Here is a 144,179-nt window from a genome sequence, read left to right on the forward strand (position 1 = left end):
CAGTCAGAACTGACCACGGAACAACAGACTGGTTCAAGATTGGGAAAGGCGTACGGCAAGGCTGCATCCTCTCACCCAACCTTTTTAACTTGTATGCAGAACACATCATGCGATGTGCGGGGCTTGATGAATGCAAGGCTGGGGTGAAAATTGCTGGAAGAAACATTAGCAACCTCAGATATGCAGATGACACCACTCTGATGGCCGAAAGCGAGGAGGAGTTGAGGAGCCTTTTAATCAAGGTGAAAGAAGAAAGCGCAAAAGCCGGGTTGCAGCTAAACGTCAAAAAAACCAAGATTATGGCAACAAGAATGATTGACAACTGGAAAATAGAGGGAGAAACCGTGGAGGCCGTGACAGACTTTGTATTTCTAGGTGCAAAGATTACTGCAGATGCAGACTGTGGCCAGGAAATCAGAAGACGCTTACTTCTTGGGAGGAGAGCAATGTCCAGTCTCGATAAAATAGTAAAGAGTAGAGACATCAGACTGGCAACAAAGATCCGCCTAGTCCAAGCCATGGTATTCCCTGTAGTAACCTACGGATGTGAGAGCTGGACCTTAGGGAAGGCTGAGCGAAGGAAGATCGATGCTTTTGAGCTGTGGTGTTGGAGGAAAGTTCTGAGAGTGCCTTGGACTGCGAGAAGATCCAACCAGTCCATCCTCCAGGAAATAAAGCCTGACTGCTCACTGGAGGGAAAGATACTAGAGACAAAGTTGAAGTACTTTGGCCACATCATGAGGAGACAGGAAAGCCTAGAGAAGACAATTATGCTGGGGAAAGTGGAAGGCAAAAGGAAGAGGGGCCGACCAAGGGCAAGATGGATGGATGGCATCCTTGAAGTGACTGGACTGACCTTGAGGGAGCTGGGGGTGGTAACGGCCGACAGGGAGCTCTGGCGTGGGCTGGTCCATGAGGTCACGAAGAGTCGGAGACGACTGAACGAATGAACAACAACAAAGTGGAAAAGGAGGGTCAACAAAAACAATATGGTATCAACAATAACATAATAATAATAATAATAATAATAATAATAATAATAATAATAATAATAATAATAGAACTTCCTTTGTATCCCGCCCTATCTCCCCATGGGGACGCAGGCCGTCTTCCAACAATAGTAACAGGCAAACATTCAATGCCTATATAAACAGTGCAGAGCTAGATATAGATCTATAATTATATATAGTAATTTCACAGATGCATTTCCTCCTGAAGCGTTTGTAAATCCCCTCTTTCTATATGTGCATTTCCCTCCCACAATATTTGCAAACCCTATTTATCTATATTAATATATATCTAGACATGTCTATAAATATTTGTATTTGTGTGTGCATTTCCCCCTGTAATATTTGCAAGCCCTATATATCTATATTCAAATCTATCTAAACATGTCTATATATATTTCTGTGTGCATTCCCCCCATAATATTTGCAAGCCCTATATATCTATATTCATATATATCTAGACATGTCTATATTTGTGTGTGCATTTCCCCTGTAATATTTGCAAGCCCCATATATCTATATTCATATCTATCTAGACATGTCTATATATATTTGTGTGTGCATTTCCCCCCTGTAATATTTACAAGTCCCATATATCTATATTCATATCTATCTAGACATTATATATATTTGTGTGTGCATTTCCCCCTGTAATATTTGCAATCCCTATATATCTATATTCATATCTATCTAGACATTATATATATTTGTGTGTGCATTCCGCCCGTAATATTTGCAAGCCCTATATATCTCTATTCATATCTATCTAGATGTCTATATGTATTTGTGTGTGCATTTCCCCCTGTAATATTTACAAGCCCTATATATCTATATTCAAATCTATCTAAACATGTCTATATATATATATATATTTCTGTGTGTATTCCCCCCGTAATATTTGCAAGCCCCATATACCTATATTCAACTCTATCTAAACATGTCTATATATATTTCTGTGTGCATTCCCCCCATAATATTTGCAAGCCTTATATATCTATATTCATACATATCTAGACATCTCTCTATATAAAGATAATTATATCTATATAGGATTTGCAAAGACTTGCAAACATGCGAGGGGAAAATTCATCTATACAATTATTTATATCTGCACGTGCACACACACACACACACACACAGAGATACAGATACTTCTATATATTTATCAATATCTATATAGGATTTGCAGAGACTTGCAAACATGTGAGGAGAAAAATTACGTATAAATATAATTATAAATACAGATACTCTGGTTTTCATGTGTTTACAGTATTTGTTTACCTTTAATATGAAAGCATTGAATAAACTTGACTTTCATTTAGATACACACACACACACACACACACACACACACACAAAGGCCAGAAAATTGGATGGGTTTGAAAGAGAGCTATACAAACAAGGAGGACATGAAATAAAGCTCCTTTTTCCCCTTTCCTCCCTTTTGAATGGAAAAGAAAACACACTGTTAAGGGAGAGAAGAGGAGAGAGAAATATATCACATATTGCAAGCAATAGCTTCCAGGCTGAAAAACTCAGCTTATCTTCAAGCATATATGGTAATAATAATAATAATAATAATAATAATACATTTTAAACTCTGAAAGCCATGTACGTGTTTTAAAACATCGTAACACAGCAAAATTGGGAATCCTCTTGATTGCTACCAAATTAAAGTGAACCCAAAGTGCCTAGTAACATTCAAATGGAAAGACTACAAAGAGATCAATAATTCATTACAAGCACAATGTCAAGGAACCACGTAGCAATATATATATATATCAAGAGTTTTTCAGAGAGATTCAAAATAAGCTAGAATACAGATGAGGAACCGCTGGCCTTCCAGATGTTATTAAACTCCAACTCTCATCATTCTTGACTGCTACAGACCGTTCTCTGTTTATCACTCCCGTGTCAGGGTTTAAAGCAGAGTTGCAACACAAAATCCCAGATGACCAAAGGAGAAAAAGGAAAGGTCAGGATCAAAAAGGAAAGCCAAATAAAATCCATCGCAAAATCCGCAATAATCTCTTTGATGAGCAGGTTATGCAAAGGCATTGGGGGGGGGGGGGGGGCACACAGGAAGTTCTTCAAAGCGGGAAGCTTTATTTCCTATGATGTGGTTAACTGAGATGGGACATCAAAAGACAAAAGTTTTGACCTCCTATATAATCGATCTATTGTTGTTCTTCAACGCAAATATGTGCTGACTAATTGCGACATGAGCTGGTTATGTAGCTAAGGACTTTATTGCACCATGGCAGTTGCACTATCACCGCTAGTGGTAACTAAGGACTTTATTGCACAGTAGTGGTTGCACAGGCACCGCTAGTGGTAGCTAAGGACTTTATTGAACAACAGCGGTTTCACAATCACCGCTAGCGGTAGCTAAGGACTTTATTGCACCACGGTAGGGACTTAATGCACAATTAGTCACACAATCACTGCTAGCAGTAACTAAGGAATTTATTGCACAGAGGTGGTTGCAAAGGCACCGCTAGCGTTAGCTAAGGACTTTATTGCACCACGATGGTTGTACAATCACTGCTAGTGGCAGGTAAGGACTTTATTGTACAACAGCGGTTTCACAATCACCACTAGCAGTAGCTTAGGACTTGCACTATGGAAATTGCACAATCACCATCAGCGGTACATAAGGACTTACTGCACAGAGGCAGTCACACAATCACCGCTAGGGGTAACGAAGGACTTTATTGCACAGTGGTGGTTGCACAGGCACCACTAGCGTTAGCTAAGGACTTTATTGTACAACAGTTGTGCAACCACTGCTAGTGGTAGGTAAGGACTTTATTGTACAACAGCGGTTTCACAATCACCGCGAGCAGTAGCGTAGGACTTTATTGCACTATGGAAATTGCACAATCACCGTCAGCGGTACCTAAGGACTTACTGCCCAATGGCAGTCGCACAATCGCCACTAGTGGTAACTAAGGACTTTATTGCACTGTGGTGGTTGTACAGGCATCGCCAGCGGCAGCTAAGGATTTTATTGTACAATGATGGTTGTACAATCACAGCTAGCGGTAGGTAAGGACTTTATCGCACAATAGCAGTTTCACAATCACCGCTAGTGGTAGCTAAGGACTTTATTGCACAACAGTGATTTCACAATCACCGCTAGCAGTAGCTAAGGACTTTATTGGGGAATGACAGTTGAACAATCACCGCTTGCGATAGCACAATCACCACTAGCAGTAGCTAAGGACTTTATTGCACAACAGCGGTTTCACAATCACTGCTAGCGGCAGCTAAGGTGATTGTGAAACAATGGCGATTGCACAATCACTGCTGGTGACAATTTCCAGGATGAGTACTACACCTCTTTCATACGTCTCTGCAGTCGCACAACTGTGCTGTTTCACCAATCCATGGTCTTGCACATGTATTTTCACAATTATGTTCCTGCTTGACTATGCAGTTCGGTCCTCACATACTTCGGAAACTCCACTTATGGACTTTATATTAATATTATTTTTTTTAAAAAAATCAAAACATTTTGAAAAATTACCAACTCAGGAATATCAAAAGATGGAAAGTGTGGAACAAGGATAATCCTGTCCCTGTCATGATGCCAGTGTGATAGTGGAATAACCTCATTGCAATGGTATGTGCAATTGACCTACAACTATTGATTGGTTTTCCTACCAATTATGTATGTATGTATTTATTGAGTACATTTCTATACCGCCCCTCTCAGCCTTCCGGCAACTCGAGGCAGTTTCCAAGGCAAGAATTCAATGCCACCAAGGACACAATTACAATATACAATATAAAAACATCAGCAACAATAAAATCAAACATTATAATAAAACATACTTCAATCGATAATCATTACAACAATAATGGGGTATGTGTTGTTGAAGGCTTTCATGGCTGGAATCACTGGGTTGCTGTGAGTTTTCTGGACTGTATGGCTATGTTCCAGAAGACAATACTTCCGGAACATGGCTGTGCAGCCGAGAAAACTCACAGCAACCTGATGAGGTATATCATTGGGAGGAGCTATTGATAGATTTTCCTATCAATAATGGGGTTTATCATTGGGAGAAGCTATTGGTGGCAGTTAAAGTGGTGTCAAACTACATTAATTCTATGGTATAGATGCACCCCTAGTCTTAACACCCCGAGCACTGCCTTTTGTTCATATTCAAAACGTATGTTTTTAGGAAGGAATCAAACGCCTTTCGCACGTACGTAAATGACATTAACACATCTTCAATTAAGCGATTCCTCCCTTTGGGCACAAACAAAGACTGCGCCAATGATGGCGGACAATCGCGTCGCGAGGCATCTCAAATAGGGTTTTTGATTAGTCACCAGATGGACTGGAAGCCTGGATAAATTGACGGCCCCTCCCCGGCACCATTTGGGTGGGCGTCCGTCCGTCCATACGTGCCGGCTTCTCCAAATCAAGCCGCCAAACCAGAACAGATGCGCGCACGCTGAGCCGTCGGAGGCTTAATGAAGTGAGACGGAGGTCACCAACCACTTTTCCAAGAAGGGTTACGGGGAAAACCTTGGCGATGGCTAATTACAAGGGACAGCACAGCTGCCATTAGGAGAAGGCAGCGACCAGGGAAATTGCCCTTTGCTGCGCATGAATGCTCCGCCTGCTGCAGGTGGTTGAAATAACATAGCAGTTGGCTTCCAAGGCCCGGCATTTGCACCTGAGAGAGTCTGGAGATAGGTGGGATGTGGTAGCTAGAGATGTTCAAGAGACGTTGACAACGGGCAGATTGGCGGTACCATGGGAATCATGAGAAAGGGGCATGGCCATTCCCAGGACCCAAGCTTCCCCACCCATTATAAAAAATCCGAATTACCGTATATACTCAAGTATAAGCCGACCTGAATATAAGCCAAGGCACCAAATTTTACCACCAAATCTGGGAAAACGTATTGACTCGAGTATAAGCCAAGGGTGGGAAATGCAGCAGCTACGGGTAAATTTAAAAATAAAAATAGATACCAATAACATGACTTTAATTGAGGCATTCGTAGGTTAAATGTTATTAAATATTTTCCGTATTTCAAAGAAAAACAGGAAAAGTAGAGTCAACAAAGACAATATGGTATCAACAATAACGTAATAATAATAATAATAGTAATAATAAGGAAGAGTTCGACTTGTGATTTTGTGATACGAAATCCAGCATATAGATCTCATTTGCTGTGACATACTGTGTTTTTGTGTCAGTAAAATAATAATAATAATAATAATAATAATAATAATAGATCTCAGCTGGCATTTGGAAACAATAAACATCGACAAAATCAGGATTTGTCAACTGCAAAAAGCCACCTGACTTGGATCTGCGCGCATCATTCGAAAATATATCACACAGTCCTAGACACTTGGGAAGTGTTCGACTTGTGATTTTGTGATACGAAATCCAGCATATACATCTCGTTCGTTGTGACATACTGTGTTTTTGTTTCAGTAAAATAATAATAACAGTAATAATAATAATGCGTGCAGATCCACCTTACTTGGATCTGCGTGCATCATTCGAAAATATATCACAGTCCTAGACACTTGGGAAGTGTTCGACTTGTGATTTTGTGATACGAAATCCAGCATATAGATCTCATTTGCTGTGATATACTGTGTTTTTGTTTCAGTATAATAATAATAATAATAATAATAATAATAATAATAATAATAATAATAATGCGTGCAGATCCACCTTACTTGGATCTGCACGCATCATTCGAAAATATATCACACAGTCCTAGACGCTTGGGAAGTGTTTGACTTTTGATTTTGTGTTACGAAATCCAGCATATAGATCTCATTTGCTGTGACATACTGTGGTTTGGGTCAGTAAATAATAATAATAATAATAATAATAATAATAATAATAATAGAACTTCCTTTGTATCCCACCTTATCTCCCCATGGGGACACAGACCGGCTTCCAACATAGTAACAGGCAAACATTCAATGCCTATATAAACAATGCAGAGCTAGATATAGATCTATAATTATATATACTAATTTCACAAAGGTATTTCCCCCTGAAACGTTTGCAAATCCTCTCTTTATATATGTGCATTTCCCTCCTGCAATATTTGCAAGTCCTATATATCTGTTTATATCCATCTAGACATCTGTGTGTGTGTGTGTATTTCCCCTGCGATATTTGCAAGCCCTCTATATCTATATTCATATCTATCTAGACATGTCTATATATATTTGTGTGTAATATTTGCAAGCCCTATATATCTGTATTCATATATATCTATCTAGACATCTCTATATATAGATAATTATATCTATGTAGGATTTGCAATGACTTGTAAACATATCAGGGCAAAATTCATATATAAAATTATTTTTATATATACACATATACATACACACACAGATAGGTTATATACACAGATATATATTATCGATATGTATACCTATATAGTTTTTGCAGATACTTGCAAACATGTGAGGGGAAAATTTACATATTAAAAGATTTATACATATAGATACAGATATACAGATACATGGAAATCTCTAGATATCTATATGTATATAGGATTTGCAAAGACCTGCAAAAATATTCATTCATATATAGCTAGGTACAGATATATAGGTACATAGGAGTTGCGAAGGCTTGCAGGAGGAAAGGCCTATATATCTGTAGGAGAGATTAACAAATATTTCAAGGTAAAATGCTTTTATAAGATTAACTAGCCATCCCCTGCCACGCTTTGCTGTGGCCCAGTCTGTGTGTATGTGTTTTGTGTGTATATATGCGTATATGTGTGTGTATATATTTGTGTATATCTGTATATATGTGGTTTTGCACATGCATTGTAATGTTTTGGGTTTTTTTTTGCTTTTTAAATCCCTTACGCTATGTTTTTCAATATTTTTATCAGTGACGGTCACTCGTTGGCCTGATAGGTGTATTGTGTCCAAATTTGGTGTCAATTCATCCAGTAGTTTTTGAGTTGTGTTAATCCCACAAACGAACATTACATTTTTATTTATATAGATGGATCTTCCTGACTCGCAAAGGCTTCTCTCCCCCTCCTTTCCCTTTTCAAAACATTCCAGCCTAGGAGAAGCAGAGCAGAAGTAGAAAAGAAAACACACTATTTAGGGAGGGAAGAAGAGAGAGAAATGTATCATATATTGCAAGCTGGACCTTAGGGAAGGCTGAGCGAAGGAAGATCGATGCTTTTGAGCTGTGGTGTTGGAGGAAAGTGCTGAGAGTGCCTTGGACTGCGAGAAGATCCAACCAGTCCATCCTCCAGGAAATAAAGCCCGGCTGCTCACTGGAGGGAAAGATACTAGAGACAAAGTTGAAGTACTTTGGCCACATCATGAGGAGACAGGAAAGCCTAGAGAAGACAATTATGCTGGGGAAAGTGGAAGGCAAAAGGAAGAGGGGCCGACCAAGGGCAAGATGGATGGATGGCATCCTTGAAGTGACTGGACTGACCTTGAGGGAGCTGGGGGTGGTAACAGCCGACAGGGAGCTCTGGCGTAGGCTGGTCCATGAGGTCACGAAGAGTCGGAGACGACTGAACGAATGAACAACAACAAATTGCAAGCAATGGCCTCCAGGCAACAAGGTCTGAAAAACTTGGCTTATCTTCGAATATATACGATATGATGGGTGATAGCCTACTTCCCTCTGTGTTGGATTCACGGCGGCGGGAGCAATATTCCAGACCATGGAGAATGAACACCCTTGTTCCAGATGTCTCTCTGGCCATGTTGTTTGCAACGAAAACAACAGCACAGCCATGATGGCTGAACGACAGTGGACAAAGCCCAGTGCTTTAGATTCCTGCACACAATTTGGCTCAACAGATCCAAGGCAGGACCTTCATCCCCTTGTCCTGAAAGGAAAGACGAACCAACGCAACCAAGATTGGCAGACAGCAACACTCGGAATGAAAAAAGGACCCACAATGGTTGAAGGGTGGGATGAAATTTTGTTCTTTATTGAAACACTTTCCAAGAAGGATAATTCGATGACTTCTTGCCCTGACTTCCAGACCAAAGGAAGTCCTCTTCCACCTTGCATTTGGTCACTTTAACCCAGCGGTGTCAAACTTGTGGCCTTTCAGATGTTTGGAAATCCAACTCCCAGAAGCCTTCGCCAGCTTGCCCAATGGCTAGGAATTCTGGAAACTGAAGGCCAAAAGGCCTGATGGGCCACAAGTTTGACACCACTGCCTTTGGCCAAGCGCAAGTGACATTCCTAACCCTCTTGTTCCCTTGCCAAAACAATTGTGCGCAAGTTTTGAATTTTGCCATCCAGCCAGTCCCCGCTGTTATGGCAGCCAGTCCAGACACATCTAATTCGGCACCTATATGACTTTAAAAACCTCCCATAACTGGTGAGGTGTCACTGGTGCCGCCAGGGATGGACTGGTTTCGGAAGCTGGAGAGTGACATGCTCTCCATCTCCTTACTTGCCAGCCCCGTTCAAATAAGCAGCGATAATCACCCGCACACACACAGATAGGCATATATTTGGAGTACAGTGGGCAATACAGGAATTATTATTGCAAAAGTCGACCAAAAAAAGCAGCAATACAAAAGGTGCTTTTAGGAAGAGAGGGTCGGGGATCCAGAGACAAAACGCCTTGGCAAGGAAGAGAAAAAATGATCATAGAGACACATTCACCGGTCAGCACTAGCGAGGATCTACAAACACGGCAGATCCCAGTAGGAACACTTATTTTTGAGGGATGCTGAAACAGAAGGGTGCCTTCCCCGTAAAACAACATTCGAGCCCCTCAAGGGGAAAACGCGAGCAAGGCCAAGACCCTCCACCACCATCTTCTTCTTCTTCCAGTGCGAAAGTACAGTAGAGTCTCATTTATCCGACCTTTGCTTATCCAACCTTCCGTCTTATCCGATGCCCCCTTTTTCCTCCAACAATTCTCCTTCAATTAAAGGAGTGCTCCCCAACTCTCTCTACATTTCCAATAAGTGAAAAGGGTAAGACAAGGAGGAGGAGGAGGAGCGAGGAAAGGGGGGAAAGAGGCAAGACTGGAAGTGGAAGCATCCTTCCTCCTTCCCTCTGTGATTTCCACACTCCTCTTCCACATCCGGACACTTCCTGCCGGACCGCTCTAGCCCCGAGGTATTGCCTTGCCTTAACACTTTGAGTCCCTGTTGTTAGTCGCGTCGGATGGGTAACAGGACTGCGTATTATCTGACATTTTAGTTTATCTGAAATTCTGCCGGCCTACCATATATTCTGGCGTATAAGACTAATTTTTAACCAAAGAAAATCTCAAAAGTTAGGGGTCGTCTTATATGTGAGAATCATCTTATACTTGGGAGTAGTCTTATACGCTGGAGTAGCCTTATGCCTGGAAGTCATCTTATATGCGGGAGTAGTCTTATACGCCAGGAGTCATCTTATAGAGTGGGTGCTGAAACTTCCAATCCAGATTGGAGAATCTGTGGTTCCTGCATATTGTGGGTGGAACTCAAAAATGGCAATGGCTGTGTCCCTGCGACTGTATGAAAGCATTAAGGGCGACGCTGTACAAGTACGGTAGAAGAAAATCAATTCTTCTACGCTCCGGGTCCCACAATCCCGAACCGCCCCTCTCTGTCCCGGGGGATTTGTTTTGTGTGATTTCACACACACGCAGCCCCTCTGGAAGAGGTGTTGAGGGGTGCCTCACCAGGAAGGTGTAAGTAACTGAAGGGTGGAGCAAGTTGCAGGCATCCGGGGCGCCAGGACTATGGAAAAAAGAGATAGAGTGACTCTAGGTCCAGAAAAACCCAATCTTTTACCTGTCTGGCCCATCCTTGTATCCTATTACTGTACCTCCTCCTCTGTCTCTCAGATCTCGCTCCTGAAGACTGCAGTGAAGCAGTGCTGGTGCGCATGTGCGAGATCTGAGAGGCAGAGAAGGAGGTACAGTAATAGGAAAATTACCATATTGAAATCAAATCTGATGCTTTTTAAAAAATTATTTGGTGTGTGTTGGAAGAGGGATAGTTTTATAAAACGATTATATCCCAAACTCTATATTGTAACTGGAAAAGGTGGCATATAAGACGCCCAGTTGTCTTATATGCCGGAATATACGGTACTTATGTCGGATAAGCAAGACTCTACTCTACTTGGAAGATGTCTGCCGTCAGCGAAAGAAGAAAGCGAGGGGAGAGAAAGAAAGAAGCTTTGCTTGTAGGTTCATGATTCTTGCTTTTTAATACATTCACAGATCAACCTCGGAAACAGAAAAAGACATTGATTCGACCTGAACTGCCTGAGCGCCCGTGACAGCCATATCGTTGCTTCTCCTCCCTTGCCCTGAATCCTACGCCATGCAACGCTCCGGGTCCCACAATCCCGAACCGCCCCTCTCTGTCCCGGGGGCTTGGTTTTGTGCGATTTCACACACGTGCGGCCCCTCTGGGAGGGGCGTCGAGGCACTGGGGATATTCCCCGGCAAAAAGAGAAGGGAGACGGACAAGGTGCTTTGAGAAGAAGGTGGCCCATCTATACGGCCACTTCCTCACTTCCACAGCAATAAGATTCAGGGGCATCTTTGGACAATGGAAGTTATGGTGGGTTATGAACACCCATTGGCATGCTATGCCCATGTTTGCACTATTTGGACTCTTCTTCCCGGACATACCCAATATCCCCTTTCCGACAGGCAGGACTCCCATGCTATGCCCATGCTTGCACTATTCTGACCCTTCTCTCCGGAGATACCCAATATCCCCTTGCCTATAGTGCAATGGTGTGCCAGCATGACACGGTGCTGCCCGCAGCTGGTAAAGCCACCATAATGGCTTCAAAAGAGCCCCATTGCTCCTCTCCACTGTCTCAGCTGCTATTGTTTACAGTCTGCCAGCAACAAATGGGATCTGAAGAACTAACTTTCTGTAGCCTTTCTTGCTCCTGCCCTGGGCTATGCCACATTGAATAAAAATTTGGATTGCCAAAATAATAAACAGGGAAACAAAAAGCAACTGGGACCCGCACGGAATCCAATGGCTCTCTCCTAGAGGCGAAGCAAAAAATAATAATTCCCCTCCAGCGTTTCCTCAAAGCCCAGCCTCTCACATAGACGTTTAGATAAAAAATATGGCAGAATCTACAATTAATCTATAATATTTATAGTGTCGTAATGAACCAGGGCAGGGGAGGGAGAGAGAGGATGCCAAAACTGGAGCAACAGGACGGGGGGCAGAGCCTCCTTTCCCCACAAGTGTCCTCTGAAACCAACATAAAAATGACCTGAGAAATGTTATTATAGCTCCACTTGGGATTAAATCTCTTATATACACAGCAGAAATGGCTTGGTGGTTACATAAACACATATATGTGGGTCTCTCCTGCCCCTCTTCCTCATTCTCAAAGCATGGCCGCCTCTCAAGGGAAGGGAAAGGCTTTGGGCACCGCCTCCAGCAGCCAGGACAGTTAGGGCCAATTTCTCAAAATTTCGTTCTTTTGCATTGTGTATTCATTGTACCAGTGCAAATCAAAATAAACAAAAAATAAAATAAAATAAGATAAACCACATTGCCAAAGAGAAGCTGCCCGAACGAGGCCAGGTTCCATTGCAAAAGGGCTGGCTTACTACAACTTGCTAGACTAGGGAGCTGGGGAGGCCAAAGGGCTCCCTTCGGCCTCCTTCTCTTCCGGGGGATTGTCTTCCGCCTCCGGCCGCTCTCCTTCGCTCTTGAAGGCCTCCTGGAGCTGCTGCTGCTGCTGCACCTCGGCTTTCAGGTTCTCCAAGTCTTTCTGGCTGCGAGGAGAGAAGCACCAAGAAAAGGGGGTCACGTTGAGAGAGACAACGGGGGAGGAAAGCCCCAAGAGGGCAGCCAGTGGGGTGGATGCTTCGGGAGAGAGAAGGCCAAGGAAAACACAGGAATCAGGTGTTCAGCAATCCAATATTATAATGTAATGCCAATATACTACTACTACTACTACTACTACTAAATTATAATTATATATTTATATTACATGTAATAATCTATCTATATAAAAATGCTCTGTCCGTAATGAGTACCTTAAAAACAAAAAAACTATGAGGCCAAATGACCCCAAATTATCAGGTTCTGTTCCTCTATTAGTTGGGTTTCTCACATTCCTAGTATTTCCCTAACCAATGCAGCATTTCTATTTATTAGCAACATTTATATGCCGCCCTTCTCACTCCAAAGGGGACTCAGAGCAGCTTACAAGTTCTATGTAAATACAATATATTATATTATTAGTATAGCACAGTATTAGTACCTAACACTCCCATAATGTACTATCCCACTATACTGTAATATTACATGTAATATAAAATATATAATTATTATATTGTATTTTATTAGCATATTGTATTACATTATAATATTATTACCAATATTTTATGTGAATACAATATATTATTATATTATAATAATTATAATATTATTATCAATATTATATGTGTATACAATATATTATATTATTAGCACAGCATATTAATATTATATATTGCTAAATTGCACTATACTGTAATATTGTTAGTAATATTACATGTAATATAAAATATAGAATTATTACATTGTATTTATTAGTATTATATTGTATTACATTATAATATTATTACCAATATTTTATGTGAATACAATATATTACATTATAATAATTATAATATTATTATCAATATTATATGTGTATACAATATATTATATTATTAGCACAGCATAATATTAATATTATATATTGCTAAATTTCACTATACCACTATACTGTAATATTGTTAGTAATATTATGTAATATAAATCCCACGATACTGTAATATTATTAGTAATATTACATGTAATATAAAATATATAATTATTATATTGTATTTTATTAGTATTATATTGTATTACATTATAATATTGTTACCAAATTTTATGTGAATACAATATATTCTATTATTATATTATAATAATTATAATATTATTATCAATATTATATGTGTATACTATATATTATAATATTAGCACAGCATAATATAGTGTTATATATTACTAAATTGCACTATACCACTATACTGTAATATTATTAGTAAAATATACAAATCTTATATTGTATTATTATTAATAGTATAACTGCGTTTTTTTCCTAATCAAATATTTTTTAGCTGTCTGCTGTTTTAAAAATGCAAGTTGCTTACCTGTAACTGCGTTTCCACGAGTGATAGTCTGTGAAATTCGCACATAATGGGTTTTATTCTGCGCATGCGCAGCTGTTCGGAACCTTCTAGAATTTTCAAATAGAAACTTTTGATTGGCGGACGCCCCGCCCAAACTCCCCATACTATAAATGCCCAAGGCGGGAACCTCGGCTCAGTTCCGCAGCCGCTATCAGCAGCTATAGAACAAGCATGACTACTGCGGGGAGGTCGGGCGGGGATGTGCGAATTTCACAGACTATCACTCGTGGAAACGCAGTTACAGGTAAGCAACTTGCATTTCCCCTTCGTGTAGTCTGTGAAAAACGCACATAATGGGTGAAATAACAAGCTACCAACCTTTGGAGGCGGGAGTCATGCGACACTGGAAAACAACACCGCTCTGCCAAAAGCTGTATCCTTCCTCGCCATCGCATCTAGCCTGTAGTGGGCAGCGAATGTTGACGAATTGGACCACGTCGCTGCCTTGCAGATGTCATCAATTGGAATACCCCTCAGGAAAGCTTGTGAGGTTGACACCGCCCTTGTGGAGTGGGCGTGGATCTGCTGAGGGGGCTCTTTCTTTGCCAACAGGTAAGCAAGTCTGATGGTCGAGACGATCCACGAAGCGAGGCGTTGGGAGGAGACAGGCAACCCTAGAGAGTCCTGGCGGTATTTCAGAAAAAGTTTGACTGACTTTCTGTGAGGTGCAGTTCTGTTAGTGTAAAATGCTAGAGCTCGTCTGACATCTAGCGAATGCAGTGAAAACTCCAAAGGGGAAGAAGGGTTTTGGAAGAAGGCTGGTAGGGAAATGTCTTGTGAGAGGTGAAATTTAGACACAACCTTTGGCAAGAAGTCTATGTCTGGTCGGAGGACCACCTTCTCTTTGTGGAATCGCAGGTAAGGCGCATCGACTCTCAGCGCACAGATTTCACTCACTCTCCTGGCCGATGTAATGGCCACGAGAAAGGCCGTCTTCCATGAGAGATGCGAGAGGTCGCATGTGGCCAGTGGCTCAAAGGGTGGCTTGGAGAGTTGCGACAACACCAGTTCTAGACTCCACGCTGGGGAAGGGGGTACGACAGGTGGGTGCAAGTTGGAGTACCCCTTAAGGAAGAGCCGTATCATGGGGTCATGGAAGCACGATGGGCGACCCGTTTGTCTCCAGTACCATGATAGTGATGCCAGGTAGCATTTAATGGAGGATAAAGAGAGTCCTTTGTTGGACAAGTGGACCAGAAAGTCCAGTATGACTCTCGTCGGGGCTTCCCAGGGGTCAACATTTAGGGGCTTGAGGTATTCCCTGAAACGTGCCCATTTGTACGCATAGGCCTTCTTGGTAGTGGTCTTCTGGGCTGCTGCGATTATGCCCTGGACTGCCTCCGAGAGAGGGGCTTGGCTCGGATCCTCCACGCTGTGAGGCGTAGCGAGGCTAGGTCTGGGTGATACACCCGGCCCTCCTGGATCGAGAGGAGGTCCGGTCTGTCTCGCAGATGGAGGTATTCGCCCCTCGAAGCTGTGAGGAGGGGGGCGAACCAGTGCTGGCGCGGCCACCAAGGGGCGACCAGTATCACCTCCGCGTTGTCCTCGATCAATTTGGACAGCACCCTGGGAATCAGTGGGATTGGGGGAAAGGCGTATAGCAGGCCCGGTGACCAGGTGAATGTGAATGCGTCCCCCATGCATCCCTGGGTCGATCCGGGGCGACGTCTGGCACAAAACGTGTCGCACTGTGCGTTTACTGGCGACGCAAACAGATCCAGGGTTGGTTGGCCCCAATGGTGGGACAGGAACCGGAACTCGTCCCGATGAAGTTGCCACTCGTGATTTGATGTCTGAGTTCGACTGAGGGAATCGGCGAGAGTGTTGTCCTCTCCCGGGAGGTGCACTGCCGTGAGATGTATTCTTCGTGGGATGCACCATTCCCATATTGCTGTGGATAAGTTGAGGAGGTCGGAGGAGCGCGTCCCGCCTTGCTTGTTTATGTAACATTTTACAGTTGTATTGTCCGTGAGGAGCTGTACAGCGCGCCCGGTGATATGGGGCTCGAAAGCACGTAGGGCCTTCTGGACGGCTAGGAGCTCGAGATAATTTATATGGTAGGATGCTTCCTCGTGAGACCATCTGTCGTGCACTGTCAGATTCCGGAGGTGAGCCCCCCATCCTTGGTTGGATGCATCTGTTGTGAGACAGTGGGATGGGCGCGGTTGTCTGAAGGCCATGCCTGCAAGGACGTGCTCCTCCCATGTCCACCATCCCAAGGACTGCAGGACCTGATGCGGTGGGTACAGGCGGATGTTCTGGCTGTCGCGTTGGGGCTTGAATGCTCTGACGAACCAATGCTGCAGCGGGCGCATCCGCAGCCTCGCAAACTTGATGACCGACGTTGTCGAGGCCATGTGCCCGAGCAGAGATTGGAAGGCCCACGCGGTGGCTCCCCCTTGTGTGCAGATGTCTTCTATCGCTAACTTGATGGCCTGGAAACGGTCTTGTGGTAGGAAGGCCTTTTCTGAGATGGAGTCTATGGTAGCACCGATGAATTGAATGCATCTTGAAGGATTCAGGTTGGATTTCTCGAAATTGACGATGAGGCCAAGGCTCTGTAAGAGAGACAGAGTGTAGGTGAGGTCCGATTGAAGCTGAGATCTCGATTCTGAAGTTATCATCCAATCGTCCAGGTATGGGAAGATTGTTATTCCCCTTTGTCTCAGGTGCGCGGCTACCACCGCTACGCACTTCGTAAAGACCCGAGGCGCAGATGTAAGTCCGAATGGTAGGACATTATAAGAAAACAGCTGGTCGTCTACTGCGAAACTTAGGAACCTTCTATGGTCCTTCCTAATCGAAAAATGAAAATACGCATCGCGGAGGTCAAGAGTCACGAACCATGACCCTCTCTGCAACAACGGGAGGATGTTCGCTAGGGTGATCATGCGAAATTTACGAGGCTTTATGAAGAAGTTGACATCTCTTAAGTCCAGGATGGGGCGGAGGCCTCCGCCTCTCTTTGATATCAAAAAATACCTGGAGAAAAAACAGTCTTTAGCCTCTGTTGGGTGGATCCTGGAGATGGCCCCTTTCTCCAGGAGGGTTGAGATCTCTTCAAGGAGCTGAGGGGAGGATGGTGTTACCTTGATGGCTCCCACCGGGGGCCACGATTCGAATTCTATAGCATAACCTCGCTCCACTATGGAGAGGACCCAAGAGTCCGTGGTTATCCTCCTCCACGCGTGCAGAAAAGGGGCCAGGCGGTCCCTGAAGGTCCCCCGCTGGAGGGATGGGAGGCTGTCATCACAACAAACAGAACTAGTAAACGGTGAACTTGGCTGAACGGTGCCAACTGTAGAACTTGAAACTTGAGAAACTGTTGAGAAAGATGGAGATCTACTTCCAGCCCAAGGGCTAGAAGCGGCGCCTCTGGCGCTCGGGTTGTTTACCTCCGCCGCGTTGTTGGCCCCTATACGGGAGAGATGGTTTCCTGGCGGCCGGTGCGGGGGCCGCAGGGCGTTGTCGTCCTCTATAGGCTGGAGGGCTGTAACGTCTTCGATGTTGATGAAAGCGGCTTGGCCAGTATTGTCTGTGGTGCTGCGACAGATAGGGAGAGAAACCATACTTATGAGCTGTCTGTCTCATCTTCTGGGTATGCTCTAGTTGGGAGTCCGTCTCTGGGTTAAAGAGGCCGGACTCGTCCATTGGGAGGTCCTCTATCACTGTCTTTGCTGACTGCGATAAGCCCGAGCCCCTCAGCCAGGCGTGGCGGCGCAAGGCCACCGCTGTCGCCAGAAGCTTGCCCGCGGCATCGGCTGTGTGTTTGGCCAGGTCTTTTTGAAAGGAAGCCAGAAGCATAGCTTCCTGATGGAAGGCTTTCGCCAGCATCTGCTCGCTTGGTGGGAGCATGTTGAAGTATCCTGCTATCTTGCCCCAGAGGTGTTCTTGGTAGCCTGCCATGTAAGCCCCGTAATGGGCCATCCTGGAGGCGAGGCAGGCCGAAGCGTAGATCTTCTTCCCCAACATTTCCAGCTTCTTCCCTTCTTTGTCCGAGGGGGTGGATTGGGATCTTTGGGATGGGCGAGGCTGGCTAACATCCACTACGATGGAATTGGGCTTAGGCTGTTTGGCAAGCCACGGCGCAGCTGAAAGATCCACTTTGTAGAGATTTTCTGCGCGCTTGGGTGTAGCGGGCACTGCCGACGGGGCAACGCCCTCCGCTTTGCTGAGCTGCAGGAGGAACGGAAGGGAAGGCAGAACAGTCGTTGGAGGGTCGTGTTGTTTGGAGGAGGGAAACATCGGGTCCTCTACGACCTTTGTAGACTGGGGTACCAACAATTGGAGGGCCTTTGAAAGCCTTATCAGCAAGGCAGAAAAACCTCCGAGCTCCTCCGCGGAGAGTGCTTCTGAGTCAGGTTGTGGCTCCGGGGGGGAGTGGGGGCGGTCTTCAGAATCCGAGGAGCCCGAGAGAAAAACAGCATCGGCCCTTGGAGTAGCAGCTCTCGGTGCCGAGGGCTTAGGTGCCGGAACCGAGGGGCCCGCAGCAGGTGGCGCTGGAGCTGCGCTGGGCTGGCTGGGTTGCTGTACGTCTGCTCGTGACGGTGCCGCCCCCGTCTGAGTGAGGCTTGTGCTAGGGGGCGTGGCCGCTACAGGAGGGAGGGAGTGGTCTGCGTGCTCTGCGTATTGGCAGCAAGAAACATGGCGGCAACAGCCTCTTTCCATATGAGGAAGGGCATACTTATAATGAGCGCGCTCCCTGAGGCATCTAGGGTGGTGGCACTCCGGGGAATAGTCCCCTTCATAGTAAGATCCGGTCGGGCTGCGGGAACGTGAGCTCCATGAGCTAATAGATGGAGATCTGCGTCGGTGCCGATGCACGTGGCGCGGCCGGCGCTCCAAGGAGCGTCCTCTTCCCCCATCTCCCCTATGCACTATTGGTGGAGAGGGGGGGTCTCGGCCCTGCTGAGGCAGCCCAGGAGGGGTTGAAGACTGCCCTGCTTCTTGTACGACCACAGGTAAGTCGGCAGTTGGGGGCCCCGTGGCTAATATTGGGGCTCCTTGGGGCGCGCTGCTCAATGGGGGTTCTTCAGCAGGGGAGAGCGTTGGAGGGCTGGGCGCCATTTCCTCCGACCTCGCTGCCTGGTCCGCCATTTTTGGCGTTTCTCCCCGCGCCCCTGCGGGGGCATCGGCGCCTCGCTGGGCTGCGCCTCTCGTTGCATGGGGACTCGGGGGCGAATTGCCACCGAGTTGCCCCTTCTTCTTCCCCTTTTTGAGCCCATCCTTGTGCTTATGGGAGGTTTTCCCTAGTTTCGGCGGTTTGGGCTTTTTCGCGGGCCCCGGCCGAGAGTCGTCCCCCGTTTCCTGCTCCTGCAGGGATAGCTGGGAGGGAGCTAGCCCCGAATCCCGGTCTTCCTGGGGCTCCGAAAGCGCCTCTGATGCCGGGCGCTTCTCCGCTCGGGTGGCGGCAGGGGCTAAGGCCCTTTCATACAACAGGGCTTTGAGCCTGGATTCTCGGTCCTTCCGGGCCCTGGGAGTAAAAGCCAGGCACACCTGACAGGATTGGGGCCGGTGGGATTCCCCTAGGCAAAGCAAACACATGGCGTGCCCGTCTGAATCGGGCACCTTGCCGCCGCAAGAGCTGCATTTTTTAAAGAATGAGGTGCTCATTGCGAGATGAGGACTGGCCTGAGAGTAGTCAAAGAACGTTCCGTGGTCGATGGGCAGGAGAAATTCACAAATCCGAAGGCTTTCCGAGTTCAAAAGAGTCCAAAAGAGAGCAAAAGAATAGTCCGCTAGTAACTCGCTAGAGAGGTTCCAAACGCTGCTGATCGCGGAAAAGGAACTGAGCCGAGGTTCCCGCCTTGGGCATTTATAGTATGGGGAGTTTGGGCGGGGCGTCCGCCAATCAAAAGTTTCTATTTGAAAATTCTAGAAGGTTCCGAACAGCTGCGCATGCGCAGAATAAAACCCATTATGTGCGTTTTTCACAGACTACACGAAGGGGAAATATGTTACCCAGAGTGAACCATACCATTTTGGGTCTGTTTACCTGATTGGAATGAAGAGAATCCCGTTGATAATATTCAACTGCTCCAAGACACTGGCCATACTGGGAGCTGTGAACTGGAGGTGGAGAAAAGAAGTGGGGAGAGGCGAAAGTCAAAATTTACTTTCCCACTAATATAATAATAATAATAATAATAATAATAATAATAATAATAGCCCCTGGTGGCGCAGTGGGTGAAACCCCTGTGCCGGCAGGACTGAAGACCGACAGGTCACAGGTTCGAATCCGGGGAGAGGAGGATGAGCTCCCTCTATCAGCTCCAGCTCCTCATGTGGGGACATGAGAGAAGCCTCCCACAAGGATGATAAAAACATCAAATCATCCGGGTGTCCCCTTGGCAACGTCCTTGCAGACGGCCAATTCTCTCACACCAGAAGTGACTTGCAGATTCTCAAGTCTCTCCTGACATGACAATAATAATAATAATAATAATAATAATAGAATTTATTTTTATTCCGCCCTTTTACCCTTAGGGACTCAGGGCGGATTACTGCATTTACACACATAAGCAAACATTAAATGCCTTTACAATCATATACAATGAGACACACAAACATAAGCAAAGGCAGAGGCTTCTCCTTTCATTTCCGGCTTCTGGGGGCGGTACTCATTTCTGGCTCTAGGTGCTTTTCTCCATTTTCAAGCCAAGGAGCCTTCACCATAACCTCCTGGTTGTGTGCCCAGCAAAATTGCTTGGAGTGTCTCTTTGCCTTTTCCCACTGAAGTGGTATCTATTTATCTACTCACATGGCATGTTTTCGAACTGCTCGGTTGGCAGGAACTGGAGCTAACAGACAGGAGCTCACTAAATCTTGTGAATCGAAATGCCAACCTTTAGGTCAGCAGTTTAGGTCAGCAGCTGAAGAATTAAGATGCCAATGAGATCCTATGTTTCACCTACTAAGGGTGAAATAGATGGCTTCCAAACCCCGCTTTCATTGAAGGTGGCTGTGTGCCTTTGAGCCATTCCTAAAGTTTTGGGTCTCCAGGTCCCCAAAAATGGCCTCCTAATCAAGTTCTTGAACATAGCAAGACCAAGTGTCGGTGTTAAGGCTCAACTCACTTTCAGCGGCATAATGTTGGCGTTGGATCCGTTCTTGTAGATCTCGTTCATTGTGCGTTGGAGGGCCACGGCCTGCTGAGTCAGGTACTTCAAGTACTCAGAGCTTTCTTTGGTCTTCTCGTGATGCTCACCAAGCTAGTCACAAAATACAGATCATCAGTCACGGGGAAAGGAGAATAGATTGGGCCAGAAAGGTCTGTTGGGGCCCATCCTCATCTTTCATGGACTGCCCAAAATGCCTATCTTTGGGAAAGGAAAAGCACTGATTTGAGCCACTGGAGGCTCTCTTGCTAATATCTCCAGATAGTACCACAAAAGTTACAATTACATTTAAACAGGCTAATGTTATATTTCCACCTCACCTTCCCTAATAATAATAATAATTATAATGAGTTACAGAATGAACACGCCAAACTCCTCGGATTCAGATAGAGTTATGCAGCATAATACTCCTGACCGCACAATCGTGTTAAAAAACAAAGTATGGATCATCGATATTGCAACCCCAGGTGACAGCAGGATTGCAGAGAAACAACAGGAAAAGCTGACACGATATGAGGATTTAAGAATCGAACTGCAAAAACTCTGGTACAAGCCAGTAAAGGTGGTCCCAGAGGTGATTGGCACACTGGGTGCAGTGCCTAAAGACCTTGGCCTGCACTTAAACACAATTGGCGCTGACAAAACAACTGGGAAAGCTGACACGATATGAGGATTTAAGGATCGAACTGCAAAGACTGTGGCACAAGCCAGTAAAGGTGATCCCAGTGGTGATCGACACACTGGATGCAGTGCCTAAAGACCTTGGCTTGCACTTAAACACAATTGGCGCTGACAAAATTACCATCTGCCAGGTGCAGAAGGCCACCTTACTGGGATGTGCACGCATCATTCGCCGATACATCACACAGTCCTAGACACCTGGGAAGTGTCCAACGTGTGATCCAATTCAACAGCCAGCAGTGTCTGCTGTGGACTCATCTTGTTGTGTTTCAAATAATAATAATAATAATAATAATAATAATAATAATAATAATAATAATAAAACTGGAAAAGCTGACACGATACAAGGATTTAAAGATCGAACTGCAAAGACTCTGGCACAAGCCAGTCAAGGTGGTCCCAATGGTGATCGGTACACTGGGTGCTGTGCCTAAAGACCTGGGCCTGCACTTAAACACAATTGGTGCTGACAAAATGACCGTCTGCCAGCTGCAGAAGGCCACCTTACTGGGATCTGCACGCATCATTTGCTGATACATCACACAGTCCTAGACACTTGGAAAGTGTCCAACGTGTGATCCAATTCAACAGCCAGCAGAGTGTCTGCTGTGGACTCAACTTGTTGTGTTTCTAATAATAATAATAATAATAATAATAATAATAATAATAATAATAATCACCATCATCTTTATTTATACCCCGCCACTATCTCCCCAAAGGGGACTCAGGGCGGCTAACATGAGGCCAAGTTCAAAAATACAATACAAAATACAGGCAACAAAATTTCATCAGAATAAACTACGTAAAATACACAAAGAAGCAAATAAAATACACAACGAAGATTGACATATATAAAATCAAACACAATGGGCAGGCCAAATGGACGATAAAATGATAAAACCCTGGATGAGGTAGGAATAGAAAGAGTGTAATTTAGAGGAGCCCAAAAAGGATAAACAGTGGGGTTTGACTTTCAGTTTTCTCCTTGTGTTTTGACAATTTTCCTATCACTGGTTCATATTTGATTACATTAAAAAAACAACAACAAAGCATAAATGAAACGAATTGAGGAGATGGATGCTTGAACCGAGGGAAGGCCAAACATACCTGATTCTTATAGATGGTGTAGCCTTCCTTTTCGTGCTGCAGAGCAGATCGGAATTCAGCTTTCCTCTCGTACACTCGGGCGACCAAGTGGTGGCTGCAGGAAAGATGGAGAAGGGAGAGAATAAAACTCTTCTGTTGTTCTGGCCAGAGTGAAGAGAGAGAGGGACAGAAGACAGTTCCATCTTGTCTCCTGTGCTTTACTAATAATATAATATAATATAATATAATATAATATATTGTATATAGATATAGTATTTATAATATTATAATGTAATACAATATAATACCTATAATAATAATACAATATTATAATTATATATTTTATAGAACACGTAATATTACTAATAATATTACAATATAATGGTATAGTATAATATAGTAATATATAATACTAATATTGTGCTATGCTAATAATATAATATATTGTATGTATATATATCTTGTAAGCTGCTCTGAGTCTCCTTTGGGGTGAGAAGGGTGGCATATAAATGTTGTAAATAAATAAATAAATATTGGTGGAAGGATGTATATCAGAGTAGACACTTATGGGTTGTCTACTTTGGCCTCTGAACTCTCAATAGAAGTAGAGCGCTCACCTCAGTGCAACTTTCAGGGACTTGCTGCCATGGTACTTAGAGGTGATCGTGAGCGCGTTCTCCAGAAACCGCAGGGAGAGGTCATACTCCATCACTCCATGGAGGACCAATCCGATGTTGTTCTAGAGAGAAGAAATCAGATATGGTTAGACAAGGTAGGGGCATGCTCAAGGGTAGGTCTGCCCACATCCAAGTTACCAAAGGCTGGGAAACCCAGCATGGAAGTTGCTCCATGATGGATAGGTCACGGAGCAGCTGAAAGGCCCTCCCTCTATCCCAGCTGCTATTGCCCTGGCCTCTGAAGGTCCATCATACATAGGCTTAAGAGCAGAAGGAAGGCACCCTATCCAGCCACTGCCACTGCCCTGGCCTTGGAGGAAGAGAAGAACTGCCATTGAACTGGCCTCAGAAGAAGTAGCACGACTGTCACTGCCCTCAGAAGAGGTAGGTACAGTTCCATCATGCCTAGGCTCAATAGCAGAAGAAAGGTCCTCTCTCCAGCCCAAATGCCACTGTCCTGGCCTCAAAAGGGGTAGGCACAGCTCTATAATGACTAGGTCCAAGAGCAGAGGAAAGGTCCTCCCTCCATCCTGACTGCCATTGACCTGGCCTCAGAAGAAAAGGCAGACATAGAATCTAGGCTTAAGAGCAGAAGAATGCACCCTTTCCAGCCACTGCCACTGCCCTGGCCTTGGAGGAAGAGAAGAAGAGCTGCCATTGCCCTGGCCTCAGAAGAGGCAGGCACAGCTCCATCATGCCTAGGCCCAAGAGCAGAGGAAAGGCCCTCCATCCATCCCAACTGCCATTGCCCTGGCCTCAGAAGAGATAGGCAGAGCTCCATCATGCCTAGTCCCAAGAGCAGAGGAAAGGCCCTCCATCCATCCCAACTGCCTTGGCCTCGGCCTCAGAAGAGTAAGGCACAGCTCCATAAATGCCTAGGCCCAACTGCCACTGTCCTGGCCTTCAAGGAAGAGAGCAGGCCATGCAGCTCCGTCATACCTAGGGCTATAGAATCCTAGAGTTGGAAGAGACCTCATGGACGATCCAGTCCAACCCCATTCTGCCAAGAAGCAGGAAAATTGCATTCAAAGCACCCCTGACAGATGGCCATCCAGCCTCTGTTTAAAAGCTTCCAAAAAAGGAGCCTCCACCACACTCCGGGGAAGAGAGTTCCACTGCTGAACGGCTCTCCCAGTCAGGAAGTTCTTCCTCATGTTCAGATGGAATCTCCTTTCTTATTGTTTGAAGTATAGCTTCTAAGTCCAATAGCAGCAGTAACAATTATAAGGTGTTTACAAGGGAGTTTTTTTAAAAGTGAGACTAGCTGTCCCCTGCCACACGTTGCTGTGGCCCAGTCTGTGTATATGTGTTTTGTGTGTGTATGTATTTGTGTATATATATGTTTGTATATATTTGTGTGTTTATATGTGTAGTTGCATATTGTGTATATGTGTGTGCTTCTCTATATGCATGTTGTTGTTGTTGTTCATTCGTTCAGTCGTCTCCGACTCTTCGTGACCTCATGGACCAGCCCACGCCAGAGCTCCCTGTCGGCCGTCACCACCCCCAGCTCCTTCAAGGTCAGTCCAGTCACTTCAAGGATGCCATCCATCTTGTCCTTGGTCGGCCCCTCTTCCTTTTGCCTTCCACTTTCCCCAGCATAATTGTCTTCTATATATGTCTATATAATTGTCTTCTATATAATTGTCTTCTCTATATGCATATTTGTGTGTATATATGTGTGTATGTATGTGTGCAAGTGTGTATATATGTATATTTGTGTGTGCATGTGTATATGTATGTATATATGAGTGTGTATATGTGTATATTTGTGTGTGTTTGTGCATATATATACGTGTGTGTGTGTGTATGAATGTGTACATGTGTATGAGTGTATTTGTATATGTATATATGGTGTATTTTTTGGGTTTTTAAGTCTGTTCCGCTGGGATTGTGTGCGTGTGTGTTGGGGTGATGGACACTTGTTGGACTGTTAGGTGTCTTGTGTCTAAATTTCGTGTCAATTTGTCCAGTGGTTTTTGAGTTATGTTAATCCCACAAATGAACATTACATTTTTATTTATATAAATACCAAAAATACCATTGTAAACAGTGCCAACAAGGAAGAAAAAAATAAGCCTGAAGAAACCACAACGGATGCCCCAAGGTATCTACTTACATCTAGGAGAGCCATTTCTGGGTGATCTTCGCCAAACACCAACAGCATGAGGTAGCGTGCGCGGTACAGTAAGTTGAGGGCTGTGCTCAGCTGGCTATTTGCAAAGCAGTACAAAGCAAGGTGCATCTGTAAAGGAAAAAGAGGCACCGTCTCAAGGCAAGCCTATCCTAAAGGCAACAGGTCCTACCTGATCTTGGAAGCTAAGAAGACCCAAGCCCTGGGTAGCAATACAAGGTGGTGTAGGCTGTTTTTCAGAGGAAGGGACTGGTAAAACCACCTCTTTCCTTCCCTAAGAGGACTTTATGAATTCCATGGGTCGTATGGATTGGCTGAAGCTAGGTGAAGTGGCCCTCTGTGGTGTCAATTATAATAAAAATTGTGCATGTGTGTATGTGGCAGGGATGTCCCGTGATACAGACAGCATCTGGCCTCCACAAACAACTTTAGCCTACAGTACTGGGGAGCCACCAAAGCACTCCCTCCATTGACACTACAGTGAGCACCTCATCCCAGTGTTCCTTTCTCTCTCCATTGGTGTGGAATTTGCATGACCCCACCCACTGCCTCTCCATTAACCCTTTCCTATTCTTTTCTATGGTACACAGCAAACAGAGGGATTGATCAGCAACTGAACAGACTAGAGAGGTCTGGGGAGAATTCACCATGATTTATAGGAGTTTTATGTACCGGGATGTATAGTTCACCTGCAATCTAAGAGCATTCTGAACCCCACCAATGAGGGACCTGGAACTAACTTGTTACACAGACCCAACATGGCCAAATTTGCGCATTGGCGAAGTTTGGGGGTAACGGACCTTGACATCTAGGAGTTATAGTTCACCCGTATTCAGAGAACACTGAACCCATGTGATGATGGATCTGGACTAAACTTGGCACATCAATTCAACATGACCAACTCGGAATACTGGTAGACTTTGGGGGTGATTGAGCTTTAATAATAATAATAATAATAATAATAATACTTTATTTATACCCCACCACAATCCCCCTGATGGGGACTCAGAGCGGCTTACATGAGGGCAAGCCCAAACAACAAATTACAACAGAGTAAAGCGAAAATGCAGACTGAAAACGCAAATAATCAACAACATCATAATTACATATGATGTAACTCTGGGAATTACAGTTCACCTGTATTCTGTGAGCACTCTGAACCCCACCAATGAAGGTTCTGGACCAAACTTGGCACACAGACCCAACACTGCCAACTTTGCATACTGTTGGACTTTGGGGCGATTGATCTTGGCATCAGAGAGTTATAGTTCGCCCATATTCAGGAAACACTGAACCCAGCAAGTGATGGATCTGGACCAAACTTGGCATACAGACTCAACATGGATAACTGTGAATGCTGGAAGGCTTTGCAGGTGATTGACCTTGGCATCAGAGACTTATAGCTCACCCGTATGCAGAGAATACTGAATCTAGCAGATGAGGGATCTCGACCACACTTGGCACACAGACCCAAGATGGCCAACTGTGCATACCGGCGGGGCTGGGGGTGATTGACATTGGCATTAAGGAGTTATAGTTCACCTGTATTCAGAAAACACCAAACCCAGAAGGTGACGTCTCTGGACCAAATTTGGCATACAGACCCAAGATGGCAAACTGTGAATACTGGTGGAGTTTGGGGAGGATTGACCCAAGATTTTTGGGAATTATAGTTCACCCACATCCTTATGCATTTTCTCATGGGAGCCTGGAAAACTCACAGAAACCCAAGGTCTAGTGTGTTTGAGGGTGAGAGCAGAGTTCATGGGAAGGGGGAAAAGTAGACTCTTTTGAATCCAACTCCCTGAAAGTTACTTACATATTCTTGGATGGTGTTGGGGTGCTCAATGCCAAGGACTCTCTCACTCATTAGCACCGCTTTCTGTTGATTACTTAAGGCCTAAAAAAGGACAACAGAAGAAAAAGGCCCAAAGGTCTCATGTCAGGAAACCAAGGTGGAAGATTTTCCAAGCAGATTATCTAAGAAATATAGGACGTTTTGCTCCCTCTGATAGCTTCTCATTTCAATCCATGGGGAAGGGTGTCTAAGAAAACAATAACAACAACACTCTTGTGCCCTAATAGATGCCTGAAGTCCACTTTGGCTACCTTATCTCCTAGCTGAGGAATCTAATTCCACCTTCATTGCCCATCTATGTATCTGATTCATGCCCAGTTGGTGGGCTTCCCGGGGGCACATCACTGACCACTAGCTCTATACCTCTGAATAGTCCCCCATGATGTAATTCAGGCGGGCCAAAAGCCGCAGGCAGGCACAGATTTCCACGTGCATCGCACCATACACATTGTTGAACAGGTTTAAGGCCTCGCCAATTAGCTCGCATCCTTCCTTCAGGAAACCTGAGATACACAAAAGGAAAAAAACAACAACACATTTCCATCAGTTTGTGTATAACGCTGGAACTATTCAATAAGAATGACAGAGTTGGAACATTATTTATTTATTGATTTACAGTATTTATATTCTGCCCTTCTCACTCCACAGGGGACTCAGGGCGGATTACAATGCACATATACATGGCAGACATTCAATGCCATAGACACATAACATATACAGACAGACATTCAGAGGCTATTTAACCTTCCAGCTTTTTCATGAGGGTATTCTGGCCACCAGGGGAGCTGTTGCTTCACCATCCATTTGTGACACTGATGAAGTACTTCCTCATTCTTTGCATGCTTGCTGGAGATTTTTATGGCATCGTAAATTAGCCTCCCCACATTAGCCTCCCCAAGCCCAACAACAGATCAATAAAACAAGAAAGCAATAAACAATACAATACAATACAATTAATATAAATCACATATAAACAATAAGCAATAAGTACAGTTCAGACTTCAGTAAGATATATGCTTAAAGACTCCTTTGGACTATTGATTCTAAGGAAAATGCCCTGTGTTACCCACACAGAGAAACTACTACAAATTCCTATAGTAACTGGATTCATAAGCAGAGTGCCTGTGTGCTGTGTACATGAAGTTTTGTGAGTAAACCAACTCTGTTACTTTTAAAGGAGACTGTTTATTTTGTCTCCTAAGAGCATGATTTAAAGAAAAATATATTTTTAGGGAGAGTAGATGTCTTTTGGGCAACTAAGGGAACACTTTTGAAACTCTGCTGAATATGTGTTTTTGTGCATTGGCATGTCTTTGTCCCTGGCAGTTCAAAGACATACCTAGGTACATCAGTTTAATAGCTGAGAGACCTAATTGCCTCGCATGAATGCTGGTTTCAACAGGTTGTGAACGTCTAACAAGGTCGTGCCATAGGTTTTTAATCCTTGTGTGTTATTGTTTATACGTGATCTATATTAATTGTATTGTTTTTGTTTATTGCTTTTCTACCTGTAGAATAATAATAATAATAATAATAGTAATAATAATAATCTTTATTTATACCCTGCCACCATCTCCCCAAAGGGGACTCGGAGCGGCTTACATGAGGCCAAGCCCAGCAATATATTATAGCGACATAAAATATAAACAACAAAATAAATAAACCAATAAAGTAAAATGAACGGTACAAAATAACATAATGGAAAATAAAACACAGTGGCCGGGCCAAATAGTCATGGTGGTTCAGTGGACATTATCTCTAGGTTGCCCATCTTTGCAGCCAGAATGAAATCTGGAAGAGGCCACTTCACCCCCGAGGCCACTGTCAATTTCCTACCTTGCTGTACTTTTGCCTGCCCGCTCTGGAAGAAGTGGAACGCGTCCGAAGCTTTGGGGTTGACGTGTTTCACAACTGGGAAAATGTTGAGGATGTCTTCCTCTGTGAACGTTGGCTTGTGTCGGTTATCAAAGTTATACTCTTTCAGCAGGATCTGAAACACACAGATGCATGCATGCTACAGCCAGAGCATCAAAACAGCCCTGGTTCATTCTTCTCCAATGTCGGATGCTGCTAAAACTTTCTAGCTAGGACATGGGTGTGAAACTCAATTTCTTCAAGTTTCATGGTCACCGTCAAAGAGTCGTTGAATCCATGGATGGAGAATCCATGGCTACAGAAGGCCAACTATAATTCTTTTTACATAGTAGGGCATAAAGTCATTGCCAATGGGTTCCTAGCTTGGAAAGAAAACTGTCCGGAGAGGTTTAAGAATGATTGTCCGCACCTGGATTCCAGTTTTGAGGGAGATCTCGCGGAGGAGGGTAATCTTCTGCAAGCTGTAAACCTCCACTGCTTGGTCAACACTCTCGCTGGAGAAAGGGAAAAAAAAGGATAGATTTATGGAAGCTGCAATGTATGAAAAGGGCTGAGACTCATTGCCTGGTGACCCTTTCAGGGGACAGGGGCAAAAATGTCAGAAATATTAAAAATTAACTAGGTATTTTAATTAGAAAAATGTGAATCAAGCATTGAAAGGGTTAAATGAATGCAATAACTCAGTAAAAGCTGCAGTTCTATATAAGCAGGTGTGCCTGTGGCTCAGTAGCTATCAGTCTGAGGTAAACCTCAGTGGGAGAAAGTCCCAGTCTATGAGAAGGCCTCACAGTGTGATGTAGGCCTTAGTCTGTGAGAGAAGGCCCCACAGAGTGAGGTAGACCTTAGTCTGTGTGAGAAGCCTCTGTGTGAGGTAGGTCTTAGTCTGTGAGAGAAGCCTCTGTGTGATGTAGGCCCCACAGTGTGAGGTAGGCCTTAGTCTGTGAGAGAAGCCTCTGTGTGAGGTAGGCCCCACAGTGTGAGGTAGGCCTTAGTCTGTGAGAGAAGCCTCTGTGTGAGGTAGGCCCCACAGTGTGAAGTAGGCCTTACGCCTGTGAGAGAAGCCTCTGTGTGAGGTAGGCCCCACAGTGTGAAGTAGGCCTTACGCCTGTGAGAGAAGCCTCTGTGTGAGGTAGGCCCCACAGTGTGAGGTAGGCCTTAGTCTGTGAGAGAAGCCTCTGTGTGAGGTAGGCCCCACAGTGTGAGGTAGGCTTTACGCCTGTGAGAGAAGACTCTGTGTGAGGTAGGCCCCACAGTGTTAGGTAGGCCTTAGTCAGTGACAGAATTTATTTATTTATTTATTAAAAACTTTTGTATCCCGATAATCTCTACCTCCATAGAGGGACTCAGACCAGCTTACAGCAAGTATTCAATGCTCATACACAAACCTTTAAAACATCATATATAAACAATAAGTTAAAAATATATATCAGATAAAAAGCATAATAAAATATTCACCAGGATAAAAACAACATCCAACTCAGTCCTCACATTGCGGCCAATATCTTAGTCAATTACCGGTCTCAGCCATCAGCCTTGTTCCACAACCAAGACTTCACTTGCTTCCTAAAGGTCAGGAGGGAGGGGGCAGATGTAATTTCATTCGGGAGAGAGTTCCATAACTGGGGAGCCACCACAGAAAAGGTCCTATCTCTCATCCCCACCAAACGCAACTACGAAGGTGGTGGGACCAAGAGCAGGGCCTCTCTGGAAGATCTTAAGGCCTTTGATGATTCGTAGAGGAGAATAAACTGGGCTGGAACCGTAAAGGGTTTTGTAGGAAGCCTATGTATGAGGTAGGCCTCACAGTGTGAGGTAGGCCTCAGTCTATGAGAAGCCCGAGTTTGAGAAGGCCTGGTGTGAGAAGCTTTGGTGAAAGAAGCCCCAGGTTGTCAAGCCTTGTATGTGAAGCTCCAGTGTATAAAGGCTGCTGTGTGTTAAAAGCTCCTGTGTGAAGCTCCACTATAAGTTTGTTGTGAGAGGAGTCTCTGTGAGAGTGAAGCTGTTCGTCTGCATGAGGAAGAAGTCCAGCATGGAAGCAACGAAGGATATATAAAGAACTTGATTTGTGTTACAGAAACCTTATTCTCGTAAATAGTGCAACCATATTATTTTACTATAAAGAAAAGCCTCCTAAGGAAGAGATATCATTAGTCTGTATGTTTTTGTTCTTGTTACCACTTTGGGCTACTGGTGCTGGGTCACCAGTAGCCCAAATAAGTTACTCTGTTGTACATTTATGGGGACCTGCTAATAAGTTACTCTACTGTACGTTTATGGGGAGTGTCTTTTGTTAATAAGCCTACTCAACCAACAAGGGTTATGGGCCCAGTATAGCCCAGTCTAGACTTAAGAACAGTCTAGACCTTAAGAACAGACAAGCATCCTGGACTCTGAGGATGACCTGGGAAGGAATCCCACTGGAGCATTGCAGCACACCCAAATACCTGGGAGTGACTCTGGAACGTGCTCTGACCTACAAGAAGCACTGCCTGAATATCAAGCAAAAAGTGGGCGCTAGAAACAATATCATACGAAAGCTGACTGGCACAACCTGGGGATCACCACCAGACACAGTGAAGACATCTGCCCTTGCGCTATGCTACTCTGCTGCTGAGTACGCATGCCCAGTGTGGAAAACATCTTACCACACTAAAACAGTAGGTGTGGCTCTTAATGAGACATGCCGCATTATCACGGGGTGTCTGCGCCCTACGCCACTGGAGAAATTACACTGTTTAGCCAGTATTGCACCACCTGACATCCGCTGGGAAGTAGCAGCCAATAGTGAAAGGACCAAGGCAGAGACATCTCCAGTTCATCCCTTGTTTGGGTATCAGTCAGCTCGTCAACGACTTAAATCAAGAAATAGTTTTCTAAGATCTACAGACACTCGCTGGAACACCTCAGCAAGCGAGAGTCCAAAAGTGGCAGGCTCAAACCCAGAACCTCAATCAATGGCTGATACGAAATGAGAGACTCCCCCCGGGCACACAGAAGGCGACTTGGAAGGCGCTGAACAGACTGCGCTCTGGCACCATGAGATGCAGAGCCAACCTTAAGAAATTGGGCCACAAAGTGGAATCCACGACATGCGAGTGTGGAGAAGAGCAAACTACAGACCATCTGCTGTGATGCAACCTGAGCACAATGGAGGACCTTCTTATAGTAACACCAGAGGCACTCCAAGTGGACAGCTACTGGTCAAAGTACATCTAATCAACTACCAAGCTTGCAAACTTTGTGTTTTGTTTGTTTGTTTGTTTAAAAATGCAATACAACTGTTTGGCTTGCTCCTGACATGATAAATAAATCCAGTCTAGACCAGTACTGACCATTCTAATGTCCTGGGCTGCAAATCCCTATGATGAAATCCACTCACAAGCAAGCATGCAAAACAGATTCCTTTATTATGCAGGATGGAGAGAAAGTTACTTCTCCTTTGAAGATTCATTGAACTCTCAAAAGAACACTCATGATGCTGACCGAACCCGACAGCCATGGAGGTCCGGAGTCACTTACCACTGCAGCTCGAAGTCGAAGTAACTCTTTGCTTCTGAGCAGATGTTCTTCCAGAGTTCTTGTGGGCTCATGCTGGCCCAGGCGGTGTTGTCTGAGGCACTCAGGTTCCGGTTCTTCCTCCTCTTGTTCTTCTTCTTGGAGACCAGCTCGTCCGCGGGAAGGTGGGCAACCGGGTTGGGAAAGGAGCTGAGGAGGCAGTTGAGGAAGTGGCTGATGGCGGCGGACAACCCAGAGAGCTCAACACCCTGCAAAGGGGAGCAGGAGGAAAATAAGTCTCGATGACAGGCACATGTGTGGAGCTCAAATGGTAGAAATATCTCTCCTCCAAATCCATACTTCCTGCAATGCTTCGATAACTTGTATTACTTTGACTTGCCCATTAGCATATCTATCTGGTGTGTCAAAGGGCTCCCTGCTTTCTTTCCTTTTTTTCCCTCTCTTCCTTCATACCTTTTCACCTTTTCTTTCTTTTCCTTCCTCCTTCTTTCCTTTCTTTCCCTCCTTTTCCTCCTATTTTCTTTCCCTTCCCTTTCTCCTTTGAGCTCACAATGTCTCTCTTTGCGGCTCTTTCCTTCTTGTGTTTGATGTCTATTATGCTGTTTTGCACTGTTTATTTTATTTTATTTTGTTACTTAATGTATTTTGTTGTGATTTGATTTTTCTGTTATTTTGTATTTAACTTTGTTGTATTTTTGGGGGGCCTTGGCCTCATGTTAGCTGCCCTGAGTCTCCTTTGAGGAGAGGGTGGCGGGGTATAAATAAAGATTATTATTATTATTATTATTATTATTATTATTGACACAAAAGCACAGTATGTCACAGTGAACGAGATCTATATGCTGGATTTTGTACAAATGAACTATCACAGAAGCGGCAGAAATATACAATGACGGAAAAGCACACAATAATAATAATAATAATACTTATACTATTCTAGTGACATCACAAAGGGCCACTGGATTGTTACTTAGCAACAGTCTTTGTGGACTGACATACAGACACATAGACAGACATACTTTGACATATATATACACACACACCTCTCTCCAAATTGATATAAAAAGGAAGAAGAAGGGAAAGAAGGAAAGACATAAAGGAAGAAAAAAAAGGGAAGGAATAGAAAGGAAGGAGGAAAGGTATGAGGAGAGGGAAGGAAAGGAAAGGAAGAAAAAAAGGAAAGAGAAATGCAGAGAAGAAAGAAGAGAAGGGAATGTGTATGAGGAAAAGCAAGGGAAGAAGGAAAGAAAGTAAAGAGAGAGAAAGTGTATGAAAAAAATGGAGGAAGGAAGGAAAGAGCCACAAAGAAAATGCATACCCAAGCTATGCCAGGTGTCAAAAATAGTAAAAATTAACTGGTCATTTTTGATTACAAAAGTGTGAGTCAAGCACTGAAAGAGTTAGTAGTCTGAAGCCTGTTAGGGTCAGTGGGCCAAAGCTAGTGTCTTCCTGAGGAGTGTGAGGTAAACCTCTGTGTGAGAAAGCTCCAGTGTAAAGCCTGCTGTGTGTAAACCTGCTGTGTATTTGTTTCTATGTGTTATGGAAACCTTGTTCTTGTAAATAGTGCAACTATATTATTTTACTACAAAGAAAAGCCTCCTATGGAAGAGATGACATTGGTCTGTGTGTTTTTGTTCCTCACTTTGGGCTACTCATGCTGGATCACGCTGCTGCTAATAAGTTATTCTGCTATACGTTTATGAGGAGGGTCTTTTGTTAATAAGCCCACTTGCCCAACATCAGATATATACAGTATTCCAAAGACTTGGCAGTCTCAGTGTTGCCACCTACTTCTTGCCTACATGGATGTGAAAAGATGCTCATGCAACACAAGGCGGAGGGCTTTTATTACGAACAGCACATCCGGCTTGTGCGTTGGAGCCCTTGTAAAATTCTGCACACACGCAATTGCGGAGAGAGCCCAGGAAGCACCCATTTCGCATGCAAAATGTTTGGAAGTGTTGTCGTTTCTGGAACAAACCCAACTGCTATACAGATGGGGCTGGAGGGATGGATAATGGAAGGGAAATAGGGAATCTGTCCAAAGTGCATCTTTCTGAAAGATGCAAGGATATCTGATCTCGGTTCAAAAGTAGCCGCGGATTAAGCCATTCTTGTTCATGGCCAAAAAGAACACGAACAACCTCACCCACCTTTTGGAAAACAAATGCCTCCCCTACTTGTGGTTGTCAAGCGGGGAATCATTTCACCTCCACACGCACACTCACTCACACACACACTCACAGGCTGGCACCTGTTTCGGGCCTTAATGAGATTGTACTTGGGGTTGCTAGGCAACTGTCGCAAAAGGACTAATGAGGAAACGGTTTCCCTCGATGGATGGAAGGGGGGAGAGAGAGCGAGAGCGAGCGAGAGCGGCGCACAACCTCTGAGCAGGAAAGGGCAGGCGGGCGAAGGGCGTTCGGGGTCAGAGAATCCGATTTGTACCTGGAGGTAGAGCTTGAAGATGTGCTTGGCCGACCGAGTGATCACTTCCATGATGCCGATTTTCTGTCCGGAGAAAACACAAATGCAGGAGAGCACCCATTAGGACAGTGTTTCTCAACCTTCCGAATGCCGCGACCCCTTAATACAGGTCCTCAACCATAACACTGTTTTCGTTGCTACTCCATAACTGTCATTTTTGCTCCTGTTATGAATCGTAATGTAATGTACCGGAAATGCAGGATTTATTTTCATTCACTGGATGAAATTTGGCACAAATACACACTACACCGGGCTTGTGGCGCAGCTGGCTGAGTGTCAGCTGCATTAAGATCACTCATGAGTTCAAAGCCAGCCCGGGTTGGAGTGGGCTTCCAACCAATTTTGTGTAGTCTGTTGTCGACCTTTGCAACCCGAAAGACAGTTGCATCTGTCGAGTAGGAAAATTAGGTACCACCTTAAAGTGTGGGGAGGCTAAAATTAACTGATTTATGAGGCCATAAAGAAGACTCCAGCAAAGCATTCCAGCGGGGAAGCATGCGGGGAATGCGGAAGTGCTTCATCAGTGTCGCAGATGGACAATGAAAGCGACAGCTCCCCTGGTGGCCAGAAAAAAGTTAAATGGCCTCTGTCTATATCTGTATATGTTTATATGTCAAAAATTGGCATTGAATGTTTGCCATATATGTGTACACTGATTCCCCTACGGGGTGAGAAGGGCGGAATATAAAAGCTGTAAATAAATAATAAATAATAAATACACCCAAATTTGAATAGTGGTGGGGTTGACGGGGGATTGATTTTGTCATTTGGGAATTGTAGTTGGTGGGATTTATAGTTCACCTACAATCAAAGAGCATTCTGAACTCCACCAACAATTTATTTATTTTATTTATCTACTGTATTTGTATATTTGTATTTATAAATATATATACACTACGACTGTTCACATACGTAAGCCTCCAGCCAGATTGGTTACGTTGGAAGTACAGCTGTGGTAAATAATTTCCAGAGAAGCAGAGGCCGACATTTTAAAGCAAGGACAAATGGAGGATGGCGAGGCTTACATAGATGTGATCCAGCTGAGTCCGGGCCGGGGTTTTGGTGATGAAGTCGACTACTTTGCCCAAGTAGCGCATGTTGATGCCCCGCTGATGCATGGCTTCCGCCAGAGTGGCCCCATCCATTGGCAGCATGGTGTGGTCGAGGCAGTCTTTGACCTGCAAAGGAAAGAAGAAGCACAATTACAGAGGAGGGAGACTAAAATGATGAAGGGTCTGGAGAACAAGCCCTATGAGGAGTGGCTCGAAGAGCTGGGCATGTTTAGCTTGAAGAAGAGAAGGCTGAGAGGAGACATGATAGCCATGTATAAATTCGTGAGAGGAAGTCATAGGGAGGAGGGAACGAACTTGTTTTTTGCTGCCCTGGAGACTAGGACGCAATGGAGCAATGGCTTCACAAGAAAGGAGATTCCATCTGAACATTAGGAAGAACTTCCTGACTGTGATAGCTGTTCAGCAGTGGAACTCTCTGCCCCATAGTGTGGTGGAGGCTCCTTCTTTGGGAGCTTTTAAACAGAGGCTGGATGGCCATCTGTCGGGGGTGCTTTGAATGCAATTTTCCTACTTCTTGGCAGAATGGGGTTGGACTGGATGGCCCATGAGGTCTCTTCCAACTCTAGGATTCTATTATCCTCTTTCTACTTACCAAGCCTGGGATTTGGTAGGAAACCAGGAAAGCAGCTGCGTCCTTCAGCAAACGCTTCTGATCCTGAATCTGTTCTTTGCTGGACTCTGGAAAATGGACACCTAGAAGATGAGAGAGAGAAAATAATCTTTACAATGGAAAGAAGAGAACAAAGGAGATGATGGAGGAGGGAATAAGAAGGGAGTAATCTCTGCCATCCGCCCCCAAACATTATTTATTTAAATATATTTTTAGATATTTTTATACTGCCTTTGCGCACCTCCTCCATAAGTGCCCTCAAGGTGTCTTATAGCAATAGCACAAAAATACGAGAAAGAAAAACGAAACTGCACAATTGACAGACAAATAAAACCCACTGAAAACCTGGCAGAATATATATGTCTTCACTGCCCATATAAGAAAAAAAAAACTGCTAACTATGGTGAGCATTACAATTGTTGAAAGCCAAGGTGATGACACTGCAAAATGCGAGGCATAGTTATGCTGTTGTAGATTTGGGTTAGAAGTCCCTGCATCATTTCCATTTAAGAAGAGCAGAAACTACCTTCAGAAGAGAAAGGGAATGACACATTTGAGAGTAACAGATATGCATCTTCAAAATGTTAGATTTCACAAAAGCACAGTATGTCACAGCAAACGAGATCTATATGCTGGATTTCATATTATTATTATTATTATTATTTCCATTTAAAAGCTTGAGAGCCGTTATTTTTAACTAGCATACTACCAGGAGTTGCCTGAGTGTCGAGGGGCCACTGCCCCTCTGTTTTCATCCCTTCTTTTCCTCCCTCTTTCCTTTCATTCCCTTTTTTTACCTTTCCTCTTCTTTTTCTCATTCTTTGCTCCCTTCTTTTCCTCCCCCTCTCTTTTCATTCCCTCCTTTTTCTTTCTTCCCTCCTCTCCCCTTCCTTTTCCTTTCTTTCTTTCCTTCTTTTTCTCTACCTTTCATTTCATTCTCGCCTTCTTCTTTCTTTCCTCATCCCTCCTTTCCCCTTTTTCTTTCTTTTTCCTCCCCCTCTCCTTCCATTCCTTCTTCTTTTTTCCCTTCCCCCTACTTTCCCCTTCATTCCCTTACTTCTTTTCTTCCCCTTTCCTTTCATTCCCCCTTTTCCTTTCTTCCCTTGTCCCTACTTTTCCCTTTCTTCTTTTCTTTCCTGCCTTCCTTCCTTCTTTTCCTTCCCCTCTCCTTTCATTCCCTCCTTTTTTTGTTCCCTCCTCCCTACTTTTCCCTTGCCTTCATTATTTCTTTTTCTTTCTCACTTGTTTCAATTCCCTCCTTTGCTCTTCTTTTTCCTTCCTTCTTTTCCTTCCACTCTCCTTTCATTCCCTCCTTTTCTCTTTCTTTCTTTCCTTCCTTCTTTTTCTTTTTCTTCCTCTCTTCTTTAACTCCCTCCTTTTTCTCTTTCTTTTGTTCCTTAATTCCTCCCCCTCAACACCAAATTTGGATACCGTCCACCTATCAGGCCACCGAGTGACCATCACTCATAAAAACACTTAAAAACACAGCAGAAGGGACTTAAAAAGCCAAAAAATAAAAAATACATTACAACGTGTGCGCAAAACCACATATATTCACATATACACATACATACACACACAAAACACATATACACAGACTGGGCCACGGCAATGTGTGGCAGGGGATGGCTAGTAATAAATAAATATTTTTCTTCTTCTCTCCTTTCCCCTTCTTTTTCTCTTTCTTTCTTTCCGATTTTTCTTCCCCTCTCCTTTTATTCCCTCCCCCTTTCCCCTTTTTCTCTTTCTCTTTCCTTCCTTCCTTCCTTCTTTTCCTTCTCCTCTTCTTTCTCCAGATCTAAACTGGCTTACCTCACAAGTTCTCCATGGCAACATGGTCTTTGCTTCCTCTCTCGTCTCCCCTCCTACATGCCACCTTTCTTTCCCAGTGACATCCCAGAGGGCCACTTCACCCCTCAACAGCCACTCCAGGGACACCGCAAAGGGCCACTGGACTGTCAACTAGCAACAACCTTTGTGGTGCAATCAGATAGAACAGACTTTGACTTTTATGCATATAGAGATCCTACAACTCCTAGAACAGCCACTCCCAACCTGACTCTTCTCTAGCTCCACCTGGATGCCTGTCTTACCTGGAGAGAAGATATCTGGGTTAAACCGGATATCAAAGGACGTGTTGCTGATGGAGCCAACAGCTTTGCAGGCCTTCTGGATCACCTCTCTGCTTTTGGGGTCCACTGGGCACAAGGGAAAGAAAGAAGCATGAGTTTTGCAATGGTCGTACCCCTGATCAAAGATGCAGAAAGCAGCCAGTACAGCCATGACGTCTATCAAATATTTGCTAAGGTGAAGCTTATGACTCCTGGCAACACAATCTCAAGGAACATTTATTATCCATTGTCCTTTGGAGGGTAGTTCTTTTCTCTTTTCACGTTAGTGCATAATATAATCTCGCTGCTATTATTACATTTGATCATTTGGGACAATAGGCAATCATTCTGTAGGGTGACAGATACCTGCTCCGTCGTCCGACGCGATTGTCTCGGTGAGCTCTTTCACTTGGTCGAGCCCCGCTACGTTGTCCTCTCCCTTGCCATCCATTTTGTCTTCCAGCCTTCCATCTTCCAAGGGGGACTTCTCGCCCTCTTCAACCCCATTCTCTGGAAAGGGAGAGGTGGGGCTGCCCCCATTTTCCAGGCTAGTGACACTCTCTTGCTTGATGGCCTTCTGCTGCATGAGCTGAAGGGCCGCCAACTTCATGAACATGAGATACCTATCATGCAGAGGAAGGGAAACAGAAAATATTGTCCAATGAGCCCAACACAAAGAGGATTTCGAACTCCGTGGGAATAACGACACCGTTTGGAGATGGGCCCCAAACCAGGACACTACTGTATCCTGCCCATCTTCCAGTAGCTTCAGAATCATCTTCCAGACATTCTCCAAAGTCAACCCTGACTCCTTTCAACTCCTGAGAGATTACCACTCTTCCCCTCCTGTAAGCTAAGACTGCACACTGGAACACATTATATCTCTACTGCATCTGAACACTTAACAATGTCTATTATATGGTTGGTCAGGATGAGCCAGCTTTATTAAACATGACATGATGCTGGATTGTTTCAAACAAGCTTGGGTCGCATCCAAACCTGACTAAGATTGGGCCGGGCTTTAACACAGAAAAAAATCTTGCCAACCAGAAGGTTGACAGTTCGAAGCCCGAGTCAGGGTGAGCTTCTGACCTTTAGCCCAACTTCTGCCTACCTAGCAGTTCGAAAATAGGTGAACTACAATCAACTACAACTCCCAAATGACAAAATCAATCCCCCACAACCCACGAGTGTTCAAATGTGGGTGTATCAGGTATTTGTGCCAAATTTGGTCCAGTTAATAAAAATGCATCTAGCATATCAGATATTTACATGACGATTCATAACAGTAGAAAAATTACAGTTAGGAAGTAGCAATGGAAATAATGTTATGGTTGGGGGTCACCACCACACGAGGAACTGCATTAAGGGGTCGCGAGAAACACTGTAAGTGCCTCCCCACCCCGATATCATTAGGTTGTCTTTAAATGGGAACTTCTGAGATTATGATTCCATTTCTAGTCTTTCACTGTTTGGTCTTCATCTCGCCTACAATATTTAGTAGAAGTAAAGGTTTCTCCTGACATTACATCTAGTTGTATCCAACTCTGGGGGTTGAGCTCATCTCCATTTCTAAGCGGAAGAGCTGGCGTTGTGCATAGACACCTCCAAGGCATGACTGCATGGAGCACCATTACCTTCCTGCTGAAGCGGTACCTATTGATCTATTCACATTTGTTTCTGAACTGTTAAGTTGGCAGAAGCTGGGCCTAACAGCAAGAGCTCACTCTGTTCCTCGGAGTCAAACTATCAACCTTTCAGTCAGCAAGTTTAGCGGCTCAGTGGTTTAACCCGCTGCACCACCAGGAGGCCAACAATATTTTAAAGTATTTTAAATTGTTAAAATATTTGGATTGGCGTCAAAAAACCACTTAATAATCTGAGATATCTCAGAAGCGGATTTACCTTTGGATCTGGTCTTATAAATACTGTATATACTCGAGTATAAGCCTAGTTTTTCAGCCCTTTTTTTAGCCTGAAAGAGTCCCACTCGGCTTTTATTCGAATCAAGGTTATTTATTATTTTACCCTGTTAGAAATACATAATAAATGTATTGTTATTATTATTGTTGTTGTTGTTATTACATTGATCATTCTACTTTATTATTGTTTTTATTATATTTATTATTTTACTCTATTTTTCCTGTTATTATTACATTTCCATTATTTTACTCTATTATTATTAGTAGTATTATTACACTTATTATTTTACTCTATTTTTATTGTAAGGATATGCAAGCACATTTACATTGAAGAAGGTTAGAATAATGGTTTAATCGGAGTTCCACAGTCTTATCTTAAATTATAGTTTTATGTAAATATTCAAAACATTTAACCTACTGATGCCTCAATTAATGTAATTGTATTGTACCTATTTTTATTTTGAAATTTACCACTAGCTGCTGCATTTCCCACCCTCGGCTTATACTCGAGTCAATACGTTTTCCCAGTTTTTTGTGGTAAAATTTGGTGCCTCATCTTATATTCGGGTCAGCTTATACTCGAGTATATACGGTATGTATTTAGGAGAAAAACCAGTCTCTATTTCTGTATCGGCAACTAGATACGACTGCGATTTTATTCTCCCATAAATGAGTGTATTGTTACTCAAACACTGCTAAATATCAATAAAGTTCTTTAAAAATGTAATGAGATCAACAGAATGCCCTGCTATCAACAAGGCGAAGTTATAGGATCCTGGAAGGAACGGGGAGGCAGAGATGGACTCACCTGTGCTCCACAAAGGCATCCACCAGCTCTTGGCGTAGGCAGCAGAGTTTGTGCCGGTGCAGTTTGGGGAACCCCATTTTCTGACACTCTTCCGGCATCTCCTCCCCTTCCACGGGCAAAAAGTTCAAGTCGGGGGGAAAGGTGCGGAGCAAGTCCAGGATGTAGTGCCGCCCGTCGTTGCCGATGATGCCCTTGCACTCCACGGACGAGCACAGCTCCACCTCCTCGTTCTTATCGTTGAGTACCGTATGCTTCTGGATTTTCAGGGGCCGGCTGGTCTTCTCCAGCAGCTCCAGATACTTGGGGTGGGAGACCACGGTCTTGCCAAAGTCTATGGAGCCATAGACGACGCTCTGCTCCTGCTCCCGCTCCAAGATGCCCGGGATGATGGACTGGGCAGTCACCCGGTACCCTCGGTAATCCACCACCACCGTGCCCAAGGTGTACAGCCCTTCCACATCCACGGCATTGTACGTCCGGACCCCATTGAGGTCATTGGTGGGAGCCACGTAGGCCGCCACATCTCCGCCAAAGTCCTTGTAGTGGTCACGGACGTCAAAGCCCAGGCTGAAGAAGATGTTGTTCCAGATGAACATCTGCATTTTGGTCTCCTCGCTCGGGTTGATGGCCATCACGTTGCCGTCAATGACTGCCATGGCCCCTCTCGTGGCTGCGGCAGTGAAGTCACTATGGACCTGCGAAGCAAAAAAGGGACGGTCAAGGAAACCTTCCACCCCTTTCCTGATGAACCTTCAGGTGCGGGAGCCTATAACTTCCATTCCCCACAAACACCAGAACCTGCTGACCGGAGAATATAGGAATTGGGGCTGAACACCAGCTGGAGAGCACAAAGTGGGATTGAGGCATACAATGGATTGCAAGGTGTCATTATGAAGCAAGAGCTCAGTGATGGAGCACATTAAATTTGGTTTCTGGACGCCACCAGGACTTCAATGAATTGCAAGGGATACATTTTCTGCTTGAGGCCTGGAATCAATTTCAGCCAAGTTCTCATTGTTAGAAATATTAAAAATTAATTAGGTATTTTTAATTACAATAATGTGAGTCAAGCACTGAAAGAGTTAAATGGATGCAACTACTCAGCAAAAGCTGTAGCTCTCTATAAGCAGGTGTGCCCGTAGCTTAGTAGCCCTGAGTCTGAGAGAGCCCTCAGTGTGAGAAGGCCTCACTGTGAGAGAGGCCTCATAGAGTTGGAAGAGACCTCATGGGCCATCCAGTCCAACCCCCTGCAGGAAAATTGCATTCAAAGCACCCCTGACAGATGACCATCTAGCCTCGGTTTAAAAGCTTCCAAAGGAGCCTCCACCACACTTCGGTGTAGAGAGTTCCACTGCTGAACAGCTCTCACAGTCAGGAAGTTCTTCCTAATGTTCAAATGGGATCTTCTTTCTTGAGGTAGGCCTCAGTGTTAGTTCGTCTCAGTGTGAAAGAAGCCCCTGTGTGAGAAGCCTTCATAGGGAGAAAGGCCTCAGTGTGAGGTAGGCCTCAGTTTGAGTAGGTCTGGTGTGAGAAGCAGAGAAGAGAAGCTCTAGGCTGAAGGCCTCGTGTGTGAAGGCTGCTGTGTGTAAAAAGCTACTGTGTGAAGCTTCTGTGTAACTGGTGTGAGAGGAGGCTCTGTGAGAACGAAGCTGTTTATCTGCATGAAAAAGAAGCCCAGTGTGGAAGCAAAGAAGGAAGTAAAAAGAACTTTATGCTATGGAAACTTTGCTGTTGTGAATAGCGCAACTATATTATATTATTACAAAGAAAAGCCTCCTAAGAAAGATATAACATTGGTTTGTGTGTTTCTGTTCTTTTTATCACTTTTGGCTACAGGTTTTGGGTCACGCTGCTGCTGTTAAGTTACTCTGCGGTGCATTTATGGGGAGGGTATTTTTTTTATTAAACCCACTCACCCAGCAAAAGATACCAACGTATTTTGATTTATACATCCAAACCAGTAATTAAGGCATAGCAGAGGCATTTCAAATTCAAATTTTATACACCAATGTCAAGAGTATAGCTTTCAGAATTTCAGGTTGGGGGTCAACTTTTCCATCCATGGGTTAAAAGAGTTGTATTCTACTCTTCCAGCAGATCAATAAAAATAAAGCACCATCGGATTGAGATTGCCTCCAAGCTTCCTGTCTAAATTTCCAGGTCAACGCTTGACTTTCCACCTTTGAGGATCAGAACTCGGTTTCCCTCGCCACCGCCTCCTACCCCTTTTCCTGCCTTACTATGTGCTAATAAGTTACCTTAAAGATGGCCCGTTCTCGCAACAGCCTCTCGGGTAGGTTTTTCCTTGGCAGTTCTCTGGTTGTTTGCAATTCTTCATTCCAATCTCTGGTCTGAAAAAAGGATTGAAAAGGAGATGAGAGAAGAACACACACAATGGTCAACTTCTGCTGGTCATTGATCATGGAGGACTTAAGATAACACCTCTCTAGCAATCCTAAATGTCTGATAAATGACCCAAAGGTTGAGAATTTCAAAACAACAAGAGCTTTGTTGTCTAAAGGGGAAACGAGATGTTAATCCTGCCTGCAGTTAAATGTGTGAAGGCGGACAGAACAGCATGCGGATTTAAATATTTATAGTATTTATATTCATCCCTTCTCACCCGAAGGGGACTCAGGGCGGATCGCAGAACACAAACATGGCAGACGTTCAATGCCGTTAAACAGACAGGACAGACAACAGATAGAAGTATTATGTCGGCTTCGGCATCCTGGTGGTTGTGCTCGATTCCAGCCACAGGGGGGTGCTGTTGCTCCATTCTCTATGATGTAGAGCCTTGATCACAGACTTCCTCCTTTTTTGATATTTCCTTTATGATACCGTAAAATACCTCCCTGCTTAAGCAGTGCCTAATTTCTCTATTCACAGCTGTTTTCAAATTGCTTTGGTGGATAGTAAGCTGGGCTGAAGGTCGGGTGCTCCCCCCAATCCGGGCTTTGAACTGCAAACCTTTCAATTGGTAATAACTATTGCTGCTGGTGATTAATCAGCTGCACTAAAGCCTGGCCCACGCCAATGCTCACTGTAGGATTCAAGCGAATGCACCCTGCCACCCTGACTTTTGTTACCTGTCCTGGGATGTGCTCTTCGTAGCCAAGCCTTGAGGTATAAGCATCTTCGGCTCTCACGCAGTCCATGGCGTGTTCGGCTAGAGGCGCCGTCCAGGTGTAGACTTGGAAGGGGGTTGAGATCCGCTCCAACGGATGCCGCTGGACGCTGGTTTGGGGTCAAAGAATAGGCAGATTATAATGCAAACCCCTCTTTAAACCTCACCACAGATCAAGAGATGGACCTTAAAAGAACTATGGAAGATTGGACAGTGGAGGTGTGGGAATTAACAGGAACGCACAAATCAACAAATGTTGAAGAATAAGTCACAGAAGATAAAATCAGAAGAATGGAAATATTTTATCAGCATATATTTGAAGGATATACTTTATGTACAGGTTTGGAGACTATTATTATTATTATTATTATTATTATTATTTTACTGACGCAAAAACACAGTATGTCACAGCAAATGAGATCTATATGCTGGATTTCGTATCACAAAATCACAAGTTGAACACTTCCCATGCGTCTAGGACTGTGTGATGTATTTTCAAATGATGCGTGCAGATATTATTATTATTATTATTATTATTATTATTATTATTATTATTTGAAACACAAGATGAGTCCACAGCAGACACTCTGCTGGCTGTTGTATTGAATCACACTTCCCAAGTGTCTAGGACTGTGTGATGTATCGACAAAGAATGCGTACAGATCCCAGTAAGTGGCTGGCAGATGGTAATGTTGTGTTTAAGTGCAGGCCAACGTCTTTAGGCACTGCACCCAATGTGCCAATCACCACTGGGACCACCTTGACTGGCTTGTGCCAGAGTCTTTGCAGTTCAATCTTTAAATCTTCATATTGTGTCAGCTTTTACAATTGTTTCTCTTCAATCCTGCTGTCACCTGGGATTGCGACATCGACAATCCATACTTTATTTTTTAATACAATCGTGTTATTATTATTATTATTATTATTATTATTATTATTATTATTGTGTCGCTGAAGGCTTTCATGGTCGGAATCACTGGGTTGCTGTGAGTTTTCAGGGCTGTATGGCCATGTTCCAAAAGCATTCTCTCCTGTTTTACCCACATCTATGGCAGGCATCCTCGAAGGTTGTGAGGTATGTTGGAAACTAGGCAAGGGCAATGTATATATCTGTGGAATAATATCCAGGTTAGGAGAAGGAACTCTTGTCCATTTGAGACAAGTGTGAATGTTGCAATTGACGACCTTGATTAGCACTGAATAGCTATGCAGCTTCAAAGTCTTGCTGGTTGCTGCCTGGGGGATCATTTGTTGGGAGTTGTTAGCAGGCCCTGATTGTTTCCTGTCTGAGTGTTGTTGTTTTTTTATTTACTATCCTGATTTTAGAGTTTTTTAATCCTGATAGTCAGCCATTCACAGAGGTTGAGGGGCCTGTTGGAAACTAAGCAAGTGAGGTTTATATATCTGTGGAACTTTTTATCCCATGCCCTGTTCCTTAGCTACAATTTGCACTATCCCATTCCCTTGTCTTGTTTACAGTTTGGCCATGTCTTACAATAGTTGTCACCATAGGTCATTGGACATTGTTATGAGTTTAAAACTGTTTTTTTTAATATGTTATACTTTTAACTTTATTGTATTGTACTATATGTTTATTTTATGCTTTGTCTTGGCACGTTGTGCCGTATGTGCACTACTCTCTTCAGGGAGATGGAGCCGGGATACAAAAATAAAGTTGTTGTTGTTATTATTTGTATTGTCGAATGCTTTCATGGCTGGAATCACTGGGTTGTTGTAGGTTTTTTCGGGCTATATGACCATGTTCTAGAGGCATTCTCTCCTGACATTTTGCCTGCATCTATGGCAAGCATCCTCAGACAAGAGTTCTTTGTCCCACCCTGGTCATTCCACAGATATATAAACCCATTTTCCTAGTTCCAACAGACCTCACTACCTCTGAGGATGCTTGCCATAGATGGAGGCGAAACGTCAGGAGAGAATGGCTCTGGAACATGGCCATATAGCCTGAAAAAACTTACAACAACCCAGTTGTTGTTGTTATTATTATTAATATTATTATTATTATTTTACTGACACAAAACCACAGTTTGTCACAGCAAATGAGATCTATATGCTGGATTTCATATCACTAATCACAAGTTGAACACTTCCCAAGCGTCTAGTATTGTGTGATGTATTTTCGAATGATGTGCGCAGATCCAAGTCAGGTGGCCTTTTGCAGTTGACAGATTGTGATTTTGTCAATGTTTATTTTTTCCAAATGCTGGCTGAGATCTTTTGGCATGGCACACATTATTATTATTATTATTATTATTATTATTATTATTATTATTATTATTATTATTATTATTATTAATATATATTATATATAATACCATATTATACAATAATATATTGTATAATAATATCATTAATTATATTATTATTATTATTATTATTATTATTAATAATAATCATAATAATAGTATCTCCCCACCCCAAAGAAACCCAAAACATGGGCAAAGGAAAGTGTGGAGGGAAACAGAAGGGAAAGTCACCGTTTCTTCTGCAAAGAAGCAAAATTTCTTTTGAACGTGGGGCTGATCTGGTTCAGAAGTTCGACCAGGGAATGGCTGAGGAAGCTGGGATTGGCGGGCTTCGGGTTGAAGTTGTAGGCCGTGGACCTGCAGAGAGGAAGAGAAAGGAAACTTAAAAGGTGGGAAAAGGGAAAACCAAAGAGACTGCACTCCTATTTGGTACTGGGAATGGCAGGAATTGTTCTTGAAGCAACCCATGGCATCACACTCAAGGAGAAGGAGGAGGAGGAGAAAAAGAAGAAGGGGAAGAACAAGGGAAAGAAGGAGGAGAAAAGAATTGGAAGAAGGATAAATTAAATTTGCAAAATAAAACTGTGCAGCAAAACTAGGGAAAGACTAAACAAGAGGCATTTGCTGCCATATAGAACAGTGAAGGTGTAATCTGACCATCCTTTGGAGGACACTACTAGGGACTTCCAAGTAAACAAAGGCGATATGAGTCACGGCAACGTGTGGCTACTTACCGATTGAGGTAAAAGCCTCGCGTGGATGCCGTGATGCTCACGTGACGATCTTCCATCGTGATTACATAAAGGTACATGAGGTCTCCGTGCATTTTCCGGTTTCCGGGCGGAGGGTTCCAGCCACTCATCGTCAGTACTTTCAGGCACTGAAGAGGCTTGAGGGGCAGGAGAAACTTCCCATTAGGAGCCATGCAAGGCACTTGGATCACAATGTATGGCTTTTTTTTTTTTTTGCCACAGTTGAGACTTATATTAAAGTTTTATTTATTTGATTTTGCTACTGTACGTTTTTTATTTTGATGAAATCTTGTTGTCTGCATCTGGGGAGATGGTGGCAGGGTATAAATAAAGTTTTATTATTATTATTATTATTATTATTAATATTATTATTTTAGCCCAAGGACATTTTTTTTTATTCTGGAGTGGGAGAATATTTTTAAATACTTGCCCACATGACATATGCTAATAAGTGGTATATACTCAACCTCACGTATAAGTCAACAGCAAGTTTGGGGGGCAAAATTATGGATTTTGTTTGATAGTGTTGATTAAGGAGAAATACTTGATGAAAAAAAGACTGGGACATATGCGTTACTTTTTATATAGCAAAGTTAGAGACAATCTTCAACCACAGCTTTTCTGATATAGATAAAGGTAAAGGTTTTCTCCTGACATTAAGTCCAGTGGTATCCAACTCTGGGGGTTGGTGCTCATCTCCATTTGTAAGCCAAAGAGCCGACATTGTCCATGGACACCTCCAAGGTCATGTGGTCAGCATGACTGCATGGCGCGCCGTTGCCTTCCGGCGGAGCGGTACCTCTTGATCTTCTCACATATGCATGTTTTTGAACTGCTCTGTTGTCAGAAGCTGGGGCTGACAGCAGGAGCTCACGCTGCTACCCAGATTCGAACTTGCGACCTTTCAATCAGTAAGTTCAGTGACTCAGTGGTTTAACCTACTGCGCCACTGGGGGCTCTCATATAGAAAAAAGTTATTAAAAGTTGGAAGGTAGAAATAAAGTGATACGTAAAGGGGCCAAGGAATAAGAAGTTAAAGCCAACAGGCAATAATATAAGCACAAGGCTTGTATTTGCATTAGAAGGTGTTTGTTCAGAATGTGTAGAAGTTGTAAGTGTAGACAAAGCTGTGTTACTTATTTCTGCACATAATGGAAAACTTTTTTTGTCGTACTTTTAATTTCATTTTATTGTTGTTGTATGTTTATATACACACACACACACACACACACACACACACACACACACACACACTAGCTGTCTCCTGCCAACGTTGCTATGGCCCAGTTTGTGCTTTGTGTGTGTATATATTTGTGTATATATGTGTGGGTTTTTTTTTAGCTTTTAAAGTCTCTTCCACTGTGTTTTTCAGTGTTGTTATGAGTGATGGTCATTCATTGGCCTGATAGGTGTATTGTGTCCAAATTTTTGGTTTTTTAGTTTTGTTAATCCCACAAATGGACATTCCATTTTTATTTATATAGATAATAAAAGTGAAAATATGTATGTGTGTATGTTTTTAAGAGTTAACCAAACAGTGATAATATAAAATGATGAATTTAGATAAGACACGTCATGGGTAAAACGTAGATCTGCAAGTCTACCTACTAGGCATGTGTGATCCATAGTTCTAAAGAACTTACAAAACTAGGAAGCGCTGGTGCTTTGTTTCTAAAGTATTCCTAAAGTTTTGGTGGTGAAAATTTCAGAACTCTAACAAAACTTTCAAAATTTCGTTATAAATGGCAGTTCCTAATTGGTTCTGTCATAAAAACATGGCAAAAGTTTATTACACTGCAAAAACTTTGTCTTGTGCAAGGGACATCGCCCTATAGCACATTTTGGTTTGTTGAGTTTCCACCAATTTAACAAAGTTTCTGCCTCAGAAATAAAGTTTCGGGAGTAAAGACCATACAATGAAACAGGAAATAACACTTTCAAACCAGGAACAGATTTTCTTTATTATTAAAAAATGTTTTATAAAAACTTTGAAAATTCACCAAAAATCAGTGGATGTCAAACTTTCTGAAATTTTGAGAGCTAACAGTGGTGAAATTTTGAAAGTTTTCTTAGAGTTCTGAAATTTCCACCACCAAACTTTAGAAACACTTTAGAAACAAAGCACCAGAGCCCCCTAGTTTTGTAAGTACTTTAGAACCATTTAGAATCATGGATCTCACATCTATTACCTACCTTCCAGTCTCTATTCTGGGGCTGAAGTGGGCAGAGGGGCCTCTCTTTGCTTCCGGGCAGGATGTGCTCAGGAGGGGTGCAGTCAATCTGCTCCATTTCTGTCCCTTTCTTCTTCCGCTTGTCACTGTCTAGAACAAAAACATGGAGGAGAAAGTAGATCAGTTCTACTAAGAGAAAAACTTGCAGACCAGGACTAGAAACTTGCCTTTAAATAATGAAAAGAACAAAGGGATAGGCCTCTAGAACTCATTCTTAGATGCCCAACGTGCCAAGATTAGTTTCTCAACCTGGGGGTCGGGACTCCTGGGGGGTCGCGAGGGGTCACCAAAGGCCATCAGAAAATACATATTTCTGATTGTCTTAGGAACCCATTTGGCAGAGAAGGCTGAAGATCTCTCCGCCTGACCTTCTCTTCCATGTTTCTTTATCTCAGCCATATTGCTTGATCTTTGTTTACAATTGTGACTGTTTTTATATTTTCATATTTGATGTTTTAATCTGTTGTGTTTTAGTGTAATTTTTGGGCTAGTCCCTTGTAAGCCGCCCCGAGTCCCCTAGAGGAGATGGTTGGCAGGGTATAAAAATAAAGTTATTATTATTATTTTGAAAACAGATGGCAGCGAATCCTCCCACTAAAAGCCCTCCTCCTCTGCTGTGATTGTCCGGCCTCTCAGACAAGGGGAGGGCTGTTTCTGAGACTCCAAGTGGGGAGGGGAGAGCAGGTATGCTCGGCATATGGCAGAGCAAGGGAGAGCATGTGAGGCTGGAAGGAGTCCCGGAAGTCCCTTCAAGGCAGCCAAGGGGAGGGCTGTTTCTGAGACTCCAAGTGGGGAGGGGAGAGCAGGCATGTTCGGCATATGGCAGAGCGAGGGAGAGCACGTGAGGCTGGAGGGAGGCCCGGAAGTCCCTTCAAGGCAGGGGAGAAAGAGCACCAACGACGTAGGACTGAGAGTGGCCCAGCAACACCAGCAGGAGGAGCACCATCAGAATTTGTGATGCTATTTATTAGAAAAAAAGTCAGTCCTTCCTTTTTTGTTTTTCATTAATGCTCCCATTAGAAAATCCATAAGGATGCAGGTGAACTACAACTCCCAAAATTGTACATCAATCTTTCCCAAACCCAGCTAGTATTTAAAGTTGAACACATTGTGTCTCTGTGCCTACTTTAGTCCAGATCTGTTGTTGTTTGGATTCACAGTGTTCTCTGGATGTAGTTGAACTATAACTCCAAAACTCAAGGTCAATTCCCACAAAACCCATTTTGGTCATGGGAGTTCTGCCAAGTCTGGTTCAATTCCATCGTTGGTGGAGTTCAGAATGCTCTTTGATTGTAGGTAAACTATAAAACCCAGCAACTACAACTCCCAAATGTGAAAGTCTATTTTCCCTGAACTCCACTACTGTTCACATTTGGGCATATTGAGTATTTCTGCCAAATTTGGTCCAGATCCATCATTGTGTCTCCCCTAAATCACTGGCAATTCCTCCCAAACTTGGAGTTCTGTGTGCCAAGTTTGGTCCAGGTCTGTCATTCATGGGGGTCTCAGTGGTCTGCGTAAGTCAGAGCTGAAGCAGTTGAAGGTACTGCAAATCCCATCATCTGTTGTCCATACTCTCCCAAACATTGTTTTTCTGATTGATTCCTACGTTTTAATTATGTTCAATGTGTAACAATGAAAATACATCCTGCATATCAGATATTTACATTATGATTCATAACAGCAGCAAAATGACAGTTGTGAAGTAGCAACGAAAACAACGTTATGGCTGAGGGTCACCACAACATGAGGAACTGTATTAAGGGGTCGTGGCGTTAGGAAGGTTGGGAACCACTGTTCTAAACTTAAGTAACTTGGGATGGCAACAGAAACAAACCAAGGAAAGAGGATGTCCCCACATAATAGCAGAACCATCGAGAAGGCTGTGTCTGGATTACCTCCAAGGTCCCCGTCGGAAAAGACACTAAGGAATGCGAGCGAGTTGCAGTCCACCCCGTTGAAGGCATCTGAGGGATCAAGGCTCTTCAGGAGGTCTCGGATGTGGCGGACATGGATCCTGGCTTCCCGGACTGTATATGGCTCTGCGAAGGTTCAGGGGAGGATGAGAAAGAGATCAAACACTATAGTGCAGCCCACCGTGCACACCACAACATCAAACAGCAGCCAGAGGTTGACCATAGAATGACACTGAAGGACCAAAAGGTTACTAGAGTTATTCTCTGTAGGCCCTTCAACATTCTCTGTAGGAATGTCTAGGTCAGGCATAGACAAACTTCGGCCCGACAGGCTTTTGCCCATTGACTCTAACCGGCTTCGGCCTACTCACTCTCCACAGGACAACACTAGCTTTTGCCCACTGACTCTAACAGGCTTCAGCCTACTCACTCTCCTCAGGACGATGCTAGCTTTTGCTCACTGACTCTAACCAGCTTCGGCCTACTCGCTCTTCTCAGAACGACTTTAGCTTTTGCCCACTGACTCTAACAGGCTTCGGCCTACTCACTCTCCTCAGGACGCCACTAGCTTTGGCCCACTGACTCTAACTGGCCAGCCTACTCAATCTCCTCAGGACAACACTAGCTTTTGCCCACTGACCCTAACCGGCTTTGGCCTACTCACTCTCCTCAGGATGACAGTAGCCTTCGACCACGGACTCTAACAGGCTTCGGCCTACTTGCTCTCCTCAGGACGACAATAGCTTTTGCCCACTGACTCTAACAGACTTTGGCCTACTCACTATTCTCAGGGCGACACTAGTTTGTCCCACTGACTCTAACTGGCTTCAGTCTACTCACTCTCCTCAGGACGACACTAGCTTTGGCCCACTGACTCTAACAGGCTTTGGCCTACTCACTCTCCTCAGGATGATACTAGTTTTGGCCGACTGACTCTAACAGGCTTCGGCTTACTCATTCTCCTCAGGAGGACACTAGCCAGGCTTCGGCCTACTCACTCTCTTCATGACATCACTAGCTTTAGCTCCCTGACTCTAACAGGCTTTGGCCTACTCACTCTCATCAGGACGACACTAGCTTTTGCTCACTTACTCTAACAGACTTCTGCCACTTGTTCTCCTTAGGACACTAGCCAGGCTTCGGCCTACTCACTCTTCTCAGGACGACACTAGCTTTGACCCACTGTCTCTAACAGGCTTTGGCCTACTCATTCTCCTCAGGAGGACACTAGCCAGGCTTTGGCCTACTCACTCTCTGTAGGACGACGCTAGCTAAGGCTCACTGACTCTAACAGGCTTCAGCCTACTCACTCTCCTCAGGACGACGTTAACTTTGGTTTACTAACCCTTTCAATGCTTGACTCAATTTTTTGTAATTAAAAATACCTAGTTAATTTTTAATATTTCTGACATTGTATGCATGCCTTTTTTTGTCCCTGTGTTACCTTCAACTACTTTTAACACTGAATCTTCTTGCAAGCCTTCAATGGTCTTCAGCTCTGCAAAGTTATCCAGCACGTTTCCATCGAGTTGCAGGGAGAAGCACGTTCGGTGGCAGGTGTCCTCGCGGTCCATCAAGACTTGGTGGATCTCCTGGACCATCTCTTGGGGGGAGACCTGGCCAAAGGAGGAGAAGCAGCAGGACCTGAAACCTGACTTGAACCTTTGCCCAGCCCGATATTTTCCCATTACCAGGGACCTCCACCTTCCCAATCTTGCAGAGAAATATCTTCCCAACCACTTTCTAAGTTTGATGCACTCGTATTATGAGCTTCAGACTAGAATTAACTTGAGTTTGAGAACTGTCCATTAAATTAAGGGGGTAACTCACCCCTCGAAAGACAACAAGTTGTCCGTATTGCATCTTCCCCACCTCACCTTGACATTAACTCCAATGGGGTACATAACCCAGAACACGGCATAGTGTCATGCATACTTGTGTACGGCCAAATGTTTAAGCGTGAATTTTAAACGCGTGTCCTGTCTATTTAATAGAAATAGGTTTTAATATATATCTTTTATCGAAATACATTATAATGTGTATGTTTATAGAATGTTTGCAATGGGTTGTTGTAGGTTTTTAGGTCTATATGGCCATGTTCTAGAAGCATTCTCTCCTGACGTTTCGCCTGCATCTATGGCAAGCATCCTCAGAGGTAGTGAGGCCTGTTGGAACTAGGAAAATTGGGTTTATATATCTGGAACTAGGAAAATTGGGTTTATATATCCAGTGTGGTGTCTCTACACTTGACTATTTTATCAAGACTGGCCATTGTTCTCCTCCCAAGAAGGAAACATCTTCTGATTTCCTGGCTGCAGTCTGTGTCTGCCACTGCCTCCATGTTTTCTCCCTCTATTTGTCAGTTCTCATTCAGTCTGGTTGTCATCATCTTGGGTTTTTTGATGTTTAGCTGCAACCCAGCTTTGCACTTTCTTTTTTCACCTTGGTTTACAGGCTCATCCCCAGTTTCAGCCATCAAAGTGGTATTATCTGCATATCTAGGTTTGTTAATGTTTCGTCCAGAAATTTTGACTCCAGCCTTGGATTTGTCGAGCCCCGCATGTTGCATGATGTGTTCTGCATACAAGTTGAATAGGTCGGGTAAGAGTAGACAGCCTTGCCGTACTTCTTTCCCAATCCTGAACCAGTCTGTTGTTCCGTGGTCTGTTCTAACTATTGCTACTTGGTTGTCATACAGATTCTTCAGGAGACAGACAAGGTGACATTATTATTATTATTGTTATTATTATTATTATTATTATTATTATTATTATTATTACTATTTTACTGACACCACAGTATGTCACAGCAAACAAGATCTACATGCTGGATTGTATCACAAGTCGAACACTTCCCAAGCATCTAGGACTGTGTGATGTATTTTTGAATGATGCGCGCAGATCCAAGTCAGGTGGTCTTTTGCAGTTGACAGATTGTGATTTTGTCGATGTTTATTGTTTCCAAATGCCAGCTGAGATCTTTTGGCATGGCACCCAGTGCGCCGATGATCACTGGGACCACCTGTACAGGTTGATACTAGAGTCTTTGCAGTTCGATTTTGAGGTCTTGATAGTGGCTGAGTTTTTCCTATTGTTTTTCCTCAATGTGGCTGTCACCTGGTATGGCGACATCAATAATCCAGACTTTTTTCTTTTCCACAATCGTGATATCTGGTGTACTGTGTTCCAAAATTGTGTCAGTCTGGATTCGAAAGTCCCACAGTATTTTTACATGTTCATTTTCCACTACCTTTGAGGGTTTATGATCCCACCAATTCTTTGCTGCTGGCAGGTGGTCCTTGTGACATAAGTTCCAGTGAATAATCTGGACCACAGAGTTGTGCCTCTGCTTGTAGTCCATCTGTGCGATTTTCTTGCAGCAGCTGAGGAGATGGTCCATGGTTTCATCCGCTTCCTTGCACAGTCTGCGTTTTTCGATCTTGGCCTTAATGGCATTGGTTCTGATGGCTTGCTCCTAGGTTGCAAGAATCAGGCCTTCTGTCTCCTCCTTCAGGGTTCCATTCGTGAGCCATAACCAGGTCTTCTCCTTGTCAACTTTTCCTTCAATTTTGTCAAGGAATGCTATGTTGTGCCAGCTGTGAGCTCTGGTTTGGAGTGCAGTTTTCCTGTACTGACTCTTTGTCTGCTGTGCTTTGAGAAGTTTCCGATTACTGACTTTAATTAAAGCAGGTTCTTGGCTTTCCTTGACATATTCTGTCAGGGCGTGTTTTTCTTCTTCAACTGCTTGTTTGACTTGTAAGAGTCCTCTGCCACCAGACTTTCTAGGCAGATAGAGCGAGGGTGTAGTGAATTATGCATGGTCATGAGTTTTCTTGTTTTTCTATCCAAATTGTCCAGTTCTGCCTGTGAACAATTTATGATGCCAGCAGTGTATCTTCTGACAGGTACGGTTATTTATTATTATACAAAGTTATATATTATTATACTCTACTATTATTATTATTATTATTATTACTATTATTAGTACCATTATTGTTATGGATTCTAATATGACCTGTGGGTACGTCAAGAATCATTCCACAGACAGGGGAAACATCGGTGCTATCTCAAGAGGCAAACTAACTCGTAATTTCTCCATTCTGGTATTCAAAAACGTCTTTCGATGGTTCCTTTTTTGATGGGAGGTAATGAGTACTCATATTGACCCATGGTAAGTTGACCCAGGTTTTGGGGATTTGTTTGAGCTGCGGTGGCGTGATGGGTTAAACCTTTGTCCTGCTGAACTGCTGACCTGACGGCTGGCAGTTCGAATCTGCAAGATGCTAGTCAGCTCCAATTCCTGCCAACCTAGCAGTTCAAAAACATGCAAATGTGAGTAGATAAATAGGTACTGCTTTAGCAGGCAAAGAGATGCTCAAAGCAATTGTGCCAGCCACACAACTAGAAGATGACAACGCAGGTTCCTTGGCTTGAAAATGGAGAAATCACCTCCCCAGAGCCAGAAAGCTGGAAATGAAAGGAGAAGCCTATGCCTTTGTTTGTGTGTCTTATTGTATATGATTGTAAAGGCACTGAATGTTTGCCTATGTATGTAAATACTGTAATCCGCTCTGAGTTCCCGAGGGGAGAAGGACGGAATATAAATAAAGTTTATTATTATTTTACGTCTACAGTTTCTAGATTTATACGTGAGTATATACAATACATATTTCCATTATTATTATTACATTTGTTCTACTCTATTATTGTTATTATTACATTTATTATTTTTTATTATTATTATTACATTTATATTATATACAAAACATCATATTTCCAGCGTCCGCTGCTCTAGAACTTGTAAAACCTCCCCGTTCACATTTGCCTGTGATAGATCTGCATGCCATGACTCTCTGGATTAGCTCCGTGCCTGTTCCCCTTCGCAATGATGCCGAAAGTGACCGTTTCCCCCGGCTAAACCACTCTTCACACTCTCACTGGACAATAGCCACCCAGACTGATCAGGCTTAGTCCCCTGAATCTGAGGTGCTTTACATTAAGCGGATGCACGCGCACGACACTTCGGCTAATCTCCGCCTAATTTTAGAACTAGAAGAAGCAGCACTTCAAGAAAGCATGGGTGGCTTTACTGTAATAAGTGAGAGCGGTTCCTCAATGGAATGAATTGCCTGGAGAGGTGGTGGGGGTCAACTTCTCTGTGTGTTTCCAAAAAGAATCAATTCTGTGATTCTTCCCAGAGATATATCACATATACTCGAGTATAAGTCGGGTTTTTCTGCCCTTTTTTAGACCCTTGGCTTATACTCAAGTCAAAGTTATTTATTATTTTACTATTATTATTTATTTATTTTACTCTATTATTATTATTATTATTATTATTACATTTATTATTTTATTCTATTATTATTACATTCATTAGTTGGTAAGCGTAAAGGTTTTCCCCTGACATTAAGTCTAGTTGTGTCCAACTCTGGGACTCTGGTGCTCACCTCCATTTCTAAGCCGAAGAGCCGGCGTTGTCCATAGACACATCCAAGGTCATGTGGCCGGCATGACTGCATGGAGCACTGTTGCCTTCCCGCCGGAGTGGTACCTATTGATCTACTCACATCTGCATGTTTTCAAACTGCTAGATTGGCAGAAGCTGGGGTTGACAGCGGAAGCTCACGCCGCTCCCCGGATTCGAACCTGCGATCTTTCGGTCAACATGCTGCATGGAGTGCCGTTACCTTCCTGCTGGAACAGTACCTATTGATCTACTCACATTTGCATGTTTTCGAACTACTAGGTTGGCAGAAGCTAGGGCTGACAGCAGAAGCACACACCACTTCCCGGAATCGAACATGCAACCCTTTTGATCAACAAACTCAGCAGCTCAGCGCTTTAACCCACTGCGCCACCGGGGGGCTCATATTACATTCATTACTTTATTATTATTGTTATTATTACATTTATTATTTTACTCTATTATTATAATAATGGAGCCCCCAAAAATATATATTATCAGTGCTTTAACCCACTGTGCCACCGGGGCTCATATTACATTCATTATTTTATTATGATTGTTATTATTACATTTATTATTTTACTCTATTATTATTATTATGAGCCCCCGGTGGTGCAGTGGGTTAAACCCCTGTGCCACCGGGGCTGAAGTCCAACAGGTCGCAAGTTTGAATCTGGGGAGAGGCGGATGAGCTCCCTCTATCAGCTCCAGCTCCCTATGCGGGGACATGAGAGAAGCTTCCCACAAGGATGATAAAACATCAAAATCATCTGGGCATCCCCTGGGCAATGTCCCTGCAGACGGCCAATTCTCTCACACCAGAAGCAACTTGCGGTTTCTCAGGTCGCTCTTGACACGACCAATTTTTTTTAATAATAATAATTAATTACATTTATTATTTTACTCTTATTATTGCATTTATGATTTTACTCTATTATTATTATATTCATTATTTTATTTTTTTTATTTTATTTTATTATTGTTATTATTTCATTTATTATGTTGCTCTATTATTACTGTTATTATTGCATTGTCATTATTTTGCACTATTATTACTGTTATTACATGTATTATTTTACTCTATTACGTAAGCACATTTACATTGAAGAATAATGGTTTAATCAGAGTTGGACAGTCTTAAATTACAGTTTTATGTAAATATTCAAAAACATGTCACCTACTCATGCCCCAATTAATGTAATTGTATTGGTATCTATTTTTATTTTGAAATTTACCTGTAGCTGCTGCATTTCCCACCCTTGGCTTATATTCGAGTCAATATGTTTCCCCATTTTTTTGTGGTAAAATTAGGTGCCCCCGCTTGTACTCGAGTATATACGGTAGTTTAAAAACTTGAGTGTTTGAGCAGCTCTTCCTCCGGAGAGAATTCCTTGCCCTTTTGCTCCTCTAAACTTTGGCCTTGTCTTGCAACATGCTAAGCACCCAACTGAAAAATTATGCAAGCGTCAGAACTGGTATCAGGCAAATAATCTGGCAACGGAAGAAACGGGGCCCTTTTTTTGATTCAAATCCCAGCTCTGTCTAGATGGAAATCTGTGCTTGCATTGCACAAAGCAATCGCCAAAAAAACGGAAGTTTCTTCAAGGGTTCTCCATAATAAAGAGAAGTTATGGCTGTAATTCTAAGTCCCACGGCTAAAGTAAAGGTAAAGGTTTCCCCTGACATTAAGTCTAGTCATGTCCGACTCTGGGGGGTGTTGCTCATCTCAATTTCTAAGCTGAAGAGCCAGCGTTGTCCATAGACACCTCCAAGGTTATGTGGCCAGCATGACTGCATGGAGCGCAGAAGCGGTACCTGCATGGTGCGCCGTTGCCTTCCCGCCAGAGCGGTACCTATTGATCTACTCACATCTGCATATTTTCGAACTGCTAGGTTGGCAGAAGCTGGGCCTAACAAAGGGAGCTCACTCCACTCCCTGGATTCGAATCAGTGAGCTTTCAGTCAGCAAGTTCAGCAGCTCAGCGGTTTAAACGTACCATGGCTAGAATCCCCCTTTAAAAATCATGTCTAATTTTTATATGTTTATAATAATGATAATGATAATAATAATATACTTTATTTATATTTGCTCTAAGGTAAAGGTAAAGGTTGTCCCCTGACATTAAGTCCAGTCATGTCTGACTCTGGGGTGTGGTGAAGAGCCAGCGTTGTCCATAGACACCTCCAAGGTCATGTGGCCAGCATGACTGTATGGAGCACCGTTATCTTCCCGCCGGAGCGGTACCTATTGATCTACTCACATTTGCATGTTTTCGAACTGCTAGGTTGGCAGAAGCTAGGGCTGACAGCGGAAGCTCACGCTGCTCCCTGGAATCGAACCTGCGACCTTTTGGTCAACAAGCTCAGCAGCTCAGTGCTTTAACCCACTGCGCCACGGGGGGGGGGGGGGGGCGCTATATTCCCTATATTCTGCTCTATATTCCCTATATTCCGCTCTATTATAATATACTTTATTTATTTATATTCCGCTCTGAGTTTAGGGGACTCAGAGCGGATTACAGAATACATATATGGCAAACATTCAATGCTGTTATACAATTAACAACAAGGACAGACAGTACATAGACTTAGGCAAAGGCTTCCCCCTTTCCATCTCCGGCATCTGGAGGCTGTGCTCAACTCCAGCAACAGGGAGGTGCTCTTGTTCCATTTTCCATGCCTGTTGTCCATGGACATCTTCCTGATCGAATTGCCGGTATGTCTGCATGGGTGCCGTTTACCTCCCATCCAAAGTGGTACCTATTGATCTACTCACATTATTGTGTTTGAACTGCTAGGTTGGCAGGAGCTGGGCCTATCAGAGGTAACTCATCCTGCTCCCCAAATTCAAACCGCCAACCATTAACTCAGCAAGTTCAGCAGCTCAACAGTTTAACCTGCTGCGCATCGGGGGGGGGGGGGGGGGCGGCTTATTATTATTTATTTATTATTTACAGTATTTATATTTCACCCTTCTCACTCCGCAGGGGACTCAGGGTGGATTACAATGTACATATACATGGCAAACATTCAATGCCATACACACATAACATATATAGACAGATACTCAGAGATTATTTAACTTTCCAGCTTTTCATGAGGGTATTCTGGCCACCAGGGGAGCTGTCGCTTTACCGTCCATTTGTGACACTGATGAGGTACTTCCTCATTTTTTGCATGCTTGCTGGAGATTTTTGTGGTCTCATAAATTAGTTCAATTAGCCTCCCCACATAAGTGGTACCTAAATTTTCTACTTGACCGATGCAACTGTCTTTCGGGCTGCAAAGGTCGTCAGCAAGCTACACAAATTGGTCGGAAGCTCACTCCGAACTGGGCTGGCTTCGAACTGATGACCTTTCGGTCAGTAGTGATCTTAATGCAGCTGTCTCCCAGCAAGCTATTCCAAATTCCCGGTGCTATTATTATTATTATTATTATTACTATCATTATTGCTACTACTATAAAGCAGCCTGTAAACTTAAGAGTACAGCTGGGAAATGAGAGGTCCTGCAGACATTGTTGGACTCCATTTCCCATTAGTAATACTAGCTGCAACAGTTCCACTCAACAAGGGCTATTGTTGGTAGACTCTGATAGTTGAGTTGGATGGGGGCTGTAGTTCCCACCCAGCATTGTATGGAGAGCCACAAGTTGAACACACTTGTTTGAAGGTACATCTTATGACAGGACACCATGTTCCGTGTCAGCATGGAACATGGTGAGGCTTAATGTTGTCACGACACACTGGCGTTTTGGGGGTTTCCATATACCAGATGGTCAGGTCAAGGAGTCACTCCATATTTACAATGCCCATTACAGAGAATCATTGAGGCATTTGAAAAGCTGCTAGTTCGAAGCCCGGGTCGGGGTGAGCACCCGACCTTCAGCCCAGTTCACTGTCCACCTAAGCAGTTCGAGTAGAGAAATTAGGCACTGCTTAAGCAGGGAAATATTTTAAGGCACCATAAAAAGGAAATACCAGAAAATGCCGGCGATCAAAGGAAGGAGGAAGTCTGCGATCAAGGGCTCTTCGTCACAAGAGGATGGAGCAACAGCACCCTCTTTTGGCCGGAATCGTAAACAACCTCCAGGATGCCAAAGATGGGAAAAATGCCAGCATATACCTCTATCTGTTGTCTGTTCTGACTGTTTAGTGGCATTGAATGTTTGCTGAAGTGTGTGCCCCTCAAACTTTGACCATCCTTCATGTTGCAATCCTCCTCCATTTTGTAATCCATGTTTATGTAACTATGCAATCCATAATTCTACAAAAGATTCCACTTCCTGACCATAAGAATGGTTCAACAGTGGAACTCACTGCCTCTGAGTGTGGCGGAGGCGCCTTTTTTGGAGTCTAGCTGGATGGCCATCTGTCAGGGGTGCTTTGATTGTGCTTTTCCTGCATGGCTGAGGGTTGGACAAGTTGCCCCATATGGTCCCTTCTAAGTCTATTATTCTATGAGTCTATGAAAACACGGTGTTGACACCGAGGAGCAAAGCTTTTCCCAACTCCCTCCAAAGTTCCTCCAGAATGCAAGATGGCAACCCTCTGGAAGAAGGGCACCTCAAGGCCTAGCGATGGCACTCACCTGCAAGGGAAATGGTTCCACCGCTGGCGCGTGGACCTTGACTGTGAAACCAGTATCTTGGATGACAATGACCTCTTGGTCGTTCCCGTCGTCTGTGTGATCCGGCTCTTCGTGGCCATTCTGCTTGGCCTCCTCCTTGTGGTTCTCGTGCAAGCCATCGCCGTTCATCAAGGCGATGCTAGACGAGCGATCCTCTGGAAATAAGAAGAATCAGCTGTTTTTCCGTGTAATAGGCAGTAAGAGCAACTAAAGTTTCGGAGAGCTTCCGTTCGACCATTTCAAACCTCCCTGCTTGGGTGGTGATGGCACAATCATCAGCATAGATGCAACTCAAAGCTGACTGGCACAACCTAGGATCACAACCAGACACAGCTAAGATATCTACCCTTGAGTTTTGATACTCTGCTGCTAACTATGCATGCCCAGTGTGGAATACATCTCACCACATTAAAACAGTGGATGTGGCTCTTAATGAGACATGCCGCATTATCACAGGATGTCTATGCCCTATACCACTGGAGAAATTATGCTGTTTATCTGGTATCCACTGGGAAGTAGCAGCCACCAATGAAAGGACCAAGGCATTGACATCTTCGGCCAATCCTCTGCTTGGTTATCAGCCAGCATGCCAATGCCTTAAATTGAGAAACGGCTTTCTAAGATCTACAGAGATACTCGCAGGGACATCTCAGCAAGCGAGAGTCCAAAAGTGGCATGCTAGCTGGTATTGCACCACCTGACATCCTCTAGGAAGTAGCAGCCAGCAATGAAAGGACCAAGGCATTGACATCTTCAGCCCATCCTCTGGGTGGTTATCAGCCAGCATGCCGCCTTAAATTGAGAAACAGCTTTCTAAGATCTACAGAAATACTCAGAGCACCTCAGCAAGTGAGAGTCCAAAAGTGGCAGGCTAGCTGGTATTGCACCACCTGACATCCTCTGGGAAGTAGCAGCCAGCAATGAAAGGACCAAGGCATTGACATCTGCGGCCCATCCTCTGTTTGGATATCAGCCAGCATAATAATGATGTCCCATGCAGTCATGCCAGTCACATGACCTTGGAGGTGTCTACGGACAACACTGGCTCTTTGGCTTAGCAATTGAGATGAGCACCACCCCCAGAGTTGGACACAACTAGAGTTAATGTCAAGGGGAAACTTTACCTTTTACCTTAAGATCTACAGAGAAACCTTTTTCATTATAAATGGCAGTTCCTAATTGGTTCTGTCCTAAAAATCGCCAATTACGAGATAATAATGAAACATTTGAAAGTTTTGTTAGAGTTCTGAAATTTTCGCCACCAGAACTTTAGCAACACTTTAGAAGCAAAGCACCAGCGCCCTCTAGTTTTGTACGTACTTTAGAACCATGGATTGCCCATCTATATAAATAAAAATGTAATGTTCGTTTGTGGGATTAACAGAACTCAAAAACCACTGGACGAATTGACACCAAATTTGGACACAAGACACCTAACAACCCAATGTATGTCCTTCACTCAAAAAAATTGATTTTGTCTTTTGGGAGTTGTAGTTGCTGGGATTTATAGTTCACCTACAATCCAAGAGCATTTTGAACTCAACCAATGATGGAATTGAATCAAATTTGGCACACAGGACTCCCATGACCAACAGAAAACACTAGAAGGGTTTGGTGGACATTGATGTTGAGTTTGGGAGTTGTAGTTCATCTACATCCAGAGAACACTGTGGACACAAACAATGATCTGGACCAAACTCTAAACGACTACTCAATATGCCCAAATGTGAGCACTGGTGGAGTTTGGGGAAAATAGAATCTTGACATTTGGGAGTTGCAGTTGCTGGGATTTATAGTTCACCTACAATCAAAGAGCATTCTGAATTCAACCAATGATGGAATTGAATCAAATTTGGCACACAGGACTCCCATGATCAACAGAAAACACTGGAAGGGTTTGGTGGGAATTGATGTTGAGTTTGGGAGTTGTAGTTCACCTACATCCAGAAAACACTGTGGACTTGCAGATACGTTGTGAGACAGAGGAGAGCCAAATTTGGGCATGGAATGTGACATATACTCCTGATACACATCGCTTGAAGGTAATTTGCATACAATGGGGAATCCCTGTCCATACAAGTGGAGGGGATGGACACGGGATGACGATGACGACAGCAACATAGGATTTGGGGGAGTTGTAGTCACTTTCTAAGGCTCGACACATGGAGGAAAGGAACGGTTAATCTAGCTCCCAGCCCACACAAATTCCAATTTTCCCTCTCCAAGTTGGGATTTACTAGAAATAGGTGTGTTCCCGTCCCGTTTCGGCCCAACAGACAACGCCCTTTCCCTATTTTGCCAAGGGAAGAAGACGGGTTGGGACATCCTGGGATGGAAAAGAGGCATCGAAAGGTGAAAGAGGTCTAACTAAAAGAGGGTGTATGCATGTATGTATATAATATTGTCATTTATATACATTCATTTTAGGTCTGGAGAGCCCTCTCTAATGAAAACCACTGCAAAATGGGTGTGGGCAGGGTACCCTGAGGCTCTATCCAGTACGGTGGATTGCACAAACGCCGCGAACCTGTACGAGAAGAGCAAGGCCGCTCCCAAGTCGTGCCTGCAGTTCAACCAGCAGAGCCTGGGAAAGTTACTTTTAGGGACTACAAATCCCCCCAAATCCCCGAACGCCTGGCTGCTCGATTCGGTTGCACTGGCAGAGCCCGAGATTTGCAGAGATGTTTTCTGACTCACTCCCCAGCAATGTTTATTATTACATTTTCTCCCCAATCAAAATGGTACACCAATAAATTTATCCTGCTTGCTATACCAATACATTGATTTGGTTCCCACTCGTTGAATTGCTATAAAGAGCTTACGCATCTTTCTAATAATAATACAGTTAAAAAATAAATGTACCGTAATAAGAATAATAAATGAAATAATAAATGAAATAATAACAGTAATAGAGTAAAATAATAAACATAACAAAAATAATATATATAGTATCAATAATAGAATAAAATATTAAATGTAACAATAACCATAATAAATCGAGTAAAATAATAAACGTAATAAAAATAATAATAGAATAAAATAATAAAAGTAATAAAAATAATAATAGAGTCAAATAATAAACATAATAAAAATAATAATAGAGTAAAATAATAAATGTAATAACAGTAATAGAGTAAAATAATAAACGTAATAAAAATAACAATAGAGTAAAATAATAAATACAATAATATCAATAATAGAATAAAATATTAAATGTAACAATAAACATAATAAATAGAGTAAAATAATAAATGTAATAATAATAAACAAAATAATAAATGTAATAATAATAATAGAGAAAATAATAAATGTAATAATAACAATCAATGTAATAAAAATACTAATAATAAATAGAGTAAAATAATAAACATAATAAAAATAATAATAGAGTAAAATAATAAATATAATAAAAATACTAATAGAGTAAAATAATAAATGTAATAATAACAATGAATGTAATAATACTAATAATAAATAAAGTAAAATAATAAACATAATAAAAATACTAATAGAGTAAAAATAATAAATATAATAACAATGTAATAATAATAGAGTAAAATAATAAATGTAATAATAACCATAATAGAGTAAAATAATGAATGTAATAATAATAGAGTAAAATAATAAATGTAATAATGTAATAATAATAGAGTAAAATAATAAATGTAATAATAATAACACTAAAATAATCAATGTAATAACAATAAAGTAAAATAATAAATGTAACAATAACCGTAATATAGAGTAAAATAATCAATGTAATAATAAACAAAATAATCAATGTAATGATAATAAAGAGAGTAAAATATGTGTAATAATAATAGAGTAAAATAATAAATGTAATAATAACAACCAATGTTATTATTACAATGTTATTATTACTAATAAGAAAAAGAGTAAAATAATAAATGTAATAAAATAATAATAATAAAGTAAAATAATAAAAAACTTTGACTCGAGTATAAGCCAAGGGGTGCTTTTTCTGCCTAAAAAAAGGGCTGAAACCCAGTTTATATTCGACTATATATAGTATTCTAACTCTCAATGTTTCACATCTTGTGCTCCAATGTAAAGAACTAGGAAACACAGAATGACTTAACTCAAAGCTTGACAGATATTTTGGGGTGATCCCTAGGAGAAAACATAGATGTCATGGCCCCCAAATAACTTTTCCAAACTCTGATTTGAGTCCCAAAGGATACTGTTGATCCCACTGTTGTTCCTTGCCTTCTGTCTTCCCCCAGTTTGTCTAACAAGAAACTTTGGGGATTGGACTTTGGACATTTCCATGTGCAAGAGAGTGCGCACTCTACCCACAGATATAAAGATAGGGTGCAGGGAGAACAGACAGACTAGAGTCACGTGGTACTGTTGTTGTTATTGGCATTCCTGGCCTAATTCTAGGAGTGTATTAAACAGCTTGGATGTCAGTGCATCCCAAACTGTGTTATGAGGAACCCTAGGGTTCTGCAAAAGCATTGTTGGAGTTCTGTGAAAAATCCATTAAGATCTTATCGAAATGCAATACATCTGATTTCAAAAGGAAAATCTGAATCTGTGCCACTGAAGGACTACTGGGTAGGACTGATATCAATAGTTGGAAAGGTTATATGAGTAATGTTCCCCTTCAAGTCCAAGCAGCCTTCAAACTGCAAAGAGTAAAATAAATTATAGAATTTGAAACAAGCATTGTCTATGCATAAGTTTGGGCTTGACAAGTAAATAGGTATATACCATATATACTCGGGTATAATCCGGGTTTTTCAGCTCTTTTTTAAAGGTTGAAAAAGCCCCCCATGGCGTATACTTACATTTATTATTTTATAAAATTTATTATTTTGTTACATTTACAATATTTTACTATATTATTATTATTTTATTATATTTATTATTTTACTCTATGTATTATTATTATATTTATTATTTTTCTCTATTTATTATTTTTATTACATTTACAATATTTAACTCTATTATTATTATTTTATTTATTATTTTACTCTATGTATTCTTATTATTACATTTATTATTTTTCTCTATTTATTATTAGATTATTTTACTCTATTATTGTTATTTTTACATTCATTATTTTACTCTACTTATTATTATTGCATTTATTTTTTTACTCTATTATTGTTATTATTACATTTATTATTTTACTCTATTATTGTTATTATTACATTTATTATTTTACTCTATTATGTGTATAAGTAAAAGTAAAGGTTTCCCTTTGACATTAAGTCCAGTCGTGTTTGACTCTGGGGGTTGGTGCTCATCTACGGACAACAGCTGGCGTTGTCCGTAGACATCTCCAAGGTCATGTGGCCAGCATGAGTGCATGGAGCGCCGTTACCTTGCCACCAAAGAGTGCTGTTACCTTCCCACCAAAGCAGTACCTATTGATCTACTCACATTTGCATGTTTTCGAACTGCTAGGTTGGCAGAAGCAGGGGCTAACAGTGGGAGCTCATCCTGCTCCCCAGATTCAATTCGCCAACCTTTTGGTCAGCAAGTTCAACAGCTGAGCAGTTTAACCCGCTGTCCCACAGGGGGCCTATTATTATTATTATTATTATTATTACATTTATTATTTTACTCTATTTATTATTGTTATTATTAATTTATTATTTTACCCTATTATTTTTACTACATTTATTGTTTTACTCTATTTATTGTTAGTGGAAGGATACAAAAGCACATCTACACTGAAGAAGGTTAGAATAATGGTTTAATCTGAGTTGGACAATCTTATCTCAAATTACAATTTTATGTAAATATTCAAAAACATTTAACTTACAGATGCCTCAATTAATGTAATTTCATTGGCATCTATTTTTCTTTTGAAATTGACCAGTAGCTGCTGCATTTCCCACCCTCGGCTTATACTCGAATCAATACATTTTCCCAGTTTTTTTGTGATAAAATTAGGTGTCTTGGCTTATACTCGAGTATATACGGTACATACATTTCAATTCTTCCAAAGAGTCCCGTTTCCTACCTGAAGTAGCCATTAAAAAAACTAACTTTTTCGCTTTCAAAATCTACATTCCTACATGAAGGACATGAAATGACAGCCTGGAATATTTAAATATTGATGCGATTACCACCAACACTAATGATGATGATGCTGAGTTCATCCAAGGTTGCTGTGGCACACTTTTGGCCAAACAACGGATGGTTTTGTGATTTTACCATGTTTCATTTCAAACAAGAAAAGAAGGAACCTAATGAAAAAGGGAGAGTGAGAAGTGGAGACATCCTTTCTTTCTCCTCCATTTTCAATGTTGACGTCTCCCACCTGTGCCAATCGTAAGACAAGCTCCTTCACCTCTCTCCATGCCTTCTTTGATGGGACATAAAGCGGCCTCTGGAACAATCCGGATCTTCTTTCCAGGCGAACTCCGGCACCTGTCCAAGATCATGCTCCTGCCTAAGGAATCGGGCTGAAAGACAGAGCCAACGTGGCTACCGCACGCAACTACTGCAAGATCCGTAGAAGTGGGTTCACGGCACACCACCTTTTCTACCATTGTGCTTTCTTGGCCATGGGGCAAACTCAGAGCGGACATCCCATGACTTCTAACCTCTGCTTCACTGCTTGTTTCAGTCGTCTCTCTGTCCTCCTTTCCTTGAAAACTCAGATCTTTGGGCACCTCGCAATCTGAGTCTTGCACGAGAAGCGATTCCAGAACATACAACTTTGGTGGGGGTCCAACTGTGGCCAAGATCTGACAGCTATCAGAAATGACGCTGGACAGTTGACTCTGATTCTCCTCCATTAAGTGTCCATCTGATTTTCCTCTACTGTGTGAGTATTTGCACAATGAACAGCCAAATTCAGCATGTGAGCACATTGCGGAGGGATCACATCCTTCGGGGATTTCCATTTTGTCTTGGATTTTGAGATCTCTCCGTCGAGCCACAACAGGACGGGTCAGCAAAAGGGGTGACCTCTCATCCAATGAATCTCCACTGTGCTCCTTAGAGATCAAATGGGTAATGCGTCGGCAGCAACCGGCAAAAAGAGCGTTCCCCATAACCTCCCATCACAGGGGATGCACCCTGGACTGCAATGGTACAACCAACATATGAGGGTTATCCAGAAAGTAAGGTTGCATGTAGCTCTCGCAGGGAATTTTCACAGGGAAAGTAGGTATCACTGCTATGTAGTGGGAAGCCAGCGGAAGTGAATGAGCAGTGCCAGTTGTCAGTAGCTCATCAACTGGCGCTGTGGTGAAGATTAGAGATAAGTTTCCTCTCTCTGTTTCCCTCCAAGTATGAAGTTTGCGCTGTACAAGTTATCCAGAAAGTAAAGTTACAAGGCACGTAGCTCGTGCAGAGAATTTTCGCAGGGGGAGTTGGTGTCACTGTTGTGTAGTGGGAAGCCAGAGGAAGTGAACAAGCAGTGCCAGTTGTCAGTAGCTCATCGACTGGCGCTGTGGTGAAGGTTAGAGATGAGTGTCCTCTTTCCGTTTCCCTCCAAGTGTGAAGTTTGCGCTGTACAAGTTATTTGAAAAGTAAAGTTACAAGGCACGTAGCTCGTGCAAAGAATTTTCGCAGGGGGAGTTGGTGTCACTGTTGTGTAGTGGGAAGCCAGAGGAAGTGAACAAGCAGTGCCAGTTGTCAGTAGCTCATCGACTGGCGCTGTGGTGAAGGTTAGAGATGAGTGTCCTCTTTCCGTTTCCCTCCAAGTGTGAAGTTTGCGCTGTACAAGTTATTTGAAAAGTAAAGTTACAAGGCACGTAGCTCGTGCAGAGAATTTTCGCAGGGGGAGTTGGTGTCACTGTTGTGTAGTGGGAAGCCAGAGGAAGTGAACAAGCAGTGCCAGTTGTCAGTAGCTCATCGACTGGCGCTGTGGTGAAGGTTAGAGATGAGTGTCCTCTTTCCGTTTCCCTCCAAGTGTGAAGTTTGCGCTGTACAAGTTATTTGAAAAGTAAAGTTACAAGGCACGTAGCTCGTGCAAAGAATTTTCGCAGGGGGAGTTGGTGTCACTGTTGTGTAGTGGGAAGCCAGAGGAAGTGAACAAGCAGTGCCAGTTGTCAGTAGCTCATCGACTGGCGCTGTGGTGAAGGTTAGAGATGAGTGTCCTCTTTCCGTTTCCCTCCAAGTGTGAAGTTTGCGCTGTACAAGTTATTTGAAAAGTAAAGTTACAAGGCACGTAGCTCGTGCAGAGAATTTTCGCAGGGGGAGTTGGTGTCACTGTTGTGTAGTGGGAAGCCAGAGGAAGTGAACAAGCAGTGCCAGTTGTCAGTAGCTCATCGACTGGCGCTGTGGTGAAGGTTAGAGATGAGTGTCCTCTTTCCGTTTCCCTCCAAGTGTGAAGTTTGCGCTGTACAAGTTATTTGAAAAGTAAAGTTACAAGGCACGTAGCTCGTGCAAAGAATTTTTGCTGGGAAAGTTGGTATCACTGTTGTGTAGTGGAAAGCCAGCGGAAGTGAATGAGCAGTGCCAGTTGTCAGTAGCTCATCGACTGGCGCTGTGGTGAAGATTAGAGATGAGTGCCCTCTTTCCGTTTCCCTCCAAGCATCAAGTTCGTGCTCTACGAGGGTTATCTGGAAAGTAAGGTTACAAGGGGAAATGCTGTGTAGTGGGAAGCCAGCAGAAGTGAACGAGCAGTGCCAGTTGTCAGTAGCTCATCGACTGGCGCTGTGGTGAAAGTTAGAGATGAGTGTCCTCTTTCCGTTTCCCTCCAAGTGCGAAGTCTGCACTGTATGAGTTATCCAGAAAGTAAGGTTACAAGGCACGCAGCTTGCACAAAGATTTTTCGTGGGGGAAGTTGGTATCACTGCTGTGTAGTGGGAAGCCAGCAGAAGCGAACGAGCAGTGCCAGTCATCAGTAGTTCATCGACTGGCATTGTGGTGAAGGTTAGAGATGAGCATCCTCATTCCGTTTCCCTCCAAGTGCAAAGTTTGCACTGTAATACGCCACCTAAATGCAAAAGGCATGAACACCGCTGCGATTCGTCACAACATTGTTTCAGTTTATGGAGAGGACGTAATGTCAAGACACCATATGAAAAATGGGTATGGACTATATTGTGAGACCATGAAGAAAGTTCGCAGAGACATCCAAAACAAACGTCATGGGATGCTGATGGCGGGAGCCTGCCTCCTTCATAACAATGTGAGTCCACACATTGCTCATGCAACAAAAGAGTTGTTGACTTCCTTTAGTTGGGATATTTTAAGTCACATTACAGTTCTGATCTCGCACCCAGTGACTATCATCTGTTCACTAAATTGAAGGAACACCTGGGTGGAAAACACTTTTCCGTCAACGAGGTGAAAATCAAAGTGACGAATTGGCTGAAAAAGGCAGAGGGGAACTTCTATGACAGAGGTATCAAAAACTTGAGAGTCTTGATATGGATCTAGACTGGGATAATTTTAAGAACGTAGAAACACATAACCTACTTTAATAAAAGTAGACAAGGGTGCTTCTTCTCCTTCAGCAACGCAGGAAAGCAAAGTAAAGAGAAAGGTCAGCCACATCCAAACAGACCTGGCATTTTCTCAGGACTCCCAAAAGCATTCTTCGTTTCTCCACCATCGAAAAACAAGACACCATGAAGCTCCTCGGTTGCATGATGCCAAGAGGGAAGGCCACCAGAAACTGGGGCTTTTCTTTTCCGTTGTCCTGGAGAACGGTGCCGGAAAAGCGGGCTGCTTTTCTTTCCCCTTCCAGACTGTGAGAGACGGGGGCTAAGAGCACGGTGGCAGGTTTAAAGTGGGTTATAAATAGAGCCGAGAGGGTGGGCGCGGGACCAAGCAACACGGGACTGCCGCTGAAGCCTTTCACCTTTGCCAAACTAGCAAACAAATGCTGAATGCCAGAGCCAAGGCCAGGGTGCCAGGCCCAGACAGTCTACTATAGGAGAAAAGAGCAAGGCAGAGACAGAAATACGGAGACAAGATTTAGCACAACTAAATCATGTCAGTTAAGGTTCTTTACCTTCTACTCCAAATAGCATATTCAACCCGCGTTGCTTGGGTGTCCCTTCCTTCCTTTCTTGAGCCTGAACCTCAGCCATGTTCTTTTCTCAGCCATATTGTTGTTGTTGTTGTTTACAACTGTGAGTGTTTTTATATTTTATCTGATGGTTTTAATTGATTGTGTTTTATTTGTAATTTTTGGGCTTGTCCCTTGTAAGCCGCCTCGGGTCCCATTGGGTAGATCAGTGTTTCTCAACCTGGGGGTCGGGACCCCTGAGGGGGTCGTGAGGGGGTGTCAAAGGGGTCGCCAAAGACCATCAGAAAACATATTATTTTCTGTTGGTCATTGGGATTCTGTGTGAGAAGTTTGATCCAATTCTATTGTTGATCAAGTTCAGAATGCTCTTTGATTGTAGATGAACTAGAAATCCCAACAACTACAACTCCCAAATGTCAATGTCTATTTCCCCCAGACTCCACCAGTGTTCACATTTGGGCATATTGAGTATTTGTGCCAAGTTTGGGCCAGATCCATCATTGCATGAATCCACAGCACTCCTCTGGATATAGGTGAACTATAACTCCCAAACTCAAGGTCAATGCCCACCAAACCCTTCCAGTGTTTTCTGTTGGTCATGGGAGTTCTGTGTGCCAAGTTTGGTTTAAATCCATCGCTGGTGGAGTTCAGAATGCTCTTTGATTATAAGTGAACTATAAATCCCAGCAACTACAACTCCCAAATTACAAAATCAATCCTCCCCCCAACCCCACTAGCATTCACATTTGGGCATATTGGGTATTTGTGCTCAATTTAGTCCAGTGAATGAAAATCCATCCTGAATATTGGATATTTACATTACGATTTATAACAGTAGTAAAATGACAGCAACAAAAACAATATTATGGTTGGGGGTCACCACAACATATGGAACTGCATTAAGGGGTCACGGCATTAGCAAGGTTGAGAACCACTGGGGTAGATGGTTGACGGGGTATTAAAATAGTTGTTGTTGTTATTATTATTATTATTTCTTCTTTCTCTTTTCTTGTTCTTTCTTTCCTTCATCCAACTATGAAAGGGCCTATCTCACAACATGAGGGGTGTTCGTTCATTAAAGGTTTCCTTTGACCCACTTCTATTTATCACAGGATGCTGAAACTGCACATGTGTAATGATATATGTCTCTATAGGTTACGTGCCAATTTACAACTCGGAACTGAGAACGGTCTTGATGTGGCAGGTTCTGAAGTGGTGTGAGGCTTGAGAATGGACCCAGTGGAAGATTGAAGATCATCCGGGGAGGCCTTGCTCTTACTCCCATCAACAGCGCAAATGTGGCTAGCGGGGACGAGGAGAAGGGCCTTCTCGGCTGTGGCCCCCCGCCTATGGAACACACTCCCAAAGGAGTCAAGATCTGCTCCCTTGCTCCTGACGTTTAGAAAAAAATTAAAATCATGGTTCTGGGACCAGGCCTTCGGACAATAGATGTATGCAGCTTTTATTTATTTATTTATTTATTATTTACTGTATTTATATACTGTTTTTCTCACCCCTAGGGGGATTCAATAATGGCAAGAGTCAACACATACAAACCAAAGCATAATATCTAAAACGATGACATAACACTATAAATTAAACTATTAAAAACATATTAAACATAGAATATAAACAAACATTTAGATAATTAAGACACAGAATTAAAAACATCTTAATATAACATTAAAATCACAAATCCAAAATCATAATCCAAAGCCATTCCAAATATCAATTTCATTTCTTGCACTGCATTACTTTACTGCCCGAAGGCTTGGTCCCATAACCACGTGTTTACATTCTTTCTGAAGGTCAAGAGGGAGGGTGCTGATCTAATTTCACTGGGAAAAGGGTTCCAGAGCTGAGGGGCCACCACTGAGAAGGCTCTGTCTCTCATCCCCACCAGTTGCACCTGCAAATGAGGCTGGGCATCTTGCCTTAAAGCAAGATGGGGCAGAATTCTTCTTCTTTCATCCATATGCAAGCTTTTAGTGGGACAAGGACAGGAACGGTGACTCGACTGATGAGATTTATAGTTTTGATATTTGGTAATGTACTGTTTTTAATATGATTTATGTGTGGTTTTACAATTGTAGTTGTAAAGCATCGAATTTTTGCCATTATCTATGTGTAAATTGCTTTGAGTCCCTCTGGGGTGAGAAAAGCAGTATATAAATACTGTAAATAATAAATAAATAAGACAGAGCAGACCTCCAGTTCCTTTTCTTGAAAGGCTGTACACCAAAGGAGACGTTGGATGAGATGAAAGAGGTTTATGGGGATGATTCTCCAACAGATGATGGAGTCAAGAACTGGCATCGTCAGTTCTAATGTGGTTGGACTTCGTTGCAAACAGCTCTAATTCCAGGGTGGATCCCACTCTGCTATTGATGAAAACACCATCCAGCAAGTGGAGGTCGCCATTTTGGAAAATCACAGCATAACCATTCACCACCGAGCCTAAAATGTCAAGATGAGTGTGGGGTTACCCAAGACCATCTTCACCTGCATAAGGTCTCCGCTCGCTGGGTCCCCTGGCTGCTCACACCTTTCCAGAAGCAGGAACGAGTTGAATGCTCTAAGGCCCTCTTGACAATGATGTGACATGGAAGCCAGGAGAACTTTTTTAACAGACTGATCATACAGGGTGAAAGCTGGGCCCATCACTCTGATCCTGAGACTCAAGTCCAGTTGATACAATGGAAGCCTCCTGACTCACCGCCTCCAAAGAAGGCACATGCCCAACTCTTGGTAGGCAAGGTCACGCTCATAGTATTTTGGGACCAGTAGTATGGATTGATTTCCTAGCAAAGGGGACCAGGATCACTGGGGCATACTAAGCTTCACTGCTGCGGAAATGGTGGGAGGCCATCCAAACCAAGAGACAATGTGGCATGCTCACCAAATGTGTCTGCCTTCTGCAAGACAAGGTACCCATTCACAATTCACCTGTTGCCCAAATGGAAGAAACATGCTCTGGTAGCTTTGAAATTCGACCGCATCCCCCTTATTCCACCAATCTCGCACCATCAGACTTCCACCTCTTTCCAACAAAAAAGTTCCTTTCGAAGGGCAAGCATTTCTCAGGTGAGGAGACTCTGATTTCTGACGTCGCATGGTAGCTTTTGGAGCAACCTGTTGACTTCTACAAGTGAGGTGTTTACAGTTGCTTCAAAACATGGGAAAAGTGTGTATCCCTTAAAAAGTGTGGCGAGAAGGTCTAATAACCGTGCCAAGTTTCACTGCTCTCATTCCACAGGAAGAAGTGGGTCTGGGGAAATCTTTATTGAATGCCCTTCGTATATCCCCAGCAACAAGACTTGTTCTTTCCTTCGTCCATGTCCTTCATACACTTTTTCACTCCTTCCTTCCTTTATTATCTCCTTCACTTGCTTACCTACACTCTAGTATTGATGCTGTTTGATATCAGTTGAATTGCCATGGCTCAATGCTATGGAACCCTGGGATTTGTAGTTTGACGAGGCACCAGCACTCTTTGGCAGAGAAGGCTAAAGACCTTACACCAGGATGTAGAGTGGGTCATGGGGGCTCTGTGTGCCAAGTTTGGTCTTGATCAGTCATTGGTGAGGATCTCAGTGGTCTCAGGAAGTGAGTGAAGTTACTGCAAGTTCCATCATCCATCTCCAAATTCTTCCAAACCGCACCAGGATGTAGAGTGGCTCTCTGTGTGAATTGTGGTATTGATCCATCATTGTTGGCAGTTGTAATGGTCTCAGGAAGGGAGAACAAGTATTGCAAGTCCCATCATCCATGGTGTATCTTCCTCCAAACCGCAGCAGGATGTAGAGTGCGTCATGGAGACTCAGTGTGCCAAGTTTGGTCTTTACCGGTAATTGGATGAGGGTTGCAGTGGTCTCAGGAATTGAGCGAAGGTACTGCAAGTCCCATCATCCATGGTCCATCCCCGGCCAAACCACACCAGGTCATGAAAGGTCTATGTGCCAAGTTTGGTCTTGATCAGTCATTGGATCACAGCGGTCTCAGAAAGTGACTGATGGTACTGCAAGTCCTTGCAAATCCGAAGCTGTTCAGGGAATAATTTTCTGTTGTATTTCATGGGACAGGACTTCAGTCTTCCCGAGCCGGCTGTTTTTGGCAGAGTGCTTGGTTCTCATGCTCCGGCTAATAATGAAGGGTCTGCACTTTTCAAAGGAATTGGGGTTTTTAACTGGCAGCTCCTGGGCTTTTGTAGCCAGAGGAGGAAGAAAAAAGCTATGCAGATCTGGCTGGCAAACACATACTGGTATTTAGATCGCTAGAATTAAGATCCTGGGAGTTATTCCAAATTCTATAAAGTTTTGTGTACCTTCAAGTCACCCGTCAACTTGCCATAGGGAGGGAATACATAGAGGTGGTTTTGCTGGATCCTTCCTGTGAAATACAGGCCTTAAGCACATCATATTTGTTGCCAGCCTCCCATCTAAGTATTAATCATAGAGTTGGAAGAGACCTCATGGGCCATCCAGTCCAACCCTATTCTGCCAAGAAGCAGGAAAATTGCATTCAAAGCACCCCCAACAGATGGCCATCCAGCCTCTATTTAAAAGCTTCCAAAGGAAGAGCCGCCACCACACTCCGGGGCAGAGAGTTCCACTGCTGAACAGCACTCACAGTCAGAAAATTGTTCCTAATGTTCAGATGGAATCTCCTTTCGTGTAGTTTGAAGCCTAGTCTCCAGGGCAGAAGAAAACAAGCTTGCTCCCTCCCCACTATGACTTCCCCTCATGTATTTATACATGGCTATCATGTCTCCTCTCAGCCTTCTCTTCTTCAGGCTAACCATGCCCAGCTCTTTAAGCCGCTCCTCATAGGGCTTGTACTCCAGACCCTTCATCATTTGAATCATCCTCCTCTGGACACATTCCAGCTTGTCAATATCTCCCTTCAGTTGTGGTGCCCAGAATTGGACACAATATTCCAGGTGTGGTCTGACCAGAAGGCAGAATCGAGCATGGGGAGCATGACTTCCCTGGATCTAGACACTAGACTCCTATTGATGCAGACCAAAATCCCAATTAACTTCCAAGATCGGGCAAAAAAATCTGTGTATTGAGGCCACAGTGCCACTTGCCGCCATTTTGACGAATAATTGTGACAACTGGGCTTATTGAGCAGTAAACCTGAAAAAACTCCGAGAAGCCATTAAGCGATGTAAAACTGGTAAAGCACCTGGCCTAGATGACTTAATGATGGTGTAAATCAAACATTTGGGCCCCAAAACTGAAAACTGGCTCTTGAAATTTTACAATCAATGTTTGGCACACAAACAGATTCCCAGACTATGGAGGAAAACTAAGATAATTGACATTTTAAAACCTAGTAAAGACGCCTCCAATGCCAGGAACTACTGACCAATCTCTCTCTTACATCATCTATATAAAGTACTAGCTGTCCCCTGCCATGTGTTGCTGTGGCCCAGTCTGGTGATCTGGAAAATGAAGTAATGAGTGCTGGTTTCTAATATCTTTAATTTCTTTATGCTTGTGGGGTAAAAAGCATTTCTTGCTGTTTCTTTGTCAGTGTTGATGTGGAGCTTGTCTGGTTTGCCTACTCTGGAACATGCAACATACAATTGTCCTTCTTTAGGGGTCCCTTTCAAATCTTTGATACTGCATCTATCATACACATATATGTGTGTGTGTGTGAATGGCTGGATGGCCCTTTCTTGCCCTGGTGAAGGGAGTTGGACTGGATGGCCTTAAGGTAGCATTTCTCAACCTGGGATTTGGGACCCCGGGGGGGGGGGGGTTGCGAGGGGGTGTCAGAAGGGTTGCCAAAGACCACCAGAAAACACAGTGTTGGTCATGAGGGTTCTGTGTGAGAAGTTTGCCCAAATTCTGTCGTTGGTGGGGTTCAGAATGCTCCTTGATTGTAGATGAACTATAAATCCCAGTAACTACAACTCCCAAATGCCAAGGTCTATTTCCCCCAAACTCCATCTGTGTTTATATTTGGGCATATTGAGTATTCGTGCCAAATTTGGTCCAGATCCATCACTGTTTGAGTCCACAAACAGATGTAGGTGAACTACAAATCCAAAACTCAAGGTCAATGCCCACCAAACCCTTCTAGTGTTTTCTGTTGGTTAGGGAATCCTGTGTGCCAAATTTGGTTCAATTCCATTGTTGGTGGCGTTCAGAATGCTTTTTGATTATAGGTGAACTATAAATCCCAGCAACTGCAACTCCCAAATGAAAAAATCTTAATTTTTTTGAGTGATGGTCACTCCTTGTGTTGTGAGATGTTTTGTTGTTGTTGTTGTTATAATAAAATAAAACTTTATTTATATACCGCTCTATCTCCCCGAGAGGGACTCAGGGCGGTTTCCAAGGAACATCACTGAAGCATACAAAGTAAACAGCATAACAAAAAATTAACAAAACAACATAAGCATAAAATTATCACAATAACACAAGAACCAGTGAACGAAATCACACTAAATTTGGCAACAAAACGTCTCCCTACACAAGGAGTGACCATCACTCAAAAAATTATGATTTTGTCATTTGGGAGTTGTAGTTGCTGGGATTTATAGTTCACCTACAATCAAAGAGCATTCTGAACTCCATCAATGATGGAATTGAACCAAACTTGGCACAAAGGACTCCCGTGAACAACAGAAAATTCTGGAAGGGTTTGGTGGGCATTGACCTTGAGTTTGGGAGTTGTAGTTCACCTACATCCAGATAGCACTGTGGACTCAAACAATGATGGATCTGGACCAAACTTGGCACAAGCACTCAATATGCCCAAATATGAACACAGATGGAGTTTAGAGGAAATAGAGTTTGACATTTGGGAGTTGTAGTCACTGGGATTCACAGTTCACCTAAAATCAAAGAGTGTTCTGAACCCCACGAATGACAGAATCGGGGCAAACTTCCCACGCTGAATCCCCATGACCAACAGAAAATAATGAAGGCCATTCAATCCAACTCCCTTCATCAGGGAAAGAAAATGTAATCAAAGTCCTCCTGACAAAGAGTCATCCAGCAATAGATTAGATAGATAGATAGATAGATAGATAGATAGATATGATTCACACACAGAGAGATATAGTATCACAGATTTGAAAGGGACCCTTAAATTAGGACAATGATATCTTGCATGTTCCAGCGTGGGCAAACCAGACAATCTCTACATCAACACTGACAAAGAAACAAGACATACTGTTTACCCACAAGCATAAAGAAATTACATATATTAGAAACCAACACTTTCTCATTACTTGATTTTCCAGATCAACAGACTGGGCCACAGCAACGCCTGGCAGGGGACAGCTAGTTAAGTATAATGCTATAACAGGCTAATGGCAATCGCGGGTACACGTCTGTGGCTGCTCATTTCCAGGGCCTATTAGAGGGATGACCAGGGTAATAGGTAAGAAGTTGTTGCTATTAAATTGATTAGGATGTGTTATTGAACGCCAGCTTATTGCACAACTAGCAGGTTTCAGACCAGGGAAAAACTGACTGAGTACATCGAGGAAGGATAGGAAAAAGGTTGCATTGCGGGAACCGTTTTTGCGGACCTTACGGCAGCCTATGACATGGTGCAACATAGAAAAATGCTGAATAAAGTCAACCATATTACCGCATCTTATGAATCTAATAAAAATAAAAAATAAAATAAAAATAAAATAAAAATATAGAATGTAGAGCTTTTTCAATGCAATGTTTTGGAAAAGTATGGAAGAGGTGCAGGTGACTCGCAGGTCCCTTTCTCAACCTGTTTGCCTAGAGACCTTAACATCCTGATCGTAATCTGCTTTTCCAACAAAATGTCTATTTCTTGCACTGCACAAGTTACAAATTCTGCAAACTCACGCTTTTGCAGAGCGAGGCGCCCATCTCAGCGCGCCACACCGCAAAGCAGAAAAACCAGTGTTACTGGTCAACCCAGCTGACTGGCAGGCACCAATGGAAAGACTCAATAGATGTGTGTGCATGGGTGAGAGCAATCTGTTTTCAGATCCACTTTCAGGTTAACAGCCCCCCCCCCCCCCCGCCCCACACACCCTCCAGCGTTATCTATTTACAACCAGATTCACAAATCCGCTGATCAAGGGAGTTCCCTTTTGCAAAGTATTTTTGAACTCTGATCCTGTTGATATTCTGGCTGGAATTTTTTCTCAGTATCTCAAGCTTTAGGAAAATTGGGACGGAAAGCTGGAACAAAACCCCAGAAAAGCACTGCGAGGAAGCTTCACCTGTTTCTCGACCTTCCTAATGCCGCGATCCTTTAATACAGTTCCTCATGTTGTGGTGAACCCCAATCATAACATTATTTTTGTTGCTAGTTCATAACTGTAATTTTGCTACTGCTATGAATCGTCATGTAAATATCTGAGATGCAGGATGTATTTTCATTCAATGGACCAAATTTGGCACAAATACTCGATATGCACAAATTTGAATAATGGTGGGGTTGGGGAGGATTGATTTTGTCATTGGGGAGTTGTAGTTGCTGGGATGTATAATTCACCTACAATCAGACAGCATTCTGAACTCCACCAATGATGGAATTGAACCAATTTGGCCACAAGATACCAACTAACCCAAGGAGTGACCATCATGCAAATAATAATAATAATTTTGTCATTTGGGAGTTGTAGTTGCTGGGATTCATAGTTTCACCAACAATCAAAGAGCATTCTGAACTCCACCAATGGTGGAATTGAACCAATTTGGCCACAAGATACCTACTAACCCAAGGAGTGACCATCACACACAAAAAAATGATTTTGTCATTTGGGAGTTTTAGTTGCTGGGATTTATAGTTCACCTACAATCAAAGGGCATTCCAAACTCCACCAACGATGGAACTGAACCAGAACTTGGCACACTGAACTCCCATGACCAGCAGAAAACACTAGAAGGATTTGGTGTGCATTGATCTTGAGTTTGGGAGTTGTAGTTCACCTACATCCAGAGAGCATTGTGGACTCAAACAATGATGGATCTGGACCAAACTTGGCACGAATACTCAATATATTCAAAAGTAAACACTGGTGGAGTTTGGGGAAAATGGACCTTGACATTTGGAAGTTGAAGTTGCTGGTATTTATAGTTCATCTTCAATAAAAGAGCATTCTGATTATTATTATTATTATTATTGACACAAAAGCACAGTATGCCACAGCAAACGAGATCTATATGCTGGATTTCGTATCACAAAATCACAAGTCGAACACTTCCCAAGCGTCTAGGACTGTGTGATGTATTTTCGAATGATGCACACAGATCCATTTGCAGTTGACAAATAATAATAATAATAATATTATTATGTGTATAGATATATGGCTATTGTGTCTTCTTTCAACTTCCTCTTCCCCAAGCTAAACAAACGTCGCTCCCCAAGCCATTTCTCATAGTTACCGGACCGTTTTGGTCGCCCTTCTCTGGATGCCTTCCATCTTGAGATTACTACAGCCATGTGCCTGCTTACAACTGGCAAAGTAAACAGCAGCCACCTCCAGATTCTAATACCAAATATGCGTGAAGAGCAAAACAGAGAAAATGGAAAAGTACCTTATGAAAGGGTGGCTGAGATGCAATTTATCCACATACCATATCAAAAGCCACTCTACAGGCACCCAAACGTGACCTCGACTTATATATTGTTAGACACCTATTAAAAGTTTTCTGGGCCACATACACCATTCATTCACTACGATATTGTATTATTATGAACAGAGATTCAAAGTATACTCAAGTTGGGGCTTAGGTGGCTAGTTTCTAGGATTTGACTCGCATATTTGCAAAGCAAGGATAGTCTAACCACACACTTACACTTCATTATTTACGTTCAGAAAAAATAGGAAGCCATTGTTGATATACTAGTTTCAACACGCACTCCGAAGACGTGCAAGATTTTGAGAAGTCAGCAGAACAAATGTGGCATAATCCTGAGCGTGTCTGATGAAGACAGGAGAAATTCCAAGACGAAAATCGAAACTAGTTGTGAAGTTTCCTACTTAAACCTGGCCTAACTGATCTCTCGTGGTTGAACCGACCTCACAGAGCTGTTATAATGGTATTTACACCTGAACGGCACTACCGCCTTACTTCTCTAGTAATTAAATCTCTTAACCCAGTGGTTGTCAACCTGTGGTCCATGGACCACCAGTGGTCCGCAAGAATGAAAATATGGTCTGCGGCCTCACCATGTCCATCTGTCAGGGGTGCTTTGATTATGTGTTCATATCTGAAGGGGGTTAGACTAGATGCCCTTTGGGGATCTCTTTCAGTGGAGTTATTTTGCACTCAAGCTGGATGGCTGTCTGTTGGGAGGGCTTTGATTGTGTCTTCCTGTCTGGATAAAGAGGGTTGGACTAGATATAAACTGGGAGTCTCCTTCTCTGGAGGTTTGTATATGGAGTGCTTTGATCGGGGTGGGGGGCATTTTCCATGCAAATACACTTGTGGACTAAGGAGCCGCAATGGCGCAATGGGTTAAACCCTTGTGCCGGCTCAACTGCTGACCTGAATGTCATAGAATCATAGAATCATAGAGTTGGAAGAGACCTCATGGGCCATCCAGTCCAACCCCATTCTACCAAACCAGAAGCAACTTGCAGTTTCTCAAGTCACTTTGAGACAACAACAACAAAACCCTTTAAGAACCAAACCGTTTGGTGATGGTGTAATGTAGTAGAAATATCTATAGTGCCAGCAGATCTGCTGACCGAAAGGTGAGTGGTTTGAATCTGCAAGATGGGGTGAGCTGCCATCTGTCAGCTCCAGCTTCCCACGCGGGGACATGAGAGAAGCCTCCCACAGGATGGTAACAAATTGTATATACATATAATAGTGATCATAATATTGTAATACAATACTAATAATAATACAAAGTAATAATTATATGTTTTATATTACATATAATATTACTAATAATATTGCAGTATAGTGGTATAGCACAATATAGTAATATATAATACTGATATTGTGCTTTGGCAATAATATAATATATTGTACTTAGATATTATTTGAAAGCTGCTCTGAGTCCCCTTTGGGGTGAGAAGGGCAGCATACAAATCTTGTAAATAAATAAGTAAATAAATTGTATATACAGATAATATTGATCATAATATTGTAATACAATACTAATAAAATGTAATAATTATATATTTTATATTACATATAATGTTACTAATAAGCTCACTGGAGGGAAAGATACTAGAGACAAAGTTGAAGTACTTTGGACACATCATGAGGAGACAGGAAAGGGCAAGATGGATGGATGGCATCCTTGAAGTGACTGGACTGACCTTGAGGGAGCTGGGGGTGGTAACGGCCGACAGGGAGCTCTGGCGTGGGCTGGTCCATGAGGTCACGAAGAGTCGGAGACGACTGAACGAATGAACAACAAAAATAGCAAAATATAGTAATATATAATACTGATATTGTGCTATGGTAATCATATAATATATTGTATTTAGATATTACGTGTAAGCCGCTCCGAGTCCCCTTTGGGGTGAGAAGTGTGGCATATAAAGGTCGTAAATAAAATAATAATAATAATAATAATAATAATAATAATAATAATAATAACAACACATTCCCTGGGCAACGTCCCTGCAGACAGCCACTTCTCTCACATCAGAAGCAACTTGCAGTTTCTCCAGTTGCTTCTGACATGATAAAAAAAAATCAACTGTGGACTACAGGCAACACACTAAGGTGTCTCGACACAGTTTGGAAAGCGGAGAATTGCAGTCCGAAGAATTCAGCCAATGGTCAAAATGCACAAGATTGGGCTGGATGGCCCTTACGGGTCTCTCCCAACTATGATTTTAATGAGATGGCAGGGATAGGAACCCAACGCTAATTGGTGGCAACCACTGAGTCAGGGCCTGCGTGCGTGCCACGTCTTGCCAGGGCAGCCAAAGAACGCACACCAGATCCGAAACCCTTGCGGCGTTCTGTCAACAGGCAAATGCAGACAGGCCAGTGTTGTCACGGAGGTGCTTCTTTTGTCTTCCAACCACAGTGGGGAGAAGAAGGCATGCCCCTACAACCGTCCCCACCAATATAGACCCACGCCCCTTGGCAAGTTTGGGCTACGCTTCCTTCCCAGTTATGAGTAAGTTGGGGCAAAAAAACCCCAAACACCCCACACTCTCCAAGCTCTTTCATAGAATCCTAGAGCTGGATTGATAGAATTGTAGTTCCAAACAGTTGTGGAAAGTTGTTTTCAAGGTGTAATATTTTCCTGGCTTCCAATCTAACAAACCTTGAAAACAAATAATAATAACTTATTATTATTATTATTATTATTATTATTATTATTATTATTAGAAACACAAGATGAGTCCACAGCAAACAAGATCACTCTGTTGTCTCATCTTGTTGGGTTTCAAATAATAATAATAATAATAATAATAATAATAATAATTCCGTGTCAGGAGCAACTTGAGGAACTGGAGGTTGCTTCTGGTGCCAGAGAATTGGACATCTGCAAGGACATTGCCCAGGGGACGACTGGATGTTTTGGATATTTTTACCATCCTTGTGGGAGTCATCATAGAATGGAAGAGACTTCATGGGCCAGTCCAATCCTCTGCCAAGAAGCAAGAAAACTCCATCCAAAGCACTCCTGACAGATGGCCATCCAGCCTCTGTTTAAAAGCTTCCAAAGAGGGAGCCTCTACCGCACTCCAGGGCAGAGAGTTCCACTGCTGAACGGCTCTCACAGTCAGGAAGTTTTTCCTCATGTTCAGATTGAATCTCCTTTCTTGTAGGATGATGAAAGGAGGATGATGAATGGGATTGTGATGGTGTCGGACGATTTGGCTCTTTTAACTGTGATGATAATGTTTTAGTGTGTATAGTGCTGATATTTTAATCATGTTATGAAGTGCCATTGTGTTGTTATTGTATATTCTTTGTATGTTAACACATGTTGTGAACCGGTCCGAATCCCTCTTTGAAGGTGAGAGGGTCGGTATATAAAACCTCGAAATAAATAAATAAATAAATAATAGTCTCTCATGTCCCCATATAGAGAACTAGAGCTGACAGAGGGAGCTCATCCGCGCTCTCCCCAGATTCGAACCGCGGACCTGTTGGTCCTCAGTCCTGCCGGTACAAGGGTTTAATTCATTGCGTCATGAGGGTTCCTGGCAACATGAATGAATGAATGGGAATGGAAGACTGGGAGAAACAACACGCCTGTGCCTTTAAATGTCCCCCATGAGCCACATGCATGGATGTGAGCCACTGCATAAGCTCAGCACATGGTGCATGGCGAGGGGGAGGATAGGAAATGGGAAACTATGAAGAGGGAATCCCTTCTGGGCCGCCAGCAATGACAACCCCCCCTCCAAGGGCAGAAGGATTCCCAAAGTCTGCCTTTTACGTAATAGGCCTGCCATCGGAAAAGAAGGGAAAGGGGATCCCCTTTGAAACCTTTATGGAACGAAGGGAGGGCACCGCAGATGGGGCCGCCTCTTCCTTGGAGGCAAGGCATCGAAAAGGTACTAAAGGGCACCTTCAAGGAGCCTGGGATTGGAAAAGGCCCTCCCGATCTGCTTGGACGGAGCCCTGAAGGTGACCTTGGGGAAAGCGGTGGAGAGAAGAGGGAGGAGAAGTGGGAGGAGGAGACACCTCCAGCTGCAATGCACATGCGGGAGGCCCACTGCAAGGCCCAACCAACCCTATCCTGGCATGAACATCCCAACAACAACAACAACAACAACAAATCCTGCTTTGATCTCAACTGAGATGCAAAGCGGTTTGCAATGTCAACAAACAAGTGCAATTTGAAAATGACAACATCCCGCTCTTTGGGTTAGAATCAACCCAGCGTCTCTACAGAACTGGGCTTCGTTCTTGCTTTGACCTTGAGTTTTCGAGTTGTAGTTCACCTACATCCAGAGAGCACTGTGGACTCAAACAATAATGGATCTGGACCAAACTTGGTACACATACTCAATATGCCCAAATGTGAACACTGGTGGAGTTTGGGGGGGGGGGGGGAAAGACCTTGACATTTGGGTTTTGGAGTCGCTGGGATTTATAGTTCACCTACAATCAAAGAGCAGTCTGAATTCCACCAACGATAGAATTGGGCCAAACTTCCCATACAGAAGACTCATGTCTTGAAGGGACTTGCGGTTGCTAGCCTCCCTCCAGCCTCATCTGCTCTCCCTTGCTCGCACATACAGATCAAGCTGCCATGCAATGAGCACGCCTGCTCTCCCCTCCTTGCTCGGAGGCTCAGGAACAACCCACCCCTAGGCTGAGAAACCACCAATCACAGCGGAGGAGGGCTTTTGGTGGGAGGATTCACTAGCCTCCCTCCAGCCTCACCTGCTCTCCCTCACTTGCACATACAGACAAAGCTGCCATGCGATGAGCATGCCTGCTCTCCCCTACCTGCTTGGAGGTTCAGAAACGGCCCTCCCATTGGCTGAGAGGCCACCCAATCACAGCGGAGGAGGGCTATTGGTGGGAGGATTCACTAGCCTCCCTCCAGCCTCACCTGCTCTCCCTCGCTTGCACATACAGACCAAGCTGCCATGTGATGAACATGCCTGCTCTCCCCTACCTGCTTGGAGGTTCAGAAACAGCCCTCCCCTTGGCTGAGTGGCCACCCAATCACAGCGGAGGAGGGCTTTTGGTGGGAGGATTCACTAGCCTCCCTCCAGCCTCACCTGCTCTCCCTCACTTGCACATACAGACAAAGCTGCCATGCGATGAACATGCCTGCTCTCCCCTACCTGCTTGGAGGCTCAGAAACGGCCCTCCCCTTGGCTGAGAGGCCACCCAATCACAGCAGAGGAGGGCTTTTGGTGGGAGGATTCACTAGCCTCCCTCCAGCCTCACCTGCTCTCCCTCACTTGCACATACAGACAAAGCTGCCATGCGATGAGCATGCCTGCTCTCCCCTACCTGCTTGGAGGTTCAGAAACGGCCCTCCCATTGGCTGAGAGGCCACCCAATCACAGCGGAGGAGGGCTATTGGTGGGAGGATTCACTAGCCTCCCTCCAGCCTCACCTGCTCTCCCTCGCTTGCACATACAGACCAAGCTGCCATGTGATGAACATGCCTGCTCTCCCCTACCTGCTTGGAGGTTCAGAAACAGCCCTCCCCTTGGCTGAGTGGCCACCCAATCACAGCGGAGGAGGGCTTTTGGTGGGAGGATTCACTAGCCTCCCTCCAGCCTCACCTGCTCTCCCTCACTTGCACATACAGACAAAGCTGCCATGCGATGAACATGCCTGCTCTCCCCTACCTGCTTGGAGGCTCAGAAACGGCCCTCCCCTTGGCTGAGAGGCCACCCAATCACAGCAGAGGAGGGCTTTTGGTGGGAGGATTCACTAGCCTCCCTCCAGCCTCACCTGCTCTCCCTCACTTGCACATACAGACAAAGCTGCCATGCGATGAACATGCCTGCTCTCCCCTACCTGCTTGGAGGCTCAGAAACGGCCCTCCCCTTGGCTGAGAGGCCACCCAATCACAGCAGAGGAGGGCTTTTGGTGGGAGGATTCACTAGCCTCCCTCCAGCCTCACCTGCTCTCCCTCACTTGCACATACAGACAAAGCTGCCATGCGATGAACATGCCTGCTCTCCCCTACCTGCTTGGAGGCTCAGAAACGGCCCTCCCCTTGGCTGAGAGGCCACCCAATCACAGCAGAGGAGGGCTTTTGGTGGGAGGATTCACTAGCCTCCCTCCAGCCTCACCTGCTCTCCCTCGCTTGCACATACAGACCAAGCTGCCATGTGATGAACATGCCTGCTCTCCCCTACCTGCTTGGAGGTTCAGAAACAGCCCTCCCCTTGGCTGAGTGGCCACCCAATCACAGCGGAGGAGGGCTTTTGGTGGGAGGATTCACTAGCCTCCCTCCAGCCTCACCTGCTCTCCCTCACTTGCACATACAGACAAAGCTGCCATGCGATGAACATGCCTGCTCTCCCCTACCTGCTTGGAGGCTCAGAAACGGCCCTCCCCTTGGCTGAGAGGCCACCCAATCACAGCAGAGGAGGGCTTTTGGTGGGAGGATTCACTAGCCTCCCTCCAGCCTCACCTGCTCTCCCTCAGTTGCACATACAGACAAAGCTGCCATGCGATGAGCACGCCTGCACGCCCGTCCCTGCTTGGAGGCTCAGGAACAACCCTCTCCTAGGCTGAGAAGCCACCCAATCACAGCAGAGGAGGGCTTTTGGTGGGAGGATTCACTAGCCTCCCTCCAGCCTCATCTGCTCTCCCTCGCTCGCACATACAGACCAAGCTGCCATGCGATGAGCACGCCTGCACGCCCGTCCCTGCTTGGAGGCTCAGGAACAACCCTCTCCTAGGCTGAGAAGCCACCCAATCACAGCGGAGGAGGGCTTTTGATAGGAGGATTCACTAACCTCCCTCCAGCCTCACCTGCTCTCCCTCGCTTGCACATACAGACCAAGCCGCCATGCGATGCGCATGCCTGCTCTCCCTTCCCTGCTCGGAGGTTCAGAAACAGCCCTCCCCTTGGCTGAGAGGCCACCCAATCCCAGCGGAGAAGAGCTTTTGGTGGGAGGATTCACTAGCCTCCCTCCAGCCTCACCTGCTCTCCCTCGCTCGCACATACAGACCAAGCTGCAATGCGAAGAGCATGCCTGCTCTCCCCTCCCGACTTGGAGAAGACCTCTGTCCCTAAAAGATGCCCATATGTAATCCCAGTTTAGACATTTTCTGCAATTCTCCCACCTGCAGAACAGAGCATCAGCTGAAAAACCTGAGAGAAGCCAGAAATCTACCTCGACAGACCTTTGCTGAAGGGTCCAAACTTACTCTACTTAAGGAAGAGGCTTCAAGGGGCATTATTCCCCTTCCCTGTAGGCACAGAGATTAACTTTTGACCTTCTGGGGACCACAAAAATCAGAACAGGGGATCATATTGGACACATGCTGCTCGCCCCTGCAAAATGGGAAAGTCCAAGGGTCTGACGGCGCATAACTTAGGCTCTTACGATCAAAGAGCGTTTGGCTTTCCAGGCAAAAGGTCGCTGGTTCAGCTCTCCTCGCCTCTAGACAAAGAGATCATTAACAGAGAATGAGAAAGAAAGACCTGCTTCGGGGAGAATGGCGGCGACAGTCATCCGTCCATATTGACACTGGCAGATATGGTAGTTCAAAGATTTGATTAGAACGCTGTCTCGAAGGATCTCTAGGTCTCATAGTGCAACTCTATGCTCAACATCAACTGGAGAGTCATAGCAGAAGGCTTCGAGCAGGGTTTCTCAACCTTCCTAATGCTGCGACCCCTTACTACAGTTCCTCATGTTGTGGTGACCCCCAACCATCACATTATTTTTGTTGCTACTTCATCACTGTATTTTGGCTACTGTTCTGAATCGTCATGTAAACATCCGATATGCAGGATGTATTTTCATTAACTGGACCAAATTTGCCACAAATACATTTTACGCCCAAATTTGAATACTGGTGAGGTTGGGGCGGGGATTGATTTTGTCATTTGGGAGTTGTAGTTGCTGGGATTTATAGTTCACCTACAAACAAAGAGCATTCTGAATTCCACCAATGATGGAATTGAACCAAACTTGGCACACAGAACTCCCATGACCAACAGAAAATACTGAAAGGGTTTGGTGGGCATTGACCTCGAGTTTTGGAGTAATAGTTCACCTACAACCAGAGAGCATTGTGGGATTAAACAATGATGGCTCTGGACCAAACCTGGCACTGATACTCAATGTGCCTAAATGTGAACACTGGTGGAGTTGGGGTAAAGTACCTTGACATTTGGGAATTGTAGTTGCTGGGATTTATAGTTCAACTACAATCAAAGAGCATTCTGAACTCCCACAAGTGATAGAATTGGGTCAAACTTCCCACACAGAACCCTCCTGCCTTGAAGGGACTTGCTGGAGTGAGCCTCCCTCCAGCCTCGGATGCTCTCCCTCACCTAACCTGCCATGTGATGAGCACACCTGCTCTCCCCTCCCTACTTGGAGTCTCAGAAACAGTCCTCCCCTTGGGTTCTTGTAGGTTTTTTTGTGCTATATGGCCATGTTCTAGAGGCATTCTCTCCTGATGTTTCGCCTGCATCTCTGGCAAGCATCCTCAGAGTAGTGAGGTCTGTTGAAACTAGGAAAATGGGTTTATATATCCGTTCTTTGTCCCACCCTGGTCATTCCACAGATATATAAACCCATTTTCCTAGTTCAAAAAGACCTCACTACCTCCGAGGATGCTTGCCATAGATGCAGGCGAAACATCAGGAGAGAATGCCTCTAGAACATGGCCATATAGCCCGAAAAAACCTACAACACCCCAGTGATTCCGGCCGTGAAAGCCTTCGACAATACATAGTCCTCCCCTTGGTTGACAGGATGGCCAAGTATATCAGGAAGAGGATTTTGGTGGGAGGATTTGCCGTCTGTTTCCAAAAAGGAAGAGAATCATAGAATTCTAGAGTTAGAAAAGACCTCATGGACCATCCAATCCAACCCTCTGCCAAGAAGCAGGAAAATTGCATTCAAAGCACTCCCAACAGATGGCCATCCAGCCTCAGTTTAAAATCTCCCAAAGAAGGAGCCTCCAGCACACTCCGGAGCAGAGAGTTCCGCTGCAGAACAGCTCTCACAGTCAGGAAGTTCTTCTTAATGTTCAGATGGAATCTCCTTTCTTGTAGTTTGAAGGACAAGCGGAGAGATATTGATGGTCTTAGGAACCCCATATTTCCGATTGTCTTAGGAACCCCACTGAAACCCCCTCGCACCCCCCAGAGGTCCTAACGCCCAGGTGGCTTATAGAGAACATTGTCCCAGGAATCTCAAGGTCTTTCAGTTTGATTCTAGTATGCGTTGAGCATAAAGTCACATTGAAGAACCAGAAGTTCATCACAGAGTCACCATCTGCCTGGACGAAGGGGACACCTTGTCTGGTTTTGGGACCATCCTGGCAGCCCGAGTCAGGCCCACCGTCCCATGTTCATGAGGCAAAACTATCCCCAATCCTGCCCAGATGAAAAAAGAGGGATCCATGTTTTAAAAATACAGATGGCAAACTTGGAAAACCGTTCAGAGCAAACAAAACGCCCCCGTCATCCATAATCCAAAGAGCCGACCATAAAGATTGTGGTGAGAAGGGAAGGAGTCTCGCCACACAGGCTGAGAAGTATACACTCGGGATGGGAGGAGGATAGCTTTGGAGAAGGGAACAGAAGCAAGGAATGATTTGAAGGTCAGTCCTGCAGGTGTTTCTGTTGCAAAGGATATGGAAGTTGTTGCTGAACATGAGTGGATTTACTCCTAAGAGAGGAGGCAAAAAGGTAGAGACCGGGAGGCCACTTTCCTTCCAGGTCATGCCGGATTACATTATCATTTCAATGCAATGATCCCTTGGCCAAGTTAAGACCCTGATCTGAGGAGTAGGAGAGTGACTGACTCCTGAAGACTGAGCTAAGCTTCTGGTCTGAATGCTTGTGGCCTCTTTGCCTTTGGCCCCAAGTTGACCTGGACGACCTCCCGCTTTTTAAGAGGACAGGAAAAAAAATCCTGAAGGTCAGTGGTAAGAAAACTCCAGCCACAAACTCACCCTGGAAAGATCTCAAAAGCAGAAACAATCTAGAGTTTCAGCTTCGGTTTTCACATCCGTAAAAAGCCATTGCCTATTCCTACATTGTGGCCCAGATTGGGAAAAGTGTTCCACATTCGCGAGAGATCCCATGAAAGTGGAAAACCACAAATAAATAAATTATTAATTTTTTTAAAAAAATAGGAATTCCTAGGTCTTTCAACATGACTCTATGGACAACTTCCGTTGTAAACTGGTCACGGAATCATATTGGAAGACCTAGAGCGGGGGGTCCTCAAACTAAGGCCGGATATGGCCCTCCAAGGTCATTTACCCGGCCCTCACTCAAGGTCAACCTAAGTCTGAAATGACTTGAAAGCACACAACAACAACAACAACAATCCTCTCTCGTCAGCCAAAAGCAGGCCCACACTTCCCATTGAAATACTAACAAGTATATATTTGTTCAAATTGTTCTTCATTTTAATTATTGTCTTGCATTTAAGTGTTTTTTTGCACTACAAATAAGATATGTGCAGTGTGCATTGGAATTCAGTCAGATTTTTTTCAAATTATAATCTGGCCCTCCAACAGTTTGAGGGACTGGCTCTCTGTTTAAAAAGTTTGAGGACCCCTGAACTAGAGAGTAGATTTTTAAGCAAATCCGCAAACTATCACATCTGCAAAAGTCAAAACTGCAAATGGGGATGATGGGAATGACTTTATATTCAAAGGACTAGAGTAGCAAAGCTAATCAATTCACATCACATTGCAGACATGTAAAGGAAGCTCTTTGTTATTTAAGCCAGTAGCTCTCAAACTTCCTAATGAGGTGACCCCTTAATACAGTTCCTCATATTGTGGTGACCCCCAACCATAACATTATTTTCATAACTTTAATTTTGGTACTGTTATGAATCATCTTGTAAATATCTGGTATGCAAGATGTATTTTCATTCACTAGATCAAATTTGGCACAAATACACGATACGCCCAAATTTGAATACTGGTGAGGTTGGTTTTGTCACTTGGGAGTTGTAGTTGCTGTCATTTATCGTTCACCTACAATCAAAGAGCATTCTGAACTCCACCAACGATGGAATTTACCCAAACTTGGCATACAGAACTTTCACGACTAATAGAAAAAACTGGAAGGGTTTCGTGGGCATTGACCTTGAGTTTGGGAGTTGTAGTTGCTGTCATTTATCGTTCACTTACATTCAAAGAGCATTCTGAACTCTACCAACGATGGAATTGAACCAAAGTTGGCATACAGAACTTTCATTACTAATAGAAAAAACTGGGTTTGGTGGGCATTGACCTTGAGTTTGGGAGTTGTAGATCACCTACACCCAGAGAGCACAGTGGACTCAAACAATGAACTAGGCACAAATACTCAATATGCCCAAATGGGAACACTGGTGGACTTTGGGGAAAATAGACCTTGACATTTGGGAGTTGCTGGGATTTATAGTTCACCTACAATCAAAGGGCATTCTGAATTCCACCAACGATAGAATTGGGCCAAAGTTCCCAAACCGAACCCCCCCCCCCCCCGCCTTGAAGGGACTCGTTGGTGCTAGCCTCCCTCCAGCCTCACCTGCTCTCCCTTGCTTGCAGATACAGATCAAGCTGCCATGCGATGAGCACGTCTGCTCTCCCCACCCTGCTTGGAGGCTCAGGAACAACCCTCCCTTAGGCTGAGCCTTTCTCCAGCCTTACGCGCTCTCCTTTGCTCACACATGTGCACCACACAGCCATGTGCTGAACACACCGCTTGGAGTCTCAGAAAGACTCCAGAAAGACCCTTTGGTTGAGAGGCCAGCCAACCACAGTGGAGGACGGCTTTCGGTAGGAGGATTTGCCTTCTGTTTCCAAAAAGGAAGAGAAGGACAGGTTCCTAAGATCATCCGAAATACGTTTTCTGATGGTCTTTGGCGACGCCTCTGAAACTCCCCTTCTGACCCCCCAGGGGTCCCGATCCCCAGGTTGAGAAACGCTGGGCTAGAAGGTCCCTCTAGCATGGAACCGACCCTGGCGGAGATGAAACTCTGTCCTCTACACACAAGGGTTAAATATGCGAGCCCCACATATGTGTATAAACACACACACCTTGTTTCTAACTCCGTTAGGTAAGGCAGAGAAAGAGCCAAGAGTGCCAAATTCACTCCTGGCAGTTACAAGGAGCCAACGCCTTCTTCACGCCCTTCTCTTCTTTTCCAAACGCCCAGAACCATAAAAGCAAAGCGCCAGCAGCACACCTTCGCCTCTGGAGATCCATGCGCCACATTTGAGCAAAAAGACCGTGATGAGTTACAGCATGGCACCACGTCCTCGAAATGCAGATTTTATCCTTCCAACTAACCCAAACCCGGCCTCCAAACGACAATTTCACAGAGTACAAGAGCCAGGCACTGAATATTTGTACGTTCTTGTGCAAACCCTGCCATTGTGCCCCATGATACCTACTCTACTCGGGCAGAATGAACTTCACCAAAGTTTGCCAATGTCTTGTAAGTGTGCGCATATGGAGGCCACAGCATAACCCTTAGTTTTTGGCCTTCGGTTAAGCTCGCGACACAATCCTCCGCTTAGACATCGGCCTTCTGTGAGGTCCTTGACCCATAAAGCCCTGGCGCAATGGATTAGTTATTTGCTCCGCTTTAACGTAAGGAAAAAAAACACAAAACCCCACGGTCTACATTTTCTATTTCTCAAGAGCTTGAAAGAGAAGCAAAAAAAGGTTTTATACAGAATCCATGTTTTCCTCCTGCAGACTACAATTTCCAAAATTCCCAGAGAAGAGGTAAAGATAAAGGGTTGGTGCTCATCTCCATTTCTAAGCCAAAGAGCCGGCGTTGTACGTAGACACCTCCAAGGTCATGTGACCAGCATGACATCATGGAGCATCGTTACCTTCCCATCAAAATGGTACCTATTGATCTACTCACATTTGCATGTTTTTGAACTGCTAGGTTGGCAGAACCTGGACCTAACAGCAGGAGCTCACCCCACTCCTCAGATTCAAACCGCCGACCTTTCGGTCAGCAAGTTCAGCAGCTCAGTGGTATGATCAGCTGTGCTACCAGGGGTGAAACCCAAGAAGAGAATGCAGGGAACTGGAATTTTAAAACACAACATTGGAAAGTTACAACAGAGTCTCCTTCAATCTACACCCAGAATTAGGATTCAACCAAGGAACTCCTCTCTTCTCCCAAAAAACATTTCACAACAGGCCCGTTGGTCAGCCCCAAACTTTTAAGAACATTTGATGCAGTGGTTTATTAAAAAAGCACAAAATATTCACGGCAAAACAAGAGCCTCAAAAGGCAGACAATTCCATTAGAGTCTCGCTTATCCGACATAAACAGGCCGGCATCAGATAAACGAAAATATTGGATAATACAGAGTATCCTACTGTTACCCATCCGATGTGGCATTAGATACCTAGAATACTAAAAACAGGGACTCAAAAAATTAAGGCACTGGTTTCTCAACCTTCCTAATGCTGCGACCCCATAATACAATGGTAACCTCAACCATAAAATTATTTTTGTTGGTACTTCATAACTTTAATTTTGTTCCTGTTATGAATCGTAATGTAAATATCTGATATGCAGGATATATTTTCATTCATTGGGCCAAATTTGGCACAAATACCCAAAACGCCCAAATCTGAATACTGGTGAGGTTGGTTTTGTCATTTGGGAGTTGTAGTTTCTGGGATTTATAGCTCACCCACAATCAAAGAGCATTCTGGACTCCATCAACAATGGAATTCAACAAAACTTGGTACACAGAACTGCCATGGCCAACAGAAAATACTTGAAGGGTTTGGTGGGCATTGATCTTGAGTTTGGGAGTTGTAGTTCACCTACATCCAGAGAACACTGTGGACTCAAACAATGATGGATCTGGACTAAACTTGGCATGAATACTCAAAATGCACAAATGTTAATATTGGTGGAGTTTGGGGAAAACAGACCTTGACATTTGGGAGTTGCTGGGATTTATAGTTCACCCACAATCAGAGCATTCTGAACGCCACCAACGATAGAATTGGGCCAAACTTACCACACAGAACCCTCATGACCAATAGAAAATACTGTGTTTTCTGATGGTCTTTGGTGACCCCTCTGACACTCCCTTGTGACCCCCTCAGAGGTCCCAACCTCCAGGTTGAGAAACACTGCTCTAGGTTCTCTAGCATGAATGAAGAAAGTCATAGAACTGCACCGGAGGACCTAGAGATACCTAGAGAAACCATTTTAGCCCAATCTGTGAATATGTTTTATGTATATTGCTTATTGTATTCATATGTTTTATGTATTTTACTGTGTTGTTGTGTTTTGGTTTTTTATCTTATTGTAATTCTGCTGTTGGGCTTGGCCTCATGTAAGCTGCCCTAAGTCCCCATTGGGGGAGAAAGTGACGGGGTATAAAGTTGATTATTATTATTATTATTATTATTAATCCTATCTGCAAATATGGAGAGCCGACTGTATATCCCGTCATGTCTCCACTCCTCAGCGGCCCTGGCAAATCAACCCTCCATCTACTTCGCAAGTCTGCCTTGGAGTAGATACTCGGAACAACAAATATGCCTGAAATATGGAATATGCTTACTTAATTCCCATATAGTCTTCCCAGAACTGTCATATCCCAAATCCTAAGAGCCAGAGATAATGTCTGATCCTTCACTCGCTCTGTTTTTCCTCAAATCAGGTCTTACATAGGAGTAGTCCCTGCCAGTGTCGTGTCCTCCCCAAACACCACACTGCCCACCACCCAAAAAATGCTTTCACTTGGGGACGATTTCATCCTAGATTTTACGTGTTTCCTCCATCATAGGCATCCCAGTGTTTCTCACTCTCTCCATTGGTGTGAAATTTGCGTGATCCCGCCCACCGCCTCTCCCTTAACCCTTTCCTACTCTTTTCAACTCTGTCTGCACAACAGAACTAATCAGTAACTAAACATACTGGAGGAGTTTGGGGGACTGACTCCACATGATGGAAGTTGTAGTTCATCCTGCATCAAGACAGAGCACTGTGACCCCCACTAACAATGGTCACATTTTGGCACACATAATCCCCACAACTAATGAAAAATAGTCAAGAGGTTTTTTGGGAGCGGGCGGGGGGAATTCACCTTGATTTATAGCCGTTGTAGGTACTGGGATTTATAGTTCACCTGCAATCATAGAATCACAGAATCAAAGAGTTGGAAGAGACCTCATGGGCCATCCAGTCCAACCCCATTCTGCCAAGAAGCAGGAATATTGCATTCAAATCCCCCCTGACAGATGGCTATCCAGCCCCTGTTTAAAAGCTTCCAAAGAAGGAGCCTCCACCACACTCCGGGGCAGAGAGTTCCACTGCTGAACGGCTCTCACAGTCAGGAAGTTCTTCCTCATGTTCGAAGAACAATCTGGACCCCACCAACGATGGCCCTGGACCTAACTTGGCACACAGAACCACCATGATTAACTGAAAATACTGGAAAGGTTTGCGGGACCTGACCTTCATTTCTGGAAGTTGTAGTTCACTTACATCCAGAGACCAGCACCAATGACAGATCTACATCAAACTTGGTACACAGAACCCCCATGACTAACTGAATGCTATAACCCATGACTAACTGAACGTACTGGAGGGATTTGAGGGGACTGACCCCCCATGGTGGGAGTTGTAGTTTACCCTGCAGCTGGAGAGCACACTGAACCCCACCAATGATGTATCTAGAGCAGACTTGCCCAACATGGCAAACTATAACTACTGATGGAGTTTCAGGGGAATAACTTGGCATGATGGAAGTTGCAGTTCACCCACAACCTTATTATTATGATTTTTTCAAATAATTCGGGCAAGCTAGAGTCAAAATAAAAAGAGGGAGAGGCACCCACATCCCATATTTTTCTTAGGATCTGAACGAGTCTCGGATGAATGCGGTTTGGCAGTACTTGAACTGCCAAGGCTCAATGTTATGAGAGTTGTAGTTTCCAAAGGTCTTTTGCCTTCGCTGCCAAAGGATGCTGGTGTTCCCACGAAACTATCATATTGTTTATCAGTAGCTAATCCTTTCTATCTATATCCTGCCCTCTTGTGGTTGCATGTGGGTGCTGTATACACAGTCCAGTAGCTAATCCTTTCTATCTATATACTGTCTTTTAAAAAAACTTTTGGGAGTAAGGAAGAAAAAAATGGTTATATTTATTTCTGGACTTCCATTATATTTCTCCTTTTTTATAGGAACTCAAAGAAACTTATGATAAAGATCAAACATTCTCCTAAAATTAAAATATAAATAAATATAAATGAAATCTTCGATACACATAATAAAAGTAAAAGTATGTATGTGTGTGGCTGGGGTGCTCGCTTCCACAGTGCTGAAGAGCTCCCAAAAGCTCTCTCTCCAATTACATTTCAAATTACAGCGAGCGCCATAAACATGGAGCCCAACCCCTGCCAAAGTCCTCCACAAACACCATATTGTCCACCACCCAAAGAATGCTTTGATTCAGGGAAAATTTAATTCTAGATTTTATGTGTTTCCTCCACCACAGACATCCCAATGTTTCTCACTCTCTCCACTGGTGTGAAATTTGCATGATCCTATCCGCTGCCTCTCCTTTAACCCTTTCCTACTTTTTTCAACTCTGTCTGATGCTCCCAAAATTAAAATATACAATAAACCTAAACAAAACCATCAAATAAAATAAATGCCATCAAATATGTGACAATATGTAACAATAATTACATATACAATAATAAAGGTAACGGTTTCCCCTTGACATTGAGTCTAGTCAGGCCTGACTCTGCGAGTTGGTGCTTGTCTCCATGTCTAAGCTGAAGAGCTGGTGTTGTCCGTAGACACCTCCAAGGTCATGTGGCCAGTATGACTGCATGGAGCATTGTTACTTTCCCACCGGAGCCTAAAAGCGGGAGCTCACCCTGCTCCCTGGATTCGAACCGCCAACTTCTCAGTCAGCAAGTTCCACAGATCAGCAGTTTGACCCGCTACACCACCAGGGGACCCTGTGTGTGTGTGTCTATATATACATATACATACATATACACACACACATATAATGTATGTATGTGTGTACACAGAAGAAACAGACCATAATAAAATAAAAACTATTAATAAAATAAAATACATGATTAAAATTTTAAAATATATATTATATAATATTAATAAACATTATATTAAATACTATATATAATACTATTACTATATATAAATAAAACAAACATATTATAATGAATATAATACCTAAAAATAATATAATTATATATATATATATATATATATATATGAAACAGACCATCATAACATAAAAACTATTATTAATAAAAACATATAAAATACATGATGACATTTTAAAGAAATAATATTATATAATATTAATAAATATTATATTTATTTATTTACTTACTTTATTTATATACCGCTTTCCTCAGCCCTCAGGTTAATATTATATTGTATAAACATATAATACTGATAATATTATTATAATAATAATGTAAAACAATATAATACTAAGAATAATCTAATATAATAATTATATATTATCTATTACATGCAATATTACTAATATTACAGTATTTTATTTATTTATTTATTTACTTTATTTGTATACCGCACTCTCTCAGCCCATAGGCGACTCAGTTTACAACCAGGTCAATATACAAAGTGCACAACATTAGCATTAGCATTTAAAAACAGTAACTAAAGCAACTAAATCAATATAACAATACATCAATACATCCATATAACTAATCCATCTCGTCTCATCAGTAAAATCATAATCCGATCTCCTCGTCCATTATTCCAAGTTCCAAACTCAATCAATTGATTGCACTGCTTAATTAAACGCCTGTTCAAAGAGCCAGGTCTTCACTCTTCTCCTGAACGCCAGCAGGGAGGGGGCCGATCTAATGTCTGCGGGAAGGGCGTTCCACAGCTGAGGGGCCACCACTGAGAAGGCCCTGTCTCTCGTCCCCGCCAGCCGCGCTTGCAAGTATAGTGGTATAGTACAATGTAGTAAGATATCATGCTAATATTGTGCTGTGCTAATAATATAATATATTGTAGGTAAAGGTAAAGGTAGTCCCCTGACATTAAGTCCAGTCATGTCTAACTCTGGGGTGTGGTGCTCATCTCCATTTCTAAGCTGAAGAGCCAGCGTTGTCCGTAGACACCTCCAAGGTCATGTGGCCGGCATGACTGCATGGAGTGCTGTTACCTTCCCGCCGGAGCTGATCTACTCACATTTGCATGTTTTCGAACTGCTAGGTTGGCAGAAGCTAGGGCTGACAGCGGAAGCTCACGCTGCTCCCTGGAATCGAACCTGCAACCTTTCGATCAAAAAGCTCAGCAGCTCAGTGCTTTAACCCACTGCGCCACCGGGGGCTCCATAATATATTGTATACACGCATAATATTGATATTAAAAATATTACATAAAATATTATATACATATATATATAATAGAATATTATAAAATAGTTAAAATATTACACACACACACACATATATATAGACGGCCTGTTTCATATATATATATATATATATATAAAATAGTTTTTACTTTATTATGAAGTCTGTTTCATATATATATAATTAATAATATATATATATATAATTAATAATAATAATTTTTACTTTATTATGACAGTCTGTTTCATATATATATATATATAATTAATAATATATATATATATATATATATATAATAGTTTTTACTTTATTATGACGGTCTGTTTCATATATATATATATATATATATATATATAATATTATAATAAAAATAATACCTAAAATTATAATAAAAATTATTATTATTAACAGGAACATAAGATAACATAAAAACAAGACATTAAATTAAATCAAAACAAAAATGTCAAAACTACCCAAGTTCAAACTGAAGTTGGGAGCCTTCCCTTTCCCCTTTCCCCTCAAAGAGCCTCAAAGGCTGTGTCTGGCTGCATTTTGGCAGGCCTGTGGACGGGCTGGCCCTGGCTGGGTGCTGAAGGGCCCTGGGAGTTGTAGTTCGGCGGGGCCCTGCGCGCCCTTGGCCCTGGGAGGAGAAAGGCCTTGCGGGACTCCAACTCCCAGGGTGCCGCGGCCGGGCTCCCTCACTCACTCACTCACCTCCGCGCTGCCTCTCCTCGCCGGCTTGGTTGACCATGGCCGGCCGCCTGCCTGCCTGCCTGCCTGCCCTCGCGCTGCCTTCGCCTCCGCCGTCCCACGTGGTTCGCGCTCCCACGCCCCGCCCCTCGCCCGCTTGGCCCCGCCCACTCACCTTGCTGCTCGCGAGGAGGCCGCCCTCCGCGCGCCCGGCGATGACGTCCCCGACGGAAGGGGCACTGGGACAAAAAGGAGCCGGGGCAGAACGGCAGCGCCTTAAAGGGCCAGAGTCCCCCTTAACTTTGGAAGAATTGAGATGAGCAGGGAAGAAGAAGCATTGCTAACAACAAGGCAGCAGGAGATGACGGGATCCCAGCTAAACTGTTTAAAATCTTGAAAGATGATGCTGTCAAGGTGATGCATGCCATATTCCAGAAAATATGGAAGACACAAGAATGGCCATCAGACTGGGAAAAAATCAACTTATATCCCCATACCAAAAAAGGTTCACAGTGAACCACTGCCACAGATACTGTGAACCACCGCCTCCTCCTGAGAAAAATGTATAATATCACAAAGGACGACCACCTCACCAACCTCATAGGAAACCTGCTACAAAACAGGAGCTTTTTTGTTGAGTCCCAGGGTCAGAGAAGCAGATGGCGGAAACAGAAGAACGGCCTGCCTCAGGGGAGCGTGCTTGCTCCATCCATGTTCAACATCTACACAAATGACCAGCCACTGCCAGAAGGGACAGAGAGTTTTATTTATTTATTTATTTACTTCGCTTATATACTGCAATTCTCAGCCCCAGGGGCAACTCACTGCGGTGTACAACATAGAAAACAGGTGCAAAATACAAGACATAGTGTAAAATAATCCACAGTTCATCATTATCAAAAAACATCCTCATCAAAAACATCAACACTACTACAAAAGCCATTCCGTGTCGTCTCATCGTCAAACCCACAATCCAGTATCATTTTCCGTTGTTCCATTCCTATGGTCAAATTACCAATCATTGCACATCTTGTTCAAATGCCTTCTTAAACAGCCAGGTTTTTAGTTTCCTGCGGAATATCATCAGGGAGGGAGCTAGCCTGATGTCCACGGGAAGGGTGTTCCACAGCCGAGGAGCCACCACCGAGAAGGCCCTATCTCTCTTCCCCGCCAGCCGTGCCTGTGAGGCAGGCGGGATTGAGAGCAGGGCCTCCGCGGAAGATCTCAAAGTCCTGGTGGGCTCATAGGCCGAGATGCGGTCAGATAGGTATCTTGGGCCAGAACCCTTTAGGGCTTTATAGGCCAACGCCAGCACCTTGAATTGAGCCCGGTAGCAAATCGGCAGCCAGTGGAGCTGGTACAACAAGGGCGTTGTATGCTCCCTGCGTCCCGCTCCTGTTAGTAACATGGCTGCCGCACGCTGGACCAGTTGAAGCTTCCAGGCCGTCTTCAAGGGCAACCCCACGGAGAGAGCGTTGCAGTAGTCTAAGCAGGATGTAACCAGAGCGTGGACTACCGTGGCCAAGTCAGACTTCCCAAGGTATGGGTGCAGCTGGCTCACGAGCCTAAGCTGTGCAAATGCTCCCCTGGTCACCGCCGAGACCTGGGGCTCCAGGCTCAGTGATGAATCCAGGATCACACCCAAGCTGCGAACCTGTGCCTTCAAGGGGAGTGCGACCTCATCCAGCACAGGTTGTAACCCTATACCCTGTTCGGCCTTGCGACTGACCAGGAGTACCTCTGTCTTGTCTGGATTCAATTTCAATTTCAATTTCAATTTGCATTGCTAACAACAAGGCAGCAGGAGATGACGGGATCCCAGCTGAACTGTTTACAATCTTGAAAGATGATGCTGTCAAGGTGTCCGGGAGGGCTTTTACACAATTGAGACTTGTGTGCCAACTGCGACCGTACCTCGTGAAGGCTGATCTGGCCGGGGTGGTCCATGCCTTGGTCACCTCTAGATTGGACTATTGTAATGCGCTCTACGTGGGGCTGCCCTTGAAAACGGCTCGGAAGTTCCAACTGGTCCAACGGGCAGCAGCCAGGATGTTAACCGGGGCTCATTACAGAGAGAGGTCAACCCTTCTGTTCAAGGGTTCCGGCCCAAGCTACCTTTCCGACCGCATCTCAGCCTATGAACCCACCAGGACTTTGAGATCTTCTGGGAAGGCCCTGCTCTCGATCCTGCCAGCTTCACAAGCACGGCTGGCGGGGAACGTGAGACAGGGCCTTCTCGGTGGTGGCTCCCCGGCTGTGGAATGCCCTTCCCACAGATATTAGATTAGCACCATCTCTAATGGTCTTCTGCAAAAAAGTAAAGACCTGGTTATTTGTGCAGGCGTTCGAATAATTAGTGCAAGACTGGTAATGACATAGGAATGGAACAATGGATGACGAACCTGGATCACGTTTTTAGTGACGAGACGCTAGTGAATGGTTATCATAGTAATTGTGTATTAATTGTATATTAGATTAGGTTATTAACTGTTTATATTGGTGTTTGAATTCTGCTGTGTTCTGTGTCTTGTGAACCGCTGTGAGTCGCCTTCGGGCTGAGAACAGCGGTATAGAAGCAAAGTAAATAAATAAATAAATAATAAATAAGGAGCTCCACTGGCTGCCGTTTATATTCTGAGCCCAATTTAAAGTGCAGGTGCTTACTACAAAGCCCTGAATGGTTTGGGACCTGCCTACCTGCGTGATCGCATCTCCGTCTACGAACCCACATGTGCACTTCATTCATCTGGAGAGGCTCCTCTCGTGATCCCGCCTGCGTCGCAACCGTGTTTGGTGGGGACACGAGACAGAGCCTTTCCTGTGGTGGCCCCCCGACTCTGGAACACCCTCCCCAAAGATCTTAGACAGGCCCCTACACTGGCAGTCTTCAGAAAGAACTTGAAGATCTGGCTGTTCCCATGTGCCTTCCCCGAATAGGAAATCTCCAATACCAAGTCCCAGAAGCACGTTATTAGAATTAAGATTGCCGCACACCGCACACTGCACTTACCCTATAATCCTTATATACCACCTGTCACATCAGCACTTTTAATTCTGTACCCATTACTCTGGCCCGGCCCAGTTTTATTGTGTCTTAGTGTATTGTTTATTGCTTGTTTTTTTTATATTGCTTTAATTGTTTTTAATTTGCTTTAGGTTGTGTATTGTTATGTTGTGTTTTGAGGCCTTGGCCTTTGTAAGCCGCATCAAGTCCTTCAGGAGATTCTAGCGGGGTACAAATAAAGTTAATAATAATAATAATAATAATAATAAATATGGAAAACACAAGAATGGCCATCAGATTGGAAAAAATCAACTTATATCCCCATACCAAAAAAGGGAAATGCGAAAGACTGCTCCAACTTCCGTACAGTGGCCCTTATTTCTCATCATGCCAGTAAGGTAATGCTCAAGATCCTGCAAGGAAGAAGACTCCAGCAAGACATGGAGCAAGAGTTGCCAGATGTTCAAGCTGGGTTTAGAAAAGGCAGAGGAACGAGAGACCACATTGCCAATATCCGCTGGAGAATGGAGAAAGGCAGGGAGTTTCAGAAAAAAAAACATCTATTTCTGTTTCATTTACTATTCTATAGCCTTTGACTGTGTGGATCATAATAAATTGTGGCAGGCTCTTGGCATAGTGATACAATATAGTAGTATGTTGTTGTTCATTCGTTCAGTCGTTTCCGACTCTTCGTGACTTCATGGACCTGTCCACGCCAGAGCTCCCTGTTGGTCGTCACCACCCCCAGCTCCTTCAAGGTCAATCCAGCCACTTCAAGGATACCAGTATAGGTAAAGGTTAAGGTAAAGGTTTTCCCCTGACATCTAGTCCAATCGTGTCTGACTCTGGGGGTTGGTGCTCATCGCCATTTCTAAGCCAAAGAGCCAGCGTTATCCATAGACACCTCCAAGGTCATGTGGCTGGCATGACTGTTACCTTCCCGCTGAAGCAGTATCTATTGATATACTCACATTTGCAAGTTTTCAAACTGCTAGGTTGGCAGAAACGGGCTGACAGTAGGAGCTCATGCCACTCCCCAAATTCGAACCTGTGACCTTTCGATCAGCAAGTTCGGCAGCTCAGCGGTTTAATCCATTGTGCAACCGGGGGCTCCCATATAGTAATATATAATACTAAAATTGTGCTATGCTAGTACTATAATATATTATATATAATACATGTTATATGTACATAAAATATATTATTAGCATATAGTAATATATAATACTAATATTGTGTTATAATTAAAAGTAAAGATTTTCCCCTGACATTAAGTCCAGTCGTGTCCTACTCTGTGGGTTGGTGCTCATCTCCATTTCTAAGCCGAAGAGTCGGTGTTGTCTATAGGTCGTGTGGCTGGCATGACTGCATGGAGTGCTGTTACCTTCCTGCCAGAGCGGTACCTATTGATCTACTCACATTTGCATATTTTCGAACTGCTAGGTTGTGCTACGCTAAAGATTTATTGTATGTACATATAATTTGTAAGCTGCCCTGAGTCCCCCTTCGGGGGGAGAAGGACGGGATATAAATATAGGAAATAAATAAAATAAAAATAATAAATGTCGTAAATAAATGAATAAATACAGACATACATATATACATTCACACATATATCCATAAATGCACATGTACCCACACAGGCATTTAGTCAGTCATGGGGGTTCTGAGTGCCAAGTTAGATCCAGGGCCGTAATTGGAGGAGGTTACAGTTTCTCTGGTTGTGGGTGAACTAAAACTCCCAGAAAGAAGGTCAGTTCCCCCCAAGTCCCTCCATCAAACTTTGGCATATCAGGTCTGTGTGCCAAGTTTGGTCCAGACCCATCAGTGTTCGGCAGGGCCATAGCCAGAAATAAAATTGGGGTGGGGGTTTAAAACTTTTTTTTTGAGCAAATCATGAAGAGTAGTTCCATAACACAAAATAATTTGAATAGTATGGTTCATTCCCTATTTTATATAGACTTAATTCAATAATTTTTCCCTTTGTCTCCCTCTTGTGGACGCAGGAATAATTGCACTTGCCTTGAGAGTCTGATCTCTAATCCTCTGCTGCCATCAAGTGGCCAGGTAGAGAAGTGCACCCTTGAGCCGTGGAAGGCGCCTCTGTGCTGCCATCACGTGGACATTGTGGAAAACAGCATTTCCATGTTATAAATATAAATGAATTATATTTCCCACTAAGGAAGAAAGGAAAAAAAGAGTAATAAAGAAGGGAAAGGGGGATGACAGGAGGAGGGCAGAATGAAAAAGAGGCCGTAAACAAGTTCTAAAAAACACCAAATGCGCAAAACGGGCGCTGGCACACACCAAAGAGGGCCCAAACAAGGCATGAAATGGGCAAAATGGGTCCTGGCACAAAATAAAGAGGCCTAAAATGACTTGTGAAAGGCATTAAGTGGACAAAACAGGTCCTGGCGTACACTAAAGGGGACTTAAACAACATCTGAAAGGCACCAAATGGGCAAAACAGGCCCTGGCATACAATTAAGAGGACCAAAACCATTTCTTAAAGGGACGAATGGGCCCTGGCAAACACTGAAGAAGGTCTAAATAAGTTCCAAAATTGAAGCTTCCGGGCACCAAATGGGCAAAACAGGCCCTGGCACACATTAGAGAGGCCTCAAACAACTTCTAAAAGGCACAAAATGGGCAAAACCGGCCCTTGCATACACAAAAGAGGCCCAAAATGACTTCTAAAAGGCACCAAATGGGCAAAATGGGCCCTGGCACACCATTAAGAGGGCCTAAACAACGTCTAAAAGGCACCAAATGGGCAAAATGGGCCCTGGCACATCATTAAGAGGTCCTAAACAACGTCTAAAAGGCACCAAATGGGCAAAATGGGCCCTGGCACACCATTAAGAGGGCCTAAACAACGTCTAAAAGGCACCAAATGGGCAAAATGGGCCCTGGCACACCATTAAGAGGGCCTAAACAACTACTAAAAGGCACCAAATGGGCAAAATGGGCCCTGGCACACCATTAAGAGGGCCTAAACAACGTCTAAAAGGCACCAAATGGGCAAAATGGGCCCTGGCACACCATTAAGAGGGCCTAAACAACTACTAAAAGGCACCAAATGGGCAAAATGGGCCCTGGCACACCATTAAGAGGGCCTAAACAACTACTAAAAGGCACCAAATGGGCAAAATGGGCCCTGGCACACCATTAAGAGGGCCTAAACAACGTCTAAAAGGCACCAAATGGGCAAAATGGGCCCTGGCACATCATTAAGAGGTCCTAAACAACGTCTAAAAGGCACCAAATGGGCAAAATGGGCCCTGGCACACAATTAAGAGGGCCTAAACAACGTCTAAAAGGCACCAAATGGGCAAAATGGGCCCTGGCACACAATTAAGAGGGCCTAAACAACTACTAAAAGGCACCAAATGGGCAAAACGGGCCCTGGCACACACTTAAGAGGACCAAAACCATTTCTTAAAGGCACCAAATGGGCAAAATGGGCCCTGGCACACCATTAAGAGGGCCTAAATAACGTCTAAAAGGCACCAAATGGGCAAAATGGGCCCTGGCACACAATTAAGATGGCCTAAACGTCTAAAAGGCACCAAATGGGCAAAATGGGCCCTGGCACACAATTAAGAGGGCCTAAACAACGTCTAAAAGGCACCAAATGGGCAAAATGGGCCCTGGCACACAATTAAGAGGGCCTAAACAACGTCTAAAAGGCACCAAATGAGATGGCCATCCAGTTTCATAGAGGTTGCACTTGTTTATTATTAATGATATTAATATTTTGGGTCCTTGGGTTAAGCAAGAGCCTGTAGGATTATTACTATTCCTAATTTAAGGGTGCCTCATGAGAGCCTGTTGGGGGCCATAGGTCTGGCCCTGACCGCCTCCTTCTGCTTCTTCCTCCTCCTGTGACCCCTTCCTTTTCTCCTTCCCTCTTTCCCAGGAGAATGTTGCAGAGGATGTCGGACGAACCCACTACTTTCAATTCGGGCGGTAGCAACTTCAACATCGTCCGATAATGTTATTCTATGTGAGTCTCCTCCGCAGGGCAATTAAAGCCCTCCCGACAGATGGCCATCCAGCCTCGTAGATATTAGAAACGTCCTGATCAAAGCCCTCCCAACACAAGGTCCAGCACTCCTAGAGACTCCCAAGAAAGCAGTGTGTTTGACCCTCTCGCGCAGCTCCTTTCTTCTGCCCCTTTCCAGGAACATGAAGTACTCTCTGTACTACACAAAGAAGAGTAGTATGCCCTCAACTTCCTACGGATGCAACGGCAACCAGGACCAATATGGCCGTTCTTCGACCTCGTAAGTCTCCTCCGCTGGGCAGCCTCTCCCTCCACTCCTTGGCTCCTGGGATCTGGCTTCTCACCTGGTGGGCAAAGGCGAGGGATTCTGTGTAGCAAGTTTGGTCCAGATCCGTCCTCGGCGGTGCTCACAGTGCCTCTGGTTGTAAGTGAACTACAACTCCCAGAAATGAAAGTCCGTTTTCCCCAAAGCCCTCCTGTATTTTCAAAATTGGGGAGTGGGGTGAGCTCCCACTGTTAGCCCCAGAGGAAGGAAAGGAACTAAGTGAGAGAGGGAAGGAAGAGAAAAGGGGGGAAAGTGTTATGAGAGAACGCAAGGGAAGGAAAGAGAAAAGAGGAAGAAAGAAGAAAAGGAGGGTTTGTGATGGAAGGAAGGAAAAAGAGGGAAAGAAACAAAGAAGAGAGGAAAGGAAGAGAGGTAAGGAAAGAAGAGAAAGAATGAAGAGAAAGGAGAAGAAGAAAAGGGACTGAGACAGAGAGAGGGAAGGAAGAGAAAAGGGGGGAAGGTGTTATGAGAGAAAGTAAGGGAAGGAAAGAAAGAAAAGAGGGAGGAAGAAAGAAAAGGAGGGTTTGTGACAAAAGGAAGGAAGGAAAAAGAGAGAAGGAAAAGGAAGGAAGCAAAGAAGAGAGGAAAGGAAGAAGGGACGAAGGGAGGGAAAGAAAGAAGAGAAGGAATGGAGAGAAAGGACAGCAAGAAAAGAGACAGAGAAAGAGGGAAGAGAAATGAGGGGGAAGATGTTATGAGAAAGCAAGGGAAGGAAGGAAAAAGAGAAATGAAGAGAAATGAAAAGAAAGGAAGAAAGAAGAGAAATGAGGGGGAAGATGTTATGAGAGAAAGCAAGGGAAGGAAAGAAAAAAAAGAGTGAGGAAGAAAGAAAAGGAGAGTTTGTGACAAAAAACAGAAAGAAGGAAGGAAAGAAAACCAGGGAAGAAAAGGAAGGAAGCAAAGAAGAGAGGAAAGGAAGAGGGGATGAAGGGAGAGAAGGAAAAAAGAGAGGGAATGAAGAGGAAGAAAGGGGAGCGGGGAAAGAAGGAAAAGAGGGGAAGGCGTTATGAGAGAAAGCAACAAAAGTAAAGAGAGAGGAAAGGAAGAAAAAGGGATGACGTGGAAAAGAAGAGGAAGGAAGAAAAGGGGGACAAGATATATGGGGGAAAGAAAGGATGAACTGAGGGGGAGGAGGTGTATAAGGGAAAGGGAGGGAGGAAAGGAAGAAAAGGAAGGGAAGAGGAAGAGGGGCGGAGGAAACCTGGGCCCTGCCTTTCAGCAATACTTCCCATTTCCTTCCGATCAGTGTGGACCAGCAGTCTTCTCGCCCAGAGCCGATTCTTCTTTGCCCGGGCAAGGTGTAACTGTACAGGACTCTACAAGATGATACCCTACACAATGTGACTGTACAATGACCCTATAAGGACCCTACGAGGTGCGACACTACAAGGTATGACTGTACAATGACCCAATAAGGACCCTAGAAAGTATGATGGTACTATAATCCTATAAGGACCCTACAAAGTGTGGCTGTACAATGACACTATAAGGACCCTACAAGTGTGAATCTACACAATGTAACTGTACAATGACCCTATAAGGACCCTACAAGGTGCGACACTACAAGGTATGACTGTACAATGACCCAATAAGGACCCTATAAGGTATGATGGTACAATAATCCTATAAGGACCCTACAAAGTGTGGCTGTACAATGACACTATAAGGACCCTACAAGTGTGAATCTACACAATGTAACTGTACAATGACCCTATATGGACCCTACAAGGTGTGACCCTACAAGTTGTGGCTGTATAATGACACTATAAGGACCCTATAAGTGTGGACCTACACAATGTAACTGTACAATGACACTATATGGATCCTACAAGATGTGGCCCTACAAGGTATGACTGTACAATGTCTGAGGACCCTACAAGGTGTGACAGTACAATGATCCTATAAGGACCCTACAAGGGTGAACCTATATGATGTAACTGTACAATGACCCTATAAAGACCCTACAAGGTGTGGTTGTGCAATGACACTATAAGAACCTTACAAGTGTCTCCCTAGACAATGTGACTGTACCATGATCCTATAAGGACCCTACAAGGTGTGGTTGTGCAATGACACTATAAGAACCTTACAAGTGTCTCCCTAGACAATGTGACTGTACCATGATCCTATAAGGACCCTACAAGGTGTGGTTGTGCAATGACACTATAAGAACCTTACAAGTGTCTCCCTAGACAATGTGACTGTACCATGATCCTATAAGGACCCTACAAGGTGTGGTTGTGCAATGACACTATAAGAACCTTACAAGTGTCTCCCTAGACAATGTGACTGTACCATGATCCTATAAGGACCCTACAAGGTGTGGTTGTGCAATGACACTATAAGAACCTTACAAGTGTCTCCCTAGACAATGTGACTGTACCATGATCCTATAAGGACCCTACAAGGTGTGGTTGTGCAATGACACTATAAGAACCTTACAAGTGTCTCCCTAGACAATGTGACTGTACCATGATCCTATAAGGACCCTACAAGGTGTGGTTGTGCAATGACACTATAAGAACCTTACAAGTGTCTCCCTAGACAATGTGACTGTACCATGATCCTATAAGGACCCTACAAGGTGTGGTTGTGCAATGACACTATAAGAACCTTACAAGTGTCTCCCTAGACAATGTGACTGTACCATGATCCTATAAGGACCCTACAAGGTGTGGTTGTGCAATGACACTATAAGAACCTTACAAGTGTCTCCCTAGACAATGTGACTGTACCATGATCCTATAAGGACCCTACAAGGTGTGGCTGTACAATGACACTATTAGGAACCTACAAGGTGTGACTATATAATGATCCTATAAGGACCGTACAAGTATGACCCTACATAATGTGACTATACCATGATCCTATAAGGACCCTACAAGGTGTGGCTGTACAATGACACTATAAGAACCCTACAAGGTACAATGACCCTCTAAAGTGTGACCACACAAATTGTCACTCTATAAGGGCATTTTTACACGTAACGGGGCAATGTCCATGTAAGGGAGACAAAGACCCATTGATCGCCACCCCCGACATCCTATCTTGGTGAAATAACTCTTAAAAACAGGACACAGACACCGAGAGGAAAACAATTTTCATTGGAAAAAAGCAGGGTGAATGTGCGACCAAAGAAGATGAACAGACATCGCGCCGACTATACAGTCCAAGGAAGGCATATTTTGGGAGACCCCGAAGTCCATGGGACGGCGAAGCGACGGCGGGGACATGATGAAGACAACGAGACACATTGATTGTAGAACGACGAGTTATTGCTAATAGCAAGGCCTCCGTTTCCCCAGAGTCTACAAGCGAACGACAAAGAGTGCGCATTGCTTTTTGTCAAACAACACGGGTGGGTTTCATTTGGTACGCTCCCTGATAAATGTTAACTATGGTATCGGTACGTTTTTTGCGTGTGTGTATATTTGTATGTACATACATACATACAAACACACACAAGAGATATACTATAAGCTATTTATCTATGACAAGAAGTAGAGAAAGACGTCGTAAAAATCTCCTATACATAGTGTATATTACACGAGGAAGTCTATCCTGTTACAAACGCTGATCCTCCGCCGTTACAAAATATTCCACTTTTTGTTGGGTATACAAGTATATGTTACGTCTTTGTGGGTTTTTTTGTCCAATTCTTTTACATAAAAAATATCAAAAGAAACAAAGCCAAGTCTCCTCGAAGATGCAATGAATTGAACGGAATTGCTTTGAGTGATTCACGTCGCATTACGTGCCGAGATGTCTCATTGCGAAGGTGTGCGTTATGTGCCATTGTGATCTTTGCTCATGCGACAGCGCATGCAGGGCATTGGATGTGGGAATGGAGTCCCGTCTCCCCCAGAACCCCGTGGAGCAAAATAACAACGGAAGCAGCAGCTATCAGACTGAGAAAGATGGGTACGCAGACGGCGCTCAACGTGATTCGATGTGTTTGGTCTAGACGAGGAGTGGTCAAACTTTGGATGGGAGCAAGAAAGGGGTGGAAAGGATTCTTTCCAATTGGGGGAAAAATACAGAGAGGAAAGAAAAGGAATGGAAAAGAGGGTTAAGGAGAAAGAAAACTTTAGAGTGTGGGCTGAGTCAATGACATTGAGGGGCCGTATGTGGACCGCGGGCATTAGTTTAGGGACCACTGGTCTAGACTTGCATTCTGCAAAACCTCTTCAAGGCGACTGGCTCCTTAGCATTAACAGCCAAGCAGAAACAAAAATGCAATAACAACACGAAGTGGCAACTAAGGCTCAACCAACACTAATGGATGGCAAGTTACAACTCCTTGGATGCCATAGCATTGAGTCAGGGAAGTTTAAAGTGTAGATGCATCCTCAGCCTAAAACATCTGTCTCCTGGCTGTTGCTTACTACATCTATCTGCCACCTCAGAAGGAGGAAATCCTGCTGGTACTCTCCCCCTCCCAAGCCAGCTAAGAGGAGGAAGGGGACTGAGGAAGAGACTTTAAAAACACCTGTCTCCTGGCTGTTGCTTACTACATCTGCCTGCCACCTCAGGAGAAGGAGGAAATCCTACTGGTACTCTCCCCTCCCAAGCCAGCTAAGAGGAGGAAGGGGACTGAGGAAGAGACTTTAAAAACACCTGTCTCCTGGTTGTTCCTTACTACATCTGCCTGCCACCTCAGAAGGAGAAAGAGGAAATCCTGCTGGTACTCTCCCCCTCCCAAGCCAGCTAAGAGGAAGGGGACTGAGGAAGAGACTTTAAAAACACCGGTCTCCTGGTTGTTCCTTACTACATCTGCCTGCCACCTCAGAAGGAGAAGGAGGAAATCCTGCTGGTACTCTCCCCCTCCCAAGCCAGCTAAGAGGAGGAAGGGGACTGAGGAAGAGACTTTAAAAACACCAGTCTCCTGGTTGTTGCTTACTACATCTGCCTGCCACCTCAGGAGAAGGAGGAAATCCTGCTGCTTCTCCTCCCCCCATGCCCTCAAGCCAGCTAAGAGGAGAAAGGGGACTGAGGAAGAGACTTTAAAAACACCTATCTCCTGGCTGTTGCTTATTATTTCTGTTGTGGTTTTATATTGTATTTAATGTTTTATGCGCATTTTGATATTATGTCGATTACTTGTTGCCTGTAAACCACCTTGAGTCACCGAAAGGATGAGATAGGTGGTATATAAATACAGTAAGTAAATAAATCAAATGATTCCAGACTTTGGACCAAAAAAAAGACTTATACTTAAATCAGGGCCTTTTCCCACCTGATCATGTTTTATGTGATCCCATGTATATCAAACAGATACAACGCTTTACTTAAAACAAACCCGCATTTGCAAGATTTATGTAGTGTTCATGTAATGTGCCCCAGGGCAACTCTATGCTACCTGTCCTGCAAAAGTCCTTCATTTCAACAGAGTTTGAGGCTATTACCCAGAATTTCATTTCTAAGGAATCTCAGGAACACATTCCCTACAGATATGAGGCTCGCACCGCAAATAAATATATAAATATAAATAAATACATAAATATATATATATATATATATATAGGAAAAAAAATACACCCTCTAGGAATGGTCTAGGTCCGCCATGTGATTGTATAGCATGCTGCCCGAAGTGGACCAGGCCAAATCCTTTGGACCGCTACTGTGAATTTGCTAAACAAACACAATAATATTTTTGGCCTCGTCGATTTGCTTTGTACGCTTCCGCCCCGGCAATAACAAAAAAGGCAAACAGACCCTTTTATCCATCTTGATTGTCACTTAGTCTCATTTGTTTCCCCTTTTCCAAACGGAAAGCAATCTCTGGAACCAAGGCTATCTATAGAGACATCTACACCAATCCTGGGACCGGTTCGAGGCCGGTTTTTGCATTACGTATAGACATCATCCAGACCTCAAACCAGTTCCCGGACTCTACATCTAATAAGTGAAGAGTATAGATGTGCTGGAGGTTAGAACTCTATGGCAGCAAAATCGATTCTTGGGTGAACAAACTACTGTGCAAATGCGTGAACAAACTATCCCCCCTCCCCTTTAATCCCATCGTATGCATAGGCTGATATATATAGATATATATATATTATACATAATCGTCACCGTTGGTCAGGGAAGAGAGCACTTTTACTTGTCTCCAGTGGCCTTTTGTAAATTCTCTAAACAAGGAAAAACCCGAAGGAAGATGACGCAATTCGGCCATTTTGGGTCCTCAGGAATGTAGATTATTCAGACTCACTGCTTGAATTAGAGGAAGGATAAAGGCCGGGCATTATCACAGCAGGTTAACCACCAGCTGCAATAAATCTTGCCAATCAAAACGTTGGTAGTTTGAAGCCTGGGTTAGGGGTAAGCGTCCAAGCTTCAGCCCAGCTCATTGCCCACCTAGCGGATCAAAAATAGATGTGAGTAGATAAACAGGTACTGTTTAGCAGGGAGGTATTTTAATGGCATCACAAGGAAAACCAGAAGAAATGCCAGAAATTAGATCAAAAAAGAAGGAAGACGGTGAACAGGGCTCTTCGGCATGGAGGATGGAGCGACAGTACCCCCTGTGGCCGGAATTGAGTACAACCTCCAGGACGCCGAAGATGGGAAAAGGCTAGATACTGTGTCTGCCCTGTCAGTGTATAATGGTATTGAATGTTGGCTGTATATGTGTTGTGATCCACCCTGAATCCATATAATCTCTTACCTCTCCCTGTAAAGTGTTTGTAGGCTCCTTTATGAGATTATTCTGGCTCAAATATAGTCAAAATATAAAATATTGGGGATGGGCTTAGCACAGCGGGTTAGACGCTAAGGTGCAGAAAATCCTATTGATCAAAAGCTTGACAGTTCAACCCCAGGTCGGGGTGAGCGTCCGCCATCAGCCCCAGCTTCTGCTCACCTAGCAGATCAAAAACAGAAATGCGAGTAGATAAATAGGTACTGCTTTAAGTGGAGAGGTAATAAAAAGCACTCATAAAGATACACCAGCGATTTGATTGGGAGGATGTCTATGGATGATAAAGCTCCTCGGCATGGAAGATGGTGCAATAGTGCCCTCCATGGCCGGAGTCGAGCACAGCCTCTTGATGCCGGAAATAGAAAAAGATGGGAAAGCCTTTGCCTCTGTTTATGTACTGTCTGTCCTTGTTAACTGTATAACGGCATTGAACGTTTGCTGTATATATGCTCTGTAATCCGTCCTAAGTCCCCTTGGGGAGATAGAGCAGAATATAAATATATTATTATTATTATTATTATTATTATTATTATTCTCACAATTATTCTCAGTTTCAGGTATCCATGGCGGTTCTTGGAATGCATCCCCCTTGAAGATATGGGGGAGTAATACTATAATTCAAAATCCAGAAAATATTCAGAATATAGTTTGGTTAGCAACTGGAAACAGCCAATCGAAAGCAAAGTGGGTTTGAACTTCTCGGCCTCTCCTGTAATTCAAGCACAGCTGAATTGTAAAGTTACCCATTTCCTGAGCCAGAAAGAACCATGATCATGACTCACATTCTACATGGTTTAAACCAAAAGCTTCCAATTTAGATCTCCAAACATGCACCGAGGTGGAGGACCACTGGTTTAGACTACTGCAATTGGTTTTGATTGTCCAACTTCCGAGGGAAGAGGATAAAAGGCCGTTGTATAGAATACCCTGCTCTAAAAACACATCCCACAACACTTGCCTCCTTAAATACTCACATCCATGGGTCCATTTTCACCTGGAGACGATGGCGGGAAAAAGCAGGAAACCATTACCGTATATACTTGTGTATAAGTAAGCCTCATGTAAAAGCTGAGGGACGGTTTGTGGTCCAACATCATGGATGTAGCAACTCTATTAAGAGAAGTCCCCTTTTTGGAGAAGAGTTAAAGTACAGCACTCGCACTGAGCCTTGGAGTGGTTGACCAAGTTTTTGCTTTGGGTGAAAACTTCTAGAGTTATACATGAGTATATACGGTAAATATAAATCATACCCAATTGTGAATGGGACATATAGTGTTCCCTCACTTATTGCGGCTGTTCCAGGACCACCCGCGATAAGTGAAAATCCGCCAAGTAGGGATACTTCACCCACTTGAGTGGGCAGAGCGTCTCTACTTCAAGGCGGTCTCCTCCTCCTTGCCGCCTCCGCTGCTCCCCACCTCGGAGGCCCCTTGGGTGGTCAGCCTGGCGAGGAAGGAGCAGCCATACAGTGTTCCCTCGCTGCTCCCCACAAAAAAGCGAGTCCGCAATAAGTAGTGAGGGAACACTGTATTGTACACAATCAGAATCCTCAAAAACCCAGAGACCAGTGCCAAAGCATCCATTTAGCCACTGAAATTGGGATTTCGAGTCACGTGTTTTGAAGCCTGCGTCAGGTTTTGAAATGAGGGGGACCCCCCAAAAAACATCCCCAAAGCTGTAATCTCAAGGCACAGAAATGGGAGGTTCAACCAAGCGATCCCCTTTGCTGGAATATTGCGCACTGCCGCCCATCGTCGCAATGGCGAGCGGCACTGGCTACATTCACTTCAGGTTGAATCACAATGTTCAGAGCAACACCACCATAGCTGACACCCGTACCCCATGGGCAAAGGGGGGGGGGGGTTGATGTTGGATTTGGCATCTGCAAGGCCTTAGGACTGAGGATTTCCCCCAAAACTGACTCTGGATGCAGGGTGTTGCTTGGCGAGATCAGCCTCAAATAGGATGCCTTCAGAAAAGCACTTCGACGTGGCTGTGTGTTTTCCTTCTTCTCTCTTGCTCTCTATGACCCCTTTCCCTTAGTCTGTGTCTTTAGACATTTGCGAGCCTGAGGGGGTGCGTTTGCGGGATTCCCCTTTGGAAGACGGCCTCGATTTGGAAGTCCTGACCCGACTGGCAGATTCCACCGTGTCTTGGGAAGCCTGGCGTGAGGGTTTGGGGCGCCCCGTATTACCACCGCTTTGCTCAGGGCTTGCTTTTGTGGGAGCCTTGTGTTCCGGTTTTGCGTGGTGGGAAGGAGCGTGGTGCCGTTGCGTGTACAAAAAAAGGGCTGGGTCGGGCATGGCTTCAGCCTCTTCGAAGCTGCTCAGCCTGTCCCGGGGTGACGAGTCCTTGAAGGCCCCTTTGTTGTGAAAGCCGCTGCCGGCTGACCGGCGAGAATGGGATTTCTGAGTCCGCTTTTTGGGCCTGGTCTCACTGCAAGGCGGCGGAAGGAAGGCTTTCTCTGGCGGCGGCGCCAATGACCTTTCTAGGAGGGCTTTCCCACTTTGTTTGGAGCCATGGAGCTTCTGTTTGGTAGTGTGGAGCTGGAAGGAGAGATAAGCCGCAGCCTCAGTCTGCTTCTGCAACTCCGTGTTGAGGATGGTCACCCGGTGGCTTCTCCTCTTCAGCTCCTCCAGGAATTTCCGCTCTTTGTTCCTCAGGTTGGACCGGAGGGCAGCCACCAAGCTCTCCTTGTGCCTCAACTCCTTGCGCAGCTCCATGTTGTCCTTCTCCTTCTCCTCCAGCCGGGCCTCCATGATCCTGCACTTTTCCTCAAGCTCTTCGTCAATCATGTCTACAAAGGAGGAAAGCAAGCAAGGAAAACAACGGTCAAAAATGTAAAGCAACCTTCCAAATGCCACAACCCCTTCACCCAGTTCCTCATGTTGTGGTGACCCCCAATCATAAAATTATTTTTGTTGCTACTTCACAACTATAATTTTGCTACTACAGTGTTCCCTCACGACTTCGCGGTTAGGTTTTTGCAGACTCGCTGTTTTGCGGTTTTTAAAAATATATTAATTTAAAACATAAAGTAGAAGTCGTGAGGGAACACTGGATGGATCCCTGCATGGCCTGGATCCAGATTTGGGAGACTCGCAAGGCTGGGCCGGCAGTGGCAGCCCTCTTTGCCTTCCTCCTCCACCTCTGCACCTCCCCTCCTGCCAACTGGCCCTGGTCCAAAGAAGGTGGGCCGCGGCCTTTGGCGGGCAGCAGCCTAGGCCCAGGTAGAGATGAGGGGCCTCCTCCGCTGGGACTATCTGCTCCGGAGACTTCTGGAGCAGAAGCAGCCGGACGGAAAAAGAGCCACCCAAGGAAGGCAGGTGCTGCAGAAGTCTCCAGAACGGATAGTCCCAACGGAGGAGGCTCCTTGTTGACGCCTGGGCCTATGCTGCCCAGAGAAAGAGAGAGGGAGGGAGGGGGCAGTCCCTACTTCACGGATTTTCATTTATCGTGGGAGGACCTGGAACGGAACCCCCGCGATAAGTGAGGGAACATTGTATTATGAATCATCATGTAAGAATCTGATATGCAGAATGTATTTCCATTCACTGGATGAAATTTGGCACAAATACCTGATATGCCCAAATTTGAATACTGGTAGGGTTGGGGAGAGGGGATTGATTTTGCTAGTTTGTAGCAGAAATATATTTAGTTTAGCATAGATTCTCTAAACATACATCAAGGGAACCACTGACCACAAAGGGAAACTGATGAGGAAACACAACCTACAAACCATCTACAAACCCACGAAGAAAATCCAACCAAAGCTAAGTTCACCAAAGGCCAAGAGGGATCCTCTTACCTCTGCAGGAGTCTACCGTATCCCATGCAGCTGTGGACAAGTCTACATAGGGACCACCAAATGCAGCGTTGCCCAAACACGAATCAAGGAACATGAAAGGCACTGCAGACTACTTCAACCAGAGAAATCAGCCATAACAGAGCACCCGATGAACCAACCTGGACACAGTATATGATCTGAGAACACAGAAATGCTGGACCACTCTCACAACCACCATGTCAGACCACACAGAGAAAGGATTGAAATCCACAAGCATGTGGACAATTTCAACAGAAAGGAGGAAATCATGAAAATGAACAAAATCTGGCTACCAGTATTTTTAAAAAACTCTAAAATCAAAACAGTAAATAAAGAACAACACCCAAAAACAGGGGAACTCCAGACAAGAAATAATCAGGGACAGCTAATCACCTCTCAACAAAGGATTCCCCCAGGCAGTTAGAAGACACACTTCGAAAACTGCTAGGCCATTAAATGCTAATCAAGGTGGCCAATTCACACCGACATCCAACAGACAAGAGTTCTTTCTCCCACCTTGGACAACATTCCACAGATATATAAACCCCATTTTCCTAGTTTCCAACAGACCTCATAAGCTCTGAGGATGCCTGCCATTGATGTGGGTGAAAAGTCAGGAGAGAATGCTTTTGGAACACGGCCAGACAGCCCGAAAAACTTAAACAACCCAGTGATTCCGGCCATGAAAGCCTTTGACAATACAATCTCTAAACAACTGCTCCTGGGACATCTGAAATAAGCGCATAAAGGGGCTCCTCTTTTGGAGCTGCTCCAAGACCTTTCCCATCTTGAGATGACCAGGATTGGTTGCCATTTCCTCTTACCTTGCTGGTTGGCTTCTAGTTCCTTCATCTCAAGATCATGGGTCAGCTCTGCAAAAGAAGAGAAAGGGAAACACCAGTCAAAATGGTTGTGGTCTAATGTGAAGTGAGGAATTATAATGTGAGGTTAGGAACGATAATTTGAGATGTGGAATTATAATTTCAGGTGAGCAATGCATGATGGGAGAACACTTGCTGGAGCTCTTTTTGCTCTTGTATGTAGGTATATGTATGTGTGTGTGTATATATAGCACAGACTTGTGAAATCAGGTCAGCCCCCAGAGGTGGTTACACGGCAAGGGCACGCACTACTCAGAGTGGCAGGGAAATGGCAATGCTCCTCTGAACAGGAGAAACCGTTCCATTACAGATATACCAGCTTTTCTCCACAACAGTTAGATTTCGTTGGAATTGCAAAGGCTCAACTCACTCCGCTTCTTCACCAAGGTCAACAGTGACTTGAGTAAACTCTTTGGACCTGAACTCTGTCCAGTGCTAAGCACTCCTCCTGAAAATGTATACCAGGAATGGCACAGAAAAGGGCCACTGAAGCCACGACAAAGAGGCTTTTCTCCCAATAAAGCCTTCTCACACTGAGGCGAACTCACACTGAGGCCTCTCTCACAGTGAGACCTTCTCACACTGAGGGCTCTCTCAGACTCAGGGCTACTAAGCTACTGACACACCTGCTTATACTGCTTTTGCTGAGTTGTTGCACCCATTTAACTCTTTCAGTGGTTGACTCACATTTTTGTAATTAAAAATGTCTAGTTAATTTTTTAATATTTCTAACAATGAGAACGCTGAAATTGATTCCAGGTCACAAGCAGAAAATATAACCCTTGCAATTCATTGAGGTCCGGGTGGCATCCAGAAAGCAAATTTAACGTTCTCCATCACTGAGCTCTTGCTTCACAATGACACCTTGCAATCCATTGTATGCCTCAATCCAACTTTGTGCTCTCTAGCTGGTGTAAAGCTTCAATTCCTATATTCTCATCCCAGCAGGTTCTGGCGTTTGGGGGGAGTGGAAGTTACAGACTCCCACACCTGAAGGTTCATCAGGAAGGGGGTGGAAGGTTTCCTTGACCGTGCTTTTTTTGCTTCCCAGGTCCATAGTGACCCACAAGAGGGGCCATGGCAGTCATTGACGGCAACGTGAGGTTTCCATAACACAAAGTTTTTTTTATACTTCCTTCTTTGCTTCCACGCTGGGCTTCTTTCTCATGCAGATACAAAGCTTTGCTTTCATAGAGACTCCTCTAACAACAAAGTTACACAATAGTATTTTTCACACAGCAACCTTCACACACAATGGCTTTCAACCTGGGGCTTCTCTCACCAAAGCCTTCTCACACCAGGTCTCTCACCGACTGAGGCCTACCTCGCACTGAGGCCTACCTTACACTGAAGCCTCTCTCAGATTGAAGCCTATTCATACTGAGGGAAACTAACACTGAGGCGCACTAAGCTACAGGCACACCTGCTTATGTTCAACTGCAGCTTTTGCTGAGGTATTGCATCCATTTAACCCTTTCAGTGCTTAACTCACATTTTTGTAATTAAAAATACCTAGTGAATTTATAATACCTGCTGCTCTGGACTAGAGTGAAGAGAGAGGGGGCCAGGGGACAGTTCCATCTTGTCTCCTGCATATGTCATCAGCTGGGCACTCCTCCTCCCAGCACCAAATGCTGCTCTGGGCCAGAGGGATGAGAGAGGGGGCCAGGCAACAGTTCCATCTTGTCTCCTGCATATGTCATCAGTTGGGTATCCCTCCTCCCAACACCAAATGTCGTTCTGGGCCAGAGTGAAGAGAGAGGGGGCCTGGGGACAGTGCCATCTCGTCTTCTGCATAAGTCATCAGTTGGGGACCCCTCCCCACAGCACCAACTGCTGCTCTAGGCCAGAGTGAAGAGAGAGGGGGGCCTGGGGACAGTTCTGTCTTGTCTCCTTCATATGTCATCAGTTGGGGACCCCTCTCCCCAGCACCAAATGCTGCTCTGGGCCAGAGTTAAGAGAGAGGGGGCCAAGGGACAGTTCCATCTTGTCTCCTGCATATGTCATCAGTTGGGGACCGCTCCCCCAGCACCAACTGCCGCTCCGGACCAGAGTGAAGAGAGAGGGGGCCAGCGGACAGTTCCGTCTTGTCTCCTGCATATGTCATCAGTTGGGGACCCCTCCCCCCAGCACAAACTGCAGCTCTGGGCCAGAGTGAAGAGAGAGGGGGCCAGGAGACAGTTCCATCTTGTATCCTATGCTATACTAATAATATAATAAAATGTAATATGATATATTGTATATACCATTTATAATATTATAATGTAATGCAATATAATACTACTAATAATAATATGATATAATTATATATTTTATATTACATTACTAATAATGTTACAATATAACGGTACAGTACAATATAGTAATATTTAATACTGATATTGTACTATCCTAATTATATAATATATTGTATGTATATATTGTATAATATATTACTAGATATATATATCTTGTAATCCACTCTGTGTCCTCTTCGGGGTGAGAAGGGCGGCATATAAATGTCGTAAATAAATCAATAATAAATAAATTTGTAATATTTCCAACAACCTTGTGGAAGGAAGGCCTTCCTGAAATCCAGACACACTCCATCCATATTGTTCCCTGTATCTACACAGCTTGTAACTCTTATCGAAAGAAGAGATCAGATGAGTCTGGCATGACTTCTTTTTGATGAATCCATGTTGACGATGAGCGATGACCGCATTCTTTTCTCAGTGTTTGCAGACCACTTCCTTAATGATCTTTCTCAGAATCCTGCCTGGCATCGACGTGAGACTGAGCGGATGGTAATTGTTTGGGTCATCGTTTTGTCCCTTGTGTGTGAAAAGATATGGACCACATTCCCTTCATACACGTGACCTTTCTCAGTGACATCACATAGGGCCACTTCACCTAGCAGCATCCTTTATTGTACACAGACTAATAAACATTCACACTCTGACTTTTAGACAGATAGCCAGTTATAGATTATGATGTTTATGATGACGACAACAACAACAAAAATTCACTTCCATGGGACTTTCTGAGGCCAATGACGCTACCTGTCTGCCCACGACTTTCAAGCTGGGACTCACCTGTGCAGTGTTTTTGCAAGCGCAGGATCTCCAGGTGCAAGTCGTGGAGCAATTCCATCTGTTCCTTCTTGAGGAAAGCAATGTGCCGCTGCACGCTTTGGATCTGGTGCTCCAGGGACAACGTCTCCATTGCGACGCATTTAACGGCCCAAGCCTGGAGGGAACAAAAGACTGGTTACGAGCCACCCACACCAGAGTCATCGTCGGCACCATTGCTCTTGTTTATTTCCTCTCATGGACGAATCTACACTGTTGAACGAATGCAGTTTGACGCCCCTTGTTATGGAATCCCTGGGATTTGTAGCTTTGCACAAAGCTCAACACTTCATAAAACTGCAAGAGTAGCACTTTGCCTTCTGCTGGGTGTGATTTTTGTCTTTTTTTGTTCCTGTGACCTTCAGAGGTTGGCTTGATGGATGTTGCGTCGGCTAGCCGGCCTAATAAAGCAACCGTATCATCATAGGTTTGTGTGTATAAATAAATACACAAACACATACATCGGTATAGATAGAATAACAGCAGGTCCTGGGTATAGGGGGGAAAAAAGCTCAACATATGAGTTGTGTCATTTGGTTGCAATGTAATCAAGTATTTAAAACAACAAAGCCTTGTTTTTTACGGCCATGTCAAAACAAAACGGCTTAAATCCAATTGCAAATTGCAATGAGAGCTGGAAGCAATGGGGTTTGCCAAAGGATCGGCCTACAATCCAGCAACTCAGATTAACATTTAGATTTAGACTAATGCAATGCGAGGATTTTAATCTTTAGGTGTTGTAGGTTTGAAGCCGAAATGTTTACAGAGGAATGTGGGGGAAATAACAACAACAACAACAACAACAACAACAAAGTAGACTCTCAGTTAACTGGCACTCATGGGGATTGGTAGATGCTGGATAAATGTAGCTTCTGGTTGCTTGAGAGTTACTACTAAAAATAACCCTAACTAATACTTTATCCCATACTAGGCTATGCCATCAACTCTATATTGATTGGATAATAATATTGAAATATTGCACAGTGGTGAAAAGTGTGGATGTGTGCGTGTGTTTGTCTATCTATCCATATAAGTATAACACATACACATATACATATATGAATGAAATGAAAAGATGACACGAAGTGTCGATACATTAAAACAATGTCTATCTATCTATCTATCTATCTATCTATCTTAGTGTGGGTGTGTAGGTGTATGCATACACACACACAATATGTATGCAGGTGTATGTGTGTGTGTGCACACACACATACATATACATATATATGAGATGGAAGGATGGTACTATCTATCTATCTATCTATCCTGGTGTGGATATATATAAACAGTCACACTGTATGTATGCATATGTGCATGTGTGTGTATATATATATGCGCCTGTGTATATATGAACTCCCCCCTCTCTATATATATGAATGAGATGGAAGGATGACACAAGATGTCAACAATATCTATCTATCCATCCATCTATCCATGGATATATTTATATATATAAACACATACTCACACTGCATGTATGTATACATATATCTGTAAATATGTGTATGTGTGAGTGTATATATATTATATATATATGATGGAAGGATGGTAAAAGCTGTTGATACAGTAAAACAATATCTATCTATCATCTATCTATCTATCTATCTATCTATCTATCACTATCCTTATGCACACACACACACACACACACACACTACAGATAGATATACAGACAGATGCAGATATAGATATATGGATGGGATGGAAGGATGGCACAACAATATCTATCTATCTATTTATCTATCTCTATTCTGATGTGTATATATACACACACAGTCTCTCTATAGATATATAGACAGATAGATGTAGATATATGGATGAGATAGAAGGATGACACAATCTGTCGATACAGTAAAACAATATCTATCTATCTATCCATCCATCCATCCTGATGTGTACACACACTATAGATAAACACATGTAGCTATAGCTATATAGATGGGATGGAAGGATGGCACAAGCTGTTGTTACAGTAAAACAATATCTATGTATCTATCTCTATCCTGATGTGTATACACACACACACAATACAGTAAAACAATATCTATGTATCTATCTATATATCTATCTATCCTGATGTATATGCACACATACACAATACAGTAAAACAATATCTATGTATCTTTGTAACTATCTCTATCCTGATGTGTATACACACACATACACAATATAGTAAAACAATATCTATCTATCTATCTATCTATCTATCTATCTATCTATCTATCTATGTATCTCTATCTATCCTGATGTGTACACACACACACACAATATAATAAAACAATATCTATGTATCTATCTCTATCCTGATATGTACACACACACTCTATAGATATAGATAAATAGTTTGATAGATAGATAGATTTAGATATATGGATGGGATGGAAGGATGACACAATCTGTTGATACAGTAAACAATATCTATCTATTCATCCTTCCTGATGTGTACACACACACTATAGATAGATAAACAGATGTGGATATGGATATATGGATGGGATGGAAGGATGACACAAGTTGTTCATAAAATAAAACAATATCTATCTATCTATCCATCCATCCTGAAGTGTATAGATAGATAGATAGATAGATAGATAGATAGATAGATTGATTGATTGATAGGGGATGGAAGGATGGCACAAGCCTTTGATACAGTAAAATAGCTGGAATATTCTCTCTCTATATATCTCTCTCTATAGGTTGTTCCAGCTATTGTGTGATTGTCTCGGGGGCTTGTGCCCCTTTGCCCACTGACTGGGTCCCATCCCTACTTGAGAGATGCTTTCGATAAATAATAAATACACTGCACCAGCCGAGGGCAACGCTTGCAGCCGGGTTGGGTGGCCGCCCAGACTTGGGGCTCTCAGGACCGGAGGGTTGCCAAGGCAGAACCAGGCTGCCAGCCTCGGCAATTGGTCTGATCTGGACCAATGATTCGATTTGGTTGGGAAGCGGGCATCGCTTGGGAGCATCATTTCGGGAGGGCCAAAACTCAGCAGTTTTGCAAAGCTGCACAAAGCAGGCCACAAAAGTCCTTTCTGTGGGGTTTGGGACCCTGCGATTCGTAGTTTGGGCACAGGCTTGGTAGAACTACAACTCCCAGAATCCCACACTGCGGTTTCAATGGCCTCAAACTGCATTAATATATGAAATAATAATAATAATAATAATGACAACAACAACAACAACAAAGTATATGAATGATAAGAGAATAATAGGTATTAACAACAACAAAAACAACAACACATTGGACTCTCAGTTAACTGGCACCAATGGGGACCGTTATATGCTGGAAAAATGTAGTTTCTGGTTGCTTGAGAGCTATTATTAAACATAGGCCTAACTAATAACTAATCCTTGAGCCCTGATTCTCTGTTTTTGTTTCACCTGGAAGGTCAGTCCTCCTCTCCTCTGTGCCCCTGGGCATGTGCAGAGAGTCTATAAATGGTGCCTCTGAGCATGTGCAGAGTAGGGCAGCCCTCCAGATCTCCTTGCTTACCTTTCTGATCTGGCCTTTCAAAGGAGTCTGGGGGAGAATATGGGATGGATTTTGGCATTAAAGCTGTATTAGTTGGAGAGCTGGCCTGAGATAGGGAATGGTGCCTCTGAGCATGTGCAGAGCAGGACTACCCTCCAAAACCTTCTGACCTGACCTTCCAAAGGTGCCTGGCTGGAAATAGGGATGGGTTTCGAGGCTTCTGGCTTCATTGGTTGGACTAGATAACCTTTGGGGGTTCCTTCAGGGACTAGATGGTGCCTCTGAGCATGTGCAGAGTCCAGCTTCCCTCTAAAGGCCTTTTGAGCAGGCCTTCCAAAGGAGGCCAGGTCGGATTTGTAGCATTCTGGGCCAAAAGGGATTGTTTGCATAGCTTTGTGCGCTGGACTAGATGACCTCTGGGTGTTCCTTTGGGGACTAGATGGTGCCTCTGAGCATGTGGAGAGTGCAGCATCCTTCTAAAGACTCTTCGCCTTTTGAGCACCTGGTCGGATTGTTTGCATGGCTTTGTGGGCTGGACTAGATGACCTCTGGGGGTCCCTTCAGGGATCAGATGGTGCCTCTGAGCACGTGAAGAGTGCAGCATCCCTCTAAAGACCCATCGCCTTTTGAGCAGGCCTTCCAAAGGAGACCAGTTGGATTTAGAGCATTCTGGACCAAAAGGGATTGTTTGCATGGCTTTGGGGACTGTGTAGATGACCTTTGGGGGACCAGATGGTGCTTCTGAGCACGTGCAGAGTGCAGCTTCCATTTGTGGACTGGACTAGGTGACCTTTGGGGGACTAGATGGTGCTTCTGAGCATATGCAGAGTGCAGCTTCAATCTAAAGACTCATAGCCTTTTGAGCTGGCCTTCCAAAGGAGGCCAGGCCGGATTTGTAGCCTTCTGGACCAAAAGGGATTGTTTGCATGGCTTTGGGGCCTGTGTAGATGACCTTTGGGGGACTAGATGGTGCTTCTGAGCATGTGCAGAGTGCAGCTTCAATCTAAAGACTCATAGCCTTTTGAGCTGGCCTTCCAAAGGAGACCAGTCAGATTTAGAGCATTCTGGACCAAAAGGGATTGTTTGCATGGCTTTGGGGGCTGTGTAGATGACCACTGGGGGACTAGATGGTGCTTCTGAGCACGTGCAGAGTGCAGCTTCCATTTGTGGGCTGGACTAGATGACCACTGGGGGACTAGATGGTGCTTCTGAGCATGTGCAGAGTACAGCTTCCATTTGTGGGCTGAATTAGATGACCACTGGGGGACTAGATGGTGCTTCTGAGCATGTGCAGAGTGCAGCTTCAATCTAAAGACTCATAGCCTTTTGAGCTGGCCTTCCAAAGGAGACCAGTCAGATTTAGAGCATTCTGGACCAAAAGGGATTGTTTGCATGGCTTTGGGGGCTGTGTAGATGACCACTGGGGGACTAGATGGTGCTTCTGAGCACGTGCAGAGTGCAGCTTCCATTTGTGGGCTGGACTAGATGACCACTGGGGGACTAGATGGTGCTTCTGAGCATGTGCAGAGTACAGCTTCCATTTGTGGGCTGAATTAGATGACCACTGGGGGACTAGATGGTGCTTCTGAGCATGTGCAGAGTGCAGCTTCAATCTAAAGACTCATAGCCTTTTGAGCTGGCCTTCCAAAGGAGGCCAGGCCAGATTTGTAGCCTTCTGGACCAAAAGGGATTGTTTGCATGGCTTTGGGGGCTGCGTAGATGACCTTTGGGGGACTAGATGGTGCTTCTGAGCATGTGCAGAGTGCAGCTTCAATCTAAAAACTCATAGCCTTTTGAGCTGGCCTTCCAAAGGAGATTTGTAGCATTCTGAACCAAAAGGGCTCGTTTGCATGGCTTTGTGGGCTGGACTAGATGACCTTTGGGGGTCCCTTTGGAGGACAAGATGATACTTCTGAGCATATGCAGAGCACAGCTTCAATCTAAAGACCCATAGCCTTTTGAGCTGGCCTTCCAAAGGAAGCCAGGCCAGATTTGTAGCATTTGGATGGCTTTGTGGGCTGGACTAGATGACCTTTGGGAGTCCCTTTGGGGACAAGATGATACCTCTGAGCATGTGCAGAGGACAGCTTTGCCCTAGAGACCCATAGCCTTTTGAGTTGGCTTTCCAAAAGAGACCAGGTCGGATTTAGAGCATTCTGGGCCAAAAGGGATGGTCTGCCTGGCTTTGGGGGCTGTTAAGGGACTAGGTGGTGCTTCTGAGCATGTGCAGAGTGCAGCTTCCATCTAAAGACACCTAGCCTTTTGAGCTGGCCATCCAAAGGAGGCCAGATTGGATTTGTAGCCTCCTGGGCCAGAAGGGATTGCGTGCATGGCTTTGTGGGCTGGGCTAGATGACCTTTGGGGGCCCCCTTCAAAACCTAGTTGGAGCTCTCCGCCTCCCTTCCCACCCTCTTACCTTTGCCAAGGGAGGAGGCGGCAGGAAGAGGTGGGGGGCGCTGCTGGGGGTCATGGGCTCCAGCCTCCGCCGCCGCCGGGCCCCATCCTCTCCGGGCTCTAACAAGGGGGCGCCGGGGCGTAAACAGAGCGCAACGTGACCGGAACTGAGCTGCTCGGCCCGAGAGGCTCCGCCGCAGAAAGGAGGAGGGAGGGAGGGAGGTGACGTCACTCCCCAGAGGTGGGCTGCCAGGGAGGGGCTGCCCAAGAGGAGGGAGGTGGGGAAAGAGACCGGAAATAGAACCCTCCTGCCCGCCCCTCCCCTCTCTTCTTCATCTGCTTCTTCTTCCCCCTCTTTTACCTCCTTCCCTTCTTCTCTCCTCCTCCCTTTCTCTTTCCCTACCTTTCTCTTCCCTCTTCTTCCTCTCCTCCTCCCTCATTTCCCCTCTTCCTTCCTCCTCTTCCTGCCACATTTGCCCTCCCCCTTTCTCTTCCTTCTTCTCCTTCTTTCTTCAAATCTGCCCTTCTCTCCCTTTTCCTCCCTCTCTCCCCTTCCCCCTCTCCTTTTCCCTCCTTTCCTCCCCCTCTTTCCTCTTCTCCTTCCCGCTTCCACTTTCCCCTTCTCTTCCTTTCCTTCTTCCTTTCCTTCACTCCCATCTTTTCTGTGATCCTCTCCATCCCTTCCTTCCTCCTCTCTCTTTTCCATTCTCCCCTTCTTCTCCCTCCCTCCCCATCTCCTTTTCTACTTCCTTCTTTCTTCCTCCTTCTCGGCTTCCACTTTCCTCCCTCCCTCTCTTTCCTCCTTCCCCTTCTTCGCTCTCATCTCCTTTCAGACCCTCTCCTTCTCTTACTTTCTCCATCTTTTCCACTTTCCCCTTCTTCTCCCTCCCCATTTCCTCTTCTCCTTCCCTCTTTCCCCTTCTCCACTTCCACTTTCCTCCTTCCCTTCCTTCCTTCCCCTTCTTCTCTCTCACCTCCTCTCAGACCCTTTCCTTCTCTTCCTTGCTCCATCTTTTCCACTTTCCCCTTCTTCTCCCTCCCCATTTCCTCTTCTACTTCCCTCTTTCTTCCTCCTTCTTTCCTCTTCTCCGCTCTCACTTTCCTCCCTTCCTCCCTTTCCTCCTTTCCCTTCTTCACTCCTTCTTCTCCCTCCCTCTCTTCCCATTTCCTCTTCTATTTCCCTCTAGCTCCCTCCCTTTCCCTTTCTCTGCTCCCACTTCCCTTCCTCCTTCCCCTTCTTTACTTCCATTTCCTCTCTGACCATTTCCATCTCTTCTTTTTCCTCTATCTTTTCCACTTCCCCCTAATTCTCCTTTCCTCCTTCCTCTTCTTCACTCCCATCTCTTCTCTAATACTCTCCATCCCTTCCTTTCTCCCCTCTTTTTTCCATTCTCCCCTTCTTCTCCCTCCCTCCCCATTTCCTCTTCTCCTTCCCTCTATCTCACTCCCTCTTTCCCCTTCTCTGCTTCCACTTTCCCCTCCTTTCCATTCCTCCTTCCTCTTCTTCACTCCCATCTCTTCTCTAATACTCTCCATCCCTTCCTTTCTCCCCTCTTTTTTTCCATTCTCCCCTTCTCCCTTTTTCCTTTTCTCCTTCCTTCTATCTCCTTGCCTCTTTCCCCTTCTCCACTTCTACTTTCCTTCCTCCCATTCCTCCTTCCTCTTCTTCACTACCATCTCTTCTCTAATACTCTCCATCCCTTCCTTTCTCCCCTCTTTTTCCTACTCTCCTCTTCTTCTCCCTCCCTCCCCATTTCCTTTTCTCCTTCCCTCTATCCCACTCCCTCTTTCCCCTTCTCCGCTTCCACTTCCCCTCTCCTTTCCATTCCTCCTTCCTCTTCTTCACCACCATCTCTTCTCTAATACTCTCCATCCCTTCCTTTCTCCCCTCTTTTCCCCACTTTCATCTTCTTCTCCCTCCCTCTCTATTTCTTCTTCTCCTTCCCTCCATCTCCCTCCCTTCTTCCCCTTCTCTGCTCCCACTTTCCTCCCTTCCTTCTTTTCCTCCTCCCCCTTCTTCACTCCCATCTTTTCTCTGACCCTCTCCAATCCTTCCTTTCTCCCCTCTTTTTTCCACTCTCCTCTTCTTCTCCCTCCCCATTTCCTCTTCTCCTTCACTCTTTCTTCCTCCCTCCTTCCCCTTCTCCACTCCTTTTCCACCTTTTCCTTCTTCACTCTTCTCCTGACTCTCTCCATCCCTTCCTTTCTCCTGTCTTTTTCACTCTCCCCCTACTTCTCCCTCTCTCCTCATATCCTCTTCCCCTTCCCTCTATCTCCCTATCTCCCTCTTTCCCCTTCTCCGCTCCCACTTCCCTTCCTCCCTTTCCTCCTTCCCCTTCTTTACTTCCATTTCCTCTTTGACCATTTTCATCTCTTCTTTTCTCCTCTATCTTTTCCACTCTCCCCTTCTTTTCCCTCCTTCCCTATTTCCTCTTTTCCTTCCCCTTCTCCACTCCCACTTCTCTTCCTCCCTTTCCTGCCTCCTCTTCTTCACTCCCATCTCCTGTCTGACCCTCTCCATCCCTTCCTTTCTCCCATCTTTTCCACTCTTTTCCCTTCTTTTCCCTCCCTACCCATTTCCTCTTCTCCTTCCCTCTGTCTCCCTCCCTCTTTCCTCTTCTCCCCTTTCCTCCTTCCCCTTTTCCACTTTGATCTCCTCTGACCCCTCCATTCCATTCTTTCTCATCTATCCTTCCCCTCTTCCCCTTTTTCCTTCCTTCCTTCCCCATTTCCTCTTCTCCTTCCCTCTTCCTCCTTCTTTCTTTCCCCTTCTCTGTGCGCACTTCTTTCCCTCCCTTCCTTTCTTCCTCCCTCCATCTCCTCCTCCACTTTGATCTCCTCTGATCCCTTTATCCCTTCCTTTCTTCTCTATCCTCCACCTTTCATTTTTTCCTCTCTTCCTCTCTCCTCTTCCATCTTTCTTCCTCCCTCCTTTCCCTTCTCCACTCCTCTTCCTTTCTTCCTGTCCTCTTCCCTCCTTTCCTATCTTCCTTCCACTCTCCTTCTCTTCTCTCTGACATTCAGGGGTCCAAACAAGAGGAAGAGGAGGAAAGAAGGAAGGAAGGAAGGAGAGCCTCATCCAACAACAGCTCCCAGGATGCCATAACACAAACAGTGGTCATTAAAGCGGTCTCAAACTGCATTAATTCCACAGTGTAGAGACAACCTTAGAACCTCTCTCCCAGGTTTCCTCTATAAGACCAGCCACAATGATCTTTAAACCGCTCAGACAGAAGCATGATGTTTTCAATAATTTATTCCACATCAGCCTCTTATTGTATATGAATAATTCAGTGGCCTCTGTTTAAAGCACGAGACCCAATTCCCCTTCTGTAAGGCCCCATTGTATTCATCTGGTGGGGTAGGGTAGAATATTTCTCTGTAACTTGGTCAATGTTTATAATCTATTTTCCCCTTGTCAAACCGGCTGTTAGGAATTGTGGGAGTTGAAGTCCAAAACACCTGGAGGGCCCAAGTTTGCCCACGTCTGGTATAGATAGATAGATAGAGCTTCCTGATATCGAGAGCTGTTTGGTTGTAGGAGTCCATTGGAGTCTCTTTCTGAGGTTTTTAAGCCGAGACTGGATGTCCATCTGTTGGGAGGGCTTCGATTGTGTCTTCCTGCAGGGCATGGATGTCCCTTGGAAGCATCCACATTTTGGAAGCATCCAAGCCCTGAATTTTGGCATCAGGAGCCCATTGGAGTCTCTTTCTGAGGTTTTTAAGCCGAGGCTGGATGTCCATCTGTTGGGAGGGCTTTGATTGTGTCTTCCTGCATGGCATGGATGTCCCTTGGAAGCATCCACATTTTGGAAGCATCCAAGCCCTGAATTTTGGCATCAGGAGCCCATTGGAGTCTCTTTCTGAGGTTTTTAAGCCAAGGCTGGATGTCCATCTGTTGGGGGGGCTTTGATTGTGTCATCCTGCATGGCATGGATGTCCCTTGGAAGCATCCAAATTTTGGAAGCATCCAAACCCTGGATTTTGGCATCAGGATCCCATTGGAGTCTCTTTCTGAGGTTTTTAAGCCGAGGCTGGATGTCCTTCTGTCGGGAGGGCTTTGATTGTGTCTTCCTGCATGGCATGGATGTCCCTTGGAAGCATCCACATTTTGGAAGCATCCAAGCCCTGAATTTTGGCATCAGGAGCCCATTGGAGTCTCTTTCTGAGGTTTTTAAGCCGAGGCTGGATGTCCATCTGTTGGGAGGGCTTTGATTGTGTCTTCCTGCATGGCATGGATGTCCCTTGGATGCATCCAAATTTTGGAAGCATCCAAACCCTGAATTTTGTCATCTCTCTAGCTCTGGCTTCCACGCATGACCTGCAAAACCTCTGCTCTGCAGACGCATCCCATTAGCACAAATCAATATTCGCCCCATGCCGGCTTCGATGGTGCCTATTCTTAGCCCTGCCAATTCTCTCTGTGCATTTCGCCCCTCCTTCCCCGCTTTCCTATGGCTGTGACTTTCATCTCACACCCGAAAACAGCACATTTGGAAATGAATGGGAGGCGAGAGCTGCTGAAGGGTGTATCACTTTTGCCATGCTTTCTGCAACTCTTCATTGATTTCCTATTGGCGTATATATACACACATGCACTATGTTAAATCCCCAAACCGCCCAGTGAGACATTGCAGGGAGATCAAGGTCAGATGTTCGGGGACAGACAGCTGCTGCTCTAAATGAGGTCATTGCTCGGAAAGAAAAGGGAGCCGGCAGAAAGAGAGCATGCATTGCCATCCCTCCGCCTCTACCATTAAGAGCAAATGGAGCCTGGGAGATGGAAAGAGGAGCGCACTCTCTTGGTGGCAGATCCCAGCCAAAACTGGCATTCCTTCCAATCATAACAGGTGGACGAGACCCCAAAGGCCATCTAGACCAGCCATTCAGAAAGTCACAGTCCGAGCCCTCCCAACAGATCCTTAGCCAAACCCTCGATGTCCGAGTAGGATGGTCTTCCAAGGTCATCCTACTCGGCCCTATTTTTGATTTGCATCTTCTCCTGCAGTGAGGGCACTGGTTTCCAGGTAGAAGGTGGTCTCAGTCGGGGTTGGATTGACGCACCTTCCTCTTGGCACATTTCTCTTTTTCGCACTCTTCAAATTCTACAGCACTGCTGATCACAGCTGCCCTCCAACTGGAACACTCAAGGGCCAGGGCTGCCCAGTTCTCAGTGTCTATGCCAGAGTTTTTAAGGTTGGCTTTGAGCCCATCTTTCAATCTCTTTTCCTACCCACCAATATTCCATTTTCCGTTCTTGAGTTCGGAGTAGAGCAACTGCTTTGGGAGACGATTGTCGGGCATCCGGACAACGTGGCCGGTCTAGTGGAATTGATGGTGGAGGACTATCGCTTTAGTGCTGGTGGTCTTTGCTTCTTCCAGCACACTATTTGTCCGCTTGTCTTCCCAAGAGATTTGCAGGATTTTCTGGAGGCAGCGCTGATGGAATCGTTCCAGAGGTTGCATGTGACGTCTGTAGACAGTAATTATTAATAATAAAAATAAATAATAATTTTTTTAATTTGTATCCCGCTACCATCTCCCCAAGGGACTTGGTGCGGCTTACATGAGGCCAAGCCAGAGGTTGCATGTGACGTCTGTAGACAGTAATTAATAATAATAATAATAATAATAATAATAATAATAATTAATAATAATATTTTTTAAATTTGTATCCCGCTACCATCTCCCCAAGGGACTCGGTGCGGCTTACATGAGGCCAAGCCAGAGGTTGCATGTGACGTCTGTAGACAGTAATTAATAATAATAATAATTATTATTAATAATATTTTTTTTATTTGTATCCCGCTACCATCTCCCCAAGGTGCCCCTGGTGGCGCAGTGGGTTAAAGCACTGAGCTGCTGAGCTTGTTGATCGAAAGGTCGCAGGTTTGATTCCGGGGAGCGGCGTGAGCTTCCGCTGTCAGCCCTAGCTTCTGCCAACCTAGCAGTTCGAAAACATGAAAATGTGAGTAGATCAATAGGTACCGCTCCGGCGGGAAGGTAACGGCGCTCCATGCAGTCATGCCAGCCACATGACCTTGGAGGTGTCTACGGACAACGCTGGCTCTTCGGCTTAGAAATGGAGATGAGCACCACACCTCCAGAGTCAGACATGACTGGACTTAATGTCAGGGGACTACCTTTACCTTTACCTTACCATCTCCCCAAGGGACTCGGTGCGGCTTACATGAGGCCAAGCCAGAGGTTGCATGTGACGTCTGTAGACAGTAATTAATAATAATAATAATAATAATAATAATAATAATAATAATAATATTTTTTTTATTTGTACCCCGCTACCATCTCCCCAGGGACTCGGTGCAGCTTACATGAGGCCAAGCCACAACACATCAATAAAAAAGCAATAACAATAATCAATACAAAACAGTTAAAATAAACTCAAAACAGAAAATATACAATAAGCATAACAATAACAATATCAAAACATACAGCATTTAAAAACCTATGGCCCACGTCTCGCAAGCGTATAGCAGGGTTGGGAGGACAATCGCTTTATAAACAAGCACCTTGGTATCTCTACGGATGTCCCAGTCCTCAAACACTCTCTGCTTCATTTGGAAAAATGCTGCCCTCGCAGAGCTGAGGCGGTGTTGTATTTCAGGGTCAATGTTGACTTTTGTGGAGAGGTGGCTGCCAAGGGAGCGGAAATGGTCAACATTTTCTAATGTTACACCATTAAGCTGTATTTCTGGCATTGGAGAGAGATTGGCCAGTAACTGCTGGAAGAGCACTTTGGTTTTATCAATGTTAAGTGACAGGCTGAGCTTCTCGTATGCTTCTGTGAAGGTGTTTAGAGTGGTTCGTAGGTCTTCTTCTGAATGCGCACAGATGACGTTATCATCAGCATACTGGATTTCTATAACAGATGCTGTTGTAACCTTGGTTTTGGCTTTCAGTCTGCTAAGATTAAATAGCTTTCCATCTGTCCGATAGATGAAGCTTCCCATCAACAAGATGAAGTATCATAGTAATGAAGATGGAAAATAAGATTGGGGCAATAACACATCCCTGTTTGACACCTGATTCCACCTTAAATGGGTCACTTTGGGAGCCATTGCTGTCCAAGACTGTTGCCATCATGTAACCATGGAGGAAGAATTAGGACAGTGATAACAGAAATGTTTACCATGTTAAGAAGGAAGTCAACATAAGATCAACACCAATCAAGAACATCAACATCTGGCCAGGAAACTGAGATGGAGCCAGGATGGAAGACATCTATCATTCATTCACAACTTTGGGATGACACCAGCTGAAAATACTACATAAAAGAACCCTTCTCTCTCAGGAAGTGTGTGTCAGACCAACTGAACACCATTTCTGAACACCATTATGAACAGACTCTTCTTGTCAAGAAGCTGATCTTCCTCATATTGTCCCCAACCATAACATTATTTTCATTGCGACTTCACAACTGTCATTTTGCTACTGTTATGAATCGCCATGTAAATATCTGATACGTAGGATGTATTTTCAGTCACTGGATCACATTTGGCGCAAATACTTGATAGACCCAAATTTGAATACTGGTGGGGTTGGCTAGGGAGTTGATTTTGTCATTTGGGAGTTGTTGCTGAGAACTGGAAAGCTGTGGCCCTTGAGTGCTCCATCTGGAGGTCAGCTGTGACCAGCAGTGCTGTAGAATTAGAAGATGCGATGTATTCCACACTGGGCATGCGCATTCAGCAGTAGAGTAACAAAGCGTCAGGGCAGATGCCTTCACTGTGTCTGGTTGTGATCCCCAGGTTGTGCCAGTCAGATTTTGTATGATGTTAGCTCTAGCACCCACTTTTGCTTGATAGTCAGGCAGTGCTTCTTGTAAGACAGAGCATGGTCCAGAGTGCCTCCCAGGTATTTGGGTGTGCTGTAATGTTCCAGTGGGATTCCTTCTCAGGTCATCCCCAGAGCTCGAGATGCTTGAAAAGCACATGTCTGTATTTTAGATGGATTAGGAAACAGCTGGTTTTCTCCATAATAGGCAGTAAGAGCATCTAATAATAATAATAATAATAATAATAATAATAATCACCTAAAGCTTTGGAGAGTTTCAAAACTCCCTACTTGGGCAGTGATGGCATGATCGTCAGCATAGATGAAACTCTCTGTCCCTTCTGGCAGTGGCTGGTCATTTGTGTAAATGTTAGACATTGATGGAGCATGCACGTTCGTTCTTCTGTTTTCACCATCCGCTTCTCTGGCTCTGGAACTCACCAAAAAACCTCTTCCTGGCTTGAAAGTGTTATTTCCTGTTTAATTGTCCGGGACTTCCTTTGAAAGTCGGTTCTACTCCAGAAACTTCATTTTGGTGGCTGCCACAAACTATGTCGAATTGGTTGAGACGTTCATTGAAAAACTATTGCAGAATGTGCTATAGATGTCCCACCAAAACAAAGTTCAGTTTAATAAACTTTTTCCCTCAGTGGTGGAGTAAGTTAAACCGCTGAGCTGCTTAACTTGCTGACCGAAAGGTTGGCGGTTCGAATCCGGGGAGCGGGGTGAGCATCGTTACCTATTGATCTACTCACATTTGCATGTTTTCGAACTGTTAGGTTGGCAGAAGCTGGGCCTAACATTATACTCCATGACTTATTATTATTTAAAACATTTATATTCTGCCCTTCTCACCCCGAAGAGGACTCAGGGTGGAGCACAGCATATATACGGCAAACATTCAGTGCCGGGACAAGAATTCATATGAGCATACATAAACATTAAAAACATTCATCACAAAATTAAAATACACCGTTTAAAACCATCTGGGTCATCTGTGTCAAATCTAAATTAGCCTGGTAAAGTTTCCTTGCAGTCATGCTGGCCACATGACCTAGAAGGTGTCTATGGACAACGCCAGCTCTTTGGCTTAGAAATGGAGAGGAGCACCAACTCCAGAGTCAGACACGACTAGACTTAATGTCAAGGGGAAACCTTTACTTTTTCCATGTTTTTGTTTTTAAATGATAGAACCAATTAGGAAATGATGTTTATAACTCATAGTGTTACATAGTGTCATGGAATCCTAGACTTGGGAGGGAACATAAGGGATCATCCGGCCTGACCCAGTTCATCCTGCATGGCAGTGCAATCATGGAGGAATTTAAAAGGGTCTGGCCCTGAAGGAGAGACCCTGCGGACCCACCAAAGAGGGCTCGCTACAATGGTGAGTAAAGAGAAGCCCAATTTAAAAGGTTTTTCCTAAGTTCCCAAAAGAAATCTCACCAAAGTTGAAGGAAGTGCCACCAAGATGATTTTATTGCGATTCAGCTGAAAAGGATGCAAAGAAGCAATATTTTGCCAAGCTAAGCATACAGTGTACAAAAATAAAGGCCTTTTTATACATAAAACAGAGCTGCCAGGTTTGAACCTCCCATTCCCTGCCTCTCTGCCGGCTGGCGCTCTACAGCTGGGAGGAGGCTTGGTCTCTTCTTGAGCGCCTGGGCCAATCACTGGGCTTCTGCCGCCTCTGCGTCTCGACGAATCAGGAGAGAGGGAGGCGGGACAAGGGGAAACAATGCATTCTTGAGTGAACTATGAAGATTAGGAAATATCCAAGTGACCAGCGAGTCCTAAGAGCCTGCGAGCCAGTCTGGCTATTGTCACTGAGTGGTTGCAATAAACATTGACTGCATAGGGAAACTGATGAGGAAACACAACATACAAACCACTTACAGACCCACCAAGAAAGTCCAACAAATGCTACGTTCAGCAAAGGACAAGAGGGATCCTCTCACCTCTGCAGGAGTCTACCGTGTACCATGTGCAGCTGTGGACAAGTCTACATAGGGACCACCAAACACAGCACCCAGACACGCATCAAGGAACATGAAAGGCACTGCAAACTACTCCAACCAGAGAAATCAACCATAGCAGAGCACCTGATGAACCAACCTGGACACAGCATATTATTTGAGAACACAGAAGTGCTGGACCACTCTCACAACCACCATGTCAGACTACACAGAGAAGCCATTGAAATCCACAAGCATGTGGACAATTTCAACAGAAAGGAAGAAACCATGAAAATGAACAAAATCTGGCTACCAGTATTAAAAAACTCAAAAATTACAACAGCAAAACAACAGAGGGGAAACAAACAGGCACATAAAATCACTCTCAACAAAAGATCCCCCCCCAGGCACTTCCAAGCCTTTGAATGCTAATCAAGGTGATCAGCTGAAACATTCACAGCTAGCCCCAGCAAACAAAAGTCCTTTGTCTCACCCTGGTCATTCCACAGATATATAAACCCATTTTTCCTACTTCCAACAGACCTCACTACCTCTGAGGATGCTTGCCATAGATGCAGGCGAAACGTCAGGAGAAATATTGCCTCCAGAACATGGCCATATAGCCTGGAAAAACCTACAACAACCCAGTGATTCCGGCCATGAAAGCCTTCGACAATACAATAAACATTGATGTTTGGCGATCCTGCCATAATCTGGATTTTTCCAGTGCTGAGACATAGGAACAATGGGGGAACTTTGGTGGAAGTTTTGGTGAGAGAAAAGTTGAATGGGTGACAGATTAGGATGGGGTGTGGCTTTCCAAAGGCCTCCTCCATCCTATTGAGATATGATCAAAATTGCCAACTGACCGTTTCCTCTGGGGGGGCCAACTACGAGGCCTGAGGTCACGATCCTTTGTTATTGTCCATGAGTGTTTTTTTGATCTTGTATGTCATGTATAATGTGTTTTAATTGCTTGTTGATATTGTTGTGATAACTTGTATTATGTAAACCGCTTTGAGTCGCCATTTCGGCTGAGAAAAGCGGTATAGAAGTAAAGCAAATAAATAAAATAAAATAAATGCAAAAAATGTCTTCTTGTTGTTAGTGTCTTGGCAAATTGACCAAGGCTTAACCCTTATTATCCAGTCTGGTGTCCTTGTCCTTAGCAAAACTATAAGTTACTATCTTTTTGGGGGGGGGTCATGTTCGACTTCAGCAGGACTGAATGGCTTCCATCTCAACTCTGTTTTGTGTTGGAGGCCTTAAAAGCTCCAAGGCTTTTAAGGACCCGGCTCCATCTCAATGCACCAAGGGATGTGCAGCTGCTTTGGCTGCGGAAGGGCTGAGCAGCACTGGAAGCAGCAGCATCACTCCCTGGATGAAAGGCAGAGTATCCTTGGACCGGCTGAGAGGCAGCGGGCTGAGCAGAATGGCCTCTAAGAAGAACCCCGGAGAAAGGAAATGGGAATTGGTGCGATGGTGAGTGAGGCCAGGGAGTGGGGAGAAAGCAACGTGGGAAGGGAAGGCTGGGTCGGGAAGATGAGGAGCCACCTTGCTGCATTGGATGTGTGCAGCATCCCTAACTCCAAAGAAATGGCCATCTCAGCTGAAAGAGTGAGCAGTCCTGTCTGGAAGGCACTGATCATTCAATCCTAGAGTTGGGAGAGTCCTCAAGGATCCCTTTTGCCATGCAAGAAAATACAAGCCAAACCTTCCCGACAGATGGCCATCCTGCTTCTGTTGAAAAATCCCTGGAGAATGAGACTGGCTGCATGCCAGAATCACATTGTTGTAGTTTTACAAGGCCATTCTTCTCCTCTGCCAAATAGTGTTGCTGCTTTACCAAACTACAGCTCCCAGGATTCCATAGCATTGAGCCAAAGCAGTTAAAGTGACGCCAACTTGCATGAATTTTAGATGCACCCAGAACCATCCCAGAACAAAGAACATCTTTTAAAACAGTGTTTCTCAACTTGAGGGTTAGGACCTTTTGCACTACAAATATGTGCAGTGTGCATAGGAATTAAGTCATTTTTTTTCCAAACAATTTGAGGGACGGTGAACTGGCCCTCTGTTTAAAAACTTTGAGGACCCTGGTTTGAGTCCACAGTGCTCTCTGGATCTAGGTGAACTACAATTCCCAAACTGAAAGTCAATGCCCACGAAACCCTTCTAGTATTTTCTGTTGGTCATGGGAGTTCCGTGTGCCAAGTTTGATTCAGTTCCATTGTCGGTGGAGTTCAGAATGCTCTTTGATTGTAGGTGAACTATAAATCCCAGCAACTACAACTCCCAAATGTCAAGATCTATTTCCCCCAAACTCCACCTCCTTTGGGCATATTGAGTATTCATGCCAAGTTTAGTCAAGATGTATCATTGTTTGAGTCCACAGTGCTCTCTGGATGGAAGTAAACTACAACTCCAAAACTCAAGATCAATGCCCACCAAACTCTTCCAGTATTTTCTGTTGGTCGTGGGAGTTCTGTGTGCCAAGTTTGGTTAGATTCCATCGTTGGTGGAATTCAGAATGCTCTTTGATTTAACTAATTTATGAGGCCATAAAAATCTCCAGCAAGTATGCAAAGAATGAGGAAGTACTTCACCCAAATGACAAAATCAATCCCCTCCAACCCCACCAGCATTCAAATTTGGGCGTTTCGATTATTTGTGCCAAATTTGGTCCAGTGAATGAAAATACACCCTGCGTATCAGATATTTACATTATGATTCACAACTGTAGCAAAATGACAGTTATGAAGTTGCAACGAAAATAATTTTATGGTTGGGGATCATGCCAACATGAGAAACTGTACTAAGGGATCATGGGCATTTCAGAGGTAGAGAAATGCTGTTTTAAAAGCCCCTGAAGAGATTGGACTCTAAATCCCATCATCCTCAAGTGGAATCAGTGTCATGGGAAATGTAGTCCAGCCCAGCTCCAAGGCAGTGACATAAATATCTATTAGCTTTCGGATGCTCATTTGGTGCCCTCTGCTGGCACAATGTATGAAGCATTAGAGTTGAATTGAAGGAGGCTCAAGGGGAAAAATACCTTTGTCCTAAATGTTCAAAGAGCCACATAAGGTGACAGAAGGATTCCCTAGCATGAGCCATGGCAGTTAAAGTGGTATCAAACTGCATTAATTCTACTGTGTAGATAAGCCTCCTGTTAGAGATTTGGAAGGGGGACGTTGAGGACGGAAGACGGGGAGCTCTCTCCTACGGATGTAATTTGTCATGAATGTAGTTCCCACTGGGAGGAAGAAATAATCCATTCAATCACTTCACCACTGTGAGAACGTCTTCAGAAACCTTGCAGTTGTCAAAAAGACACTCTCACAGCAGGGAGAAAATTGGGAAGTAAATTAATTATATCTCTCTTCTCTCATGTTCCCTTTTGTCCTCTCAACATGGGAACAGTGGACAAGGATCCTAGGAAAGAGATAGTCAAGGATCTCATGTCTTAATGGCCAGATGGGCCATGATAGGGTCATCTTCTGGGACCCTATCACCCAAAACACCCAAATTTGAATGCTGTTGGGGTTGGGAGGGATTGATTTTGTCATTTGAGAGTTGTAGTTGCTGGGATTTATAGTTCACCTACAACCAAAGAGCATTCTCAACTCCACCAACAATGGAATTGAACCACACCTGGCACACAAAACTCCGATGACCAACAGAAAATACTGGAAGGGTTTGGTGGGCACTGACCTTGAGTTTTGGAGTTGTAGTTCACCTACATCCAGAGAGCACTGTGGACTCAAACACAGTACCAAACTTGGCACGAATACTCAGTATGCCCAAATGTGAACACGGGTAGAGTTTGGGGAAAACAGACCTTAACTATTATATTATATTATATTATATTATATTATATTATACACACACAAACACACACACACACACCTGAACAGAACCATGTTGCCTTTTGTGCACCGCTTCTCATTGATTTATTGTTTAGATCTATTAGGCAAGTGACCAAACGGAGTCCCTGGCTGTTGGCCAATTTGCAGAACCAAATAAGACATAATGCAGTGAAAATACACCGTATAGATTTTATGAAAAGCAACATGAAGACATTCCAATAGCTTTAGTTGCTATAGATCAGTGGTTCTCAATCTTTTTTTGACCAGGAACCTCTTGACCAGGAACTTCTTGACCAGGGGCCACTTTGATGAGGGACCACTTTGACCAGGGACTACTTGACCATGGACCACTTTGACCAGGGGCCAGTGGTTCTCAATTTTTTTGACCAGGAACCTCTTGACCAGGGACCACTTTGACCAGGGGCCACTTTGATGAGGGACCACTTTGATCAGGGACTACTTGACCATGGACCACCTTGACCAGGGGCCACTTTAATGAGGGACCACTTTGACCAGGGGCCAGTGGTTCTCAATTTTTTTGACCAGGAACCTCTTGACCAGGGACCACTTTGACCAGGGGCCACTTTGATGAGGGACCACTTTGATCAGGGACTACTTGACCATGGACCACCTTGACCAGGGGCCACTTTAATGAGGGACCACTTTGACCAGGGGCCAGTGGTTCTCAATTTTTTTGACCAGGAACCTCTTGACCAGGGACCACTTTGACCAGGGGCCACTTTGATGAGGGACCACTTTGATCAGGGACTACTTGACCATGGACCACCTTGACCAGGGGCCACTTTAATGAGGGACCACTTTGACCAGGGGCCAGTGGTTCTCAATTTTTTTGACCAGGAACCTCTTGACCAGGGACCACTTTGACCAGGGGCCACTTTGATGAGGGACCACTTTGATCAGGGACTACTTGACCATGGACCACCTTGACCAGGGGCCACTTTAATGAGGGACCACTTTGACCAGGGGCCAGTGGTTCTCAATTTTTTTGACCAGGAACCTCTTGACCAGGGACCACTTTGACCAGGGGCCACTTTGATGAGGGACCACTTTGATCAGGGACTACTTGACCATGGACCACCTTGACCAGGGGCCACTTTAATGAGGGACCATTTTGACCAGGGACCTCTTGACCAGAGACCACTTTAATCAGGGACCACTGTGACCAGGGACCACTTTGATTAAGGGCCACTTGACCATGGACCACTTTGACCAGGGACCACTCTCCAATGTTAGTACCAAAAGGGTTACAAACCAGTTTTAGGTTAACTTTAGATTCGGTTTGGGTATTTGGAGTGCTGATTCAGAAAATTGCATTAGATAGACCACATCAGCTCTGGTTTCTGATACAGAACATATACCATCCAGTAGTCGCCATCTGCTCGCCCACAGAAAACCATATTTAATAAGCCTTGGCCCTATAAGAGTGTTTTGCAAGACCAGTCGCTCTCATTGCAACAGTGTTGTAATGGTGAGGCCGCTGACCATATTTTAGTTCTTGCGGACCACTGGTGGTCCATGGACCACAGGTTGGGAACTACTTCTATAGATCCTTAGAAACCTTGTTCTTGTTTACATGTTGGGTGAGTCTCCCTGTTTTCCAGGTATGTGAGGGAAGGACGGTTTCGGATTGAGGAGAGG

At 44.1% G+C, this 144,179-nt stretch overlaps 3 protein-coding genes across 5 annotated transcripts in view; 1 reads left to right on the forward strand and 2 right to left on the reverse strand.

Annotated features, from left to right (window-relative positions):
- Positions 1-8,949: 8,949 nt before the first annotated feature.
- CLUH (clustered mitochondria homolog) lies at positions 8,950-101,397 on the reverse strand. 3 transcript variants are annotated; one of them, XM_060756960.2, is made up of 26 exons: positions 101,354-101,397; positions 62,501-62,694; positions 53,889-54,060; positions 52,427-52,570; positions 50,491-50,618; positions 48,280-48,434; positions 47,777-47,902; positions 45,241-45,388; positions 44,410-44,502; positions 42,152-42,846; positions 39,788-40,044; positions 39,404-39,508; positions 37,293-37,393; positions 36,653-36,805; positions 35,589-35,651; positions 33,144-33,388; positions 30,034-30,118; positions 29,586-29,739; positions 28,113-28,252; positions 27,711-27,791; positions 25,877-26,002; positions 23,698-23,819; positions 23,102-23,195; positions 21,272-21,406; positions 20,191-20,264; positions 8,950-12,764 (listed from the first exon to the last, which is right to left on the reverse strand). In XM_060756960.2, the coding sequence occupies exons 2-26, from the start codon at positions 62,666-62,668 to the stop codon at positions 12,611-12,613; spliced, it is 3,918 nt and encodes a 1,305-aa protein (XP_060612943.2). In that variant the 5' UTR covers positions 62,669-62,694; positions 101,354-101,397; the 3' UTR covers positions 8,950-12,610. The 3 variants fall into 3 exon arrangements, with proteins under 3 accessions (XP_060612943.2, XP_060612942.2, XP_060612941.2); XM_060756959.2 differs by lacking the exon at positions 101,354-101,397 and adding an exon at positions 101,203-101,309; XM_060756958.2 differs by lacking the exon at positions 101,354-101,397 and adding an exon at positions 68,835-69,588.
- Positions 101,398-117,074: 15,677 nt separating this feature from the next.
- Positions 117,075-129,213, reverse strand: CCDC92B (coiled-coil domain containing 92B). The gene is made up of 4 exons (XM_060756957.2): positions 128,925-129,213; positions 122,995-123,148; positions 119,864-119,911; positions 117,075-118,010 (listed from the first exon to the last, which is right to left on the reverse strand). The coding sequence occupies exons 1-4, from the start codon at positions 128,976-128,978 to the stop codon at positions 117,253-117,255; spliced, it is 1,014 nt and encodes a 337-aa protein (XP_060612940.2). The 5' UTR covers positions 128,979-129,213; the 3' UTR covers positions 117,075-117,252.
- Positions 129,214-140,018: 10,805 nt separating this feature from the next.
- RAP1GAP2 (RAP1 GTPase activating protein 2) overlaps positions 140,019-144,179 on the forward strand; it is a 150,094-nt gene continuing 145,933 nt past the window's right edge. The window contains exons 1-2 of the mRNA XM_060756949.2: positions 140,019-140,133; positions 144,143-144,179. The exon at positions 144,143-144,179 is cut by the window's right edge and continues 80 nt beyond it. Coding sequence (XP_060612932.2) covers positions 140,033-140,133; positions 144,143-144,179 — 138 coding nt within the window. The 5' untranslated portion in view covers positions 140,019-140,032. The remainder of the gene's footprint in view (positions 140,134-144,142) is intronic.

This window comes from Anolis sagrei, chromosome 11, assembly GCF_037176765.1.
Source record: "Anolis sagrei isolate rAnoSag1 chromosome 11, rAnoSag1.mat, whole genome shotgun sequence".
Taxonomy (NCBI): domain Eukaryota; kingdom Metazoa; phylum Chordata; class Lepidosauria; order Squamata; family Dactyloidae; genus Anolis; species Anolis sagrei.

Excerpts from the sequence above, each read along its gene's own strand:
- CLUH (XM_060756958.2), bottom strand. The coding sequence starts at position 69,573 with ATGGGGAACGCTCTTTTTGCCGGTTGCTGCCGACGCATTACCCATTTG. Across the intron at positions 48,435-50,490 it reads CCCAGAATAGAGACTGGAAG|CCTCTTCAGTGCCTGAAAGT; the intron begins GTAGGTAATAGA and ends CTGCCCCTCAAG. Across the intron at positions 39,509-39,787 it reads CGCGTCGGACGACGGAGCAG|TGGACCCCAAAAGCAGAGAG; the intron begins GTATCTGTCACC and ends CCTTGTGCCCAG.
- CCDC92B (XM_060756957.2), bottom strand. The coding sequence starts at position 128,978 with ATGACCCCCAGCAGCGCCCCCCACCTCTTCCTGCCGCCTCCTCCCTTG. Across the intron at positions 119,912-122,994 it reads CTTGCAAAAACACTGCACAG|AGCTGACCCATGATCTTGAG; the intron begins GTGAGTCCCAGC and ends CTTCTTTTGCAG. Across the intron at positions 118,011-119,863 it reads ACTAGAAGCCAACCAGCAAG|ACATGATTGACGAAGAGCTT; the intron begins GTAAGAGGAAAT and ends CCTCCTTTGTAG.